Source organism: Watersipora subatra, chromosome 3 (assembly GCF_963576615.1).
Source record: "Watersipora subatra chromosome 3, tzWatSuba1.1, whole genome shotgun sequence".
NCBI lineage: Eukaryota > Metazoa > Bryozoa > Gymnolaemata > Cheilostomatida > Watersiporidae > Watersipora > Watersipora subatra.
The window spans coordinates 22526014-22670192 of NC_088710.1; the positions used below are offsets into that span (position 1 = coordinate 22526014).

At 36.0% G+C, this 144179-nt stretch overlaps 3 protein-coding genes and 1 long non-coding RNA gene across 4 annotated transcripts; 3 read left to right on the top strand and 1 right to left on the bottom strand.

Annotated features, from left to right (window-relative positions):
* Nucleotides 1-6832: 6832 nt before the first annotated feature.
* On the bottom strand, nucleotides 6833-88276 carry LOC137391277 (uncharacterized). Its single transcript, XM_068077697.1, has 13 exons — nucleotides 88148-88276; nucleotides 85309-85368; nucleotides 80887-80935; nucleotides 80671-80792; nucleotides 78822-78884; nucleotides 76473-76618; nucleotides 74741-74803; nucleotides 22665-22775; nucleotides 22261-22391; nucleotides 16401-16519; nucleotides 11924-12074; nucleotides 8777-8842; nucleotides 6833-7171 (listed from the first exon to the last, which is right to left on the bottom strand). The coding sequence occupies exons 1-13, from the start codon at nucleotides 88168-88170 to the stop codon at nucleotides 7109-7111; spliced, it is 1167 nt and encodes a 388-aa protein (XP_067933798.1). The 5' UTR covers nucleotides 88171-88276; the 3' UTR covers nucleotides 6833-7108.
* A 13041-nt stretch (nucleotides 88277-101317) lies between these two features.
* Nucleotides 101318-128736, top strand: LOC137391014 (uncharacterized). Its single transcript, XM_068077347.1, has 3 exons — nucleotides 101318-101748; nucleotides 102550-102656; nucleotides 127996-128736. The coding sequence occupies exons 1-3, from the start codon at nucleotides 101441-101443 to the stop codon at nucleotides 128331-128333; spliced, it is 753 nt and encodes a 250-aa protein (XP_067933448.1). The 5' UTR covers nucleotides 101318-101440; the 3' UTR covers nucleotides 128334-128736.
* On the top strand, nucleotides 121861-124639 carry LOC137392262 (uncharacterized). Its single transcript, XR_010978220.1, has 3 exons — nucleotides 121861-121983; nucleotides 122992-123088; nucleotides 124520-124639. It is a non-coding gene; the product is annotated as an uncharacterized lncRNA (long non-coding RNA).
* Nucleotides 124870-126456, top strand: LOC137392115 (uncharacterized). Its single transcript, XM_068078743.1, has 3 exons — nucleotides 124870-125010; nucleotides 125348-125444; nucleotides 125873-126456. Exons 1-3 carry the CDS (start codon nucleotides 124870-124872, stop codon nucleotides 126250-126252), a joined length of 618 nt encoding a protein of 205 aa, XP_067934844.1. The 3' UTR covers nucleotides 126253-126456.
* Nucleotides 128737-144179: the final 15443 nt, after the last annotated feature.

The window sequence follows — 144179 nt, forward strand, 5'->3', positions numbered from 1 at the left end:
TGCATTTGTGCATGTATGCATAGGTACTTGTGCATCGGTAAAAGTATGGATAGGTACTTGTTCATCGGTAAAAGTATGGATAGGTAATGGGTTCATTGGTAAAAGTATGCACGGGAACATTTATGTGCAAATTAATGTTTGCGTTTATCAATATTTGACAATGAAAACTTTTTTTTAATTTAAATGATGATTAGATGACGCAGACTTTTTCAAGAACATGCTGTTTGCTACCAAAAAAGTGCATTAAAATATATTAAATGCATTTTTTATAAATTATATAAAAAGCATCGAAATTTGTCTCTATATATTGAAAGAGGTTATGCCTGGCAACTTAGCTGTTGATCAAACCTTAAAGCTCTAGAGGTGCTGATGACTGGACCCGAGACTTTGACCAGGAATATCAATGAAAACCACCATCCAGTATGGCATTATGGGGTATGCTGAACATTTATCAGCCACTGGAACTGGCAAATGCCCTTCAGTGAACAGCCGGGGCATCCATATTACACTTCCGGAAAAGCCTCAAGGAAGAAGCTGAAGGTCGTGGTCAACCCAATGAAATATAAGCAGAATTTGATGCCCTCAATGCAGACGAATTTCGAACTCTCCACAAGGTAGACCAAAATCGAGCTGAATGCCGTGAAAAACAACCAGATCTCACCGCAAGGACACGATGTAGAGGTTGAATGACTAATCTGTATCACGATGCAGACTAGTTTAGGCAATACCTGCCAATAATAGCCAAGAAGTTTCGCAACTCCTTGAACCAGCCTTGCTACACAGACACCTTCTGGCCATGATCAGCAAACTAGCAAACTGGAATCATTTTTGTCAGGGAGAGCATTTGGCACAGCCTTTGCAAAATTTGCCAGTGTTTCTGCAGCTTAAAACAAAGGAAAGATAACCGAATGGAACCTGTGTCAGAACTGGCTGCGAAGACCCACCAGTATTCATCAGCTTACTTGCTTACTCTAATGGTGAAGCAGGTGGCCAAACAGATAAAGCAAATTCAAGACTGGCCCAGTCACCGACCAGTAAATGACAGTTGTCAGGCAAAGCCAAAGGCAAACTTTTTCTTAGGATTCGAAAGAAAGAGACATAACTGCTGAAACAGCCTCAGCCATGAAAAGCGCAGTCTGGTAAATCGGTAGTGTTGCAGCAGTGGAGTCTAATACTCATTGCACTCAGGTCTTCCACACTACTTTACTGGAAAAAATTGACTCCAGAGGTCGTCACTAATAATCACCTCTGGAGAACCGCAAAAACAAAGGCTCAGTCACTTCTTTTAACCTATGGAGCAGGTGGGATATGAGCCGGCACAAGAGAACAAACACATGGACACACCCTAGTCCTTAGCTCCAGGTGAGACTCGAAGCACAGGAAGGATACCGGGGGCTTGCTTCCGGGTTTCAACAAACCTATGAGAATAAGGAGCGTGATGGTACCTGCTTTAAAAGTGGCAGGGCCAATCCCAATTACACCAGCCAAGCTAAAGCACGAACACCTGCAAATTCTGCCTCAAAAGGTGGCGGGCTTCAACTCAGTTCACAAGAGCTGGCCAGACTAGTAGGAATGCCAGACAAGACAATATGGCCATCCATTCAGTCACCACTGGACCAAGAGTACAGTTCGGCCTGGGCGCAAACTCTCAGCTGGATCAATTTGAGTTATTTATTTTCCAGAAAGCTGGAGGGTTAGTGTGTGCAGTTCCTGATTGATACGGGGTTGCAAAACTATGTTAAGTAAGCAGGCGGTCAATTAAATTCCTGGGGTGCTGTATGATTAACTTGACAAAAGTGATGTCCATAGGATGTCGCTCAATAAAGCCCAATTGCTCTTCTATGAGATAATCCTAATGAGGCTAAAAGATGTCAAAACAAAAAAGGTTTTGCGGTGAGTTGCACTAATAAAAATACCACTCTGATATGCTGCATTTAGTTGTTCTTATTAGGCAAAAGTTGAAGCACTATGGTTGCAGGTGTCGACAATTGTCATAAATGTTGAATACTACCACAAGTGTGACAAGGTCTTCAAATCATTTAGGAGCCTGTGTTCTTGGGGGGAAATGATACACCCACATTATTTGAATTTAGTGAAGATACTTGGACAGTCTGTGGTGTATAAGGTTTTATAGTCATCTAGTGAACATCTTTATTGTATTGCTCCATACCCTCAGCTATTTGTAAGGCTTAGTCTAGTGCAAGTTCTGCTTCTGAGTGTAGTTTACGATGTGTGCTCTCAGATGAAATGTCACATACAAACCAAACTTGCAATACTCAAGGTCTAAAATTGGCACAGGCATAACAGTGTTACGAAAGAGCTTAGCGTTGCGCTAGAAACTGAGTCACGTTTTTCCGGGTAGCTGTTTTTTAGGGAAAATGAATAGTTTATACAATTATCAAGGACTGGAAATAAATGACCCATTAAAAATTGTGTACGTGCTGATAGACCCTGCTTTTTGGATATATCAGGAGCTGTGAGACTGTAAAAAAGACTGTTTTTGACAGTATAGGACTCAATGAAACAGCTTTTTTTGCAGCATATGTAATGCCATTTGCTATGGTGACTATTTTAAGCCGTTCAAAATAAAGAGTGAATGTCTCCAAAGAGTCCTCGTCTTGGTTCCGGTGATTGGAAAAAAAGTTACTGTTTTTTTGCTTGTTGAGCTTGTGTCAAAAGAAAATATATGACTAAAAAAGTGTGATAGGATGATAAAACTGATATAGTTGGTGTAATTTAAAAATTTGGCATGCAAAGAAAACAAGTATACATGCCTGTCAACAAAAGTCTCTTTTTGTTGATGGACATGTATAATCTATGACGTTCTGCGCAATCAAGTGAATCTCATCCTCGTTGCCAGTTGTTCTCTTATTACCTGTTGGGATAGATACACGGCCTAAGCAATAGTAATTACAACATAGTCCTAAATAGTGTGCACACAAGGGGCCTTGAGGTAGAGTAAAGGAATGTTAACCCAGTAATCAGAAGGCTACTTTAGGTCAATTAGCAGACTTGGTTGTTTGATTTGCCACTTTGGTTACGTGTATAATTATTACAGTTCATGAGCATGTGTAGAGGTCAATACGAATGTGTGTTGATAAGTGATTTGGTTATTGTAAAAGTAGATAGCCATTAATTATGTGTAACACTATGAAAAGAAGGTAGCTGCTAAATGTGTTAGGAATAATGATGCCGTGAATGAACTCTCATGATTTTTCCAAAATCTAAAGAAAAATAAGATAGATCTGTAACAATTTAACTACCGAAATTACACAATTTTAAATTTTTATTTCCTGCATAAAATTTCATTATTTTGCTATTTTGTTAGGCCCACCACTTTACATGTCTGCTGGTGAAACTAGTAAAAAACACACTTTTTGACCTAAATAGTAGCACAAGTGTTTACTTCTTACGACAACGGCTGGTGATATTTATTTCTTATTATCAGAGCAAAGTCTAATTTTTGTAGGTCAAGCAGGTATATCAATCTGATATGGCAGAGGAAAATAATGTCAGTCATGATGGCAGAGCCATCACGGCTGACATTATTTCATTTATACACTATTACATTTGAGCAACATTTGTGAGAAGCTATTACCACACATTTCTATTCATGTGCAATAGCATTTCTTCATCATACCTTTGTGGATACATACGATACATAATATGTGATATTCATGACTTGCTTTATCACATGCTTCTTTCCAAATATTGTAAAAGGTATGTTGATAATATGCCCGTGACATTTATGTTGTGTTGTGACTTAATACTTTTATTCTGAATAACTCATATATCTTAGTTTCATGTTTTGTAGAGCCTGCAGTGGGCCTTGTACATAAACTAACACAAATCTAAAGTCAGTCAACAGTTATATTCATACTGTACAACAAATAACAAACTAGTTCTATTAATCGTTAATACAACAATACTGCTAAAAAAACGAGTGAATTGTTGCACCTCAAACTGTAGGAAAGGCTTCCTAAATATTTGTTTGTTTTTAGAAGCAAGCATGTCTTTGAGAATCTTCAACGATCAACTAGCGCTTTAAAGTGCTGCCATTGCACAAAAATTATTTAGGCAAGTCAATCCAAACCTCATTTAAAACAAGTCTAGATAGGGGCGTTTTCTGAGATTACGATTACGGTATGAGACTGGACAAGACGTCATAGTTAGCTAGCCGTGGCAGCGGAAATGCTACGCCTTTCAATGATGACATATTAATGAGACACTTACTTTCACCCTCCAAAACCTACCTCAATAAGTAGCTAGGGTTATTTAAATACAACGATTCCACTTTTCTATTCTTTACTTTGTTGGTGACTTCCTATATTGGTGAATATATTGGGAGTTTTCCTTTCCGAGATGTTTGAAAAGGTAACTCCAGAATTGTGTATCAAATACTTGGTAAATCCGTTTTTGAATAAATAAGTTGCAAACATTTTGAGAATTACTTTGACCTTATAAGTTGGAGATGTTTTTACTTTTTTTGCTTTGGCTTCATTGGCAGATTTGCAGCAGAAATAACAATCAAGACCTTAATTTAATAATTGATGAGTTGAAATGTTAATTTTACAATTTTAACGGTATGATAGAAAATTATTGCTTTTATTGCTGGTGGTACATCTTGCAAATTGATGAATTTGCTAAATCAAAGTGCGTTCTTCTCTTTGGCTGTGATTTTGAAAGTGCAAAATTAAACACTGTAGTAACTGAATCTTTCTTCAAGATCTTTACGCCTCTCACTTTTTAATAGCAGTTATCAGTAAAGTATGCCTGAAATAAAAATCAAATCAGAGATATACATATTAAGTAACATAACAGAAGTAATACTAACATCTTTTCATAGCAATAGACCTACCTGGAAAAGTATGCACAATGTGCTGAAAATATAGCACTACACCAGAATGATAAATCTAACCAACCCACAAGCAAACAACCAGTTGAACTGGCACAATGGGCCATAACATGAGTTGTCTACAAAGACTAAGATTTTCTTCAAACGTGAATTCTTAGTCCTGTAAAAGATTCTCGTGCACTAAGCAACAGCTTCTACTTTTAATAGCAGCATTATTATTAAGACTCATTAAAAAGGTGGTCGTTTGTACTTAGTACTATATACTAAGCTTAGTCTTGTTATAAAATGTTACAACTTACTGAGCATAAACATGATGAGCTGATGGGCTGCCAGTTTGTTTCCTTTACTAGAGTTGAAAGAGGAGAGACGTTTCATATTTACCAGCCATTGATTCCGTAGTGAGTCAGTCTTTGGAAACTGATGGAAAGTAAACCCTATTAGTGCAAAGAGGTTCTGTACAACTGCTTAAAGAGTTTAAAGAGAGCATTTTAAGAGAGTTTAAACTTTAAAGTTTACAGAGAGCAGCCTTTCATGGCTTTAAAAAAACTGACACAATATTTTAAGTAAGTCTATGTTAAAATAAATAATAATTTGAAACTCGCTGATGCACAACCAGCCTTTGGAAGAAAAAAATTTTGGCTGGTAGTGCAGGCATGATTTATTATTAAACTCTCTCCCTTTTTTCGCTGACCTTGAAGAGAATTAATAATTCTAGTAGGTAATTTTAACAAATTGTTATTTCACTTTCCAAGTTAGACAGCGTAACTTACCAGTAGATGCTCTGTAGAGTTGCTGGGTTGGTGTGAGCTTGACGATGCCTCTCATCATCACTCGTGACAGTTGCGTAACTTTCTACCATCTGTTGTTGGTGTAGCCATAGTTACTAATGTTCGTATGATAAACTATCGTGTTATATATGCGTCCCCTATGCATTGTATGGGCTTCGAAGCTTTGTGTGACTCGCCGGGTACCGGATTAAGATGTCGCATGATGCAAAGGCTATATATACAGAATTATCAAGCCTCCAGGTCTTCTTGACTTTTTCTTATTAGTAACTGACCTGTAGAATCTAACATGGTGTTTAGGCAGAAAACATTTATGCCGGATTTATCTAATGGTACAAGACCCACAATGAAGATGTCAGGTTGTTAGCCTGTAGAACAACTCCATTGCCGTGAGGATATTCCCCTAGTAAACTCATGTTTGACCGACCAATAAGGTCAGCCTTATGAGAGGGATGTAGACGATTGTCAGTTCAAAGATACCAGAGAACACATGAAAGTAAATTTGATTGTATTAGGAAGTATAGGGCAAAACAACTCCTGAAAATTTTACTGGGGCAGGTTGTACACATTGGGGCTCCTACTGACATTGGAACTGAGAATACCGTGCTGAATAAGAATACCTCTCCTTATAGTTACTATGTTAGAGTGGAGCGAGATCCAGATAAACAAAAGAAACTTTTTTGAGTTATTACCCTGATTTGTCTGGTGGCTGTGACATGGATGGAGGATGGAGGACCAGCCGCCAGCTACTCTCAGAGGTACCAGAACTAAAATCTTTCTTTCGAGACACAAACAACAGGTTGAGAATGTGATGCCACTCAGGAACGTGGAGCCAGTAATGGACAAGTAATCCAGGCATGAGCAACAGGTTGGGAATGTTATACCAACAAGAAATGGGATGCAAGTAGAAGGCAAGCAACCCATAAGCGATCAAGGTACAAGGAATGTTCGGGTGACAAGATATGGCAGAATTAGCAAACCACCCAATATGGGGACTATGAGGTTTATTGATGTCCATTTGTAGTTTCAGATACAGACCAATGTCAAGTTCTAGTTCTGGTGCGTACAATGGCTCAGGAAGGGATCTGGATCCAGAAAATTATATGATTATTATGATTAACATTGAATAGGTGTGTATTCTCGATGTGGTATTATTTGGTGTGTCATATGAAAAAGAGGCTGGAAACCCTGTTGTGCCCAGTTTGTTAACATGTGTATACATATAATGGCAGGCCGTAATTCAAACAGAACATTAGATTAGACATACACTCATCAAATACACCGGAATTATTGAGGGCTATAAATCCCAAAAAATTACATAATTAAATACAAACGACTGTTTGACAATTTTTCTAAAATCAAAAAGTTAAAATTTATAGAAAACCTCAACTGTTTGTAAAAAGCACCATATTGATTGTAAAATTGTTGAAATATGAATATACATGTAACTACTTGAGCAAGAAATGAGCTAGGAGATGGTGCTTGTCTGGTTGATGGCATTGATAAGCCTGATCACCTCCTCATCTTTGTTCTGTAACAAAATCTATAAGAGTGGCAGATGATGACAAGTGGCAGTTGATGACAAGTGGCCGTTGATGACAAGTGGCAAATGATAAAAAGTGGCAGTTGATGACAAATGGCAGGAGGCACAGTTAAGAAGTAAGTTACAACTGAAAGACACAGAGTAAATAAAATTTAGAAAACTAGCTAGTAAGATGTAATGTTCATCATTTTTCAGTAGCTAATGAATTAACTTACAAAACATAATCAGTGCATGTAAAAACCTAAGGAGCTCAAGGTTCAAGCTTGAGGTGTAAAATCTGTTTAATGATATCATAAATAATTTCCTTACAAAATTGTCATGCAGAAAACAAGATTTATGTCGCAATTAAACCAATCCAAGTGACAATTATCAAATGAGAACCATGACTAAAGTACTTTGTTAGCCGCAGTACTTGACGGTGAAGTACGTAGTACTTTGTTAGTTGCAGTACTTGAAGGTGAAGTACGTAGTACTTTGTTAGTTGTAGCACTTGATGGTGAAGTACGTAGTACTTTGTTAGTTGTAGTACCTGATGGTGATGTAGGTAGTACTTTGTTGGCTGTAGCACTTAATGGTGAAGTATGTAGTACTCAGTTAGTTGTAATACTTGATGGTGAAGTATGCAGTACTTTGTCAGTTTTAGTACTTGACGGTAAAGTATGCAGTACTTTGTTAGTTGCAGTACTTGATGGTAAAGTACGTAGTACTGTTAGTTGTAGTACCTGATGGTGATGTATGTAGTACTTTGTTGGCTGTAGTACTTAATGGTGAAGTATGTAGTACTCAGTTAGTTGTAGTACTTGATGGTGAAGTATGCAGTACTTTGTCAGTTTTAGTACTTGACGGTAAAGTATGCAGTACTTTGTTAGTTGTAGTACTTGATGGTGAAGTACGTAGTACTTTGTTAGTTGTAGTACCTGATGGTGATGCATGTAGTACTTTGTTGGCTGTAGTATTTAATGGTGAAGTATGTAGTATTCAGTTAGTTGTAGAACTTGATGGTGAAGTATGCAGTACTTTGTCAGTTTTAGTACTTGACGGTAAAGTATGCAGTACTTTGTTAGTTGTAGTACTTGATGGTGAAGTATGTAGTACTTTGTTAGTTGTAGTACTTGATGGTGAAGTACGTAGTACTTTGTTGGCTGTAGTACTTGATGGTGAAGTATGTAGTACTCAGTTAGTTGCAGTACTTGATGGTGAAGTATGCAGCATTTTATTAGTTGTAGTACTTGATGATGAAGTACATAGTACTTAGTTAGTTGTAGTACTTGATGGTGAAGTACGTAGCTCTTAGTTAATTGTGGTGATCCGACGGCCAGCATGTTTCCAGATTAAAATAGACAAAACTTTATTGCGGTTCAAACACCTGGGTGAAAAATACATGTGAAATGTGTTTTAACTGCGATCAAGTTTTGTTGATTTTAATCTTGAAACATCCTGGCAGTCGGATCACCTCAAACATTGAAAACCATAGCAAATGGTAAAAATACTGAGACTTTCCGATAAAATCTACTAAAGTTTTGTGAAAGTTCATATTTAATTAAATATTTATTAAGTGAACTGAGCAGATAATAAGCAATAAATATTTCTTACCGTCCAAATAATGACTAGAAAATCATCTGAGTAAGTTATAAGTCCATGGCAGCACAGCTCCACACCCTATGAGAAAAAAATGAAATTGTCGATTACACGATAACAAAAAAGGAAAGAAGACAACTCTTGGATGAACAGCTGACAATTTCAGATAACGTAAAACATTTATGCAAAGTTTTTGCTTCATACTTCGTAAAAATTCCATATCACATGACCTGTTAAGTCGGCAAAATTTTTCACCAAAATATTGCTTTCTTTCGTTCCGCACTTGAGAGAAAGAAAACAACGATGTCTCTATTTTATATATACAAGTGCCATAGCTGTCTGGTCCATCAGATGGTCGATAAAGCACAGGGAATCAGTAGGCGTATATAATCTTATAATCTTCAGCAATAATTGAGACGATCGATTGATGCAGATGTTAGAGTGTCGCACTACTAATCCTATCACGAGTTGGAGAATCGGCAAAAGTTATCTTGTAGCATAACCTTAAACCCTGGTGACGAATAGACAGACGGACAGATAGTCACTGCTCTATTTAGAGTGAAATATATTTTTGTTTTGCTTTAGTGTGGACGTATAAAATATTTTCTCTTATTTTTCTATTGCAGGATAAACTTCGCAGTGTGCAAAAAAAAATGAACAAGTTGTTATAAATTGGCATTGTAGGTGTGCACTCCTTTTAACTTACTGTCAAATTACCGCAATATTGGAGCAAAAACTGAGCAAAATTGATGAAATAAAAATAAGAAAAGTTGTCGACACGAACCGAAAATACTACAGTTACAGTAGTCAATAAATTTAAAAATTAAGGTAGTTTTTTGCATTCATGAAAGATCAAATCACTTTGTAACGATCCTGGAATGAATTAGGTAGGTAATTCACATGTATTTTAATGTAATTGTAACATAAACTGCCTTTAATGTAAAACTTTCCTGGAACAGATTATTTACGTTGTAGGAGCCTCTACTGTACCTTAATCACTGTGCCCAAATGCTACTTCTACAGCCCAAATCACACTTATACAACTCATATCGTACAATTCATATCTTACTCCTACAATTCATATCATACCCTTTCAACTCATATCCTCCTCTTACAACTCATACCCTACCCTTGCAACTCGTGTCATACCCTTGCAACTCATATCAAATCGTTGCAACTCACATGATACCCTTGCAACTCATACCGTACCCTTGCAATTCATATGATACCCTTGCAACTCATATCACACCCTTGCAACTCATATCATACCCTTTCAACTCATATTATACTTATTCAACTCCTATCATACCCTTGCATCTCATATCATACCCTTGCAACTCATATCATACCCTTGCAACCCATATCATACCCTTGCAACTCATACCATACCCTTGCAACCCATATCATACCCTTGCAACTCATACCCTTGCAACTCATATCATACCCTTGCAACTCCTACGATACCCTTGCAACTCATACGATACCCTTGCAACTCATATGATACCCTTGCAACTCATATCATACCCTTTCAACTCATAACATACCCTTGCAACTCATATCATACCTTTCGTTTCACTCATATCATACCCTTGCAACTCATATCATACCCTTGCAACTCATATTATACCCTTGCAACTCATATCATACCATTGTAACTCATATCATACCTTAGCAACTCATATCATACCCTTGCAACTCAAATCATACTCTCACAGCGAATACCCTACCCACACAACCCAGCAGCAAACAACAGTCCAAGAATCAATGATTTGCAACACAGAAGGGTCTACCATATGTCTGAATGGATTAACAATCAACGAACATCAAAACCTCTATTTGAACGCCGGCTTTCTTCAAACGCTACCTTTACTAGAACCCCACTAAAGGATAAAGGTTAAAAATAGAGCGTCATCTTTAAATAGAGCGCTACCTCGATTTGACTGCCACTTTGAAATTTTGTGATCTTCACAAACCCATAGTAAAAAGTCATCAGTAAAAAATGTCCACAAAATCACCTCAATAGAGTGACACCAATAACAATTAACTATTTTGTTTTTGCTGTAGTGCATGATTTTAGTCACGGTGGATCTGAGATCAATTATCACAATCAACAGAGCCGCACTCTGATTCGAAATCATTATGGTCTAAATCTGAGATATTGTTTCAAATTCATCCATAATGTGGTTTATAATCTGACTTGAAGACTTTTGATGAATTATGAGAATACTCTTCAGGAACACCGTAATTGTAGCCATTGTTATGGCGTATTCTAACATTAAAACATTAAAAACATTTAAATTCTTTTAATTTTATGTCCAGTTGCTAACTCTAAAGCTTTAGTATAATCTTTAAAACTTTGAAAGCACCATGAAACATAATTAATAACTGTATCCGGCTTATATTTTTGTACTTAAAGCAATTCCTTGTTTAACTCGGTCTGGAACTTCGATGTTTATGGTTTAGCAAAAATGCTGAGGCCGATGGGATTAATGTCACTCCGCCTGAAGGAATGTGCAAAATATAGGTTACATTAGCATCGCTTCACCTGTAGAAGGGTTAAACTGGTCTTACCAAAACTCTGACTAGCTAGTCGAAAAATACATCACCACCCTCTAATTGAACATCACCTGGAATAAATCGCCACTATAGAAGAATGGTTGCAAAATAAAGAGCCACAGCGTTCAAATAGAGGTTTTACGGTATCTTAAAAAAGCTGCAGTTCAATTCCTATCACTAATATTTAGACCTGTAATCAGTATCCATCAAAACATTGACTTCAGTAACTATATCTCAGAATTGCTTGGTACTAATGACCAGAAGTATTCTAAATGCTAAGAAACACACTGCGTGTTACAGGTTGTGGCTATAAGAAACACACTGCGTGTTAAAGGTTGTGGCTATAAGAAACACACTGCGTGTTACAGGTTGTGGCTATAAGAAACACACTGCATGTTAAAGGTTGTGGCTATAAGAAACACACTGCATGTTACAGGTTGTGGCTATAAGAAACACACTGCGTGTTACAGGTTGTGGCTATAAGAAACACACTGCGTGTTAAAGGTTGTGGCTATAAGAAACACACTGCGTGTTACAGGTTGTGGCCAATGAAAATTACTAACACTTACAGATGACATTAATAATTAATCTAATACCAACACCCACCCTAACCGTGGAAGTGTGAGCTAGAAGAGCTCCCTCACAGTGGAGAGTACATAGTGATTCATTTGATCTGTTTCTACCCTCTTCCTCCAGAACTTTCACATCCCATGTGAGCAGCTTGCAGCTGCCTTTATTCTGTGTGATCAGCAAGTGACTATAAAAACACCAAGATAGCATATTGAACATTAGGACTGTTTAGGTCTGGCCCATGCTCAGGCAACTGAGCTTTGGCATGGTGTCAGAATTAAACATGACTCTAGAGGTGCTGATGACTGTGCCGAGCACTTACCATAAATCCCCGTATATAAGCTGACCTTAAAAACAGCCCTGAAAGAGGGAACTTATAAGAATTTGCAGATGAGCCGATCATATAAATCGTAACACGCCGTATGTACCTATCAAAGCATAAAAGTTGCGGAAATGGACTTTTGTAGGCTTAGTACAAAATGTTTCTGATTGGTGAGTGGTGGTATAATTAGCCTATCATGCCTTCGCTTAATTGAAAGGAAACAATCATCTTTTTGCATTTAGCCAATGAAAAACATGTTTGCTTCTAACGTTGACTTTAGTTTCACTTTTCAAAAACACAATTTTATAGCTATTTGTTCTTCGTGATGATCAGAAGCATTACCACTATAAAGGTTTCACAAACTGTAGATCAATAGACTTCTGATGATCATCTATTGGGCAATAACAGTAGCGACAGTGAGTATTTATTTTAACAGTAATAATAATGCCATAAGCTACTAACCTATAGTAATAGCGGTAACTCGTGTGACCCGGAACATGCTCAACTTGTCAACCATAGTAGTATGAAGAGAACATGAACGTGTCTGAACTCATTCTGTAGCACATTTTTACCTTTTTATGACATCAGATGATGTAAAATTTTATGCTAATTAATATGGTCAAATGTAATGACAACTTATATGCTTCAATGTCAAATATTTGGTTTTTCCGAATAGTTAATTTTCTCCGTAAAACATTTATTTGATAGCGAAAGTGTCAATGATAGAGGTAATTATTATTGAAGAAGCAGTGTAAGACATTATTTTCCTTTCATGGGTAAATCAGACAATTCTCTGGTAAGATCTGTGCTAGTGATACTATCAATGCAATGCTAGCGATTATTTGTATGACCAACCAGGAATTGTATTGTCATCATAGCCTACTATTACCAAACAAGTGCTACCTCGTGCTACCTTTAGGTGTGATGATTATAGATGAGACATATTTAATTAATAAAGCTAAATGTTACAACCACTCAACAAAGATTAGATTACTTTAACCATGAAACTTTAATAACAGTCTTTTGTCCAAAGCTGACGATGCCACAAAATGTATTTTCCAAACGTTTTGATACACACAGCCGAGGATAAAACTGAGTCGCTGACGTTCGTTAACAGGAAGCAACCTCATTAAATGAGTTTTGTAAAATTAGAATTTGTTTTTTCATATAAAATAAGATTTTAGGCTAGACGATCTTTTGATAAGTCTTTACAATGATGGTTAAATTACACTTCAATTTTTAAGTTAATCATCTGGTCCCGATTGAAATCTTTTTCATAAAAAAGAAACATTCAAAACGTATCTTCATATGGGGTAAGCATCTAAGAACTATTTGGAGTCAAACTTTGTTCATAATTTTATCAGCTAGTGAAATGACTAAAAAGGTTACATTTTACCAGAAGCTAGTTACTGTTACAGCTAGGTTTAACATCAAATTTAGTCATAGCAGAATGCAGTTGCACTCAAACAAGTCATGAACTATTAATAAGGAATTCTAACTGTAGTTTAGATGGTTATTAAATGTAGGAAGCACATTTGTCCTGCATCCATTTATACTAATTATTCACGGAAGTGATGTAAATGTAGGTATGTCAATTAAAATTTGATCTGTTTTATTTGATTTTCAGGATAGCAAATGAACATTTTATAAGATTTAGAAATGTGTTAGAAAACTTGAGCATGAGGTTTAGATAATTTGGTGCAGTGAATCGCTTGATAAGCCGTAAAATAACCAGCAGCCTCTGAAAGTGGTCAAAAACAAATTTAATCTCACACTATAGCAAAAGAACTGACCAAATATCTGGCAGCAAAAGAGATTAAAATGTTTCAAAGTAAGCATATGTGTAAACTAGTATGATTCAGGCAGAAGGTAAACTCTCAGATCTCCAACGAAATAAAACAATGTTAAATCAAGTTACACACTATGGGTGTACTGCAGCATCTAAGTTACATACTACGGGTGTACTGTAGCATGTAAGTTACATACTATGGGTGTACTGTAGCATGTAAGTTACATACTACGGGTGTACTGTAGCATGTAAGTTACATACTATGGGTGTACTGTAGCATGTAAGTTACACACTATGGGTGTACTGCAGCATCTAAGTTACATACTATGGGTGTACTGTATGATGTAAGTTACATACTATGGGTGTACTGTAGCATGTAAGTTACATACTATGGGTGTACTGCAGCATGTAAGTTACATACTTTGGGTGTACTGCAGCATGTAAGTTACATGGTATGGGTGTACTGCAGCATGTAAGTTACATACTATGGGTGTACTGTAGCATGTAAGTTACATACTATGGGTGTACTGCAGCATGTAAGTTACAGACTATGGGTGTACTGCAGCATGTAAATTACATACTATGGGTGTACTGTAGCATGTAAGTTACATAATATGGGTGTACAGCAGCATGTAAGTTACATACTATGGGTGTACTGCAGCATGTAAGTTACATACTATGGGTGTACTGTAGCATGTAAGTTACATACTATGGGTGTACTGCAGTATGTAAGTTACGTACTATGGGTGTACTGTAGCATGTAAATTACATACTATGGGTGTACTGTAGCATGTGAGTTACATACTACGAGTGTACTGCAGCATGTAAGTTACACACTATGGGTGTACTGTAGCATGTAAGTTACATACTACGGGTATACTGCAGCATGTAAGTTACATACTACGGGTGTACTGCAGCATGTAAGTTACATACTATGGGTATACTGCAGCATATAAGTTACATACTATGGGTGTACTGCAGCATGTAAGTTACATACTATGGGTGTACTGCAGCATGTAAGTTACATAATATGGGTGTACTGTAGCATGTAAGTTACACACTATGGGTGTACTGTAGCATGTAAGTTACATACTATGGGTGTACTGCAGCATGTAAGTTACATACAATGGGTGTACTGTAGCATGTAAGTTACATACTACGGGTGTACTGTAACATGTAAGTTACATACTATGGGTATACTGTAGCATGTAAGTTACATCCTATGGATGTACTGTAGCATGTAAGTTACATAATATGTTTGTACTGCAGCATGTACATAAGTTACATACTATGGGTGTACTGTAGCATGTAAGTTACATACTATGGGTGTACTGCAGCATGTAAGTTATGGTAAAAGCAAATACTAAACATTATAAATGAAGTGTTGTGTGTGGCTATCAGGTTCATCAGGTGATATAAAAACCTATTGAAAAAGTGAAAATACTGAAAGTTCACACCCTACGGTCGTCTGGTAGTATGTTATATGACTAGGACATCTTAACTCATCAAGTCAGAATGATTTTTTTTAATTTTAAAAGCTGACATCGCCATATATAATCTTTCATACCTTGAGAAGTATTTAGTATTTTTTCAAACTGAAAACTGCATTTTATTCAAAACAAAATGTCCTTCCTAATGATACATGAAATAGCTAGCTTTACTAAATTTTTCATTCTATAACAATAGGAAAAAATAGTTCAAGAAATAATTTCCAAATTGCACTTAAAGTGCCGGAAATTATTTGTTCAAGAACCAAAATGTAGTGTTACACATGTTTCGTGACCTGTAACCTATTAAATTAGCCTTTACCATCATACTGAGCAGCACTGAAACCTTTTCATCGCGGTAACTCTATTATTTTGCACTACAGAAGACATGTTTACATCAAGCAACAAGAAGAGTTATAACTAGGATTGTAGAGGTTGTGTGATTAATACTCTTTTGTGTTCTTTGAAGCTTAAAATTCTTTGATAGTTTGGACAAAATAAAACGTTGACTTGGGCTATTTCTGGACTATTTGAAAAAAACTCAATGCTTTTGATTGGTTGAAACAGAATCATAAACTCCTAGAGATTTTACATAATAAAATTCACGTCTATTGTGTTGATCATGTTATAGCAATAAAACAAATTGAATGGGATACTTGGCTCCGGAAGTTTTGCCTTCGTTTTTGATTAACGACTTTGGGAAAATAAAAAACACTCACTTTGACAACATAAGGTTTCAAATAGGTTGTAGGGTTGTAGAGAATTTTGTGGAGATACAGATAAACTAACAGCAGCTAAAAAAATATTTAGCTACTGTTAGTGGTTGCCATGAAACAAGCAAATAGACTATGCAATGTCAGAAAGCTGCAATGATGCTGCTTGCTGACTTGAGACTAGACAGAAACTCAATGATACCTTGCTGGAACATAGTATACAAGACCAAGGGAGGAAGAGAATGTCTGTGCATATTCACACTTTCGAGAAAGCAAGGAGACGACGTGGAGGCTTTTCTCATAGACAACCAGCAGCAAGTCCTGTGTAAAAATATAATCTGTAATTAATGCTCAGACGGCAATCTATCCCATGCCAGCCAGCTTGCCAGACACAACCAAAGAAATTAAAGGTGCGTTTACACCAGGCCGATTTGTCGGAGTTGTTTCAACTCCAACAAAATCGGCCTGGTGTAAAAGGCAAATTGGTTGTAAACACTGCTTTATCTCCGTCACCGACACAAAATCGGTAGAATGCTACATACTGTGTTGGTCCGATTTTGACAGCCGTCCTTGTTGGAGTGAAACAATCTATTGACCAATCATATCTCGTAATATTGCAAAATTTCGCAATTTCGCGGGGAAATATAATCATAAAACATGGCTGTTTATTCCGTAGTACCTAAAGATCAGTTAAAATTAGCATTGAAATCACTGAGTTCCGAGCAGTTAATTGCAGAGTTACAACCTAGATTTTACATATGGAACCATACGCATCCGGAGCATTTTTCACGGGCTCAAGGACAGTATGTGGAGTTAGCCAAGTCGCTGAACAGCACAGGTTAGTAGTACTAGCACTAGTGAGCACTGCAGTTTTATAGTGTGAACAGCTGATCTAGCAAAGGTAGTAAACACTTAGTAATTAAACATTATTAATGTTTATGTTAATAGTTTGTTTATTACCACAAATTTAATAATAATCACTTTTATTCGAACCCTCGCCAAACTGCAACCTATTTTCATCAATGTTGATGGTTTTATTAGAGATCACTCACGTTTACCTACACAAGCATTCAATGTGTTAATTATTTATTTAGCTGTTCGTTTCATTTTAGTTCAAATTGTCAAAGCCAAATATCGAGTGCTACGTACGTACTGGCTGAAAGAATATAAAAAAGTACTCGGTTCTCAGAGGTCAGGTGCAGGGGCTGGAGATGCTTATCGACCATCTTGGCCATATTACACCAGCCTAATGTTCCTTTCAGCGACGGTGCATGTCAATCAGACTGAGTCTAGTATTGAGATGCCTAGTGAAGGTACATAGTTTATTTACAGTTTTACAAATTGTACCTGGTGCATTTAACAATACCCACGCTACTGTATGACAAATCAACAAATAACTCATATTCGTCATCTTTTTCAGCACCGACAGACTCAGCCAGTCAAGATGACATGGATAGATGAGATTCATTGGTGTTAGCTGTACCAATTGCCTCGTCTCCCAGCCTCGAGGAATTGAATGGTGAAAGTGCGCCCGAACCTGAAACTGCAGTTCAGGCATTCCGGTCACTGAAGCGCAAGAGGTCGGAGCCTGAAGAAACTAGAGCTAAAGCTTTAAAAGCTATAACAGACACTATGATGACAGTGCAAGAAAGTAGAAACACAAAATTAGATGAGTTTGACTATGCTGGCAAGATGATTGCTGAGCAGCTCCGCCAAAGTTCAAGCAAACAAGTAGCCTCGACCGCATTGTTGAAGATTCAACAAATTCTTCATGAGGCTCGGTTTCAAGAGCAACCACCGGCACTTATATATGGTCAATCAGCTGAAGCAGACACTGATCCGAGCTATTTAATATTATAGTACCAGCAAGTTCTTTATATAATCATAAGCTTATATTTTCTGCATATATGCCTCTTTTATGGGAATACTAAAATTCTCATGTACAACATGGTTACCTACTGTGCATTTGGTCCATAACCATACATTATATATTAAACGTATCCCTTTTTTGCCCTTATTTCAAATATGTAAATAAAACAGTTTATAAAATTATGTTTTTAAATCACTATGTAGGCTAAAATCTGAACATTTCATTTTTTTTAATTTGCATCATTTCAAAAAATTGAAATGATCAGAATTCAGCCTACATAATTATTAAAAAAATTAATTTAACAGCTGCTTTGTTTATATATGTGAAACAAGGACAAAAATAGGAGTAATTTAATATATAATTTGTGGCCATGGACTAAATTTACAGACTATATTTACAGTGGATAACAAAGTTGGTAAATGAGATTTTTAGTTTCCCACAAAAGAGGTCCAGTTTATTTTGCACACCACTGTTTATGTCATAAGTGAGAATGTTTTTACACAGATCAATAGGACTCAAATATTCAATAAACATGCACTTTAGACACTGACTGTACCATTGAGCCAAATGTTTAACTGCTGTACAGTAGATGGCAAACACCATAATTGCTGCGATCAAATGAACTCCTGCAGTGTTGGTTGATGTACATGGAACTTAATAATAATTCATCGATACATGACTGTGTTACCAATGCTTGACAGATCTAAAACATAGGTAATTCTCATTCACTACTGCAAGAAACAGTCTTAGATATGCTCACCAAACTACAGGTGAACCAGGTGAAAAATTTTGAAATGATTGCAATTATTTGTATCACTGCACACAAATTGCTGATGAGAGATGTCAGAACACAAGAGATGAATTTCAAGCAACCTAGTTATAAAATGCTTTAAATTAAGCTTACTTGTATCATTGTAACAATGCGTACTCTCTCTGCCACCAGACTGCTCCATCTTTGTTGAGATAATCACAGTACTGTTCCCGAACCATCTTAGCAGCTTCAGTTGGTCTAACGGGTCGAGCTTCAACACTAGGTATAGTGTCTGCTAGATTAGACGGTTCTCGAGGTAATGGTGGCACTGTTCCTTCAAGAGGATGACAAGAACTACGAATCAGATTGTGAAGAGCGCAGCAAGCCAATACAATGGTTGTAGTTTTATCTGGTTGAATATCAATGCGACGAAGTAAAATTCGCCATGTCGAAGAGAGAAATCCAAAAGAGTTTTCAATTAGTCTTCTAACCTGTGACAAACGGTAATTAAAAATTCTTCTCTCATCTGTCAAAACCCTTTTCGGATATGGTCGCATCAAGTGAGATTTTAAAGGAAAGGCCTCATCGGCTAATTTTACATAAGGTAAAGGTTCTTTACACCCTGGCAGCAAGCGGGCAGGCGGTACATTAATATTATTGCTGGTCAATGATGCCTGCAGCGTACTGACTTCAAACACACCTCCATCTGAAGCTCGACCTTGTGCCCCAACATCAACATACGTAAAAGAGTAATTGGCATCACACATAGCCAGCAAGATAATTGATTCCTGTCCCTTGTAGTTATGGTACTCAGACCCAGCACGCCAAGGCTTGTTCATCATGCCATGTTTGCCGTCAAGGGCACCAATGGCATTTGGGAAATTCCTTTTCTGTTCCAAATCAGTCGAGATGTTGAGCCATTCTTGCACACTAGACGGAGTTTTAATAAAGTAAACTTGTAAACAATTGTATATTGCTCTCGAAGTCTCGTAAATTATTTGTGATAAGCTAGCAACTGAGATGTACCATTCATAATGCAGCTGAGTTAAACTAGCACCGGTGGCTAAATATCTCAGTGTTACCATCAATCTTTCTTCGGCAGTAATAGCTTATCTATAGTGAGTATCTAGCCTCTTTATTTCTAGCTCCACTTTCGATAAAACTAAGCAAAACTCTTCTTTAGACAATCGGAAGTAATTTTGGAATGTGCCAACCCGGTTGGACGATAGCTTGTCATCACCAGTAGCATCGATTAGCTTTGGCACAGTTGAATAAAAAGCACCATGTATGGTACGTGATCCAGTAATTGGACCGACCCATGGTTTACCCTTTCTCAAATCTTCCTACAAATACACAGAACATGCAGTAGTACAATCATGTGAAAAGTCGGTTTGGGTCACATATCGAAGAAAGATTTTCTCGAAAATTAATAGGCAATATATATATGAGCAATCTTTATTGTGGTAATCAATAGTCATATTTTACAATATGTTTTCCACAAGGTACTACAGCAAGTAAACTAACTAAAACGCAGTGTTTAACAAAAAGTGGACAAACAAAAACTGTGAAAATAGTTATGCATAACTATGACAACAAATTTCTAGTTGTGAAAACAACCAACGTATAATGTTAAAATGGGTAAGACTAGATGGTGAATGGTATTATTGGTCAGAGGATAGTAGGCGTAGTTTGAGTTTGGTTTTAAAAGATTTTACAGGTGTTGTAGGGTAGAACACATGTAGGCCATATATAAGATACGAATGGATAAAATTATAGTAATATAGTCTGGCAATATCAAAGTTCATCAGATGACGAATGTTATAAAATAAACGTAGGTTAGATGATATGTTATTTGAAACAAATGAAATGTGGTCTGGTTGATGACAAAGCCAAGTAGTTTAGAAGTAGTTTGTCTTGTTAGGGTACTGTCGAACATAGAAATTGTCAGAGGGAGATTCAATGGTGGATTTACTAAGATATAGTGAGATTTCGATAAATATAAGCAATATTATTTCTAACGGTTGGTCTAACCGGGTACAGTGACAATTAATAAAATTATGTGAATTGAAACATTGGGGAAAAACCGTGAACAATAATGTTAAATTAAATGTTAACAATATGAATAGCTTAAATAATTGACTATACAATGTATATCCAAATTAAAATATGCGTACGTACCTGTTTTTCTTCGCCTTCATCTAAAACTATAACGGCTGCAGCACAACATAGTAGTAAATCATCGTTGTCTTGTTCCATCATTGAAAAAAATTAATTTTGATGAACTAAACTATTACTATTATTACTATAAGAACTACTGTAAGAAGCAGTGTGGGCGTGCTATGAATCAATGACAAGGTTATCATTTCTGTTTATAGTGATAAGCGCTCAAAATGGAATAGGTATCGATGTTGTATTTAATTGGTTAAAATATTGACCCACTTTTTATAATCGGAGTTGGAATTGGTCCGGTGTAAAAGCCTCTGAAAAAACATATTACAAATCGTAGACAGACTAGAAGCGGTTCCAACTCCGACTCTATCGGAGTTGAAGCAACTCCGACAAATCGGCCTGGTGTAAACGCACATTAAGTACAATAATACAGGTGCCAACGGTTGAGCAAGCTTGGTGTAGAACACAACTGAGAAACTGATGGAACAATAAATCTTCCCTTTACAGCTTATGTACATCATGTAATTGTCCTGACTCCTGCTCTACCAGTTTCTGCTCAAGAGTAGGTTACACCTTCCCAAAAGGGTTTTATAGAGATTATTCTATGAACATGTTTTGGACAATTAGATTCCAGTCATGAGCAAAATAAATAGAAAAGCTTTATAACAGAATTAATTTCAAACTACTCTTCAGATAAGTCAAAACTTGCTCCTACGTTCCAGTCAGTTCTTATGGTAAAAAAACACTATCGTGTTTTAAACATATATGTATATGGCTCACATCAACAATTAGACTAGAAGAATGCTGAGATGTCCCCATGTGACATATCAACACTGAACTTTCATACAATAAATATTGTATGAGGTCTGAAAGCTTGGCGTAAATCATACATAGAGACATAGACATAGAACGGAGCTTGCGCTTGCAGTAAACAAAAACAAACTGATATATGTATAGAAATGAAATTGGGATTTCCATGTGCGTGTAACCGGAAATAGCAAGATTATAGGAGCAAGGAACAAACCAATCAGGGTGTTACTCTGTCTGAACAGGCCTGCTGCTACTACATTCAATGGTAATATGTCAGCAATATAATCACTAATGGGTTGCTGGTTAGCTTATTAACCTACCAAATATAGTCAGCAGGTTCTCTACATTTGTTTACCTCACCATATAGTTTACTGTGCAAAAAATGACTTTGTTAAGCGAGGGTCACACGCAACTAATTCAGCCAATAATAAAGCACTAAAATGAAGGTAAAAACTGACTTACACCATGCAGCTTCAAAAGGCAGTTTACAGGAGAATCTGAGTGGAAGGCAGGATATTCGGTTGGTTCCATCCTGTGATTAATTTTACATACCAACACTTCTCCTGATAGTGTGCCGACTGCAAACTTATCCTCTAAAAACAATTAAGACGAAATACAGTCAAGAGCGAAGATAGATTATTCAATGAAGATGAATTAGAGATAAGATATTGGCAGGAATATGGATTACTTAATAGAATGGAAAGTATAGAACAGGAACAGCACCGGAGAGGACTTATCAGTAGGAAACAAATATTTGTAAAATGCTCAACTCTATCGTTTTACCTGCGTTTCTGTGTTTTCAAACAAGGCTATATAATCTGGAGAGTGGAGGAAGATGGTGTAAAACAAAAGTGTGTAACAAACACCTGATAGTCTGGTAGCAGAACAGAAGAGTGACTTCTCATCAGGTCGAGCTAGAATATCTACATGCTGTAGTGTAAGTCTACCATTGGTATCCCATTGCTTCTCATATATGTCTATAAAAACAAACAGTCACTAACCGTCATTGCTTCAAGTACAGCTGATAAGAATATGTACATTATGAACAGTATCAACTATCAACATTATTACTCTAGTAGTAAATATTAATCGTTTATCAGTTGTTCAACTCCTTCACTACCACAAGCAGCGTAATACGCCTGGCTCGGCAAAACGTTTGCGTACAGCTAAGAGCCGCATGGTGCGACTTCAGTAGGCTTCATACAAAACAATTCTGATTAGTGAGTAGTTGATTAATTAGACTATCGTATCCATGCTCGAACAAATTTAAACAACTATCGGCATGTGTTAGGCCAATAGAAAATATGTTTTCAACCCATCCCAGGCATAGTTTCATTTTGCAAAAACTTTATTCTCCATTGCAATTTGTTGCTTACAAGGGTTTCACTAATTTTAGATTTAAAGACTTTCGGTGATTTTTATTGAGCAATAACACTGCTGGGAATATTTTTATTTTAGATGTAATAATAATGCTGTAAGCTGTAATAATGTTGGTCAATTGTCTGACCTGAATGTGATCATGGTTGTATCGAAAACAGTCAAAAAACTGATCAAGCTCATCTTGCAACATTGGAATTGTTGTGGAATTTTATGGGGCAAGCTGGTGTAAAATTTAATGCTGACAAATTTGATTTCAAAACATTTTTATAGACTGTGTGGCTTGAAAGTTATGATAACTTACTTAAAGATGTAGTTGCGTCAAAATTTAAGTTGATCTTAAAAGAAAGCATTTTTTTTTCTCTATCAGTTGATATGTTGTTTGTTGTGTTACGCGAACGCATTGCCAAGATATTTGAAGATTAAAACCGAAAAAATCTGATCACCGTAAAAACGCTCAGGCCACAAAAACGTGCCCAGCCTCGCCAAAAATGATGTCACGCGTTTGGCAACCTCTCTCTATCTCTCGTATTCACATCGGCTATTTGCGATAAAAGTCTAGTCTTACGCGGCTCTATTGGCATATATCTTATTTTGTATTTGCTCGTGTTGGCTAGAATAAAATTTTAAATCCTGCTACAGATGCATTTTTATGAATGTTTAAAAGGCCTCAAATAACGAAAATTGAAAGTTTGTTCTACTCACTTTCTCCAAATGTTGTGTAAACATTTGGGTACCGACTACCAATTCTACCGGTCTACGGTAATTCTGTCTAGTCACTTTATGTAGAACGCGGTCTTTGTATCAGCACAGTTCTGCAGCTACCCATATAAACGATATACAGCCTCCCATAAGCCCCGCCCACATTATGTCGCCTTTTACCTATTGCCTACGTACTAGTTTCTTACTACTAGCAAGCCACCTCTTTGAAAAGAATATAGACAGGGATAGAGTTTTAAGGATGAGAAGTCTGCTGCAAACTGGATTTGAACTCACATTCTCCAGTTCTGCGGACACCCATATACCATATCCAATTCACTACAATATTCTGCAAATCATGTTTTGCATTATCTTCAACAATATTATTTTATTATATAATTTTTACAAGCAAAAATATTTTCATCTCGGCATAAAGCTTTTATTAAAAATATTCATCAAGTCGTGGCCACTCACATAGTATTAGCTGATACAATAAGACAAATTCATCTACTGCAACAAACTCAAACAAAACATCATCCAGCATGCATTCAAGTCTTGCTTTCTCCTTTATAGCAGTTTCCACACTGACAAAGCTTCTTCGGCTGGTGGGACGACATAAACATTCTGTAATCAGTAAAACAAGTAAATGTAAACAAAGTAGATGCAATAAATATGTCATTCATAGATATGTCATTCTAAAGCGTATCTATTGACAGCTTCCAAATTGGGAGTTAAATAGATTGCGAGTGTAATTTTAAAAACGAATAAACATTTAATAAAGGCACAAGAACGCGAAGCCAACGATTCGAAGCTTTGGTTCTGGAAATTAAAGATTTGCAATGATCAATCGATTTTATCCACTTCCTACGTGTGAAAATAATTTGTAATCATGACTCTAATTTACCAAAGAAAATTCGAAAAAAAATATTATAGCTAGGTAAAACGGCAGATAAGCTATGAAACGATGATTGGAGATAGCAAAGTTTTATCATTTTATTAATTAGTATATGTATTTATGACTATAAAAAATATTACATTTACTAAAGTATAGAAGACTCTATGTTAATTTACCTCCATTCTGTCTTCTTCTGCAGCAAAACGCTGCTGACGCCTGTCAGCTTTGGCCATAGGCTGTCTACTCTAATCTTTTACTAAACGTTGCTCGGATAACTCTGAGTAGCGGTCGCTCGAACTTGAAGCCATTTTAAAACTATGTATAACTTAGTAATTGTTGAAACGCGTTGAATCAGTAATGATGAGCATGAATTCTCTAGCGATGAGAATCTTCGAGATCACAGACAACGCGTTTTACGAGTGATAACATTTATTACGGTCTATATAAAAATTTCGCGATCGTGATTGGCTAACGAAGCGACCTCATATTTATCGCTCGTGGTTTCGTTTCAGAAAACAAGCTAGTTACGTCACGAAATTGGCACCCGCTGGAACGTGAGCTTTTTAAAAGAGGGCCTCATTCAAACGCATATATCTCTGGACAGGGTTGGTCTACAAAGACAAAAATAGCATCAAATTGTAGCTGATGTTTTAGCCTTTTATGGGTCCTAATTTCATTTTTGACGCAACTACATCTTTAATGCCATATTTGGTATATATATAATGGTGGCAGAATAATTAATGATGGTTACAAACTATATATATATATGTATATGTAATTCTCAAGGTTTGTCATCTGTTTAATGTCATCTGTTTTCAGTATGTCCAGCTTTACCTATTATTAGAATCTTGGAATAAAGAATCCGTACCGAAGAAGATTTGATCTTGGACCCTCCCCTTCACCAGTCCGACCCCGTACCAATTAGGCCACAGAGATTGATCTGTTAGCTAGCTGACATATTTCGCTATATGAGAGCAAATAACCAACGGTTTCGCGCACGACACAGGGTGATTGCGTAACGTCACGGAGGCGAATAGCTCACATTAGGAAGCTTACTCAAATTCCCTATTGGCAACATGCCAGGCTAAAAGCAAGAGGCAGGCAACTCTCATTACTTCTCATTATTTATAAGCTGATTTTTAATACCTGGGAAACACCTGGAAGCACAGCTAGTATAAGAATATAATCCATATCATAAAAACACTGAGTGCACCACCTACTGTTATAGGTATATAATCCATCTCATAGAAACACTGAGAGCACCACCTAATGTTATAAGTATATAATCCATCTCATAGAAACACTGAGAGCACCACCTACTGTTATAAGTATATAATCCATCTGATAGAAACACTGAGAGCACCACCTACTGTTATAAGTATATAATCCATCTCATAGAAACACTGAGAGCACCACCTACCGTTTTAAGTATATAATCCATATCATAGAAACACTGAGAGCACCACCTAATGTTATAAGTATATAATCCATATCATAGAAACACTGAGAGCACCACCTACTGTTATAAGTATATAATCCATCTCATAGAAACACTGAGAGCACCAGCTGCTGTTATAAGGATATAATCCATCGCATCGAAACACTGAGAGCACCACCTACTGTTATAAGTATATAATCCATATCATGGAAACACTGAGAGCACCGCCTAATGTTATAAGTATATAATCCATCTGATAGAAACACTGAGAGCACCACCTACTGTTATAAGTATATAATCCATCTCATAGAAACACTGAGAGCATCACCTACTGTTATAAGTATATAATCCATCTCATAGAAACACTGAAAGCACCACCTACTGTTATAAGTATATAATCCATCTGATAGAAACTCTGAGAGCATCACCTACTGTTATAAGTATATAATCCATTTAATAGAAACACTGAGAACACCACCTAATGTTATAAGTATATATTCCATATCATAGAAACACTGAGAGCACCACCCACTGTTATAAATATATAATCCATCTCATGGAAACACTGAGAACACCACCTAATGTTATAAGTATATAATCCATATCATAGAAACAATGAGAGCACCGCCTACTGTTATAAGTATATAATCCATATCATAGAAACACTGAGAGCACCACCTACTGTTATAAGTATATAATCCATCTCATTGAAACACTGAGAGCACCACCTACTGTTATAAGTATATAATCTATCTCATAGAAACACTGAGAGCACCACCTACAGTTATAAATATATAATCCATCTGATAGAAACACTGAGAGCACCACCTACTGTTATAAGTATATAATCCATCTGATAGAAACACTGAGAGCACCACCTACTGTTATAAGTATATAATCCATCTGATAGAAACACTGAGAGCACCACCTACTGTTATAAGTATATAATCCATATGATAGAAACACTGAGAGCACCACCTAATGTTATAAGTATATAATCCATCTGATAGAAACACTGAGAGCACCACCTACTGTTATAAGTATATAATCCATCTGATAGAAACACTGAGAGCACCACCTAATGTTATAAGTATATAATCCATCTCATAGAAACACTGAGAGCACCACCTACTGTTAAAAGTATATAATCCATATCATAGAAACACTGAGAGCACCACCTAATGTTATAAGTATATAATCCATTTCATAGAAACACTGAGAGCACCACCTACTGTTATAACTATATAATCCATATCATAGAAACACTGAGAGCACCACCTACTGTTATAAGTATAAAATCCATCTCATAGAAACACTGAGAGCACCACCTACTGTTATAAGTATATAATTCATCTCATAGAAACACTGAGAGCACCACCTACTGTTATAAGTATATAATCCATCTCATAGAAACACTGAGAGCACCACCTACTGTTATAAGTATATAATCCATCTGATAGAAACACTGAGAGCACCACCTACTGTTATAAGTATATAATCCATCTCATAAAAACACTGAGAGCCCCACCTACTGTTATAAGTAGATAATCCATTTGATAGAAACACTGAGTGCACCACCTACTGTTATAAGTATATAATCCATCTCATAGAAACACTGAGAGCACCACTTACTGTTATAAGTATATAATACATCTCATAGAAACACTGAGAGCACCACCTACTGTTATAAGTATATAATCCATCTCATAGAAACACTGAGAGCACCACTTACTGTTATAAGTATTTAATCTATCTCATAGAAACACTGAGAGCACCCCCTACTGTTATAAGTATATAATCCATCTGATAGAAACACTGAGAGCACCACCTACTGTTATAAGTATATAATACATCTCATAGAAACACTGAGAGCACCACCTACTGTTATAAGTATATAATCCATCTCATAGAAGCACTGAGAGCACCACCTACTCTTATAAGTATGTAATCCGTATCATAGAAACACTGAGAGCACCACCTACTGTTATAAGTATATAATCCATTTCATAGAAGCACTGAGAGCACCACCTAATGTTATAAGTATATAATCCATCTCATAGAAACACTGAGAGCACCACCTACTGTTATAAGTATATAATCCATATGATAGAAACACTGAGAGCACCACCTACTGTTATAAGTATATGATCCATATCATAGAAGCACTGAGAGCACCAGCTACTGTTATAAGTATATAATCTATCTCATAGAAACACTGAGAGCACCGCCTACTGTTATAAGTATATAATCCATCTCATAGAAACACTGAGAGCACCACCTACTGTTATAAGTATATAATCCATATCATAGAAGCACTGAAAGCACCACCTACTGTTATAAGTATATAATCTATCTCATAGAAACACTGAGAGCACCACCTAATGTTATAAGTATATAATCCATCTGATAGAAACACTGAGAGCACCACCTACTGTTATAAGTATATAATCCATATCATAGAAGCACTGAAAGCACCACCTACTGTTATAAGTATATAATCCATATCATAGAAGCACTGAAAGCACCACCTACTGTTATAAGTATATAATCCATCTCATAAAAACACTGAGAGCACCACCTACTGTCATAAGTATATAATCCATCTTATAGAAACACTGACAGCACCACCTAATGTTATGTATATAATCCATCTGATAGAAACACTGAGAGCACCACCTACTGTTATAAGTATATAATCCATCTCATAAAAACACTGAGAGCACCACCTACTGTCATAGGTATATAATCCATCTTATAGAAACACTGACAGCACCACCTAATGTTATAAGTATATAATCTATCTCATAGAAACACTGAGAGCACCACCTAATGTTATAAGTATATAATCCATCTGCTAAAAACACTGAGAGCACCACCTACTGTTATAAGTATATAATCCATCTCATAGAAACACTGAGAGCACCACCTACCGTTATAAGTATATAATCCATATCATAGAAACACTGAGAGCACCACCTAATGTTATAAGTATATAATCCATCTCATAAAAACACTGAGAGCACCACCTACTGTCATAGGTATATAATCCATCTTATAGAAACACTGACAGCACCACCTAATGTTATAAGTATATAATCTATCTCATAGAAACACTGAGAGCACCACCTAATGTTATAAGTATATAATCCATCTGCTAGAAACACTGAGAGCACCACCTACTGTTATAAGTATATAATCCATCTCATAGAAACACTGAGAGCACCACCTACCGTTATAAGTATATAATCCATATCATAGAAACACTGAGAGCACCACCTACTGTTATAAGTATATAATCCATCTCATAGAAACACTGAGAGCACCAGCTGCAGTTATAAGGATATAATCCATCTCATCGAAACACTGAGAGCACTACGTACTGTTATAAGTATATAATCCATATCATAGTAACACTGAGAGCACCACCTAATGTTATAAGTATATGATCCATCTGATAGAAACACTGATAGCACCACCTACTGTTATAAGTATATAATCCATCTCATAGAAACACTGAGAGCATCACCTACTGTTATAAGTATATAATCCATCTCATAGAAACACTGAAAGCACCACCTACTGTTATAAGTATATAATCCATCTGATAGAAACTCTGAGAGCATCACCTACTGTTATAAGTATATAATCCATTTAATAGAAACACTGAGAACACCACCTAATTTTATAAGTATATATTCCATCTCATAGAAACACTGAGAGCACCACCCACTGTTATAAATATATAATCCATCTCATAGAAACACTGAGAACACCACCTAATGTTATAAGTATATAATCCATATCATAGAAACAATGAGAGCACCGCCTACTGTTATAAGTATATAATCCATATCATAGAAACACTGAGAGCACCACCTACTGTTATAAGTATATAATCCATCTCATTGAAACACTGAGAGCACCACCTACTGCTATAAGTATATAATCTATCTCATAGAAACACTGAGAGCACCACCTACAGTTATAAGTATATAATCCATCTGATAGAAACACTGAGAGCACCACCTACTGTTATAAGTATATAATCCATCTGATAGAAACACTGAGAGCACAACCTACTGTTATAAGTATATAATCCATCTGATAGAAACACTGAGAGCACCACCTACTGTTATAAGTATATAATCCATATGATAGAAACACTGAGAGCACCACCTAATGTTATAAGTATATAATCCATCTGATAGAAACATTGAGAGCACCACCTACTGTTATAAGTATATAATCCATCTCATAGAAACACTGAGAGCACCACCTAATGTTATAAGTATATAATCCATCTCATAGAAACACTGAGAGCACCACCTACTGTTATAAGTATATAATCCATATCATAGAAACACTGAGAGCACCACCTAATGTTATAAGTATATAATCCATTTCATAGAAACACTGAGAGCACCACCTACTGTTACAACTATATAATCCATATCATAGAAACACTGAGAGCACCACCTACTGTTATAAGTATATAATCCATCTCATAGAAACACTGAGAGCACCACCTACTGTTATAAGTATATAATTCATCTCATAGAAACACTGAGAGCACCACCTACTGTTATAAGTATATAATCCATCTGATAGAAACACTGAGAGCACCACCTACTGTTATAAGTATATAATCCATCTGATAGAAACACTGAGAGCACCACCTACTGTTATAAGTATATAATCCATATCATAGAAGCACTGAAAGCACCACCTACTGTTATAAGTATATAATCCATCTCATAAAAACACTGAGAGCACCACCTGCTGCCATAAGTATATAATCCATCTTATAGAAACACTGAGAGCACCACCTACTGTTATAAGTATATAATCCATCTCATAGAAGCACTGAGAGCACCACCTACTGTTATAAGTATATAATCCATTTCATAGAAGCACTGAGAGCACCACCTAATGTTATAAGCATATAATCCATCTCATAGAAACACTGAGAGCACCACCTACTGTTATAAGTATATAATCCATATGATAGAAACACTGAGAGCACCACCCACTGTTATAAGTATATAATCGATTTCATAGAAGCACTGAGAGCACCACCTAATGTTATAAGTATATAATCCATCTCATAGAAACACTGAGAGCACCACCTACTGTTATAAGTATATAATCCATTTCATAGAAGCACTGAGAGCACCACCTAATGTTATAAGTATATAATCCATCTCATAGAAACACTGAGAGCACCACCTACTGTTATAAGTATATAATCCATATGATAGAAACACTGAGAGCACCACCTACTGTTATAAGTATATGATCCATATCATAGAAGCACTGAGAGCACCAGCTACTGTTATAAGTATATAATCTATCTCATAGAAACACTGAGAGCACCGCCTACTGTTATAAGTATATAATCCATCTCATAGAAACACTGAGAGCACCACCTACTGTTATAAGTATATAATCCATATCATAGAAGCACTGAAAGCACCACCTACTGTTATAAGTATATAATCTATCTCATAGAAACACTGAGAGCACCACCTAATGTTATAAGTATATAATCCATCTGATAGAAACACTGAGAGCACCACCTACTGTTATAAGTATATAATCCATATCATAGAAGCACTGAAAGCACCACCTACTGTTATAAGTATATAATCCATATCATAGAAGCACTGAAAGCACCACCTACTGTTATAAGTATATAATCCATCTCATAGAAACACTGAGAGCACCACCTACCGTTATAAGTATATAATCCATATCATAGAAACACTGAGAGCACCACCTAATGTTATAAGTATATAATCCATATCATAGAAACACTGAGAGCACCACCTACTGTTATAAGTATATAATCCATCTCATAGAAACACTGAGAGCACCAGCTGCAGTTATAAGGATATAATCCATCTCATCGAAACACTGAGAGCACTACGTACTGTTATAAGTATATAATCCATATCATAGAAACACTGAGAGCACCACCTAATGTTATAAGTATATAATCCATCTGATAGAAACACTGATAGCACCACCTACTGTTATAAGTATATAATCCATCTGATAGAAACTCTGAGAGCATCACCTACTGTTATAAGTATATAATCCATTTAATAGAAACACTGAGAACACCACCTAATGTTATAAGTATATGTTCCATCTCATAGAAACACTGAGAGCACAACCCACTGTTATGAATATATAATCCATCTCATAGAAACACTGAGAACACCACCTAATGTTATAAGTATATAATCCATATCATAGAAACAATGAGAGCACCGCCTACTGTTATAAGTATATAATCCATCTCATAGAAACACTGAGAGCACCACCTACTGTTATAAGTATATAATCCATCTCATTGAAACACTGAGAGCACCACCTACTGCTATAAGTATATAATCTATCTCATAGAAACACTGAGAGCACCACCTACAGTTATAAGTATATAATCCATCTGATAGAAACGCTGAGAGCACCACCTACTGTTATAAGTATATAATCCATCTGATAGAAACACTGAGAGCACCACCTACTGTTATAAGTATATAATCCATCTGATAGAAACACTGAGAGCACCACCTACTGTTATAAGTATATAATCCATATGATAGAAACACTGAGAGCACCACCTAATGTTATAAGTATATAATCCATCTGATAGAAACACTGAGAGCACCACCTACTGTTATAAGTATATAATCCATCTCAAAGAAACACTGAGAGCACCACCTAATGTTATAAGTATATAATCCATCTCATAGAAACACTGAGAGCACCACCTACTGTTATAAGTATATAATCCATATCATAGAAACACTGAGAGCACCACCTAATGTTATAAGTATATAATCCATTTCATAGAAACACTGAGAGCACCACCTACTGTTATAACTATATAATCCATATCATAGAAACACTGAGAGCACCACCTACTGTTATAAGTATATAATCCATCTCATAGAAACACTGAGAGCACCACCTACTGTTATAAGTATATAATTCATCTCATAGAAACACTGAGAGCACCACCTACTGTTATAAGTATATAATCCACCTGATAGAAACACTGAGAGCACCACCTACTGTTATAAGTATATAATCCATCTGATAGAAACACTGAGAGCACCACCTACTGTTATAAGTATATAATCCATATCATAGAAGCACTAAAAAGCACCACCTACTGTTATAAGTATATAATCCATCTCATAAAAACACTGAGAGCACCACCTGCTGCCATAAGTATATAATCCATCTTATAGAAACACTGAGAGCACCACCTACTGTTATAAGTATATAATCCATCTCATAGAAGCACTGAGAGCACCACCTACTGTTATAAGTATATAATCCATTTCATAGAAGCACTGAGAGCACCACCTAATGTTATAAGTATATAATCCATCTCATAGAAACACTGAGAGCACCACCTACTGTTATAAGTATATAATCCATATGATAGAAACACTGAGAGCACCACCTACTGTTATAAGTATATAATCCATTTCATAGAAGAACTGAGAGCACCACCTAATGTTATAAGTATATAATCCATCTCATAGAAACACTGAGAGCACCACCTACTGTTATAAGTATATAATCCATTTCATAGAAGCACTGAGAGCACCACCTAATGTTATAAGTATATAATCCATCTCATAGAAACACTGAGAGCACCACCTACTGTTATAAGTATATAATCCATATGATAGAAACACTGAGAGCACCACCTACTGTTATAAGTATATGATCCATATCATAGAAGCACTGAGAGCACCAGCTACTGTTATAAGTATATAATCTATCTCATAGAAACACTGAGAGCACCGCCTACTGTTATAAGTATATAATCCATCTCATAGAAACACTGAGAGCACCACCTACTGTTATAAGTATATAATCCATATCATAGAAGCACTGAAAGCACCACCTACTGTTATAAGTATATAATCTATCTCATAGAAACACTGAGAGCACCACCTAATGTTATAAGTATATAATCCATCTGATAGAAACACTGAGAGCACCACCTACTGTTATAAGTATATAATCCATATCATAGAAGCACTGAAAGCACCACCTACTGTTATAATTATATAATCGATATCATAGAAGCACTGAAAGCACCACCTACTGTTATAAGTATATAATCCATCTCATAAAAACACTGAGAGCACCACCTACTGTCATAAGTATATAATCCATCTTATAGAAACACTGACAGCACCACCTAATGTTATAAGTATATAATCTATCTCATAGAAACACTGAGAGCACCACCTAATGTTATGAGTATATAATCCATCTGATAGAAACACTGAGAGCACCACCTACTGTTATAAGTATATAACCCATCTGATAGAAACACTGAGAGCACCACCTACTGTCATAAGTATATAATCCATCTTATAGAAACACTGACAGCACCACCTAATGTTATAAGTATATAATCTATCTCATAGAAACACTGAGAGCACCACCTAATGTTATAAGTATATAATCCATCTGCTAGAAACACTGAGAGCACCACCTACTGTTATAAGTATATAATCCATATCATAGAAACACTGAGAGCACCACCTACTGTTATAAGTATATAATCCATCTCATAGAAACACTGAGAGCACCAGCTGCAGTTATAAGGATATAATCCATCTCATCGAAACACTGAGAGCACTACGTACTGTTATAAGTATATAATCCATATCATAGAAACACTGAGAGCACCACCTAATGTTATAAGTATATAATCCATCTCATAAAAACACTGAAAGCACCACCTACTGTTATAAGTATATAATCCATCTCATAAAAACACTGAGAGCACCACCTACTGTCATAAGTATATAATCCATCTTATAGAAACACTGACAGCACCACCTAATGTTATAAGTATATAATCTATCTCATAGAAACACTGAGAGCACCACCTAATGTTATGAGTATATAATCCATCTGATAGAAACACTGAGAGCACCACCTACTGTTATAAGTATATAATCCATCTCATAAAAACACTGAGAGCACCACCTACTGTTATAAGTATATAATCCATTTCATAGAAGCACTGAGAGCACCACCTAATGTTATAAGTATATAATCCATCTCATAGAAACTCTGAGAGCACCACCTACTGTTATAAGTATATGATCCATATCATAGAAGCACTGAGAGCACCAGCTACTGTTATAAGTATATAATCTATCTCATAGAAACACTGAGAGCACCACCTACTGTTATAAGTATATAATCCATATCATAGAAACACTGAGAGCACCACCTACTGTTATAAGTATATAATCCATCTCATAGAAACACTGAGAGCACCAGCTGCAGTTATAAGGATATAATCCATCTCATCGAAACACTGAGAGCACTACGTACTGTTATAAGTATATAATCCATATCATAGAAACACTGAGAGCACCACCTAATGTTATAAGTATATAATCCATCTCATAAAAACACTGAAAGCACCACCTACTGTTATAAGTATATAATCCATCTCATAAAAACACTGAGAGCACCACCTACTGTCATAAGTATATAATCCATCTTATAGAAACACTGACAGCACCACCTAATGTTATAAGTATATAATCTATCTCATAGAAACACTGAGAGCACCACCTAATGTTATGAGTATATAATCCATCTGATAGAAACACTGAGAGCACCACCTACTGTTATAAGTATATAATCCATCTCATAAAAACACTGAGAGCACCACCTACTGTTATAAGTATATAATCCATTTCATAGAAGCACTGAGAGCACCACCTAATGTTATAAGTATATAATCCATCTCATAGAAACTCTGAGAGCACCACCTACTGTTATAAGTATATGATCCATATCATAGAAGCACTGAGAGCACCAGCTACTGTTATAAGTATATAATCTATCTCATAGAAACACTGAGAGCACCGCCTACTGTTATAAGTGTATAATCCATATCATAGAAACACTGAGAGCACCACCTACTGTTATAAGTATATAATCCATATCATAGAAGCACTGAAAGCACCACCTACTGTTATAAGTATATAATCTATCTCATAGAAACACTGAGAGCACCACCTAATGTTATAAGTATATAATCCATCTGATAGAAACACTGAGAGCACCACCTACTGTTATAAGTATATAATCCATATCATAGAAGCACTGAAAGCACCACCTACTGTTATAAGTATATAATCCATATCATAGAAGCACTGAAAGCACCACCTACTGTTATAAGTATATAATCCATCTCATAAAAACACTGAGAGCACCACCTACTGTCATAAGTATATAATCCATCTTATAGAAACACTGACAGCACCACCTAATGTTATAAGTATATAATCTATCTCATAGAAACACTGAGAGCACCACCTAATGTTATCTACTATATAAACGGCAATCGTTGTCTGTCTATCTGTGTGTCTGTCCGCTTTATAGAGTACCGTACTTTTCCGACTATTAGCCGCTACTTCTATATAAAGGCGTATCTATTCTGCGGTTTTTTTCACCGCTAGGGCGCATTAACAGGAATCACCGGTTAGTACACGCCTCTATTATAATACGTAACCTGCTATTCATCGTAGGGATGGACGATAAATACTGATATGCTAATAGTATGAGTTGTCTTCTCGATATATTGAGTCACCGATAACTCCCAAATATGAGCAGTATAAATAAATTACCGTTTTTGGCGGTCTTTTTTTTTCGATTCGATCGTTAGTTAGTAATCTTTTATTTTGCTGATAACAAAATAACAAAAAGCCTCTATCTGCAGGCATATTATCCAATAAAACGGAAACTGTAGAAGAATCCTGAATGCAAGATAGTAGTGAACAATTCATATTTAGTTTGAGATTATTTGTGTAAAAGTTAAAAGAAAATTTACATGAGAGGATGACTTCTAATAAGTAATGCAGGATAGCTTATACAAAGATAAATTGATTGATATCTCCACTACTTAATAACGTTGGATTTGCCGCTGTTCGTGATAGTGGGTCATGTTCATTTCCTTCAGCAGCCGAGTTACTAATTATTTTCCAGCTACGAGTAGGTCTACTGTAACTTACTATTACAGATCTTTCACGAGTACTCCGAGGGTTGCGATACGCTATTGTGAAAAGAAAGAGAGCAGCTGCTATCGACTTACTGTCACCCTGCATCAGCCATGACCAGCTATACGTCGCCTGCTCAAAAGTAGGCACACGCCGAAAACTGTTTCTTCATACGCCCGACAGAAAAACCAAAAATGTTGTCTATCCGCATGTGTTGCGTTGAACTAAGGGAGAGAGAGGGAGAGAGAGAGAAAGGGAGAGAGAAAGAGCGAGGAGGAGAGGGGGGGAGAGAGAGAGGGAGAGAAGGGGGAGAGAGTGGGAGAGCGAGGAGGAGAGGGAGGGAGAGAGAGAGGGATAGAAAGGGAGAGAAAGAGGGAGAAGAGAGAGGGGAGAAAGGGAGAGAGAGGGGAGAGAGAGAGAGGGAGAGCGAGGAGGAGAGGGGGGGAAAGAGAGCGAGGAGGAGAGGGGGGAGAGAGAGAGAGGGAAGAGGGAGAGAGAGAAAGGGGGAAGAGGGAGGGAGAGAGGGGGAGAGAAGGGGAGAGAGGGGGAAGGGGGAGGGAGAGAGAGAGGGGAGAGAGGGAAAGAGGGAGAGAAGGGGAGAAGGAAAGAGAGAGGGGGAAGAGAGAGGGAGAGAGAGGGGAAAGACGGAGAGAGGGGAAAGAGGGAGGGAGAGAGGGAGAGCGAGGAGGAGAGAGGGGGGGGGGGGGAGAGAGGGAAAGAAAGAGGGAGAGAGAAAGGGGAGAGAGGGAGAGGAGAGAGAGGGGAGAGACGGAGAGAGGGGAAAGAGGGAGAGAAGGAGAGAGAGAGGGAGAGCGAGGAGGAGAGAGGGAGAGAAAGAGGGAGAAGAGGGAGAGAGAGAGGTGAGAGAGGGAGAGAGAGGAAAGAAGGAGAGATGGAGAGGAAAGAGGGAGAGATGGAGAGAGGGAGATGTAACTGCATATTTGGAGTTGTTTTACGGTATGAAAGCCAACTCTCAATAAACCTTATGCTGCCCGTGAATCTGCTCCTGTAGACGGGTAATGCAGCTAGTGAGTATATAATCCATCTGATAGAAACATTGAGAGCACCACCTACTGTCATAAGTATATAATCCATCTTATAGAAACACTGACAGCACCACCTAATGTTATAAGTATATAATCTATCTCATAGAAACACTGAGAGCACCACCTAATGTTATAAGTATATAATCCATCTGCTAGAAACACTGAGAGCACCACCTACTGTTATAAGTATATAATCCATCTCATAGAAACACTGAGAGCACCACCTACCGTTGTAAGTATATAATCCATATCATAGAAACACTGAGAGCACCACCTAATGTTATAAGTATATAATCCATATCATAGAAACACTGAGAGCACCACCTACTGTTATAAGTATATAATCCATCTCATAGAAACACTGAGAGCACCAGCTGCAGTTATAAGGATATAATCCATCTCATCGAAACACTGAGAGCACTACGTACTGTTATAAGTATATAATCCATATCATAGAAACACTGAGAGCACCACCTAATGTTATAAGTATATAATCCATCTGATAGAAACACTGATAGCACCACCTACTGTTATAAGTATATAATCCATCTCATAGAAACACTGAGAGCATCACCTACTGTTATAAGTATATAATCCATCTCATAGAAACACTGAAAGCACCACCTACTGTTATAAGTATATAATCCATCTGATAGAAACTCTGAGAGCATCACCTACTGTTATAAGTATATAATCCATTTAATAGAAACACTGAGAACACCACCTAATGTTATAAGTATATATTCCATCTCATAGAAACACTGAGAGCACCACCCACTGTTATAAATATATAATCCATCTCATAGAAACACTGAGAACACCGCCTAATGTTATAAGTATATAATCCATATCATAGAAACAATGAGAGCACCGCCTACTGTTATAAGTATATAATCCATATCATAGAAACACTGAGAGCACCACCTACTGTTATAAGTATATAATCCATCTCATTGAAACACTGAGAGCACCACCTACTGCTATAAGTATATAATCTATCTCATAGAAACACTGAGAGCACCACCTACAGTTATAAGTATATAATCCATCTGATAGAAACACTGAGAGCACCACCTACTGTTATAAGTATATAATCCATCTGATAGAAACACTGAGAGCACCACCTACTGTTATAAGTATATAATCCATCTGATAGAAACACTGAGAGCACCACCTACCGTTATAAGTATATAATCCATATCATAGAAACACTGGGAGCACCACCTAATGTTATAAGTATATCATCCATCTCATAGAAACACTGAGAGCACCACCTACTGTTATAAGTATATAATCCATATCATAGAAACACTGAGAGCACCACCTACTGTTATAAGTATATAATCCATCTCATAGAAACACTGAGAGCACCACCTACCGTTATAAGTATATAATCCATATCATAGAAACACTGAGAGCACCACCTAATGTTATAAGTATATAATCCATATCATAGAAACACTGAGAGCACCACCTACTGTTATAAGTATATAATCCATCTCATAGAAACACTGACAGCACCAGCTGCTGTTATGAGGATATAATCCATCTCATCGAAACACTGAGAGCACTACGTACTGTTATAAGTATATAATCCATATCATAGAAACACTGAGAGCACCACCTAATGTTATAAGTATATAATCCATCTGATAGAAACACTGAGAGCACCACCTACTGTTATAAGTATATAATCCATTTCATAGAAGCACTGAGAGCACCACCTAATGTTATAAGTATATAATCCATCTCATAGAAACACTGAGAGCACCAACTACTGTTATAAGTATATAATCCATATGATAGAAACACTGACAGCACCGCCTACTGTTGTAAGTATATAATCCATCTCATAGAAACACTGAGAGCACCACCTACTGTTATAAGTATATAATCCATATCATAGAAGCACTGAAAGCACCACCTACTGTTATAAGTATATAATCTATCTCATAGAAACACTGAGAGCACCACCTAATGTTATAAGTATATAATCCATCTGATAGAAACACTGAGAGCGCCACCTACTGTTATAAGTATATAATCCATATCATAGAAGCACTGAAAGCACCACCTACTGTTATAAGTATATAATCCATCTCATAAAAACACTGAGAGCACCACCTACTGTCATAAGTATATAATCCATCTTATAGAAACACTGACAGCACCACCTACTGTTATAAGTATATAATCCATATCATAGAAGCACTGAAAGCACCACCTACTGTTATAAGTATATAATCCATCTCATAAAAACACTGAGAGCACCACCTAATGTCATAAGTATATAATCCATCTTATAGAAACACTGACAGCACCACCTAATGTTATAAGTATATAATCCATCTCATAAAAACACTGAGAGCACCACCTACTGTCATAAGTATATAATCCATCTTATAGAAACACTGACAGCACCACCTACTGTTATAAGTATATAATCCATATCATAGAAGCACTGAAAGCACCACCTACTGTTATAAGTATATAATCCATCTCATAAAAACACTGAGAGCACCACCTAATGTCATAAGTATATAATCCATCTTATAGAAACACTGACAGCACCACCTAATGTTATAAGTATATAATCTAACTCATAGAAACACTGAGAGCACCACCTACTGTTATAAGTATATAATCCATCTCATAGAAACATTGAGAGCACCACCTACTGTTATAAGTATATAATCCATATCGTAGAAGCACTGAGAGCACCACCTGCTGTTGTAAGTATATAATCTATCTCATAGAAACACTGAGAGCACCACCTAATGTTATAAGTATATAATCCATCTCATAGAAACACTGAGAGCACCACCTACTGTTATAAGTATATAATCCATCTCATAGAAACACTGAGAGCACCACCTACCGTTATAAGTGTATAATCCATATCATAGAAACACTGAGAGCACCACCTAATGTTATAAGTATATAATCCATCTCATAGAAACACTGAGAGCACCACCTACTGTTATAAGTATATAATCCATATCATAGAAACACTGAGAGCACCACCTACTGTTATAAGTATATAATCCATCTCATAGAAACATTGAGAGCACCACCTACTGTTATAAGTATATAATCCATATCATAGAAGCACTGAGAGCACCACCTGCTGTTGTAAGTATATAATCTATCTCATAGAAACACTGAGAGCACCACCTAATGTTATAAGTATATAATCCATCTCATAGAAACACTGAGAGCACCACCTACTGTTATAAGTATATAATCCATATCATAGAAACACTGAGAGCACCACCTAATGTTATAAGTATATAATCCATTTCATAGAAACACTGAGAGCACCACCTACTGTTATAAGTATATAATCCATCTCATAGAAACACTGACAGCACCACCTATTGTTATAACTATATAATCCATATCATAGAAACACTGAGAGCACCACCTAATCTTATAAGTATATAATCCATTTCATAGAAACACTGAGAGCACCACCTACTGTTATAAGTATATAATCCATCTCATAGAAACACTGACAGCACCACCTACTGTTATAACTATATAATCCATATCATAGAAACACTGAGAGCACCACCTACTGTTATAAGTATATAATCCATCTCATAGAAACACTGAGAGCACCACCTAATGTTATAAGTATATAATCCATCTCATAGAAACACTGAGAGCACCACCTACTGTTATAAGTATATAATCCATATCATAGAAACACTGAGAGCACCACCTAATCTTATAAGTATATAATCCATTTCATAGAAACACTGAGAGCACCACCTACTGTTATAAGTATATAATCCATCTCATAGAAACACTGACAGCACCACCTACTGTTATAACTATATAATCCATATCATAGAAACACTGAGAGCACCACCTACTGTTATAAGTATATAATCCATCTCATAGAAACACTGAGAGCACCACTTACTGTTATAAGTATATAATCCATCTCATAGAAACACTGAGAGCACCACCTACTGTTATAAGTATATAATCCATCTCATAGAAACACTGAGAGCACCACCTACTGTTATAAGTATATAATCCATCTCATAGAAACACTGAGAGCACCACCTACTGTTATAAGTAGATAATCCATTTGATAGAAACACTGAGAGCACCACCTACTGTTATAAGTATATAATCCATATCATAGAAACACTGAGAGCACCACTTACTGTTATAAGTATATGATCCATCTCATAGAAACACTGAGAGCACCACCTACTGTTATAAGTATATAATCCATCTCATAGAAACACTGAGAGCACCACCTACTGTTATAAGTATATAATCCATCTCATAGAAACACTGAGAGCACCACCTACCGTTATAAGTATATAATCCATATCATAGAAACACTGGGAGCACCACCTAATGTTATAAGTATATCATCCATCTCATAGAAACACTGAGAGCACCACCTACTGTTATAAGTATATAATCCATATCATAGAAACACTGAGAGCACCACCTACTGTTATAAGTATATAATCCATCTCATAGAAACACTGAGAGCACCACCTACCGTTATAAGTATATAATCCATATCATAGAAACACTGAGAGCACCACCTAATGTTATAAGTATATAATCCATATCATAGAAACACTGAGAGCACCACCTACTGTTATAAGTACATAATCCATCTCATAGAAACACTGAGAGCACCAGCTGCTGTTATGAGGATATAATCCATCTCATCGAAACACTGAGAGCACTACGTACTGTTATAAGTATATAATCCATATCATAGAAACACTGAGAGCACCACCTACTGTTATAAGTATATAATCCATCTGATAGAAACACTGAGAGCACCACCTACTGTTATAAGTATATAATCCATTTCATAGAAGCACTGAGAGCACCACCTAATGTTATAAGTATATAATCCATCTCATAGAAACACTGAGAGCACCAACTACTGTTATAAGTATATAATCCATATGATAGAGACACTGAGAGCACCGCCTACTGTTGTAAGTATATAATCCATCTCATAGAAACACTGAGAGCGCCACCTACTGTTATAAGTATATAATCCATATCATAGAAGCACTGAAAGCACCACCTACTGTTATAAGTATATAATCTATCTCACAGAAACACTGAGAGCACCACCTACTGTTATAAGTATATAATCCATCTGATAGAAACACTGAGAGCGCCACCTACTGTTATAAGTATATAATCCATATCATAGAAGCACTGAAAGCACCACCTACTGTTATAAGTATATAATCCATCTCATAAAAACACTGAGAGCACCACCTACTGTCATAAGTATATAATCCATCTTATAGAAACACTGACAGCACCACCTACTGTTATAAGTACATAATCCATCTCATAGAAACACTGAGAGCACCAGCTGCTGTTATGAGGATATAATCCATCTCATCGAAACACTGAGAGCACTACGTACTGTTATAAGTATATAATCCATCTGATAGAAACACTGAGAGCACCACCTACTGTTATAAGTATATAATCCATCTCATAAAAACACTGAGAGCACCACCTACTGTTATAAGTATATAATCCATTTCATAGAAGCACTGAGAGCACCACCTAATGTTATAAGTATATAATCCATCTCATAGAAACTCTGAGAGCACCACCTACTGTTATAAGTATATGATCCATATCATAGAAGCACTGAGAGCACCAGCTACTGTTATAAGTATATAATCTATCTCATAGAAACACTGAGAGCACCACCTACTGTTATAAGTATATAATCCATATCATAGAAACACTGAGAGCACCACCTACTGTTATAAGTATATAATCCATCTCATAGAAACACTGAGAGCACCAGCTGCAGTTATAAGGATATAATCCATCTCATCGAAACACTGAGAGCACTACGTACTGTTATAAGTATATAATCCATATCATAGAAACACTGAGAGCACCACCTAATGTTATAAGTATATAATCCATCTCATAAAAACACTGAAAGCACCACCTACTGTTATAAGTATATAATCCATCTCATAAAAACACTGAGAGCACCACCTACTGTCATAAGTATATAATCCATCTTATAGAAACACTGACAGCACCACCTAATGTTATAAGTATATAATCCATCTCATAAAAACACTGAAAGCACCACCTACTGTTATAAGTATATAATCCATATCATAGAAACACTGAGAGCACCACCTACTGTTATAAGTATATAATCCATCTCATTGAAACACTGAGAGCACCACCTACTGCTATAAGTATATAATCTATCTCATAGAAACACTGAGAGCACCACCTACAGTTATAAGTATATAATCCATCTGATAGAAACACTGAGAGCACCACCTACTGTTATAAGTATATAATCCATCTGATAGAAACACTGAGAGCACCACCTACTGTTATAAGTATATAATCCATCTGATAGAAACACTGAGAGCACCACCTACCGTTATAAGTATATAATCCATATCATAGAAACACTGGGAGCACCACCTAATGTTATAAGTATATCATCCATCTCATAGAAACACTGAGAGCACCACCTACTGTTATAAGTATATAATCCATATCATAGAAACACTGAGAGCACCACCTACTGTTATAAGTATATAATCCATCTCATAGAAACACTGAGAGCACCACCTACCGTTATAAGTATATAATCCATATCATAGAAACACTGAGAGCACCACCTAATGTTATAAGTATATAATCCATATCATAGAAACACTGAGAGCACCACCTACTGTTATAAGTATATAATCCATCTCATAGAAACACTGACAGCACCAGCTGCTGTTATGAGGATATAATCCATCTCATCGAAACACTGAGAGCACTACGTACTGTTATAAGTATATAATCCATATCATAGAAACACTGAGAGCACCACCTAATGTTATAAGTATATAATCCATCTGATAGAAACACTGAGAGCACCACCTACTGTTATAAGTATATAATCCATTTCATAGAAGCACTGAGAGCACCACCTAATGTTATAAGTATATAATCCATCTCATAGAAACACTGAGAGCACCAACTACTGTTATAAGTATATAATCCATATGATAGAAACACTGACAGCACCGCCTACTGTTGTAAGTATATAATCCATCTCATAGAAACACTGAGAGCACCACCTACTGTTATAAGTATATAATCCATATCATAGAAGCACTGAAAGCACCACCTACTGTTATAAGTATATAATCTATCTCATAGAAACACTGAGAGCACCACCTAATGTTATAAGTATATAATCCATCTCATAGAAACACTGAGAGCGCCACCTACTGTTATAAGTATATAATCCATATCATAGAAGCACTGAAAGCACCACCTACTGTTATAAGTATATAATCCATCTCATAAAAACACTGAGAGCACCACCTACTGTCATAAGTATATAATCCATCTTATAGAAACACTGACAGCACCACCTACTGTTATAAGTATATAATCCATATCATAGAAGCACTGAAAGCACCACCTACTGTTATAAGTATATAATCCATCTCATAAAAACACTGAGAGCACCACCTAATGTCATAAGTATATAATCCATCTTATAGAAACACTGACAGCACCACCTAATGTTATAAGTATATAATCCATCTCATAAAAACACTGAGAGCACCACCTACTGTCATAAGTATATAATCCATCTTATAGAAACACTGACAGCACCACCTACTGTTATAAGTATATAATCCATATCATAGAAGCACTGAAAGCACCACCTACTGTTATAAGTATATAATCCATCTCATAAAAACACTGAGAGCACCACCTAATGTCATAAGTATATAATCCATCTTATAGAAACACTGACAGCACCACCTAATGTTATAAGTATATAATCTAACTCATAGAAACACTGAGAGCACCACCTACTGTTATAAGTATATAATCCATCTCATAGAAACATTGAGAGCACCACCTACTGTTATAAGTATATAATCCATATCGTAGAAGCACTGAGAGCACCACCTGCTGTTGTAAGTATATAATCTATCTCATAGAAACACTGAGAGCACCACCTAATGTTATAAGTATATAATCCATCTCATAGAAACACTGAGAGCACCACCTACTGTTATAAGTATATAATCCATCTCATAGAAACACTGAGAGCACCACCTACCGTTATAAGTGTATAATCCATATCATAGAAACACTGAGAGCACCACCTAATGTTATAAGTATATAATCCATCTCATAGAAACACTGAGAGCACCACCTACTGTTATAAGTATATAATCCATATCATAGAAACACTGAGAGCACCACCTACTGTTATAAGTATATAATCCATCTCATAGAAACATTGAGAGCACCACCTACTGTTATAAGTATATAATCCATATCATAGAAGCACTGAGAGCACCACCTGCTGTTGTAAGTATATAATCTATCTCATAGAAACACTGAGAGCACCACCTAATGTTATAAGTATATAATCCATCTCATAGAAACACTGAGAGCACCACCTACTGTTATAAGTATATAATCCATATCATAGAAACACTGAGAGCACCACCTAATGTTATAAGTATATAATCCATTTCATAGAAACACTGAGAGCACCACCTACTGTTATAAGTATATAATCCATCTCATAGAAACACTGACAGCACCACCTATTGTTATAACTATATAATCCATATCATAGAAACACTGAGAGCACCACCTAATCTTATAAGTATATAATCCATTTCATAGAAACACTGAGAGCACCACCTACTGTTATAAGTATATAATCCATCTCATAGAAACACTGACAGCACCACCTACTGTTATAACTATATAATCCATATCATAGAAACACTGAGAGCACCACCTACTGTTATAAGTATATAATCCATCTCATAGAAACACTGAGAGCACCACCTAATGTTATAAGTATATAATCCATCTCATAGAAACACTGAGAGCACCACCTACTGTTATAAGTATATAATCCATATCATAGAAACACTGAGAGCACCACCTAATCTTATAAGTATATAATCCATTTCATAGAAACACTGAGAGCACCACCTACTGTTATAAGTATATAATCCATCTCATAGAAACACTGACAGCACCACCTACTGTTATAACTATATAATCCATATCATAGAAACACTGAGAGCACCACCTACTGTTATAAGTATATAATCCATCTCATAGAAACACTGAGAGCACCACTTACTGTTATAAGTATATAATCCATCTCATAGAAACACTGAGAGCACCACCTACTGTTATAAGTATATAATCCATCTGATAGAAACACTGAGAGCACCACCTACTGTTATAAGTATATAATCCATCTCATAGAAACACTGAGAGCACCACCTACTGTTATAAGTAGATAATCCATTTGATAGAAACACTGAGAGCACCACCTACTGTTATAAGTATATAATCCATATCATAGAAACACTGAGAGCACCACTTACTGTTATAAGTATATGATCCATCTCATAGAAACACTGAGAGCACCACCTACTGTTATAAGTATATAATCCATCTCATAGAAACACTGAGAGCACCACCTACTGTTATAAGTATATAATCCATCTCATAGAAACACTGAGAGCACCACCTACCGTTATAAGTATATAATCCATATCATAGAAACACTGGGAGCACCACCTAATGTTATAAGTATATCATCCATCTCATAGAAACACTGAGAGCACCACCTACTGTTATAAGTATATAATCCATATCATAGAAACACTGAGAGCACCACCTACTGTTATAAGTATATAATCCATCTCATAGAAACACTGAGAGCACCACCTACCGTTATAAGTATATAATCCATATCATAGAAACACTGAGAGCACCACCTAATGTTATAAGTATATAATCCATATCATAGAAACACTGAGAGCACCACCTACTGTTATAAGTACATAATCCATCTCATAGAAACACTGAGAGCACCAGCTGCTGTTATGAGGATATAATCCATCTCATCGAAACACTGAGAGCACTACGTACTGTTATAAGTATATAATCCATATCATAGAAACACTGAGAGCACCACCTACTGTTATAAGTATATAATCCATCTGATAGAAACACTGAGAGCACCACCTACTGTTATAAGTATATAATCCATTTCATAGAAGCACTGAGAGCACCACCTAATGTTATAAGTATATAATCCATCTCATAGAAACACTGAGAGCACCAACTACTGTTATAAGTATATAATCCATATGATAGAGACACTGAGAGCACCGCCTACTGTTGTAAGTATATAATCCATCTCATAGAAACACTGAGAGCGCCACCTACTGTTATAAGTATATAATCCATATCATAGAAGCACTGAAAGCACCACCTACTGTTATAAGTATATAATCTATCTCACAGAAACACTGAGAGCACCACCTACTGTTATAAGTATATAATCCATCTGATAGAAACACTGAGAGCGCCACCTACTGTTATAAGTATATAATCCATATCATAGAAGCACTGAAAGCACCACCTACTGTTATAAGTATATAATCCATCTCATAAAAACACTGAGAGCACCACCTACTGTCATAAGTATATAATCCATCTTATAGAAACACTGACAGCACCACCTACTGTTATAAGTACATAATCCATCTCATAGAAACACTGAGAGCACCAGCTGCTGTTATGAGGATATAATCCATCTCATCGAAACACTGAGAGCACTACGTACTGTTATAAGTATATAATCCATCTGATAGAAACACTGAGAGCACCACCTACTGTTATAAGTATATAATCCATCTCATAAAAACACTGAGAGCACCACCTACTGTTATAAGTATATAATCCATTTCATAGAAGCACTGAGAGCACCACCTAATGTTATAAGTATATAATCCATCTCATAGAAACTCTGAGAGCACCACCTACTGTTATAAGTATATGATCCATATCATAGAAGCACTGAGAGCACCAGCTACTGTTATAAGTATATAATCTATCTCATAGAAACACTGAGAGCACCACCTACTGTTATAAGTATATAATCCATATCATAGAAACACTGAGAGCACCACCTACTGTTATAAGTATATAATCCATCTCATAGAAACACTGAGAGCACCAGCTGCAGTTATAAGGATATAATCCATCTCATCGAAACACTGAGAGCACTACGTACTGTTATAAGTATATAATCCATATCATAGAAACACTGAGAGCACCACCTAATGTTATAAGTATATAATCCATCTCATAAAAACACTGAAAGCACCACCTACTGTTATAAGTATATAATCCATCTCATAAAAACACTGAGAGCACCACCTACTGTCATAAGTATATAATCCATCTTATAGAAACACTGACAGCACCACCTAATGTTATAAGTATATAATCTATCTCATAGAAACACTGAGAGCACCACCTAATGTTATGAGTATATAATCCATCTGATAGAAACACTGAGAGCACCACCTACTGTTATAAGTATATAATCCATCTCGTAAAAACACTGAGAGCACCACCTACTGTTATAAGTATATAATCCATTTCATAGAAGCACTGAGAGCACCACCTAATGTTATAAGTATATAATCCATCTCATAGAAACTCTGAGAGCACCACCTACTGTTATAAGTATATGATCCATATCATAGAAGCACTGAGAGCACCAGCTACTGTTATAAGTATATAATCTATCTCATAGAAACACTGAGAGCACCGCCTACTGTTATAAGTGTATAATCCATATCATAGAAACACTGAGAGCACCACCTACTGTTATAAGTATATAATCCATATCATAGAAGCACTGAAAGCACCACCTACTGTTATAAGTATATAATCTATCTCATAGAAACACTGAGAGCACCACCTAATGTTATAAGTATATAATCCATCTGATAGAAACACTGAGAGCACCACCTACTGTTATAAGTATATAATCCATATCATAGAAGCACTGAAAGCACCACCTACTGTTATAAGTATATAATCCATATCATAGAAGCACTGAAAGCACCACCTACTGTTATAAGTATATAATCCATCTCATAAAAACACTGAGAGCACCACCTACTGTCATAAGTATATAATCCATCTTATAGAAACACTGACAGCACCACCTAATGTTATAAGTATATAATCTATCTCATAGAAACACTGAGAGCACCACCTAATGTTATCTACTATATAAACGGCAATCGTTGTCTGTCTATCTGTGTGTCTGTCCGCTTTATAGAGTACCGTACTTTTCCGACTATTAGCCGCTACTTCTATATAAAGGCGTATCTATTCTGCGGTTTTTTTCACCGCTAGGGCGCATTAACAGGAATCACCGGTTAGTACACGCCTCTATTATAATACGTAACCTGCTATTCATCGTAGGGATGGACGATAAATACTGATATGCTAATAGTATGAGTTGTCTTCTCGATATATTGAGTCACCGATAACTCCCAAATATGAGCAGTATAAATAAATTACCGTTTTTGGCGGTCTTTTTTTTTCGATTCGATCGTTAGTTAGTAATCTTTTATTTTGCTGATAACAAAATAACAAAAAGCCTCTATCTGCAGGCATATTATCCAATAAAACGGAAACTGTAGAAGAATCCTGAATGCAAGATAGTAGTGAACAATTCATATTTAGTTTGAGATTATTTGTGTAAAAGTTAAAAGAAAATTTACATGAGAGGATGACTTCTAATAAGTAATGCAGGATAGCTTATACAAAGATAAATTGATTGATATCTCCACTACTTAATAACGTTGGATTTGCCGCTGTTCGTGATAGTGGGTCATGTTCATTTCCTTCAGCAGCCGAGTTACTAATTATTTTCCAGCTACGAGTAGGTCTACTGTAACTTACTATTACAGATCTTTCACGAGTACTCCGAGGGTTGCGATACGCTATTGTGAAAAGAAAGAGAGCAGCTGCTATCGACTTACTGTCACCCTGCATCAGCCATGACCAGCTATACGTCGCCTGCTCAAAAGTAGGCACACGCCGAAAACTGTTTCTTCATACGCCCGACAGAAAAACCAAAAATGTTGTCTATCCGCATGTGTTGCGTTGAACTAAGGGAGAGAGAGGGAGAGAGAGAGAAAGGGAGAGAGAAAGAGCGAGGAGGAGAGGGGGGGAGAGAGAGAGGGAGAGAAGGGGGAGAGAGTGGGAGAGCGAGGAGGAGAGGGAGGGAGAGAGAGAGGGATAGAAAGGGAGAGAAAGAGGGAGAAGAGAGAGGGGAGAAAGGGAGAGAGAGGGGAGAGAGAGAGAGGGAGAGCGAGGAGGAGAGGGGGGGAAAGAGAGCGAGGAGGAGAGGGGGGAGAGAGAGAGAGGGAAGAGGGAGAGAGAGAAAGGGGGAAGAGGGAGGGAGAGAGGGGGAGAGAAGGGGAGAGAGGGGGAAGGGGGAGGGAGAGAGAGAGGGGAGAGAGGGAAAGAGGGAGAGAAGGGGAGAAGGAAAGAGAGAGGGGGAAGAGAGAGGGAGAGAGAGGGGAAAGACGGAGAGAGGGGAAAGAGGGAGGGAGAGAGGGAGAGCGAGGAGGAGAGAGGGGGGGGGGGGGAGAGAGGGAAAGAAAGAGGGAGAGAGAAAGGGGAGAGAGGGAGAGGAGAGAGAGGGGAGAGACGGAGAGAGGGGAAAGAGGGAGAGAAGGAGAGAGAGAGGGAGAGCGAGGAGGAGAGAGGGAGAGAAAGAGGAGAGAGAGGTGAGAGAGGGAGAGAGAGGAAAGAGGGAGAGATGGAGAGGAAAGAGGGAGAGATGGAGAGAGGGAGATGTAACTGCATATTTGGAGTTGTTTTACGGTATGAAAGCCAACTCTCAATAAACCTTATGCTGCCCGTGAATCTGCTCCTGTAGACGGGTAATGCAGCTAGTGAGTATATAATCCATCTGATAGAAACACTGAGAGCACCACCTACTGTCATAAGTATATAATCCATCTTATAGAAACACTGACAGCACCACCTAATGTTATAAGTATATAATCTATCTCATAGAAACACTGAGAGCACCACCTAATGTTATAAGTATATAATCCATCTGCTAGAAACACTGAGAGCACCACCTACTGTTATAAGTATATAATCCATCTCATAGAAACACTGAGAGCACCACCTACCGTTGTAAGTATATAATCCATATCATAGAAACACTGAGAGCACCACCTAATGTTATAAGTATATAATCCATATCATAGAAACACTGAGAGCACCACCTACTGTTATAAGTATATAATCCATCTCATAGAAACACTGAGAGCACCAGCTGCAGTTATAAGGATATAATCCATCTCATCGAAACACTGAGAGCACTACGTACTGTTATAAGTATATAATCCATATCATAGAAACACTGAGAGCACCACCTAATGTTATAAGTATATAATCCATCTGATAGAAACACTGATAGCACCACCTACTGTTATAAGTATATAATCCATCTCATAGAAACACTGAGAGCATCACCTACTGTTATAAGTATATAATCCATCTCATAGAAACACTGAAAGCACCACCTACTGTTATAAGTATATAATCCATCTGATAGAAACTCTGAGAGCATCACCTACTGTTATAAGTATATAATCCATTTAATAGAAACACTGAGAACACCACCTAATGTTATAAGTATATATTCCATCTCATAGAAACACTGAGAGCACCACCCACTGTTATAAATATATAATCCATCTCATAGAAACACTGAGAACACCGCCTAATGTTATAAGTATATAATCCATATCATAGAAACAATGAGAGCACCGCCTACTGTTATAAGTATATAATCCATATCATAGAAACACTGAGAGCACCACCTACTGTTATAAGTATATAATCCATCTCATTGAAACACTGAGAGCACCACCTACTGCTATAAGTATATAATCTATCTCATAGAAACACTGAGAGCACCACCTACAGTTATAAGTATATAATCCATCTGATAGAAACACTGAGAGCACCACCTACTGTTATAAGTATATAATCCATCTGATAGAAACACTGAGAGCACCACCTACTGTTATAAGTATATAATCCATCTGATAGAAACACTGAGAGCACCACCTACCGTTATAAGTATATAATCCATATCATAGAAACACTGGGAGCACCACCTAATGTTATAAGTATATCATCCATCTCATAGAAACACTGAGAGCACCACCTACTGTTATAAGTATATAATCCATATCATAGAAACACTGAGAGCACCACCTACTGTTATAAGTATATAATCCATCTCATTGAAACACTGAGAGCACCACCTACCGTTATAAGTATATAATCCATATCATAGAAACACTGAGAGCACCACCTAATGTTATAAGTATATAATCCATATCATAGAAACACTGAGAGCACCACCTACTGTTATAAGTATATAATCCATCTCATAGAAACACTGAGAGCACCAGCTGCTGTTATGAGGATATAATCCATCTCATCGAAACACTGAGAGCACTACGTACTGTTATAAGTATATAATCCATATCATAGAAACACTGAGAGCACCACCTAATGTTATAAGTATATAATCCATCTGATAGAAACACTGAGAGCACCACCTACTGTTATAAGTATATAATCCATTTCATAGAAGCACTGAGAGCACCACCTAATGTTATAAGTATATAATCCATCTCATAGAAACACTGAGAGCACCAACTACTGTTATAAGTATATAATCCATATGATAGAAACACTGACAGCACCGCCTACTGTTGTAAGTATATAATCCATCTCATAGAAACACTGAGAGCACCACCTACTGTTATAAGTATATAATCCATATCATAGAAGCACTGAAAGCACCACCTACTGTTATAAGTATATAATCTATCTCATAAAAACACTGAGAGCACCACCTACTGTCATAAGTATATAATCCATCTTATAGAAACACTGACAGCACCACCTAATGTTATAAGTATATAATCTATCTCATAGAAACACTGAGAGCACCACCTAATGTTATGAGTATATAATCCATCTGATAGAAACACTGAGAGCACCACCTACTGTTATAAGTATATAATCCATATCATAGAAACACTGAGAGCACCACCTACTGTCATAAGTATATAATCCATCTTATAGAAACACTGACAGCACCACCTAATGTTATAAGTATATAATCTATCTCATAGAAACACTGAGAGCACCACCTAATGTTATAAGTATATAATCCATCTGCTAGAAACACTGAGAGCACCACCTACTGTTATAAGTATATAATCCATCTCATAGAAACACTGAGAGCACCACCTACCATTATAAGTATATAATCCATATCATAGAAACACTGAGAGCACCACCTAATGTTATAAGTATATAATCCATATCATAGAAACACTGAGAGCACCACCTACTGTTAAAAGTATATAATCCATCTCATAGAAACACTGAGAGCACCAGCTGCAGTTATAAGGATATAATCCATCTCATCGAAACACTGAGAGCACTACGTACTGTTATAAGTATATAATCCATATCATAGAAACACTGAGAGCACCACCTAATGTTATAAGTATATAATCCATCTCATAAAAACACTGAAAGCACCACCTACTGTTATAAGTATATAATCCATCTCATAAAAACACTGAGAGCACCACCTACTGTCATAAGTATATAATCCATCTTATAGAAACACTGACAGCACCACCTAATGTTATAAGTATATAATCTATCTCATAGAAACACTGAGAGCACCACCTAATGTTATGAGTATATAATCCATCTGATAGAAACACTGAGAGCACCACCTACTGTTATAAGTATATAATCCATCTCATAAAAACACTGAGAGCACCACCTACTGTTATAAGTATATAATCCATTTCATAGAAGCACTGAGAGCACCACCTAATGTTATAAGTATATAATCCATCTCATAGAAACTCTGAGAGCACCACCTACTGTTATAAGTATATGATCCATATCATAGAAGCACTGAGAGCACCAGCTACTGTTATAAGTATATAATCTATCTCATAGAAACACTGAGAGCACCGCCTACTGTTATAAGTGTATAATCCATATCATAGAAACACTGAGAGCACCACCTACTGTTATAAGTATATAATCCATATCATAGAAGCACTGAAAGCACCACCTACTGTTATAAGTATATAATCTATCTCATAGAAACACTGAGAGCACCACCTAATGTTATAAGTATATAATCCATCTGATAGAAACACTGAGAGCACCACCTACTGTTATAAGTATATAATCCATATCATAGAAGCACTGAAAGCACCACCTACTGTTATAAGTATATAATCCATATCATAGAAGCACTGAAAGCACCACCTACTGTTATAAGTATATAATCCATCTCATAAAAACACTGAGAGCACCACCTACTGTCATAAGTATATAATCCATCTTATAGAAACACTGACAGCACCACCTAATGTTATAAGTATATAATCTATCTCATAGAAACACTGAGAGCACCACCTAATGTTATCTACTATATAAACGGCAATCGTTGTCTGTCTATCTGTGTGTCTGTCCGCTTTATAGAGTACCGTACTTTTCCGACTATTAGCCGCTACTTCTATATAAAGGCGTATCTATTCTGCGGTTTTTTTCACCGCTAGGGCGCATTAACGGGAATCACCGGTTAGTACACGCCTCTATTATAATACGTAACCTGCTATTCATCGTAGGGATGGACGATAAATACTGATATGCTAATAGTATGAGTTGTCTTCTCGATATATTGAGTCACCGATAACTCCCAAATATGAGCAGTATAAATAAATTACCGTTTTTGGCGGTCTTTTTTTTTCGATTCGATCGTTAGTTAGTAATCTTTTATTTTGCTGATAACAAAATAACAAAAAGCCTCTATCTGCAGGCATATTATCCAATAAAACGGAAACTGTAGAAGAATCCTGAATGCAAGATAGTAGTGAACAATTCATATTTAGTTTGAGATTATTTGTGTAAAAGTTAAAAGAAAATTTACATGAGAGGATGACTTCTAATAAGTAATGCAGGATAGCTTATACAAAGATAAATTGATTGATATCTCCACTACTTAATAACGTTGGATTTGCCGCTGTTCGTGATAGTGGGTCATGTTCATTTCCTTCAGCAGCCGAGTTACTAATTATTTTCCAGCTACGAGTAGGTCTACTGTAACTTACTATTACAGATCTTTCACGAGTACTCCGAGGGTTGCGATACGCTATTGTGAAAAGAAAGAGAGCAGCTGCTATCGACTTACTGTCACCCTGCATCAGCCATGACCAGCTATACGTCGCCTGCTCAAAAGTAGGCACACGCCGAAAACTGTTTCTTCATACGCCCGACAGAAAAACCAAAAATGTTGTCTATCCGCATGTGTTGCGTTGAACTAAGGGAGAGAGAGGGAGAGAGAGAGAAAGGGAGAGAGAAAGAGCGAGGAGGAGAGGGGGGGAGAGAGAGAGGGAGAGAAGGGGGAGAGAGTGGGAGAGCGAGGAGGAGAGGGAGGGAGAGAGAGAGGGATAGAAAGGGAGAGAAAGAGGGAGAAGAGAGAGGGGAGAAAGGGAGTGAGAGGGGAGAGAGAGAGAGGGAGAGCGAGGAGGAGAGGGGGGGAAAGAGAGCGAGGAGGAGAGGGGGAGAGAGAGAGAGGGAAGAGGGAGAGAGAGAAAGGGGGAAGAGGGAGGGAGAGAGGGGGAGAGAAGGGGAGAGAGGGGGAAGGGGGAGGGAGAGAGAGAGGGGAGAGAGGGAAAGAGGGAGAGAAGGAAAGAGAGAGGGGGAAGAGAGAGGGAGAGAGAGGGGAAAGACGGAGAGAGGGGAAAGAGGGAGGGAGAGAGGGAGAGCGAGGAGGAGAGAGGGGGGGGGGAGAGAGGGAAAGAAAGAGGGAGAGAGAAAGGGGAGAGAGGGAGAGGAGAGAGAGGGGAGAGACGGAGAGAGGGGAAAGAGGGAGAGAAGGAGAGAGAGAGGGAGAGCGAGGAGGAGAGAGGGAGAGAAAGAGGGAGAAGAGGGAGAGAGAGAGGTGAGAGAGGGAGAGAGAGGAAAGAGGGAGAGATGGAGAGGAAAGAGGGAGAGATGGAGAGAGGGAGATGTAACTGCATATTTGGAGTTGTTTTACGGTATGAAAGCCAACTCTCAATAAACCTTATGCTGCCCGTGAATCTGCTCCTGTAGACGGGTAATGCAGCTAGTGAGTATATAATCCATCTGATAGAAACACTGAGAGCACCACCTACTGTCATAAGTATATAATCCATCTTATAGAAACACTGACAGCACCACCTAATGTTATAAGTATATAATCTATCTCATAGAAACACTGAGAGCACCACCTAATGTTATAAGTATATAATCCATCTGCTAGAAACACTGAGAGCACCACCTACTGTTATAAGTATATAATCCATCTCATAGAAACACTGAGAGCACCACCTACCGTTGTAAGTATATAATCCATATCATAGAAACACTGAGAGCACCACCTAATGTTATAAGTATATAATCCATATCATAGAAACACTGAGAGCACCACCTACTGTTATAAGTATATAATCCATCTCATAGAAACACTGAGAGCACCAGCTGCAGTTATAAGGATATAATCCATCTCATCGAAACACTGAGAGCACTACGTACTGTTATAAGTATATAATCCATATCATAGAAACACTGAGAGCACCACCTAATGTTATAAGTATATAATCCATCTGATAGAAACACTGATAGCACCACCTACTGTTATAAGTATATAATCCATCTCATAGAAACACTGAGAGCATCACCTACTGTTATAAGTATATAATCCATCTCATAGAAACACTGAAAGCACCACCTACTGTTATAAGTATATAATCCATCTGATAGAAACTCTGAGAGCATCACCTACTGTTATAAGTATATAATCCATTTAATAGAAACACTGAGAACACCACCTAATGTTATAAGTATATATTCCATCTCATAGAAACACTGAGAGCACCACCCACTGTTATAAATATATAATCCATCTCATAGAAACACTGAGAACACCGCCTAATGTTATAAGTATATAATCCATATCATAGAAACAATGAGAGCACCGCCTACTGTTATAAGTATATAATCCATATCATAGAAACACTGAGAGCACCACCTACTGTTATAAGTATATAATCCATCTCATTGAAACACTGAGAGCACCACCTACTGCTATAAGTATATAATCTATCTCATAGAAACACTGAGAGCACCACCTACAGTTATAAGTATATAATCCATCTGATAGAAACACTGGGAGCACCACCTACTGTTATAAGTATATAATCCATCTCATAGAAACACTGAGAGCATCACCTACTGTTATAAGTATATAATCCATCTCATAGAAACACTGAAAGCACCACCTACTGTTATAAGTATATAATCCATCTGATAGAAACTCTGAGAGCATCACCTACTGTTATAAGTATATAATCCATTTAATAGAAACACTGAGAACACCACCTAATGTTATAAGTATATATTCCATCTCATAGAAACACTGAGAGCACCACCCACTGTTATAAATATATAATCCATCTCATAGAAACACTGAGAACACCGCCTAATGTTATAAGTATATAATCCATATCATAGAAACAATGAGAGCACCGCCTACTGTTATAAGTATATAATCCATATCATAGAAACACTGAGAGCACCACCTACTGTTATAAGTATATAATCCATCTCATTGAAACACTGAGAGCACCACCTACTGCTATAAGTATATAATCTATCTCATAGAAACACTGAGAGCACCACCTACCGTTATAAGTATATAATCCATATCATAGAAACACTGGGAGCACCACCTAATGTTATAAGTATATCATCCATCTCATAGAAACACTGAGAGCACCACCTACTGTTATAAGTATATAATCCATATCATAGAAACACTGAGAGCACCACCTACTGTTATAAGTATATAATCCATCTCATTGAAACACTGAGAGCACCACCTACCGTTATAAGTATATAATCCATATCATAGAAACACTGAGAGCACCACCTAATGTTATAAGTATATAATCCATATCATAGAAACACTGAGAGCACCACCTACTGTTATAAGTATATAATCCATCTCATAGAAACACTGAGAGCACCAGCTGCTGTTATGAGGATATAATCCATCTCATCGAAACACTGAGAGCACTACGTACTGTTATAAGTATATAATCCATATCATAGAAACACTGAGAGCACCACCTAATGTTATAAGTATATAATCCATCTGATAGAAACACTGAGAGCACCACCTACTGTTATAAGTATATAATCCATTTCATAGAAGCACTGAGAGCACCACCTAATGTTATAAGTATATAATCCATCTCATAGAAACACTGAGAGCACCAACTACTGTTATAAGTATATAATCCATATGATAGAAACACTGACAGCACCGCCTACTGTTGTAAGTATATAATCCATCTCATAGAAACACTGAGAGCACCACCTACTGTTATAAGTATATAATCCATATCATAGAAGCACTGAAAGCACCACCTACTGTTATAAGTATATAATCTATCTCATAGAAACACTGAGAGCACCACCTAATGTTATAAGTATATAATCCATCTGATAGAAACACTGAGAGCGCCACCTACTGCTATAAGTATATAATCCATATCATAGAAGCACTGAAAGCACCACCTACTGTTATAAGTATATAATCCATCTCATAGAAACACTGACAGCACCACCTAATGTTATAAGTATATAATCCATCTCATAGAAACACTGAGAGGACCACCTACTGTTATAAGTATATAATCCATATCATAGAAACACTGAGAGCACCACCTAATCTTATAAGTATATAATCCATTTCATAGAAACACTGAGAGCACCACCTACTGTTATAAGTATATAATCCGTCTCATAGAAACACTGACAGCACCACCTACTGTTATAACTATATAATCCATATGATAGAAACACTGACAGCACCGCCTACTGTTGTAAGTATATAATCCATCTCATAGAAACACTGAGAGCACCACCTAATGTTATAAGTATATAATCCATTTCATAGAAACACTGAGAGCACCACCTACTGTTATAAGTATATAATCCATCTCATAGAAACACTGACAGCACCACCTATTGTTATAACTATATAATCCATATCATAGAAACACTGAGAGCACCACCTAATCTTATAAGTATATAATCCATTTCATAGAAACACTGAGAGCACCACCTACTGTTATAAGTATATAATCCATCTCATAGAAACACTGACAGCACCACCTACTGTTATAACTATATAATCCATATCATAGAAACACTGAGAGCACCACCTACTGTTATAAGTATATAATCCATCTCATAGAAACACTGAGAGCACCACCTAATGTTATAAGTATATAATCCATCTCATAGAAACACTGAGAGCACCACCTACTGTTATAAGTATATAATCCATATCATAGAAACACTGAGAGCACCACCTAATCTTATAAGTATATAATCCATTTCATAGAAACACTGAGAGCACCACCTACTGTTATAAGTATATAATCCATCTCATAGAAACACTGACAGCACCACCTACTGTTATAACTATATAATCCATATCATAGAAACACTGAGAGCACCACCTACTGTTATAAGTATATAATCCATCTCATAGAAACACTGAGAGCACCACTTACTGTTATAAGTATATAATCCATCTCATAGAAACACTGAGAGCACCACCTACTGTTATAAGTATATAATCCATCTGATAGAAACACTGAGAGCACCACCTACTGTTATAAGTATATAATCCATCTCATAGAAACACTGAGAGCACCACCTACTGTTATAAGTAGATAATCCATTTGATAGAAACACTGAGAGCACCACCTACTGTTATAAGTATATAATCCATATCATAGAAACACTGAGAGCACCACTTACTGTTATAAGTATATGATCCATCTCATAGAAACACTGAGAGCACCACCTACTGTTATAAGTATATAATCCATCTCATAGAAACACTGAGAGCACCACCTACTGTTATAAGTATATAATCCATCTCATAGAAACACTGAGAGCACCACCTACCGTTATAAGTATATAATCCATATCATAGAAACACTGGGAGCACCACCTAATGTTATAAGTATATCATCCATCTCATAGAAACACTGAGAGCACCACCTACTGTTATAAGTATATAATCCATATCATAGAAACACTGAGAGCACCACCTACTGTTATAAGTATATAATCCATCTCATAGAAACACTGAGAGCACCACCTACCGTTATAAGTATATAATCCATATCATAGAAACACTGAGAGCACCACCTAATGTTATAAGTATATAATCCATATCATAGAAACACTGAGAGCACCACCTACTGTTATAAGTACATAATCCATCTCATAGAAACACTGAGAGCACCAGCTGCTGTTATGAGGATATAATCCATCTCATCGAAACACTGAGAGCACTACGTACTGTTATAAGTATATAATCCATATCATAGAAACACTGAGAGCACCACCTACTGTTATAAGTATATAATCCATCTGATAGAAACACTGAGAGCACCACCTACTGTTATAAGTATATAATCCATTTCATAGAAGCACTGAGAGCACCACCTAATGTTATAAGTATATAATCCATCTCATAGAAACACTGAGAGCACCAACTACTGTTATAAGTATATAATCCATATGATAGAAACACTGAGAGCACCGCCTACTGTTGTAAGTATATAATCCATCTCATAGAAACACTGAGAGCGCCACCTACTGTTATAAGTATATAATCCATATCATAGAAGCACTGAAAGCACCACCTACTGTTATAAGTATATAATCTATCTCACAGAAACACTGAGAGCACCACCTAATGTTATAAGTATATAATCCATCTGATAGAAACACTGAGAGCGCCACCTACTGTTATAAGTATATAATCCATATCATAGAAGCACTGAAAGCACCACCTACTGTTATAAGTATATAATCCATCTCATAAAAACACTGAGAGCACCACCTACTGTCATAAGTATATAATCCATCTTATAGAAACACTGACAGCACCACCTACTGTTATAAGTATATAATCCATATCATAGAAGCACTGAAAGCACCACCTACTGTTATAAGTATATAATCCATCTCATAAAAACACTGAGAGCACCACCTAATGTCATAAGTATATAATCCATCTTATAGAAACACTGACAGCACCACCTAATGTTATAAGTATATAATCTAACTCATAGAAACACTGAGAGCACCACCTACTGTTATAAGTATATAATCCATCTCATAGAAACATTGAGAGCACCACCTACTGTTATAAGTATATAATCCATATCATAGAAGCACTGAGAGCACCACCTGCTGTTGTAAGTATATAATTTATCTCATAGAAACACTGAGAGCACCACCTAATGTTATAAGTATATAATCCATCTCATAGAAACACTGAGAGCACCACCTACTGTTATAAGTATATAATCCATCTCATAGAAACACTGAGAGCACCACCTACCGTTATAAGTATATAATCCATATCATAGAAACACTGAGAGCACCACCTCATGTTATAAGTATATAATCCATCTCATAGAAACACTGAGAGCACCACCTACTGTTATAAGTATATAATCTATCTCATAGAAACACTGAGAGCACCACCTAATGTTATGAGTATATAATCCATCTGATAGAAACACTGAGAGCACCACCTACTGTTATAAGTATATAATCCATCTCATAAAAACACTGAGAGCACCACCTACTGTTATAAGTATATAATCCATTTCATAGAAGCACTGAGAGCACCACCTAATGTTATAAGTATATAATCCATCTCATAGAAACTCTGAGAGCACCACCTACTGTTATAAGTATATGATCCATATCATAGAAGCACTGAGAGCACCAGCTACTGTTATAAGTATATAATCTATCTCATAGAAACACTGAGAGCACCGCCTACTGTTATAAGTGTATAATCCATATCATAGAAACACTGAGAGCACCACCTACTGTTATAAGTATATAATCCATATCATAGAAGCACTGAAAGCACCACCTACTGTTATAAGTATATAATCTATCTCATAGAAACACTGAGAGCACCACCTAATGTTATAAGTATATAATCCATCTGATAGAAACACTGAGAGCACCACCTACTGTTATAAGTATATAATCCATATCATAGAAGCACTGAAAGCACCACCTACTGTTATAAGTATATAATCCATATCATAGAAGCACTGAAAGCACCACCTACTGTTATAAGTATATAATCCATCTCATAAAAACACTGAGAGCACCACCTACTGTCATAAGTATATAATCCATCTTATAGAAACACTGACAGCACCACCTAATGTTATAAGTATATAATCTATCTCATAGAAACACTGAGAGCACCACCTAATGTTATCTACTATATAAACGGCAATCGTTGTCTGTCTATCTGTGTGTCTGTCCGCTTTATAGAGTACCGTACTTTTCCGACTATTAGCCGCTACTTCTATATAAAGGCGTATCTATTCTGCGGTTTTTTTCACCGCTAGGGCGCATTAACGGGAATCACCGGTTAGTACACGCCTCTATTATAATACGTAACCTGCTATTCATCGTAGGGATGGACGATAAATACTGATATGCTAATAGTATGAGTTGTCTTCTCGATATATTGAGTCACCGATAACTCCCAAATATGAGCAGTATAAATAAATTACCGTTTTTGGCGGTCTTTTTTTTTCGATTCGATCGTTAGTTAGTAATCTTTTATTTTGCTGATAACAAAATAACAAAAAGCCTCTATCTGCAGGCATATTATCCAATAAAACGGAAACTGTAGAAGAATCCTGAATGCAAGATAGTAGTGAACAATTCATATTTAGTTTGAGATTATTTGTGTAAAAGTTAAAAGAAAATTTACATGAGAGGATGACTTCTAATAAGTAATGCAGGATAGCTTATACAAAGATAAATTGATTGATATCTCCACTACTTAATAACGTTGGATTTGCCGCTGTTCGTGATAGTGGGTCATGTTCATTTCCTTCAGCAGCCGAGTTACTAATTATTTTCCAGCTACGAGTAGGTCTACTGTAACTTACTATTACAGATCTTTCACGAGTACTCCGAGGGTTGCGATACGCTATTGTGAAAAGAAAGAGAGCAGCTGCTATCGACTTACTGTCACCCTGCATCAGCCATGACCAGCTATACGTCGCCTGCTCAAAAGTAGGCACACGCCGAAAACTGTTTCTTCATACGCCCGACAGAAAAACCAAAAATGTTGTCTATCCGCATGTGTTGCGTTGAACTAAGGGAGAGAGAGGGAGAGAGAGAGAAAGGGAGAGAGAAAGAGCGAGGAGGAGAGGGGGGGAGAGAGAGAGGGAGAGAAGGGGGAGAGAGTGGGAGAGCGAGGAGGAGAGGGAGGGAGAGAGAGAGGGATAGAAAGGGAGAGAAAGAGGGAGAAGAGAGAGGGGAGAAAGGGAGTGAGAGGGGAGAGAGAGAGAGGGAGAGCGAGGAGGAGAGGGGGGGAAAGAGAGCGAGGAGGAGAGGGGGGAGAGAGAGAGAGGGAAGAGGGAGAGAGAGAAAGGGGGAAGAGGGAGGGAGAGAGGGGGAGAGAAGGGGAGAGAGGGGGAAGGGGGAGGGAGAGAGAGAGGGGAGAGAGGGAAAGAGGGAGAGAAGGAAAGAGAGAGGGGGAAGAGAGAGGGAGAGAGAGGGGAAAGACGGAGAGAGGGGAAAGAGGGAGGGAGAGAGGGAGAGCGAGGAGGAGAGAGGGGGGGGGAGAGAGGGAAAGAAAGAGGGAGAGAGAAAGGGGAGAGAGGGAGAGGAGAGAGAGGGGAGAGACGGAGAGAGGGGAAAGAGGGAGAGAAGGAGAGAGAGAGGGAGAGCGAGGAGGAGAGAGGGAGAGAAAGAGGGAGAAGAGGGAGAGAGAGAGGTGAGAGAGGGAGAGAGAGGAAAGAGGGAGAGATGGAGAGGAAAGAGGGAGAGATGGAGAGAGGGAGATGTAACTGCATATTTGGAGTTGTTTTACGGTATGAAAGCCAACTCTCAATAAACCTTATGCTGCCCGTGAATCTGCTCCTGTAGACGGGTAATGCAGCTAGTGAGTATATAATCCATCTGATAGAAACACTGAGAGCACCACCTACTGTCATAAGTATATAATCCATCTTATAGAAACACTGACAGCACCACCTAATGTTATAAGTATATAATCTATCTCATAGAAACACTGAGAGCACCACCTAATGTTATAAGTATATAATCCATCTGCTAGAAACACTGAGAGCACCACCTACTGTTATAAGTATATAATCCATCTCATAGAAACACTGAGAGCACCACCTACCGTTGTAAGTATATAATCCATATCATAGAAACACTGAGAGCACCACCTAATGTTATAAGTATATAATCCATATCATAGAAACACTGAGAGCACCACCTACTGTTATAAGTATATAATCCATCTCATAGAAACACTGAGAGCACCAGCTGCAGTTATAAGGATATAATCCATCTCATCGAAACACTGAGAGCACTACGTACTGTTATAAGTATATAATCCATATCATAGAAACACTGAGAGCACCACCTAATGTTATAAGTATATAATCCATCTGATAGAAACACTGATAGCACCACCTACTGTTATAAGTATATAATCCATCTCATAGAAACACTGAGAGCATCACCTACTGTTATAAGTATATAATCCATCTCATAGAAACACTGAAAGCACCACCTACTGTTATAAGTATATAATCCATCTGATAGAAACTCTGAGAGCATCACCTACTGTTATAAGTATATAATCCATTTAATAGAAACACTGAGAACACCACCTAATGTTATAAGTATATATTCCATCTCATAGAAACACTGAGAGCACCACCCACTGTTATAAATATATAATCCATCTCATAGAAACACTGAGAACACCGCCTAATGTTATAAGTATATAATCCATATCATAGAAACAATGAGAGCACCGCCTACTGTTATAAGTATATAATCCATATCATAGAAACACTGAGAGCACCACCTACTGTTATAAGTATATAATCCATCTCATTGAAACACTGAGAGCACCACCTACTGCTATAAGTATATAATCTATCTCATAGAAACACTGAGAGCACCACCTACAGTTATAAGTATATAATCCATCTGATAGAAACACTGAGAGCACCACCTACTGTTATAAGTATATAATCCATCTGATAGAAACACTGAGAGCACCACCTACTGTTATAAGTATATAATCCATCTGATAGAAACACTGAGAGCACCACCTACCGTTATAAGTATATAATCCATATCATAGAAACACTGGGAGCACCACCTAATGTTATAAGTATATCATCCATCTCATAGAAACACTGAGAGCACCACCTACTGTTATAAGTATATAATCCATATCATAGAAACACTGAGAGCACCACCTACTGTTATAAGTATATAATCCATCTCATTGAAACACTGAGAGCACCACCTACCGTTATAAGTATATAATCCATATCATAGAAACACTGAGAGCACCACCTAATGTTATAAGTATATAATCCATATCATAGAAACACTGAGAGCACCACCTACTGTTATAAGTATATAATCCATCTCATAGAAACACTGAGAGCACCAGCTGCTGTTATGAGGATATAATCCATCTCATCGAAACACTGAGAGCACTACGTACTGTTATAAGTATATAATCCATATCATAGAAACACTGAGAGCACCACCTAATGTTATAAGTATATAATCCATCTGATAGAAACACTGAGAGCACCACCTACTGTTATAAGTATATAATCCATTTCATAGAAGCACTGAGAGCACCACCTAATGTTATAAGTATATAATCCATCTCATAGAAACACTGAGAGCACCAACTACTGTTATAAGTATATAATCCATATGATAGAAACACTGACAGCACCGCCTACTGTTGTAAGTATATAATCCATCTCATAGAAACACTGAGAGCACCACCTACTGTTATAAGTATATAATCCATATCATAGAAGCACTGAAAGCACCACCTACTGTTATAAGTATATAATCTATCTCATAGAAACACTGAGAGCACCACCTAATGTTATAAGTATATAATCCATCTGATAAAAACACTGAGAGCGCCACCTACTGCTATAAGTATATAATCCATATCATAGAAGCACTGAAAGCACCACCTACTGTTATAAGTATATAATCCATCTCATAGAAACACTGACAGCACCACCTAATGTTATAAGTATATAATCCATCTCATAGAAACACTGAGAGCACCACCTACTGTTATAAGTATATAATCCATATCATAGAAACACTGAGAGCACCACCTAATCTTATAAGTATATAATCCATTTCATAGAAACACTGAGAGCACCACCTACTGTTATAAGTATATAATCCATCTCATAGAAACACTGACAGCACCACCTACTGTTATAACTATATAATCCATATGATAGAAACACTGACAGCACCGCCTACTGTTGTAAGTATATAATCCATCTCATAGAAACACTGAGAGCACCACCTAATGTTATAAGTATATAATCCATTTCATAGAAACACTGAGAGCACCACCTACTGTTATAAGTATATAATCCATCTCATAGAAACACTGACAGCACCACCTATTGTTATAACTATATAATCCATATCATAGAAACACTGAGAGCACCACCTAATCTTATAAGTATATAATCCATTTCATAGAAACACTGAGAGCACCACCTACTGTTATAAGTATATAATCCATCTCATAGAAACACTGACAGCACCACCTACTGTTATAACTATATAATCCATATCATAGAAACACTGAGAGCACCACCTACTGTTATAAGTATATAATCCATCTCATAGAAACACTGAGAGCACCACCTAATGTTATAAGTATATAATCCATCTCATAGAAACACTGAGAGCACCACCTACTGTTATAAGTATATAATCCATATCATAGAAACACTGAGAGCACCACCTAATCTTATAAGTATATAATCCATTTCATAGAAACACTGAGAGCACCACCTACTGTTATAAGTATATAATCCATCTCATAGAAACACTGACAGCACCACCTACTGTTATAACTATATAATCCATATCATAGAAACACTGAGAGCACCACCTACTGTTATAAGTATATAATCCATCTCATAGAAACACTGAGAGCACCACTTACTGTTATAAGTATATAATCCATCTCATAGAAACACTGAGAGCACCACCTACTGTTATAAGTATATAATCCATCTGATAGAAACACTGAGAGCACCACCTACTGTTATAAGTATATAATCCATCTCATAGAAACACTGAGAGCACCACCTACTGTTATAAGTAGATAATCCATTTGATAGAAACACTGAGAGCACCACCTACTGTTATAAGTATATAATCCATATCATAGAAACACTGAGAGCACCACTTACTGTTATAAGTATATGATCCATCTCATAGAAACACTGAGAGCACCACCTACTGTTATAAGTATATAATCCATCTCATAGAAACACTGAGAGCACCACCTACTGTTATAAGTATATAATCCATCTCATAGAAACACTGAGAGCACCACCTACCGTTATAAGTATATAATCCATATCATAGAAACACTGGGAGCACCACCTAATGTTATAAGTATATCATCCATCTCATAGAAACACTGAGAGCACCACCTACTGTTATAAGTATATAATCCATATCATAGAAACACTGAGAGCACCACCTACTGTTATAAGTATATAATCCATCTCATAGAAACACTGAGAGCACCACCTACCGTTATAAGTATATAATCCATATCATAGAAACACTGAGAGCACCACCTAATGTTATAAGTATATAATCCATATCATAGAAACACTGAGAGCACCACCTACTGTTATAAGTACATAATCCATCTCATAGAAACACTGAGAGCACCAGCTGCTGTTATGAGGATATAATCCATCTCATCGAAACACTGAGAGCACTACGTACTGTTATAAGTATATAATCCATATCATAGAAACACTGAGAGCACCACCTACTGTTATAAGTATATAATCCATCTGATAGAAACACTGAGAGCACCACCTACTGTTATAAGTATATAATCCATTTCATAGAAGCACTGAGAGCACCACCTAATGTTATAAGTATATAATCCATCTCATAGAAACACTGAGAGCACCAACTACTGTTATAAGTATATAATCCATATGATAGAAACACTGAGAGCACCGCCTACTGTTGTAAGTATATAATCCATCTCATAGAAACACTGAGAGCGCCACCTACTGTTATAAGTATATAATCCATATCATAGAAGCACTGAAAGCACCACCTACTGTTATAAGTATATAATCTATCTCACAGAAACACTGAGAGCACCACCTAATGTTATAAGTATATAATCCATCTGATAGAAACACTGAGAGCGCCACCTACTGTTATAAGTATATAATCCATATCATAGAAGCACTGAAAGCACCACCTACTGTTATAAGTATATAATCCATCTCATAAAAACACTGAGAGCACCACCTACTGTCATAAGTATATAATCCATCTTATAGAAACACTGACAGCACCACCTACTGTTATAAGTATATAATCCATATCATAGAAGCACTGAAAGCACCACCTACTGTTATAAGTATATAATCCATCTCATAAAAACACTGAGAGCACCACCTAATGTCATAAGTATATAATCCATCTTATAGAAACACTGACAGCACCACCTAATGTTATAAGTATATAATCTAACTCATAGAAACACTGAGAGCACCACCTACTGTTATAAGTATATAATCCATCTCATAGAAACATTGAGAGCACCACCTACTGTTATAAGTATATAATCCATATCATAGAAGCACTGAGAGCACCACCTGCTGTTGTAAGTATATAATTTATCTCATAGAAACACTGAGAGCACCACCTAATGTTATAAGTATATAATCCATCTCATAGAAACACTGAGAGCACCACCTACTGTTATAAGTATATAATCCATCTCATAGAAACACTGAGAGCACCACCTACCGTTATAAGTATATAATCCATATCATAGAAACACTGAGAGCACCACCTCATGTTATAAGTATATAATCCATCTCATAGAAACACTGAGAGCACCACCTACTGTTATAAGTATATAATCCATATCATAGAAACACTGAGAGCACCACCTAATGTTATAAGTATATAATCCATTTCATAGAAACACTGAGAGCACCACCTACTGTTATAAGTATATAATCCATCTCATAGAAACACTGACAGCACCACCTACTGTTATAACTATATAATCCATATCATAGAAACACTGAGAGCACCACCTACTGTTATAAGTATATAATCCATCTCATAGAAACACTGAGAGCACCACTTACTGTTATAAGTATATAATCCATCTCATAGAAACACTGAGAGCACCACCTACTGTTATAAGTAGATAATCCATTTGATAGAAACACTGAGAGCACCACCTACTGTTATAAGTATATAATCCATCTCATAGAAACACTGAGAGCACCACTTACTGTTATAAGTATATAATCCATCTCATAGAAACACTGAGAGCACCACCTACTGTTATAAGTATATAATCCATCTGATAGAAACACTGAGAGCACCACCTACTGTTATAAGTATATAATCCATCTCATAGAAACACTGAGAGCACCACCTACCGTTATAAGTATATAATCCATATCATAGAAACACTGGGAGCACCACCTAATGTTATAAGTATATCATCCATCTCATAGAAACACTGAGAGCACCACCTACTGTTATAAGTATATAATCCATATCATAGAAACACTGAGAGCACCACCTAATGTTATAAGTATATAATCCATTTCATAGAAACACTGAGAGCACCACCTACTGTTATAAGTATATAATCCATCTCATAGAAACACTGAGAGCACCACCTACTGTTATAAGTATATAATCCATCTGATAGAAACACTGAGAGCACCACCTACTGTTATAAGTATATAATCCATCTCATAAAAACACTGAGAGCACCACCTACTGTTATAAGTAGATAATCCATTTGATAGAAACACTGAGAGCACCACCTACCGTTATAAGTATATAATCCATCTCATAGAAACACTGAGAGCACCACTTACTGTTATAAGTATATAATCCATCTCATAGAAACACTGAGAGCACCACCTACTGTTATAAGTATATAATCCATATCATAGAAGCACTGAGAGCACCAGCTACTGTTATAAGTATATAATCTATCTCATAGAAACACTGAGAGCACCACCTACTGTTATAAGTATATAATCCATCTCATAGAAACACTGAGAGCACCACCTAATGTTATAAGTATATAATCCATATCATAGAAGCACTGAAAGCACCACCTACTGTTATAAGTATATAATCTATCTCATAGAAACACTGAGGGCACCACCTAATGTTATAAGTATATAATCCATCTCATAGAAACACTGAGAGCACCACCTACTGTTATAAGTATATAATCCATATCGTAGAAGCACTGAAAGCACCACCTACTGTTATAAGTATATAATCCTTCTCATAAAAACACTGAGAACACCACCTACTGTCATAAGTTTATAATCCATCTTATAGAAACACTGACAGCACCACCTAATGTTACAAGTATATAATCTATCTCATAGAAACACTGAGAGCACCACCTACTGTTATAAGTATATAATCCACCTCATAGAAACACTGAGAGCACCACCTACTGTTATAAGTATATAATCCATCTCATAGAAACATTGAGGGCACCACCTACTGTTATAAGTATATAATCCATATCATGGAAGCACTGAGAGCACCACCTACTGTTGTAAGTATATAATCTATCTCATAGAAACACTGAGAGCACCACCTACTGTCATAAGTATTTAATCCATCTTATAGAAACACTGAGAGCACCACCTAATGTTATAAGTATATAATCCATATCATAGAAACACTGAGAGCAGCACCTAATGTTATAAGTATATAATCCATCTCATAGAAACACTGAGAGCACCACCTACTGTTATAAGTATATAATCCATATCATAGAAACACTGAGAGCACCACCTAATGTTATAAGTATATAATCCATCTCATAGAAACATTGAGAGCACCACCTACTGTTATAAGTATATAATCCAAATGATAGAAACACTGAGAGCACCACCTACTGTTATAAGTATATAATCCATATCATAGAAGCACTGAAAGCACCACCTACTGTTATAAGTATATAATCTATCTCTTAGAAACACTGAGAGCACCACCTACTGTTATAAGAATATAATCCATCTCATAGAAACACTGAGAGCACCACTTACTGTTATAAGTATATAATCCATCTCATAGAAACACTGAGAGCACCACCTACTGTTATAAGTATATAATCCATATCATAGAAGCACTGAAAGCACCACCTACTGTTATAAGTATATAATCTATCTCATAGAAACACTGAGAGCACCACCTAATGTTATAAGTATATAATCCATCTCATAGAAACACTGAGAGCACCACCTACTGTTATAAGTATATAATCCATCTCATAGAAACACTGAGAGCACCACCTACTGTTATAAGTATATAATCCATATCATAGAAACACTGAGAGCACCACCTAATGTTATAAGTATATAATCCATCTCATAGAAACACTGAGAGCACCACCTACTGTTATAAGTATATAATCCATCTCATAGAAACACTGAGAGCACCACCTACTGTTATAAGTATATAATCCATCTCATAGAAACACTGAGAGCACCACCTACTGTCATAAGTATATAATTCATCTTATAGAAACACTGAGAGCACCACCTAATGTTATAAGTATATAATCCATCTCATAGAAACACTGAGAGCACCACCTACTGTTATAAGTATATAATCCATCTCATAGAAACACTGAGAGCACCACTTACTGTTATAAGTATATAATCCATCTCATAGAAACACTGAGAGCACCACCTACTGTTATAAGTATATAATCCATATCATAGAAGCACTGAAAGCACCACCTACTGTTATAAGTATATAATCTATCTCATAGAAACACTGAGAGCACCACCTAATGTTATAAGTATATAATCCATCTCATAGAAACACTGAGAGCACCACCTACTGTTATAAGTATATAATCCATCTCATAGAAACACTGAGAGCACCACCTACTGTCATAAGTATATAATTCATCTTATAGAAACACTGAGAGCACCACCTAATGTTATAAGTATATAATCCATCTCATAGAAACACTGAGAGCACCACCTACTGTTATAAGTATATAATCCATCTCATAGAAACACTGAGAGCACCACCTAATGTTATAAGGATATAATCCATCTCGTAGAAACACTGAGAGCACCACCTACAGCTGTTATAAGTATATAATCCATCTGATAGAAACACTGAGAGCACCACCTACTGTTATAAGTATATAATCCATCTCATAGAAACACTGAGAGCACCACCTAATGTTATAAGTATATAATCCATCTGATAGAAACACTGAGAGCACCACCTACTGTTATAAGTATATAATCCATCTCGTAGAAACACTGAGAGCACCACCTACCGTTATAAGTATATAATCCATATCATAGAAACACTGGGAGCACCACCTACTGTTATAAGTATATAATCCGTATCATAGAAACACTGAGAGCACCACCTAATGTTATAAGTATATAATCTATCTCATAGAAACACTGAGAGCACCACCTAATGTTCTAAGTATATAATCCATCTCGTAGAAACACTGAGAGCACCACCTACAGCTGTTATAAGTATATAATCCATCTGATAGAAACACTGAGAGCACCACCTAATGTACAAGGAATCAATCGCTTGTGAGTAATAAACTATCACGAAGTATTCACTGCAGAAAACGAGGGCAAAGACAAGTGGATGGATTTGACCAACCAGAGCATGATAGATGAACTACTACTGTACATAAAATAAGTGCAATCAGCATCGTATTAGTACCTTATATTTAGAAAATGCATTTAAAAGCTGCGCATCACAAATCTTTTACTGTTTTTTATCAAAAAGAAATGAATGATGATGAAAGTTAAAGTCGACTAGGAACCAAGTGAGTTTCTACCATGAACTAATTCTTGTTGATCTATGATAATATATTTATAAAGAGAACGGAGAGTAGTTAGTGTTAAGTGATAACAATCCAATATGATGAAGAAATGACCTTTGACTCATTATGATAAAGACTTGACCTTGGATTCATTATCATAAAGACTTGACCTGGACTCATTATCATAACGACGCGCCCTTACATTGTATTACCTTTTGAAAAAACTTTTTGATAGAAAGTAGAAACAGGGAATATAAACGCAAAAGGAAGTACGAAAGTTTTTAAGCCATCTGCCACCCAGATGGCAACATTTGGAGGCGATCAACTGGTAATGCTGGTAACACAGTGCATAACAAGTCATATTATACTCACCTACAGCATGGCCAGAGATGCACACAACATGTTCAGAAGATTCCAGAAGCTTCACAACATCATCTATATATAATGGAAAACCACTCATTAGTGATAGCAGAATAGGACACAATGTCCATTACACACAACACACATGTGCTTCATACAGCATTAGAATGCATACGGAAAGTTTACAGTTCAAAAATGGTTGTAACTAAGACAACAATGCAGAGAGTAACAACTTTGGTTAACCTTCGAACAAATACAGCTAGCAAAGGTAGAGAAAGCAGCAGTGCTGGCAATGTCTAGAGAACAACTTGGCAATGAATTATAATGCACTCAGTCCTTGAGTGTACCACTGGTTTACCACTGGTACTGAGATATACCGCTTCATCATTGATTGTACCAGTAATCAATTGATACAATCTTATTGAACTAATGAAGTTAGAAGTACCACTTTTTCACTAGTGGTACATCTCAGTACCACTTTATTATTAATACAATCAGTGATGAAGTGGGAATCTCAGTACCACCTCATCACTGGTACAATCAGTAATGAGGAGGTACATCTCCATACCACTTCATTACTGGTACAATCAGTAATGAGGTGATACATCTCAGTACAATCCTGAATTATAATGCACTCAGTCCTTGAGTGTACCACTGGTTTACCACTGGTACTGAGATATACCGCTTCATCATTGATTGTACCAGTAATCAATTGATACAATCTTATTGAACTAATGAAGTTAGAAGTACCACTTTATCACTAGTGGTACATCTCAGTACCACTTTATTATTAATACAATCAGTGATGAAGTGGGAATCTCAGTACCACCTCATCACTGGTACAATCAGTAATGAGGAGGTACATCTCCATACCACTTCATTACTGGTACAATCAGTAATGAGGTGATACATCTCAGTACTGCTTTACCACAGATTGTACCAGTGATGAAGTGGTACATGTCAGTACCACTTTATCATTGATACAGTCAGTGATGAGGTGGTACATCTCAGTACCACCTCATCACTGGTACAATCAGTGGTAAAGCGGTACTGAGATGTACCACTTCATCACTGTTTGTATCAATGATATAGTGGTACTGACACGTACCACTAGTGATAAAGTGGTACTTATGACTTCATTAGTTCATTTTAGTTTTGATCGTTTAGTTTGCCTGAAATATGATGATAAGTACCCTGGAAGTGTAGCGTACCATGAAAGATCATCAATAAATAGTATTTTGGTCAACCTGCGTCTATATTACTTCTGTTCACTTTTTCTGCGATCTGCGATAAAGCACAAACAATATTTTGAAACCTTTCTTCTGTAGTGGCGGTCAAATAGAGGTGTCGTTCAAATAGAGAGTATATACATAATTATATACATAATTATTTTGCAATAGCAGAAGATGGTCGATTAGCGGAAGTGTTAGAGTGTCCATCGACTACACAGCAAGTTATTAAATCGATTACTACAGAAAGCATTATTTTATAGTACCATTTAACCCTGGCTTCGGGCAGACAGACTGACACGGCTCTTATCATTGTAAAAAAGATTAGAATGTGATATCCAATAGAGTAGTCTTATATTCATCTTCTAGAATATTCTAGAATGCTGCTGTCCTTTATGTCAGGCTGTGCAAGCCAAAGGTTATGTTAAAATGACTAGAAACTAAACAAGAATGAGAATCATACAACTTGTAACTTCATTTATAATTCAGCAGTGGGTAAGATGACTTGGGCTAACTTTTAGCATTAGTTCTACCAATATCTTGAGTCGAGAAGGGTTCTTGAAGCTGGTGGGAACTCATCTGGAAGAGCTGCAGCTTTGAGTGCCCAAACAATAGAGTAATAACATCAGGAAACTCTAGACAAGGTATGTGCAACATCAGCCTGTAATACATATGATGATTCAACTAAAGTTACTACTGCCTCCGAATGTCCTTGGACAGGGAGTACCACATAATAGCTCATAGAAAAGTAACACATGAATTAATAATAACACCAAGATAAACCGATTTGCAAAGGAATCAGAAAGTGTGGAAGACTGTCTTAAACATAGGAATTTGTAGCACGAACAAAATATAATGTCTATGAATGACAATCAGGACAGACGTAAAGTAAGTAATCTATCCTACTTTATGGCTTCAAGTTTGATGGCTTTGCCGAATCATTGTTTTTCCCTGACCTTGATTTGTATACGCATATACTGTAACGCACTGTTTTTTCTCGCTGCTAAGGCACGAAAATGGCGGTGCCACAGCAATGAGCTGGTTGATGTCGTCAATAAAAATAAAATTCCAGTAACAGCTGAGATCAAATTTAACTATTGAATGCGATTTGACAATCTCACAATTTTACAGAGACTTTTCTATAAGCCATTTTCGTCATTTTGCTATCCGGATGATGATTGGCTCAAATTTTTTAGCTTTTTAGCATTTACTTAATTTCTTTGATTTTCACTACACTCATATTTCGAAGTTGCATTCTCATTTGTCACTAGAGAATATTGTTACTACATATAACATACTATTATAGATGTATGCCACAGGTAAACGGTTACACATATAGTGATTTCAAAAGTTCAGAAATCTGTTTATGTTCCGAAGTATTACAATTATGGCTGGTACTTCAAAAAATCTATTTTCTATTCCATGGAAATTTCGATTTCACGCGTGGGTCAGTAACTTAATCTTGCGAAGCAGGAGGGATTACTGTACTCTGTGTACTTATTACTGTGTCAATACAAGTGCAGATGAAATACAAAGGAGCTTCAAAGTAAATGTATCTATAAACTAGTTATAGTTAGAAGTTGAACAGGGAGTCTAAAGGCCCATGCATACTATCACTCAAATCAATGTTTAGCCACATGATGGACTGCAATGATTAGCTGTTTTGACATCATCACCAATGATAAGGTGTACCCACACACTAAAGCAATTAGCTGTAGGTGACCGCTAACCAACAACCAATAGAAGTTGTGAAATTGCATTCCTGATATTCCTGGGCCCTTTTTCATCTTTTTAATTATCTGATTACGTAATTCATCACAAGCATAGTTCTTTGCCATGCATGCGAATATGAATTGACACGAATCTTCACAACTGTTGCAATTGGATCCGATGTGGTCAATCAACAACCAATTAAGGTGCTAACAGCTGCAATCATCGGTGTCAAAGTTCAACATGTTAAAAGTCCACCTTCGTCACTAGCAATGATTGCGTTGGCCTCTCATGGCAAAATGATGTCATAGCAGCCCATCGTTGCATAGCTAATCGCTGAATTGAGTGATAGCGCGCACAGACCTTGTGGTTAGCATTGGGATGGGAGCAGACCACAAATAAACATTTCAATACCTTCATTTACTCTCATCCTGTCAAAGATCAGACAAGGATAATATCAGAAGATACTCAAGACACGGCCAGCAGACACTTAAAACATGAACAGGAGACACTTGAGGTATCACCAGGTATCGTCAGGGAACACTCAAAGTATTGTCATGTAAAACTCAAAGGTATCACTAGGTAACATTCAAAGCATCACCAGGCAACACTCAAGGTATTGTCAGGTAACACTCAAGGTATTGCAAGGAGATATTCCTGAGTGATTATTAGATTAACGGTTCCAGACAGAACTTTTAAAGTTTGGCTGTACAATTACTTTGTTTTCTAGACTCATGCAAAAATTAGTTTGTTTACAAATTCAAATTTTTTTTTATAAATAACATATAAACAGACATATTTACTTTGTTTAAAAAATCTAAAAATTATTGCTAATAGCTATCGCTAAACAAGCTGGAAAAACCTAAAATTGGCTATGCTATGTTTTGCATTTGCAAAAGGTAATGGCTGCTGATCGCGCAAACTAAATATCTGCATGAAAAGATAGTTAGGTATAAAAACTGGCCGAGTAACTTTAGAGAATTATTTCACTGACAGAAATCAAATAAATATATCATGCCAATTATTAGATAATCATGGATCCAATAAGGAAAATAACTGGAAGCTTAAAAGCCAAGTAGAGGCAAATGTGAGTGCAATAAGCTGGACCTGTTTGACAAACACAAGCCATCATTTAAAAGGTGTCATACACTAACCTCACAGATATATCTTGACTCAACATGAAACACTTCAGCATCTCTCTACTTTCCAAGTCCCAGATGTGTAGTGGTGGTTAAGAAATGTTCACCAAACAGCAAATAAGTAGCAACAAACAGAAAGATTACGAGAGTCCCAAAGCAAAGGATACAGAAAGTTATAATGTCATGAGTATTAGACGAATATTTTCTATTTTCAAACCAATATTGTTGATGTTGATTATTAAAGGCGATGCCACAGAGATTACAAGGCTAAAGGTGATGCCACAAAGAATACAAGGGTAAGGGTGATGCCACAGAGAATACAAGGGTAAAGGTGATGGCACAGAGAATACAAGGCTAAAAGTGATGCCACAGAGAATACAAGGCTAAAGGTGATGCCACAAAGAATACAAGGGTAAAGGTGATGCCACAAAGAATTCAAGGGTAAAGGTGATGCCACAGAGAATACAAGGGTAAGGGTGATGCCACAGAGAATACAAGGGTAAAGGTGATGCCATAAAGAATACAAGGGTAAAGGTGATGCCACAAAGAATACAAGGGTAAAGGTGATGCCACAGAGAATACAAGGGTAAAGGTGATGCCACAGAGAATACAAGGGTAAGGGTGATGCCACAGAGAATACAAGGGTAAAGGTGATGCCACAGAGAATACAAGGCTAAAAGTGATGCCACAGAGATTACAAGGCTAAAGGTGATGCCACAAAGAATACAAGGGTAAAGGTGATGCCACAAAGAATTCAAGGGTAAAGGTGATGCCACAGAGAATACAAGGGTAAATGTGATGCCTCAGAGAATACAAGGGTAAAGGTGATGTCACAGAGGATACAAGGGTAAAGGGAAGGGAGGGTATTCAAAAGTAAGAGAGGGTATTTAAAGGGAAGGTATTTGAAGAGAAGGGAGGGTATTTAAAGAGAAGGGAGGGTATTTAAAGAGAAGGGAGGGTATTTAAAGGGAAGGAAGGGTACTTAAAGGGAAGGGTATTTAAATAGAAGCGAGTGTATTTAAAGGGAGGGTATTTAAAGGGAAGGAAGGGTATTTAAAGGGAAGGAAGGGTATTTAAAGGGAAGGGTATTTAAAGGAAAGGAAGGATATTTAAAGGAAAGGAAGGATATTTAAAGGGAAGGAAGGATATTTAAAGGGAAGGGAGGGTATTTAAAGGGAAGGGAGGGTATTTAAAGGGAAGGAAGGGTATTTAAAGGGAAGAGAGGATATTTAAAGAGAAGGGAGGATATTTAAAGAGAAGGAGGGGTATTTAAAGAGAAGGAGGGGTATTTAAAGGGAAGGGAGGGTATTTAAAGGGAAGGAAGGGTACTTAAAGGGAAGGGAGGGTATTTAAAGGGAAGGAAGGGTATTTAAAGGGAAGGAAGGGTATTTAAAGGGAAGGAAGGGTATTTAAAGGGAAGGGAGGATAATTAAAGAGAAGGAGGGGTATTTAAAGGGAAGGGAGGGTATTTAAAGGGAAGGAAGGGTATTTAAAGGGAAGGGATAGTATTTAAAGGGAATGGAGGGTATTTAAAGGGAAGGAAGGGTATTTAAAGGGAAGGGAGGGTATTTAAAGGGAAGGGATAGTATTTAAAGGAAAGGGAGGGTATTTAAAGGGAAGGGAGGGTATTTAAAGGGAAGGGAGGGTATTTAAAGGGAAGGAAGGGTATTTAAAGGGAAGGGAGGGTATTTAAAGGGAAGGGATAGTATTTAAAGGGAATGGAGGGTATTTAAAGGGAAGGAAGGGTATTTAAAGGGAAGGCAAAGTATTTAAAGGGAAGGGAGGGTATTTAAAGGGAAGGGAGGGTACTTAAAGGGAAATATGGCAACAAAAGTAAAACATAAGTTAGAGGTAAATAAAGGATATGGTAATGAGACCATCTGTATCAATGCTGACCAGTTTGGTGCACTGCCCAGGGAAATAAATAGATTTTAATAAACTTATAGAAACTTGATGGTTGTAGAGGATGGCTAACTCCCTTCCAGCCTACAATGTTTGTATATGCTATGTTTAAATTACCCATAATTAAAGCTTTTGAACTGTTAACATACAAGATCTCAGCCCTAATGCAATTACATACCAGAATATCCCAAATAACCACTTTCCCAGATACAAGTCCTGCAGCAAGCCTACAATTAAAAAAAAGTCGACTGATGGTAAACCGTTTCTGAAAATACTACACGGTAAAGCCATGCATTATTAGTAGCAACCTTTGTAAATATTGATATAATAAATGGTGTTTAGTACCTTGAGAGATTCAATAATTAAATTTTTATGAATATTCAATTTCACTTTAAATCGCGTAGTAGTCACACAAATAATCAGTCAAACATTTTGAACAACTCATAGAGATTCATCAGAATAACTTATCTAACTCACTCCTAGTGTGATCCTCTAACCGCTAGTAGTGATCATGCTACATGAGCTGTGATAACTATGATGATGTTTAACCATTTTTGACACAATCTTTACTATAATAATATCTGTCTATCTGACACCACACTAAGAGCATTATGAAAAAAGATCGCCTCACACAGGAATCAAACCGCAGGCATTGGATTAAAAAGCAAGCATGCTACCACTACCCCACTCAGTCACCTTACCACTTCATGGGATAATTATGCACATACTGATTACTCATGACGATCTCTCACAGCACATGAGACTGGTAAGTATACTAATTATCTTAATATAAACACCATGTAGCAATTTACATGTATATCAATGATCAAGAAGGCTTGCCTTGGCATCAGAGTAAGTGGCAAATTGATGCGTGTGCAAACTTTCTGATATTGATAACACAAGATCGACTACAAACACTGGCAGGAAGTTTTGAACAGCATACCAATCTCTTGCCCCTCAGATATGGAACAAAATTTATACACTGAAGGCAGTAGACAACAAGGAATGATGAACAATAAAGATTAGCCGTAAAGAAAACCATAAACCATAGATATATTAAACAATAAACCACAGATATAGTAAACCATAAACCATAGATATAGTAAACCCTAAACCATAGCTATAGTAAACCCTAAACCATAGCTATAAGAAACCATAAACCGTAGATATAGTAAACCATAAACCATAGATATAGTAAACCATAAACCATAGATATAGTAAACCATAAACCATAGATATAGTAAACCATAAACTATAGATATATTAAACCATAAACCATAGATATAGTAAAGCATAAACCATAGATATGGTAAACCATAAACCATAGATATAGTAAACCATAAACCATAGCTATAGTAAACCATAAACCGTAGATATAGTAAACCATAAACCGTAGATACAGTAAACCATAAACCGTAGATATAGTAAACCAAAAACCATAGATATAGTAAACCATAAACCATAGATATAGTAAACCCTAAAACCATAGCTATAGTAAACCATAAACCGTAGATATAGTAAACCATAAACCGTAGATACAGTAAACCATAAACCATAGATATAGTAAACCATAAACCATAGATATAGTAAAGCATATACCATAGATATAGTAAACCATAAACCATAGATATAGTAAACCATAAACCATAGATACAGTAAACCATAAACCATAGATACAGTAAACCATAAACCATAGATATAGTAAAGCATAAACCATAGATATAGTAAACCCTAAACCATAGCTATAGTAAACCCTAAACCATAGCTATAGTAAATCATAAACCGTAGATATAGTAAACCATAAACCGTAGATACAGTAAACCATAAACCGTAGATATAGTAAAGCATAAACCATAGATACAGTAAACCATAAACCATAGATATAGTAAACCATAAACCATAAACCATAGATATAGTAAACCATAAACCATAGATATAGTAAACCATAGATATAGTAAACCCTAAACCATAGCTATAGTAAACCCTAAACCATAGCTATAGTAAATCATAAACCGTAGATATAGTAAACCATAAACCGTAGATACAGTAAACCATAAACCGTAGATATAGTAAAACAAAAACCATAGATATAGTAAACCATAGATTTAATAAACCATAAACCATAGATATAGTAAACCATAAATCATAGATATAGTAAACCATAAACCATAGATATAGTAAACCATAAACCATAGATATAGTAAAGCATAAACCATAGATATAGTAAAGCATAAACCATAGATATAGTAAAGCATAAACCATAGATATAGTAAAGCATAAACCATAGATACAGTAAACCATAAACCATAGATATAGTAAACCATAAACCATAGATATAGTAAACCCTAAACCATAGCTATAGTAAACCATAAACCATAGATATAGTAAACCATAGATATAGTAAACCCTAAACCATAGCTATAGTAAACCATAAACCATAGATATAGTAAACCATAGATATAGTAAACCATAAACCATAGATATAGCAAACCATAAACCATAGATATAGTAAACCCTAAACCATAGATACAGTAAACCATAAATATAGTAAACCATAAACCATAGATATAGTAAACCATAAACCATAGATATAGTAAACCCTAAACCATAGCTGTAGTAAACCATAAACCATAGATATAGTAAACCATAGATTTAGTAAACCATAAACCATAGATATAGTAAACCATAAACCTTAGATATAGTAAACCATAGATTTAGTAAACCATAAACCATAGATATAGTAAACCATAAACCATAGATTCAGTAAACCATAAACCATAGATATAGTAAACCATAAACCATAGATATAGAAAACCATAAACCATAGATATAGTAAAGCATAAACCATAGATATAGTAAACCATAAACCATAGATACAGTAAACCATAAACCATAGATATAGTAAACAATAAACCATAGATATAGTAAAGCATAAACCATAGATATAGTAAAGCATAAACCATAGATATAGTAAACCATAAACCATAGATATAGTAAAGCATAAACCATAGATATAGTAAACCATAAACCATAGATACAGTAAACCATAAACCATAGATACAGTAAACCATAAACCATAGATATAGTAAACAATAAACCACAGATATAGTAAACCATAAACCATAGATATAGTAAACCATAAACCATAGATATAGTAAGGGTTTACTATATCTATGCTTTTTACAGAGCACAGAAAACAGAACAAACAACGAGAAAAGCGCCCACACAGCAGCTGAACTAGAGCCCCTCACATAGGAAGGTTCTGTTGAGTGAAGGAGTCCAAGTAACCGTAAGGTCAAAACATAGCATTTCATTGATTCAACACACTTTATTGATTTTTGAAGCGATTCAGATATTCAAATATTGCAATCGCTTCAAATCAGGTCTCAAGCAACACATCCTTGATTCACTCAAATAGTGATTGTGTACTTTTTACCATTTACATAAATCAACTAACTACTAACCAGGGTCCAGCGCCATGACTATCCAGGGTCCAGCTATTCTAATGAGCATTTGGGTCCTCATTGCACAATTTTTTTTCTGTTTCTCTCTGCCATGTCATTGTTTTCAATGAAATAAAACAAACAACATATTTACCTGCGATTGTCTATCACCCAGACACACTCAACACTCTCTTGTGCATCAAATATTTTGATATCGTTATAGTATGGATTTGGCCTCCTAATCCGCAAATGGTATGTGCTAAATGTAGAGTGTACCATTAACAGCACAAAGTAGTGACATGACACCTGACTACTTTGCATCATGTCACTGCGTATATACTTTTCAATAGTGAGCTCTAGTGAAGGCATACGACAGTGTTGAATCACTAGAAATTGTCACCAATTTTGACTTTTTTTCAAAAGGCCATCAATTTGATTCTACAATTATAGTCATGATACAATATATATTATTTAATACTAATCATATAAAATATATATAATATATACTATATCTACTATTATAGGTAATAATTTAGTACTTCCAACTCACATACAACTGTTTAGTATGGAGTGCCGGTTCAAGAATCTTAGATTCTGATATCATAAGTACAACAGATATAAGTTTATAACAATATAAGTTCTTGTGTAGTAGATTTGACTACATAAACAATTGCATAAACTAGATTCTCTCTTTGACCCTCTGTCGAATTGTTAACATTATAAACATTTTATTGTAGTCTGTGTACTCGACTTAGTGTATTGTAGGAGTTGTCCTACCATGTGTTGTTGGTGAAGATAACTCCATCTACTACTACTCGGGTATTAACAAAATCTTTTCACAAAAACATATATAACTTATGTATTTGCCTACAATGGTAAACCTTTAGTTTAAATACAAGAACCAGCCAATTGCAAACTTTCACGAACAAATGACACCTATGAAAAATAGGATTCACTTGTCTAAAATCTAAGATAATTTAACTCCATACATATACTATGTTTGTAGTTTTTGAAATAGTCAGGCATTATAAATCCCTAGAAATAATTATAAACCGAATTATTCATAAACCACACTTACTAGTGATACATCTCATTTTGTGTAACATTAAATATATATCACAATGAATGGCAAGTATTAAAACTACTTAAAATGATACCTGTTCCAGCAAACGCCCTCTCTGATTGGCTGATTTGGATTTGTTTGCGTCTTCTTGCGACTGAAAAAGGAGAATAAATTATGACACAAAGTCCGTGTAAACAAACTCATTCCAAGCTTATCAGCATAAAATACAGGTAGTTGCCTCCTCGTGTCAAGCACTATAAGTATTGCTTACCATAAATTAACAAGCAATGACCTAATACCCATGATATAAGTTCAACAGGCTGAACTTATATCATGGCCAACAAAGTTTATGTGTATGAATAAGACAAACGCTATATTAACCTATAGATTTGTAAAGATTTCCACATGAAACTACAGGAATTTAGAGAAAAAGTTAGTTTAGTACGCTGTTATGCACTTGGTAGTATACATTGTATTGCCCACAGATGACAGGATTGTCATGCCTAAATTATTCAGTTCCATCAAATTTAAGCTGCAAGGTTGAAGATTAGCAAAGTCTATTCCTCCCATTAAAATCTTATCAACTATTATAATTGATACAATAATAATAATAATATAAACAGCTATTTCAACTAATTAGAAATGATATAAGAAATGGAAACCTTTAAATACACCACAAAGTTAGACGCATTACGTCAGGTTTCAATTTGACACTATTGCAAAACCTCGTAAGTTTAAAGGCAAGTTTTATCTCCTAAAGTTTATAACTGTAAGAGATAAAACTTGCATTACGCTGATCACTGTAGTGATGATCAGACTGTAGTGTGAGCATTTCTTTGAAAACATCATTCTAGTGATTAAAATTATGGATATATCAGGAATAATGATTGGCTTAAAGAAATATCCTCGAGGTGTCAATATATCCTCAATTTAAATAATAAATACGCCCACGTCCAAACCAAGCTTCATGTGAATAGTACAAGCAACACATAAAATACTAATATACAGTACTAGGTGAGTATCAATTACCAATATGGTTTTTGTATCTTTTTATCCACATGCTAAACAGAATAGCGTAAGGGCGTTATTAAAAGACTATTATATTATGGTCTACGGATCTAGTTTTACAAGTGGCAGGAGAGATACAGTAAAACTTCAGATTTTTACTGTAATCCTTACCAAAAGGCTGTTTTAAAAAGCGATTTGTTCAAAATCCAGTTATTTAAATTGAAAACTACATTCCCATTATAATCAATGTAAAATAATTTTAAACCATTCTAAATCTAGAAAATAGCTTTTTCAAACAATTTTTATGGTTTAAACAATAAACTGTACGCGTGTAATAAGAAAGCTGGTCATATGTGAAATACAATGATCATCTCATAAAAATCTATGAATAGACTAGAACAGATTGTGGAATGTACCATATACTGCTGTATCTGTAGCTGGTCATACCTCATCTTCGTTTACTCAAAGTCTTGTCAACTGTTTACCATAAATAAAAAAATATAGAAATAGACTGCGATTTATTTTTTTAAAAAATTCCTATATTAGATCATAAACATTACATCAACATTCCCTTCATTTCGTTTTAGCAATTTTTATATAAACTTTAAAGTAGCGAAAGCTCGCCTATGCTCAGGTTGCAGATATAACACATTCAATGAAGGAGTGTGTGACATAAAACAGCACAACAGAAACGTTCCATTTCTGCCAATCGTAACATCAAAACAATTAAGGTGGCGACATAATCCATGCTATGGTAAGATGAAATATAATAATCAGAAAAAATTGTAGAAACGTTAATAAAAGGATATAGTTAAGCATTGTATCAAAGATTGTGCGTCTAAAATGGCCCACCTAAAAAAATGTATTTTTGACACGAATCAATTACAACTGCTCACAATAGAGGCTGAATACTTAAGGTATTCAGGTTCACTCAGCTTTTGGTTCGCTCCAAAGGTGACATTTTTGTCAAAGTTCAAGGTGTGAAGGATCTCGAATTTTCTGGTGGAAATCCGATTTGGATGATATCAGAAACGTTTGAAAGTCAAGGTATAATTGTACTTTACTAATATCTCATTAGCTGCACTGTGTGCTCAAATGTATACTAGACAACTTAGGTTTTACCAAATATATTATAAGCAATTCTGGTTCCAGATTATACGTTGCAGTCCGGTTCCAAGACGTGTAAAAGGTTAACCTTATTCTAGTTCTGAACTGAACTGGAACATTATTTAGCTAATGCATTTAAACTAGGAAATTTTGACAGTGATGCATGTAGAATGCCTTACACCATTTAATATCAAGAGAAGATATATGCTAGATTAAACTTTTTATCAGATACTCACCAGAGAACTAGAATCCAAGACATTTTCAAAAAACTCTGCTCAAATGTATACTAGACAACTTAGGTTTTACCAAATATATTATAAGCAATTTTGGTTCCAGATTATACGTTGCAGTCCGGTTCCAAGACGTGTAAAAGGTTAACCTTATTCTAGTTCTGAACTGAACTGGAACATTATTTAGCTAATGCATTTAAACTAGGAAATTTTGACAGTGATGCATGTAGAATGCCTTACACCATTTAATATCAAGAGAAGATATATGCTAGATTAAACTTTTTATCAGATACTCACCAGAGAACTAGAATCCAAGACATTTTCAAAAAACTCTGCTCAAATGTATACTAGACAACTTAGGTTTTACCAAATATATTATAAGCAATTTTGGTTCCAGATTATACGTTGCAGTCCGGTTCCAAGACGTGTAAAAGGTTAACCTTATTCTAGTTCTGAACTGAACTGGAAAATTATTTAGCTAATGCATTTAAACTAGGAAATTTTGACAGTGATGCATGTAGAATGCCTTACACCATTTAATATCAAGAGAAGATATATGCTAGATTAAACTTTTTATCAGATACTCACCAGAGAACTAGAATCCAAGACATTTTCAAAAAACTTTGATAAGGTTCTCTTTAACTTCTGCATCTGTTATCTTTAGAGAGCTTACATCAAGTACATGTAGCATTAGTAGCTCTTTGAAGATGAAATTTTCAACCTAAAAAGTCATAAGTACCAAACCTATGATAGCAATCTGAGACATCTTATGACAACAAAAATTATCATAACTTGTAAAGAAGCCATGTACATTCATTCTGGTCATACCTAAATGGCTCTGAAAAGTCTATTAACAATTATGGCATTGGCAAGAATAGGCAGTTAGTAAGCAGAAAAATGTTAGCTATTTGGCAGGGTTGGCTCGGCAAAAACCAAGCGGTTTAAACCAGCCAAAAAAACCTGTTTGCAAACTAATATTTCATTTAGTGAGTTCAAGCCAAAGTATTTGGATTGGCAGAATTCAGTTCATCAAGTTTCTGTTTTGAAAAGTTAAAGCAGTGCCTAGAATTTCCAACATGCCTCACACAAAAAAAAAGAATCCTGTTTGGCAGTTTTTCACCCGAACTGCAGAAGGCAAAGGTTTCAAGGCAAAATGTAATAAGTGCGTTGTTGTAATGTGAGGTAACGCAGATAAGCTTAAAACACACGTAGCAAATGTCAAGCTGTTCTTCACTACCACACAACTAATCACTGGGAATCAGCATGATTTAGCATAATTGTGTGCTTTAGCCTGGGTGAATCCCAAGTTTCCATTGCATATTCCAGCAACAGTCTACACGAGAAGAGGTATGCTACATACTTTACTTTGGGGGAGCTTGAAATAGTACAAGTTCTATCAATCCAAGCATCCTAGTTGCTTTTAACACACAGTTTCAATATGCACATCCCATTTAATATCTCTACCAATATTCACGCCTTAATACTTTATTGTTTCCCTGTTTATTGTCTTTTGTTATTGCAAGCATATTTTGTCCAAACACTGAAACATGTAATTTTACAGGATTTAGCTGCATCTCACATTTATCTGTCCTGTATTAAGGTCATCCTGAAATTTTATGCAGTCCTGGTTTGACTTAACATCACATTAAAGAAAGACATCATCGGTATAAAGCCTGGTTTTTGAATGCGTAATCATATTAATTATGTGATTTATGTATAGGATAAACAACGCTGCACCTAGAACAGAACCTTGAAGAGCTCCAAATGTAACTAGCAACATTTCTAAAAGTCTACCATTCACCACAACCTTTTGGACAGAAAATATTGTACCCACAACTAAAGCTTAGGATTTACGTTGTATTGAGATGGTAGCTCAAATATTAATTTGTCATGATCTATGTTATGAAACGATTTGAGAATTCTAAGATAGCGGTATATACAGTTGTTTTGTTGTCTCGAGACTGCTGCAGGCCATTTAGAAAAGTCACAATTTGAGTGTGCAAAAAACCCTTTTCTAAAACCGTGTTGGTTGACATTTTGTTAATATATATCAACAATAAGCGATTGCACAAATTTGTCGCCAGACTATTCTCATTTTGTTCAAATAAAATACAGGATGATACTACTTTAAATTTTTACAACTATAAGTTTTATTAAATAGGATGTAGAGCAGCCCAGTTCAAGATATTCCACCGATATTCCACTTTGCGTAATACTCGACTTCATTTACTTACACAAATAGCCCCCTTTTGTTTAATGAGGTTTGCAACAAAGCTAATTTCATGGTCAGTTCCCAAATAAATACCATTAAATTTTCAATCACACAAGGTTAGTAAAAGTATGAGGTTTGCGAAGAACTAAATAAAACGGCAGTCAAAACGTACAATTTAGACGAAAGGTTGAAGGCGTGTTGACCGTGACCTTGGTGGAGAACAGCAGCCCATGCTTTTTGAGAATCGTTTAAAAGCGCGGGCAGTAAGTGTTTAAGGGTGTCACGAAAAAATGATAGCGATTTGCAATTTGAACTGTTCGCTAAAATAGACTTAAAACGAAATCTAGAGTAGTACGTACATATTTTGATAAAATATGTACGTACTACTCTAGATTTGGTTTCAAGTCTATTTTATCGGACAGATTTAGTCCATTTAATCCGTAAATATTACGGATTACTGATCGAATGTCTTTTATGTTAGACACTATCTAAATTATTCAATCTCATTTGGCTAATGAGGTGCATGAATTTCAAACAGTTCTGATATGCGAACTGGCTGGTGTTGAAGAATTTAATCAGGTAGTAGATTTGTCACGTTCGAAGTAAGTTGAATTAAATAGATTCCAATTTGGTAAACATATTTTACTTGAATTATGGACGGTTAGGCGACAGTCAATAGGGCGACAGACACTTAGGCGACACTTTCGGCTCGAAAGGCGACAACTTCAGACGGAAGGGCGACACAGCGGACAAACAGGCGACAATTCTGGACATTGAGGCGACAATTCTGAGGGCAGGATTAATTCAAGTCCTGCTATGGCCTGTTATATTGTGGGGGTCCTACCACACAAAGCTGTCGTCAGAATAGTCACTTTTAAAATCACTGTCGTCACTTTTAAAATCACTGTCGTCACTTTTAAAATCACTGTCACCTTTTTCAAGTTGGTAACCAAACCAACCTCTTTCTTCACATTCGTTATTTTAATACAAATATCCATTCTGGTGGCACTGGGTTGCGTTAAAAACTTGAAACTCGCTAGGTTTGAACTTCTGCTAACCAAAAGCATGGCTCAACCAGCGACCTTCACAAACATATTAGTGATGTTTGGGAGCGTTGCTGATTACTCCGCGAAGAGTGACAGCCGTCTTAGGTTTTTAGAGCTATATTTCTTGTACTGAAAATAGACCTAGATTGCCTTTAATAATCACTGTCAGTCACAGACTTGGAAACGGATTTGCTGTCAATGTCGTGGCATTTCATTGCTTTAATTATTTGGTAGTCTGTAAATGCTGGGCCAGATGCTTCAAACCAAAACTAGTGAAGTTTCGGTTGACCGTGGCGATTTATGAACAAATAATAAGTTAGTAACGGTACGGCAACACGTAACAAAATTTCCGTTGGTTTTAACCAAAATCACGAAATGATTGAAACACACAGAATTATTCTGCGCTGCTAGAATCGTGCTAGCGAGCACGATCTCAGCAGCTTTTGCAATTAGTATAGTCCAAGAGACGTATAATGACACACAATAGTAAAAGTATAAGTGCAAATCAACATAGTACACACGATGCAACTGCTTAGATTGCGTTATTGAATGTATTTATTGTTTGGACGCTATAGCTACAATTTGTTTATTTTTTAATTATATTTCCTTTTTAGCAGCAAAAGTTTTGTGGTAGAGAATGTGGGTCTTTCTATCGAAAGGCAAGTTCGCTGAGCCCTTCATTGGTCAACTAAATATAGTTTTTGGATTAATTAATTGCTTTGTTTGTAAGCAATTAACCTTCCACAGATATGGTTGCTGAGGATATCTTTTTCTCTAATGAGTTAAGCTTCCCATCATATCTCACATATTTTATTCTATGTTCAGTTTTGTGTTCAAATAAAACACAGGCATTTCAACAACCACTATAATTCGGTAAGCTCGCCAACATTATGTAGAATGGTTTTAGCTGAACTCACCAAAACACGGAAGCCCAATCAAATCGTTGCGAGAAATAAACCCAATGAAGAACTCAGCGAACTTGCCTTTCGATAGAAAAAACGAGAGAGGGTCGACATCTCTAGCGCAAACAAGTCAGTTGCATCGTATTTACTATGATAACTTTCTGTAATAATTTTTTAGTGTGTCGCATTATGTTTTCGGACTACATATATCTTAAAATTTGCTAAAGTCGTGTTTGCTAACTAATAATAGCGCGACTTAGAGAGTTACATCGTGTGTTCTATGTTAAAATGCTATCGTATTTTTATTGTGTGTCACGGTACGTGTCTTGGACTATACTAATTGCTAAAGCTGCTAGAATCGTGCTCGCTAATAATTTGTTTAATCTGTTAAAAGCGTTCGTCGACGAACTCGGTGGGCATGCACAGCTCAAATAATATTTCTGTGAATTTTGACCGATTAATTCCGCGTTTTTCGTGGTTTCGGCCAGAACTCCGAACCAACGAAAAATTTGTTACGCGCAGCCGTACCTTTAGTAATCCTATTTACGCAATCCTCGTCACCTACATTGGTAAACGGTCGTCTCGTCTGTCACTTTTTAAATATCCCTGTCGTCGGGTCGTCAGAATCGTCACAAAACATGGGAGGACCCCCTATTGTTGTGAATTAGTAGTGAACACTAACAAGACACCAACTTTATTGATGCCCAGATCGGAAATCTTGCATTAGCATACTTTTTACGCATTGCTCCACCTTGTTTCCTTGGCATCTATTACCTGCTTATATCCTCATTAATGCCGTTAATCTGATTACATTATTCTTTTATACACAGTAGAATTTCATATTGTATTAATGAATGTACCAAATATTTATTTAATAGAGATAGTTGTTATTTAAAAAAACTGCTGAGATTAATCTGTCTTTGATCGCCCAACTATTCTTCTGTTCATCCTTTTCCACAAAGTTAACTTTAGAGTCTGTCAACACGCTCAGAAGTCATTTAGCCAGTCACTATTTTCTTTTTCACTTCCTTCCTCGAATGCTTGGAAAAACTGGCAAGTTGCTTATCGGTGTGGCAAGAGTCTGAGATTCCTTACAACCTAATTTATGACATCATAGAGGTACCAACTTTTGCAACCCCTTTGAAGCGATGCATTCTTGAGTCACTAGCATACCGCTGTTGATGAGTCATTATACTACCTTTGGCTCATGTATCATGTATTAGGACCCTCAGTAGTAGATCTCAAATTAATGTATATTCTTGTTCTGATTGCAGTATGAAAACAAATACATACATATGAGTTTAGCTTTATACATTTTAATAAATTTGCTTTTTGGTATATTTATACAAATAGTAAAGCTGATTTTTATCATATATAACTTTCAAAAATACGCATATCAATAGTTTGCAGCATTAATTTTTTTACAATGACTTCATACTGATTGATAATATGTAGATAAACCCATCTAGCGATAGAACTTCTCTTTCCTATCTAGAATGACGAGATCAGGTTCACGGTTATAAATTGGCAACTGAATATTACTTTCTACTAATTCTAAAACTTACATGAAAAGATAATTTGAATTACAGGAGTATAATTGTACACAGTGACTCGCAGGTGCTTGAATGCACTTGCACTTCCAATCATACACAAAAATAATTGCAGGAAATTCCCTACACCACTATTTAATAAAGTTGTTATTAAAGTTCAAGCCAATGGCTGTCTATGTAATATCTTCCCATCTTTTCTGAAGTCTGTCCTTTGTTAAAATAGTCGCATAAAAAAAAGATTCATAGTGCGTGTTAAAATGCAAAATATAGTATATGATGTGGTACATGGCAGCATTAACCTGCAACTGAGTATATATCACAAAGGTCTTTGAGGTGTTAATCACTCCTCATTGTCTCAAACTACAGGTTGTGTGTGCCATCGGGATCTGTGACAAGGGTAATTCGGTCAAATATCTCAAGTGACTCTAGGGTAACATGGCATCAGGACCAGTTGATTTCTATGCTTTGGAATGGATCATTTCTCCATAAGCTTTCTGTGATGCTGTTTAGTCTTCTTGCAACAAGCTGCAGAAATTAGTAAAATATGGATATATCTTAGGCACCTATGTCAGAAAAAGCCTTCACTCTTCATACTCAAATAAAATCTCAACAAACATAGATCAGTGTGAACCGCAATTTAGCCTATTGAGTCTTCATTATAATGACATTGAATTATTATCTTAATTGTAAAGAAACAAGGATAAGGAAATCATTATTTCCACAAGTAAATGAGAAGTTACAATAATAGGGAATTGTCTTTTCATCTCACACAAAGAGAAAACTATTCTCCCAGCTACTGTGACTTTTGACGATCGAAATCATAAAACTATTTCTTCTCGAGGTAAGATAACTCTAAAGTTTCAACAATCAGAAAAGGGATAACTCTAAAGTTTCAATAATCAAAGACAAGATTGTCGACAATTTAGCCGAGAACGTGACTTTTCGAACAGTTTTGAACAAACATGCTGATACAAAAACAAGTTTTGGTGTTTTAATTGAATAAGCTAGATGCATTTTCAGAAAAAAACCTTAATATTTTGTTAATTGTCTGGGCTAGCATAATTAGAGAAATCCCAATCCCACCAATGGCGTTTAAAAATACATGTTGCAATTTCGATTTATAAAAAAGTCTGTAAAAAACAATAACACTTTCAAGGCTACGTTTCAAAAGTATACGTAAGCATAGCACACAACGACAACATCTCATAGTTTGTCAGTACATTACCTAGCCTTCAACCAAACAGCAAACCAATTTGTCGCCTTTTAGTCTAGAATTGTCGCCGGTTTGTCTGCCGTGTCGCCTTTTCGTCTGAAGTTGTCGCCTTTCGAACCGAAAGTGGCGCCTAAGTGTCTGTCGCCCTAGTGACTGTCGCCCAAAAGTCCAGTTACCATTTTATTTATAGATAACTCATTTTTATTTCGCCTTGAAACATTAACGCCCAACGTTAAAGATTCTGTTTGTGTATTTTATGCTTACGGTTTTCTACTTATCAAGCTTATGTTGACTGAAAGTTATGGTTAAATTTTTCTCCTTTTATTGCATCAACTATTCGAACCGGACGCTAAAGCAACATTTTTTAAAACTGCATTGTTATAAGGTCGTTCACGACTTGTGTTTGTCAAGGCTGTTCGATGTTATTTCAACGTCATTTTGCTTGTCACTAATGTATCAATTACTATAAAACATGCACATATCTAATTGATTAATCAATCGCCTAAATTTTAAATCTGATATGAGACAATATTATATGCATCAATCGAATTCACATTATCTATATCACATGCTTAAGTTTGCTGGAGTCCAAAACAGCAAATTTTAATACCCCACAATTTGTGAGCTTGCTGTTGCTTTGTTATGTGTGGTTGTGGAGAAATTATGTTATGCATAACTAATCCGAATCCACACAGAACATCAGTGTTGAATTTGCTTGTCATATTATTCTATTTTGACTATGTTTAGTTTGTGCACTTTTACTTAGCTTGTGGGTGCTAATTTGATTATTACTGGTTCCGGTATAGTGAAGGTGTTAAGCTTATTGTAAGTAATGCTGATATTTACCAGTACAAGTTACTTCTTTATTCTATAAGTCAAACAATTGAAAAATACACAACTAACAAAATTCTAAAACAATAATATTAATGACAAAACAATTAGAAGAGCTAATAAAAATTACATCCTTACTCGAACGGTCGTCTGTGTTTGCTTGGCTCGGTCCATGCGGCTGCGAGTTTCAATAGTCAAACGAGAGTCGTGAGAGGTCATAGATAGAAAGAGTCAGCAATTGAGATAGTGGCGTAGAGGAGGCTCGGCTGGTGGAGGAGAAGGAGGCTCTATTGGTAGAGAAGAGAGAGAGGCTCCTCAGCAGGCAGATGGGAAAGCGTCCAAGGAGGCTCTCGGGAGAAGAGAGAGAGCCAGACCTCAAGCTAGAGCTGGAGATAGAGATGGGGATGGAGGGAGAGATGCTGAGTCATAGGAGCTGTTCTCTTTTATAAATGTCTGGCATGTGGGATGGTTAGCCTGTGGGTGTAGGTTGAGTGTTAAGGTTCAATGCTTTCTGTCAAGGGTGTGAAGATATATTGTTTGCGTAAGTCTTCAGCTAGTGCAAGTGATGTTGACATGTAGGGTGGAGCTTGTGAGTTACTCCTGGTGTCTAGGTCATGTTTGACAGGAGTGGCAGATCTGTATGTGACTCATTTGACTCGTCTCTAATGTTTCTCTGGTGGCTTTTTGATGATGGTGGTTGGTAGGTTTAATTGCTTCGACCTCCCTTTGGCATATTCTCCATCTGGTGTTGACGCAATTTCTATGATTGATTTCTTCCAAATTTGAAATTTCTAATTTGCTTTTGACATTTTCTAATGTTTGAATCTTTAATGTCTTTGGGTGTCTTGCTGCTTGTACGAATTATATGCTTATCCTGTGGTCTGGCTACATTCTCTGTTGGTATCTTGTTTTCGCAGTATTTCCATACAACAGCTTTATTTAAAAATGGTACCATCACATTTTTGAGGTCTGCTTAAACATAAAAAACCACCAACTGAACCATAATTATCTACCTCAACTATCAAGAAAAATGAGCTATTGTGGCAAAAGTTTCGCATTTGTGTTGTTTGCTTGATTTAAAAAAACAACAAATTTTAATACCCCAAATTTGCGAGCTTGCTGTTGCTTTATTTAAAAATAGTGCCATCACATTTTTGAGGTCTGCTTAACATACAAACCACCAACTGAACCATAAATAGCTACCTCATCCATCAAGAAAAATGAGCCATTGTGGCAAAAATTTCGCATTTGTGTTGTTTGCTCGAGTACTCCTCAGCTTCCTTGTATCTATTATCTTGATTATATTATGTTTTGGACCAGGTAATATAGGTTTAACAATAACAATTCTTCGGTGTAACATTGTGGATTGTTGTAATTTAATTAAAGACTAGATTGTCTCAGCAGAGTAAAGAGCTAAAGCTTATCTTACAAAGCATGAAAGTATGATTAAAAAATTAAATTTTGAAAGAATTATCTAAATCAAAGTATACCTAGCTGTATAAGAGAATTATAAAAGCAAAATAATAGACTACAGTTCTATAATAATGTCATCAGAGTAAACTATATTTTATTCTTAAAGTACATCAATTACATAAGTACTTTTATCATACACTTCAGTACATCAAAGTCTTGGCTTTCCAATGAGCCTATATTCAATACACAAAGAATAATAGAACTATGAAAAACCGGGGGTCAAAAGTATGTCCTGCAATTAAAAAACACTTGGTTGTGGTTTCCACAATGTGATGTCATAATTATCATTTAGCCTTAGATCGACGATCTTTTTCGCTGCCATTGAAGCTGCGCTTTTCTGTGAGAATCGGTGCTCTTAAACCCGGAGAGCGCTAATAATAAACTAGCATTCTAGAGAAGCAACAATGCTATGGGATCATGCTAACGCCCGACCAATTCAAACACATGTTCTGAGTTAATAGATTTCGGGTGATTGTTAGAGTTTACTGATTTCATCCTTTCGCTCATTTAAACATTTATAGTAATTATCATAGATATAGTAAACCCTAGATTGGCGAATAGCTATCATTACAATGGAGCAAAATTGAGGCCTATATTTGGCTGTTGTTCTCACGACGTTACGTCTCAGTGATGTGCATGATTGCACAGAGCCTTCAGCTGAGCAATGAGTTTAGTAGTGAAAGCATGCTTGTCCAACTAGTTTTTAAGTCATAAATGTTACAATAAGACCAAATTATTGGTGAAATGTCATCAGAGGAGACTACAACACTCCAGGTATGTGAACACACAATACAAATTTTAAATATTTGGTAAACCTAACCTTTGCGCATGTACTATATCATCGGTTCACGTTGTAAAAAAATACTGGAAACAAACCAACGACCAACTCAACTGAACTTACTTGTCTTATCATGGTCTCATAACAACGAACATACCTTTCTATGATTATCCTGAATTGAAAGTGAAGTGAATGAATGCTTGGAACTATCAAAAGAGAGAGTGTCTAGACTGATTACAACAACATATAATACAAACTTGTCTCTCAGCTGATAAGGTTGTAATCTAGCTTGGCATAATTGATCGAATGCCTTTTTTGTCTCATTCCAAGCAATGTAATGATATCCATTCTACTACATGTATGCATTGTTAATGTTTGGGTAAAGAAAAAGTCAAGCCGCAGTTGGTGCTGTGCCTATGGATGTTCAAGCAATCTTGAGAAATACCCAGATCCTGCGTTTCATCGCTTTCCAAATGAGAAACGAGCTGAAACCCTTAATGCTTGGATAAAGGCGGTGCGAAGACAGGATTGTTCTCCAGCATCAAGCTCTGTATTATGCAGTGAACCTGTTGAGAAAGACTGCTACAAGGTTCCACCAGGTATTGGAAGAAAACCAATGCTAAAATCTGACGCAATACCTACAATATTTACAGCTTATTCAACCTACCTTCAGCCAAAAGCTGTGAAAATACAGACACCAACCATAATAACAGAAAGCCTGCCGAAATGTGGAAGAACATCTCAGGCAGCTGCCAGCACCATAATACCTGACCCTGAAAATACTATACCTGGTGATACTACTATCCATGATGATGAGCAACCTGCAGCTTCTAGCAATCAGGACACACCTACAGCCTTGACAACGAGCTGCCGATGCGGTGGTAGACCTAAACAGCCTGCTGTCACACGTATTTCAATATTAAAAAGAAGAATCAAAACTCTACAGCAGAGATTAGAATAGAGATTAGAGCAGAGGAATGGGATTCAAAATAATTTGATCATAATACTGAGAAAGGACAATAAACTTAACAATATAGAGCTTACATCGGTGGATGGATGTCTAGGAGAATTATTGTCTCATGCACAGTGCATGCACAGTGCATGCCACCAATCTACTCAAAACTATATTAAATCGCTATATTAAAATCAGAATACACTATGCCGCTTCAAAGCAGGAATCTAGTTCAACCAACCTTGGACAAAAGCTATCTCGTCTAGTTATTTTCAGTCATGTCTAATGGGTGTTTAGTACGCTGGTCCAACTTAACTGCTTCTAAATCTCATTTGATTCATTAGTTCGTTATCAGTTTAATATTTATTTGGTCACTCTTTGTATTATTAATGATATAGAAACTTCTAAATCATTGGTATTATCCACTACCGTGTGTCTAAGATTTTTGCCTTTCTCATCCAAAGTCAGTTTTATATATTCTCAATAAAATATGCAGTCTCACATGCACAAGCTATGGAAAAATTGAGCAGTTTTTAGTGCTAAGTCAATAGGAGTTAATAGATCAGCTGATTCGCTTTGCACATCACCATGACGTTGCGTCATGCTAATTATAGGCCTCACTTGTTTTGATTATTCGCATATCTAGGGTTTACTATATCTATGGTAATTATTATCACATCGTTTTATATGATAGCATTGTTTGTCCCATACATAAATGATTGATAACTTGATTAATAACTAATTAGTAGTTAAATATCAAAAAGAAAAAAATTAAAGTATTTATACTGTATTATATTCAAATAAATTACAGTATATGGAAAATAGAAAACAAGTGTATTGGACAGTTACATTAATCACTTTGTGTATGCTACTAGCTTATAGACAGATTAGGTTATTTACAGTAGGCTTCTCTATTTTGAACAATCCCGGAGTGCAATGAGTCAACCCCAACGATTGAATTAATTCAATTGACTTTTACAACAAAATTAAACAAAAACAGAAATGCCTACTAACAACGTACCTTGTTGTTAACCACCCATGGTGGTAAAGGTAATGAAATCACATCAATTAAATTGTGACCTTGCAGGGGTTTGGCCCTAGGACTATATGTAGATTGCACTTTTGCGACATCATGCAACGCTTGAAATTAATTAGCCTCAGTCGTGCCCCTCAACATCACAATAAAAGGAGAGGGCTAGTGCATAATATCATCGGAAAAATATAGTATGGTACTTGGAATCTGAGTTAATTATCTTAAAAGTAATCTGTACATGGCGAGCTAATGACACCGATTCCTTTGTCATCCTCATTGCTTCTCTGGAGTTGTCCTACCTTCGCCCACCACCAGTGTCATTATTGTCATTCATAAATATAAGCGGTATGCGACAAAAATAAGCGGTAAAAGCACACAACACCGAATATAAAAATTTTTATGTCACAGTTTTCAAGCCTATACCATTGAACGTTTTTGCGGTAGAGCTCTTGGGAAATCTTATAAACACCAACCAATATCTGTCTCACCATGTCAAACACTGGCTCATTTGAAAGCAGAGATATTGAAGAACTTAAATAAGCTGAAATAGTACTTATGTAATTGATGTGCTTTAATCATATTTACTCTCTTTAGTTTTTACCTTTGATTTTGTCAAATTAATACAGGATTTTATGGATGTGTTTCACGTTGTGTGTGAGAGTTGAAGTTTCTTAAGCATTTGATTTTCTTCCGAGTTTTCCTAATCATTCTAGTTGTTATCAATATCAATCTGACCGACCCTTCATGTGACTTCTACAATTAAGTTTGTTTATAATGTTATTGTTGTGCTAATATATTTTAGTGCAAAATATGCGACGTCGGCTACAAGAAGAATCCTTCATGGAAATAGCGCTGAAAACTATTGTTGTTTTCTAAATTGCTGAAATTTGAAGACGTCGCATCAGGTGACATGGCAAAGGCGGTCAATTTTGGTTTTGACACCATTAAAGATGCATCCTCAGCTCTTTCATCTTCAATTAGGTCAGGATTTGGGACTAAGTTTCAGCACACCGTCATTTCAACATCAACAGGACGCGTTTTAATAACGAATCAGGGCATACAAATACTAAAGGTTTTGGAACTAAAAAGTCCGATTTATGAGTGTGTTATGACTCACATCAGAGCCTATTATGATAAGTTTGGTGATTGCACAAAATCATTTTTACTTTTGTTAAATGAACTCCTCATACAAGTTGCTCACTTGTCTGGAAATCCTTTTTCTTTCAGTTATTTTCAAAAAAAAGACAGAGTTGCTCAGAGAATGAAGCTATGCCAAGAGATAGAGCATATTCTGGTTCATACATTAAACCATTTGTTTACTTTGATGAGCCAATATTGTTTTGTATCAGACATCGCTTTAGTCACTCACGACTCATCTCATCATATCGTAAACCTTATCGCGGGTTACCTCAAGAGTCATCTTGCTGACCAGGAGGCTTTTTATCTCGGATCACTTTCAGTTCAGTTGATAGAACCATGGAGAAAATGTAAGACCTTCTCGTCTGTCGATTCCGTTGTACATCATCTCCTAAAAAACAAAAATTATGTTCTCATTGAAAATGTCGGCCAATCCTTGTCAGCCTCAGCCTTATTTCCTGGATACTTACTAAGTCGAGGGTTTTGTCGTTTCAAACGTCTACAAAATTCTAAAATTAGTGTGAGCGAAGGGAGGTTTGTTTTGTTGTCATGTCCTCTTGACAGCAGTGCTACAGACGGCGATAACATCGCAGAATATTCCGTTCATGATAACGAGGGTATAGATGCAGCTTTATATCACAAACGCGTACGCGCATCAAAAGTCCTTGAGTTGATCACAAGGTTTGGAGTTCAGCTAATCATTACTGTTTACCAACTCTCTACCACTGATAAAGATCTCTGTCAACAACATAATATGAATGTTATTCATGCCCTTCCCGAAGACGAGCTTGAATTCTTATCCAGAGCCTGCAACAAAGCAATAGTCTATGATATTAATGATTTAGCTATAGACAATGTTTGCCCATTTAGTGAATGTAATGAAATAACTTTCGGAACAGTTATCTACTCTCATCTCATCCCAAAAGATGCGCCTGGTGTGCACACATTAGTATTAGGAGCTCCAACGGAAGGTATCGCTCATCAGCTTAAAGGCCTCATTTCAAGCATTTTGAAAGCAGTAAAAAGCTCACTGGTTTCATGCGATGAAACTCAATGGATGAAGTGAGTAACATTTGCTATGCCTTTGTTTCATTATCCTATTTGGAATGTTCTTTCCTTTGGTTCATGCATCTACACTAACCATGTATTAACTGTATCAATGCACAATGGCATATCATCATACTCTGAATATTCATCATACCCACCTGCTACCTTATGTAATACCACCTTTACGTGTGATGTTTCAATAAAATTCTTTGTTTTGCTGAATGTTTTGTAAGGGCCATTAAAAAACAACCAATTTAAAACCAAAGCCAAAAAGCTAAACCTCTTTCTAATGAAAATTTCATCGCTATTTAAAGTTCAATTTAACTGAATTGTAAATGAGAGAGCTTATGTAGCATCAACAGTTTCTCGCACTTCTTCATTCGTTTTGCCATCATATTTATCTCCCTTTTTTGGTATTATGTAAACTATCCCATTAGCTGCTACCAACTTTTTTCATGCAAGTGCCAATAGGGACCACCTATTTTATTATGTTAACACCACCTTATCTGCTTCTGTTTTTATATTTAGTCACTATTTAAATGCGCTTTTAGTAATCAAGAGAATATGTTTTATACTTATTTATAATTCACTTTCATAAATTTGACAAAGAAGCGCATTTTACATATTTTGTTCTGTGCTGATTTACCTTGCAAGAAAAATAAAATAGTTGTTGGCTATAAAACAATTATTGGGAGATAAAAAATAGTAATTTTCTGTTAATCTCTCTATTCCTGGTTTAATTGGTGTTTGGTAAAATAGTGCAGGTATATTTTCAGAATTGATGCTCGGTAACTATTTCTGCCAATTTGTTTGTAGCGCAAATATACAAAGCGGTGTGTTTTCCAGCTCTTCAAAGAACTATTCAACTGGTGTGACTAGGAGTAGAATATCAAAAGTTCTGTCAAAAAGCTACAATTCAACTGGTAAATGTTAATTTAGCAGTGTTAAAATTGAATCAGTATATAGAGTGTGAATACATATAAAGTGTGAATCATAGCCTTACGCAAGGATTGTATATTTAGTGCACAAATTATCCCTTACATTCTGAATGCAATATTTTTCTCTTCTGATTGGTTTATTAAGAAGTAACAGTCCACATAAAATGATTTTTATTTGATTGTCAGATAAATTTACTCAGAATTTTCACAAATTATGTGGAATGTATGTGAAAACAGAATAGTTTGTTGGTTTATTTTACTTGTGTTTTAAAATCCACTACGTTAAATGTAAAATTTAATAACAAACATAATATGCTTTCGGATTTCATGGGGATCATGAAGTTAGTTGACAGCTTTTGCTATAATGATATAGTCATGCCTATTAATAGGGTGATATATTATATTGTGACCAATCATAATCCGACTTGCTGCTGATGAAAGTCTTATTGTTCAGCTCGAGTTCAAAACATTGTTTCTAGTGCTACATAGAATCAGTATGTCTCACTAATCTCTAGCACACTTACACTGGTTCTCAGGCTATACTTCACAAACCTGGTCAATCACCAATACCTTTTTCTATCATGACTTCATTCGCTGCATCGAAATAATCACAGAGGAAGTACTTTATCTACAGGATATTTACTGAGTTTTGTAGCCTGAAGTAAAAGTTCTTATTTGAAAATACTTTTTTCCTTTCCAGCTGTTTGCTATCAGTGCAACTGTACATGGTTTAGCTCACCTGCAACTGTTGTCATATGTTAGTCAGGTACTAGCCTAGGAGTACGTACTAGACTTTTGTGTACTAGCCATAAAGCTCTGTTTGTAGCACAAACAATCTTCATAGTTCATTATCATGATTCCAGTCTGCTAAAACTGTGACAATTTATGAATGATTATGTCAGACTAACTCGACGCATGTAAAAGGGTCCAAAAAGGATAAATAAAGTGAAAACAGTTTTTTCAGTCTGAAGACCAATCAAAATTGAGTTCTTAATAATTTTGAATTACAAACATTACCTGACATCTGGTATACAATAAATATAAGTCTGAAGGTTTGTTAATTTCCATTTCAAATTAAAAATAGCTAGTTGATAAACTTTGACAATGTTGATATGTCATATAACATCTCTCTCTCCCTCCCCCTCTCTCTCTATCTCCCTCTCTCTCTATTTCTCTCTCTATCTCTCTCTATCTCCCTCTTTCTCTCTTTCTCTCCTCCCTTTTCCTATATCTCTCTCCCTATCTCTCTCTTTCTCTCCCACTCTTTATCTCTCTTTCTCTCCCTCTCTCTATCTCCCTTTTTCTCTCTATCTCCCTTTCTCTCTATCCTTCTCGCTATCTCCCTCTCTCTATCTCCCCTCTTTCTCTCTCCCTCTCTCTATCTCCCTCTTTCTTTCTCTTTATCTCCCTCTTCCTATATCTCTTTCGCTATCTCCCTCTTTCTCTCCCGCTGTTTATCTCTCCCTCTGTTTCTATCTCTATCTCCTTATCTCTCTCTATCTCCTTCTCTCCTTTTCTCTATCTCCCTCTCTCTATCTCCTTCTCTTTCTTTCTCCCTCCCTCTATCTCTCCCGCTCTCTATCTCCCTCGCTCTATCTCCCTCTTTTTCTCCCGCTGTTTATCTCTCCCTCTCTTTCTCTCCCGCTGTTTATCTCTCCCTCTCTTTCTCTCCCTCTCTCTATCTCCCTCTCTCCCTATCTGGCTCTATCTCCCTCTTTCTCTCCTTCTCTCTATCTCCCTCTCTCTATGTTCCTCTCTCTATCTCCCTCTCTCTATCTCTCTATTTCTATACACAGAGAGAAAAAAATGATTGTAATTTGATTTACCTAGGCTTAAGATTTAATAATATGTTGATAATGATTTAAAAATCACTGTTACTCATAACACATACCCATACTGATTGAATAATGATTTGATAACGATGATTAATGGCAAATTAATCAAGAGCTGGAGTAAATAGTGAGTCTATCCTACATTCAACTGACAACTCAAACTTCAATCACAACTGATCATTCTTAAATCAGTGAAGCAAAATGAAAAAATCAATCATATGACACTGAAGATTGATTTGATAATGATCACTAATTAATTGTTGACAGTCGTGATAATCAAAATTCAATCACATACTTCCTCATAAATCTGTTTTAAATCATTGTTGAAATAATCAAACTTGAGACAGTTGCCATTTATTATTGATTCCACAATCCACAGCAGTTTAGACCAATAGTTGTTCCCACTTACATTTGGTTACACATATCCCTACCACTACCTATACTACTATTAGTGCTGATACTACTACTATTACTACTATTACTGCTACTACACAATGAAACGTTATTCCCAATAATAAATGAATCAACCACTCCCTGGTCCACCTCTTGTCGGTACTCATTTTGTTACATGTCAGAGTTAGCCAGGGTCGTTGGGTGGGTGAGCCAGACCCTGGCCATGTTACAGAGATCCCCAACCACAGCAATACTTCTGAATATTTTGATTTGAATGCCAAATAGTCTCATAGCCAAGTCCCAGCCAAGTTAAAGTTAGGGTGAACAGCCGCACAAAACATCCGTTCAATGTCCAGCAAGAAGCGCGTTAGACAACTTGCAGTAAGTCAGTAAGCGCGTTCTGGCTCTGGATGAGTGTCCAGGTATTTGCTTACAATCAATAGTCAACAGCTATAAAACCCAGACAAGGTTGATGAAACCTGCACTATTTATGCAATGGTTGCTATCTTGTTTATATTGGGCTTATTTATGTTAGTCAAACACAATGTCAATTATGAGTTGTGTTGCCTTAGTAAAAAATAATCAATGAGCAAATAAATCCTAATGTCACCTATGATCAGACTGACCATGGCATACGCTGAGTGGTAGTTACGAACTTGTGTTACGAACTTGATATAACAACACTTCATTTTCCATTCACTCAAGCACACCTTCACTTATTTTCTGATTAACAGATATTTCATTGTGAGGACAACTTATTTTGGCCTATCTGATAGTATGGTGACAAACAAGAGTGGCAATCATTCTGCTTGGAGACCTGGAGCATTGCTAAGTACCCAAATTTAGCACTTCACTTGCAAAAATGATTCCAGTTGATGTAGAGGGACAAGTCATGAATCTTTTTAAGTGCCACTGGACTGAATTCCCTTATGAGCAAATAAAAATGAGAAAATTTGTTGGACACAATGCGAATTAAATCTTACAATTAGTTTTGTTGTTGCATGCATTCTATGAAGCAGAATGTCATGTCCACAAAATTAAATGTTTATAGAAGTGCTGTAGGCATGGTACCCGCTGTTGATGGGGTCAGACCAATTTTTAGTAAGGCCAAACATTGAGAAACATATAAGAAGTCATAACAGACGCAATAAACTGGGTCGGGCCAGGCAACTTTAGTATTAATGATGCCTACAGCCCTGGGTTATAGCATGATTGCTCAAAAGGCTTGCGGCTGATGATGACAATTGGTACAATAGCTGCTGTATATCATCACAAAGCTGTATTAAAAAAGAAAATTTTAACAACAGTCCACAATCAATAAATTTTCAATAGTTTAAACAATATTTGCTTCATTTTTAGTCTTATAAAGCTGGCAATGCCTTGCTCAGGGCAAGAGTTGTGTTCCCTTAGCAAAATAATGACAATGAGCTGAAAGAATTTGGTGTTTTGAACAATTTGTTAACTTATATAACTTATACTCGTGGTGCCAGGTATATACATTATCGACTATGACATATTGTACAATAACATTGCTACAACAAGTTCAGCAATGGCTGTCCTATCACTGAACTAGTTCATTGGTTCTACCGACTAATCTTTATAATAACCATCTGATTGGCAAACATATTATAATTGGATTATGGCCTGCATAGATAGCATATTGATTGGATGTGTTCAACACATTTTCTGTTATTCATGTCATCAATAAATGTTTTATCCATGTAAGTTTATCAGGCTTTATTTGTTACATATCATAGATATGACCATAGATGTACTATGTTATATCTATGGATGAGACAAGCTTAGGAGATATATGATCAAACTTTACCCACTTGAATCAGATTTTGATGCTTATATAATTCTTGTGATATTTAATTTGAAGGAAAATAGTGTATCTAGAACCTTGTGTGCTGAAACCTTAAACAAATGACATAAATCCAAATAAAAACTAGTTTCATTGAACTAGATGAAAAGTCATAACAAGCCTAGTTATACAACCTGCGTTATAAAAAAATTGGTTTTGAAGTAAATCAATATTAATTATTCTCACAACATCCAATAATTTAAAACGCAATGGTAAATTCTTTGTAACCACAGCATGTTACTTTGTTTATCTTTTTATAGTTGGGCTACTTATGTGGCATATCGTGTTACAATGAATTTTTCTCCTTTCACATTTGCCCAAAGGGATAGTGGGTGTGGTATAGTTATGTCCGTTATTGATACTGATACCAGTTCATCCGCAGTAGATTCAACAGCATAGCACATTTGTTCATATGCCCACTCAGTCTTTAGCCTGCATACAATCATTTGAACCTCTCCTGTATTAAACAGTGCGAAGTCTTTAATTTGGCACCAATCTTGCTTTACTTTGATGATAGCATCCACCTTATAAGTAGAGCCCCTGATCGTGACTGACTTGCCTCGTCTTCTCTTAGAACAAACTCCAGCAAGATCAGTTAAAAGATGGACATCTCCTTCTTTCCATTTTGCAAAACTATGCAGTTGGTACTGCCTTGCTACAGTCAGCGGGACATTGGAAAAATTGCAAGTTAGACTTGCTGTAATCTTTGCCATCTGGTGTTTCGACTCAGATCTCATGGCATTAAACTGAGTTAGAGGACCATTCCTTCTGATGGCCTCTGCATAATGAAAAAGATTATGGTGCTTTGGGATGAGATCGTTAGAATTTTTAAAGAGCTTGATGAAGAGCTCATGGTGATCATTTACGGCTAGTTCAAGGTAAGATACTGATCCATGACTATGTGCTGGTAGAAATGAATAATTCATTATCTCACGGAGTAGTCGGAACAACTCCCATTCTTGGCTATCATGAGGTATGAGATGACCTATCATAACTGGTAGAGCTCTGAGGAGGCACCACATTCTACTGGCGGATTGTGTTATAACAACTTTGCTGCTACTGATTGTTATTGCTCTGGGTTTGTTGGCCGAGTCAGTATACCTGAAAAACATAGCATGCAAAGATAAAAGATTTGATGACTTTTTGATGTAAAGTTTTGATGACTTGGATGGATTGGTTGATTGGCTAACTGGCTATACTTAAGACTTGTCCCAGGAAGAGGCAACACCATCAAGTCCATCCTGAACATATTTAGCTATAGAGTAGCATTGGACCATGTATAATTTCGATCTATATGTATGCAGGAATTTAAACTATTTACATTCTAGATCTGAGACACAAGGCCTCTGTCAGTGGTTCTTATCAGTTTCAGGAAAAATGGAAGTTTGGATATACAGTAGTTGACAGCTATGTTTACACTAAGCAGTAAAACTGTACCACAAATTGGTTGATAGTGGGGTGAGAAAGTTAATTGGCAGGTTTGCATTGCTATTAATTTATAAACAACTAACCCATAATAAAATGCATCAATCATGTTGTTCAGCTCAGATAATGACAGGTACTTATGGCGAATTATCATTTGTTCTAGAATTAGTCCCAACTCCAACTTGGCTACACCCTCAAGAAGATCATGCATTATATCAGGCGTAAAGCTCTCTATTCCTTTGAAGTACTGCAAGCCATCTAGGTTTGTGGCTGAAACAACTCCTGTCCTACTAGGGTCTGCTATCATTAAATGATCTTTATGGAGGTCATACGTTCTGAGTTGCTGATTAGCTTCAAAGCATGTTGTGTTGTGATGGCATGAAGGCCTTGCCATCATGCAGAACCTGCAGTAATGGTTGGCTGAAAATGATTCAACCATGCCAAGTAGGCCATTTAGACCCAGATTATCTCCACTTAGGGCTTCTATGGTACCACATAAACTAGTGTTCCATTTATGATCACACCTTCCTCAAGCTGTTTTACCTCTTCTACAATGTGCCGAGTAACAGCATTGTGTCCATGTTTCTTGATATCATTGGCAATAGCCACACAAACGAGGTGATGTTGACTCATTTGTGAGTGGTATTCTGCTGGCAAGTTCATAATGGTGAAATAGTACATTGTGAGCTTGTAGACACCTCTGTTGGCACCTAATGGATTTGATACCTCCACATCATCCTGGTAGAGTTTAAGCTGCAGTGCATGAGGGTGCTTGGAGAATAGATCAGAGCAAGCAAATCGCCTTGAGTCACTAAAGTCCTTTATAAGATCGGTGTCATTATTCATCCCCTTGAAGATCAGTTCTTTTATGTGTTTGTTGGCAAGTACTATCTCAAGCGTGGATAGTATTGAAACATACTGTATCTCAGTTTTCACCATCACTTGTGTGCTATTCCCATTTGAGGTTACTGTCTCTAAACGTTGACCAATGGATTTGGCGACAGCAGGGACATAACCTTCAGTTTCAAAGAACTTAAGCCGCTTGTGCTGGGTTGATATCTGTTGAATGCCAGCCCAGACACTATCAAGGTACTCAGGATCAGTTTGATGATCTTTAAGGTCTCCAAGTATAGAAGCTATACCCTCCACTATCTCTTGTGAGGTGGTTAAATTGATACGTGGATTTGCTTGGATTCGAAGTATAAACCTATGGAAATAAAAACATGTATAAATTAAACAAGAAAAACAGCACAAAAGACATTTATACCATGTCAAAGTATTATTTGGATCATTAGTGAAGAATTGATATGAAGTAGTGCATAGCAAAGAGATTAAGCAAGGTCATGAAATTAGGTCATGGCTTAAGTTTTTGTAAAAACTGTAGCAGATAATGTATATTCAGAATAGCTGTTGGTTTGTGGTATCTGACAAGGCTGCAAGAATATGACAAATTGAAAATAACACTTCAATATCTGCAGTGCTTTTGGTTATTGAAAGAACATGTTGTATATAACACTAATACAGAAAGAAGTACCTCCGAGTACCAATGCAGCTTCGTCTATTTTCCTAGCCCTGATGTTAATGGGTTCTGAATATATTTTCATTTATTATCGAACGAAAATTCTCTTTCAAATGCTATATGCAGCACCAAGAAATTCAAGCTTGAACCGTTAAGGCATGTTATGAAATTTTTATTGGCTAACAATGGACATTCAGCTCATCAATATGCTACCTTAAAATTGGGTGTCTTTGTACTATTTCATTTCTCTGATGAGCTTAGCATTTTACTTAGTTTATTGTGAAAACATTGATATCTTGTGACTGACCTAGACTGTTTAATCAGAGTATCGCCCATAAGATGTTTATTACCCTACAAGATGAATTTATTCGTGGAGTTAAGTTTTGCGCAAATTGGCTTTTTCTTATATATTCGCAGACTAATTTATTCATAGATGAACACAATCACTCTCTAATAAGAGTTACCTCTATTGTGGCTAACAATAGAGTTAACCCTTCGCATGCGCGCACCGCGTGTTTCGATTTCTATTTAGCTTACAACTACGAGTCGATCATGCAAAGCTATAAATTTCTTGCAGCGTTCAGAGTAGCCTGTCTTGACAAACTGTTGTTTTGCAGAGTTGTCTCCATTGAGCGGGGTGAGCAAATCAACAGCTTGTCCCAAGGCGCACTGCACCCAATGCGTCAGCTGCACTGAAAGAGAGTTAGTCTCTTCCGTCTACCTATGTATGTGACTTGGATGCGATGTTATGTCAGTCGCTTCATTGGTATTCATAACAGATTTCGCGCAACGATTTACGGAGAAAAAAATAAGATGTAAACGTATAACCAGAGACCAGCCTTTACGAAAACTTTAGTAAAACTTGAGAATAAAATAAATTAAAATAAAATTAATAAGAACAAATGAAACTGATGAAGACAAAAATACAAATAAAACTGACTGATACAAAAATACAAATAAAACTGACTGAGCGCACAAATAACAAAATGTTTAGTTGCTGTCGTTTTCAAAGTTCTTTAGTTCTACTAAATTTTATCGCAGAGACTGGTCTCTGGATAAGCGCTGCTATCTTATTTTTTCTACATAAATTTTCACGTGAAATCCATTATGATTACCAATCGAGCGACCGGTGCAACATCGCAGCCAAGCCGCATAGACAGAAGAGACCAACTCCCTTTCAGTGCAGCTGTTGCATCAGGTACAGTGCGTCTTGTGTTAAGCTGTTGTTTTGCTCACCCCGCTTGTCTAGGGACAACTCCACAAAAACAACAGTTTGCCAAGACAGTCTAAATTCAGAGGTTTTCCAAAGTATTCATCGATTTGAAGGCCTTTGATGGACCAACAACTTGTGGTATGTAATAAGCTATTTTTCAAAACCATTTATACTAAATTAATAATTGAATTGTACTTTGGTTCTTTGGTAAAAACAATATTATATTTATTTTTCACATGATTTTTCATCATACACGGAGGACCAGTGACTAGAAGGGTAGTAGATGTCATTTCTAGAAGATCACAAATCATTGGGGGAGGTCTTGAAATTGAGGTAAAATTGACCGCAGCTGCTAATCAGGAGAATATATCCATTTTAAAAAAGAAGCAAAAACACCTTTAGGAGAAGACTTCTGATGAAAACTTCCTTATTAGCCAGGTAGTAGCGAGAAAATTGCTTTTAACATCTACCCAAGACAGTGACAGCAATATAGACAGTGTTTGAAGTGTAAGGCTTGTTATGGGGGTACTCTATGGTGACAGGTAGACGAGACGACTCCCGGGCCAGCGGCTCGTCCAAGTCGCGTAGCGTCGCGGGAGAGTCCAAATAGGGGCGCCGGAGCGCCCTCTCGTTAGAGGGGGTGCGGGGGAACTCCCCCATAAAAATATTTGTTTAAATAGTCTGTCTTATACCTAATTTCCACAGCTTTTCAGTGAGAGAACCAGAATTTTTGCAATGGTATAATTGATAATATTTTATTACACAGTAAATTCATATTGAGTGCTCAACTTCCCAGAAATGTCCATTAAAATGGAAGTAAAATGATTTTGGAAGAAACAATCAGTGCAACAAAAAAATAAAAAGGGAAATTTCAAGTTTTCCCAAAAACATCAACTACTCAAGAAAAATGAGAGTGGTTTAAACTTTAAGCAAGCACATACAGCTTCATCTTTTAACATAGACACAAACGGAAACCTAGCAAACAGAGATCACCTTAAATCTCAACAATATCACCTATTAAAGCTGCGCGGCAAATAGTTAAGAAATCTGTGGGTCTAAAACTTAAATTTAATGGCCTAAGACTTCCATCATTCCTAATCATCTTAGATGAAGCTTAGGTTTGATGTAGTATTAGCATAGTTTAGGTAATGAATCAGTCATGTATACATAATACATTAATTTACAAGCATTGCCTTGCATGATATTAAATATTTGGAGCTGTGTGATACACATACACTCCTTATCAGATGTTCTGAAAAAAGCTTTGTGATTAATTGAAGTTTCATTATAGCCTGTGCACCTGATGTGAAAATGCTAACCCTTACACTTGAAAACTGTTTAGGGATAGACCTTTAAATTAATAGAGAGATTCAAGTTGGCATCACAATGAAGGTAAATGATCCTACCATTTCTTTGCTATAATTCCATCATTTTTAGTGGTAGGGCTGTGATCAGTTACCATTTCTAGGTCAGTTCATGATAAGTAAAGGATTTATAAGTTTTTAGTGCAAAAAGTATGATCCAATCATTTTTAATGTTATTAAGGTAAATCAATCATCACATACTCTCACTCAGCTTTGAAGTAACTATCACTTGGTCCATGACGATTCATTTTTAATCAAATAAAAATAATAATGAAGAAACAATTTGCTTTAGAACTTAAACTAGATGAGTTTTCTGAGAAAGTTGACTTCGATTAGCAAAAGACCAGAAAATGCCTGCACATGGAATAATCCCAAGCTATTTGGTGATGTCTTTAGACAGGTGACAAGGACAGCCGTTGATTGTGTTGCTTGAAGAAAAGTTGAAGGAATTCAGGCTTTTCACAAAGTAGCATAGTTGACCCATTGAAGCGATGCACTTGCTCAATGATTAGTAGCGCAGACGTAGTGTCACCCTTTCCAATAGTGCTTACTGTTTTCGGTTTAAGACACACTCGGATTAAAAGATTGAGAAAAAAGTTATGTGAATATTTGTTGACTTCATAGCGATTTTATCGCATTTTAATAGTATATGATCAACTAGTGTTAGGAGATACGCTTTCCAGAGAGTAACCCTCTAATTTCTTTTTAGGGATACGCCAAATTCTTTTGTACACTCAAGTTTGTAATAAATTATGATATATCTATACATGAAATAGAATATATAATATAATCATGTTTGCTACAGCGATATCAAGGAGTTGTTGTTGATGAATGTCTAGGTTGACTGGTTGCTTCTCTGCCAATATGCATGCATTGGTGGATATTACTACATGTCTCTAGTTTTAGTAATAGGAATATGTTTTATTCATTCTCAATCTGCAGTGAACACAAAAAAGAAAAAAAAGTTTAAAGAAAGTACAAAAACAATAGCTGAAGTATTTAATGAAAGCGATCAGTGTTTAAACAAAATATTTAACCGACACAGTTAATTATGGAAAACATATCCGCACTGAAAATCCAATACATACTATAATGTCCAGATCTGGATCATTATCGTCTTCAACTTCGATATTTGAGGTTGATGGAGTATATGTTAGTGTAAAAACACTGTAGGAGAGATTGTTGAGATGACGCCATTCTGTATATCTTGTGACAACCTTGAATAATTTTGTAAAGAAATGTGATGCATAGACAAAGGGGTTACCTTGAAGCCCTGCGATGATTTTGAAAAGGTTTTGGAACTCGGCGACATTTAGTATTTATGCCTAGCCGCTAGTTTATCATTTGAGGTAGTATTTATTCTCCCTTTTGATTAAAAATAAAAATAAATATTCACGGAATTTAAAAATTTGTAGAATTCACTTGGCGAAATCACGAAATTTTATATCCATCGAATATTTTCATCCTGTAGGGAGTTTACTGTTATCCCCCACTGGGTTTTATTGTTATAGCCGGGATGCTATAGATTATTATCTGTGAAATTTTATTGTGCATGTACAGCTGTAGTGACACTGCCATGTTGTAACAGTTCAGTTGTAATCACTACATCATTCATAATTCCGAGACCTTATTAATGCGGCTTTTCAACTTGCTTCTAAATTTGGCTGGATTACAATCATAGCTTAATAATATTCACACATTGATATGAAGGCTGTGTATCATATCATTGCTCATGAGCTTTATACCAGTGATGCCTGTAAAACAGTGGGGTCGGGCAACCAGAATTAATTCATGAACATTTTAATTGAAATATCAAGAAAAAGGAGAGAGAAAGTTACAGAAGACAAACCCGATGGGAAAATTAATAGTTTTGGATAGCCATTGCCAATTGATTAGCGCCTACCAGGTCAATACCATTTCTATTGATTGGTTATATCAGTTCAAAGAACTAGACTAGTGCTTTGACTTATGCAGTGATAAAAATTTTATAATGCTTTTTGTAAAAACAGACACTGGCCAATTTAGTTCATTGTATGCAGCGACCTCGGCTAACGATGAAGCTATGATATATAGCCTGGGCAGGCCTACACAAAAGGGATGTTTGTTGTTGTGTTGTATGCAACAACCAGCCCCACTTAATAAAAATCTCGCAGTGGCTAGCCCAGTCTAGATGATATCGAATTCAAACGCGGTTATCCGCTAGTTTTCGCATTGTTCAAAATCATAAAGGTTGGTGGTATAATAAATGGATTATGAAACCACGATGCTGCTTTATTACAAGAATAATCATGCTTCAATTTGCAGCAGCCTTTATCTTTATCAATACTATATAAGCAAAGCAATCACCCTGGTTAGGTGATTGAGCAACACCAGACCATTCCAAGTATTGGACATTCTTCCTTTCTGAGAACTGGGCACAGCCCCTTCGATTGATACATATGAACAATTTATACGTTTGGAGAATTATAAATGTATTTATGCCTCAGTTTGTTCAAACTTGGCCAAATATTCTCCCAAGAAAGATTTTCAACAAAGCATTGTTGAGTTAACTGAACTATGGTTTCTTTGCACAACTTTGTGGAAACTGTGTGTAGCCAAACACAACTTTTGGCCTAAGACTACTTTGGTCTGATCGCTGGAGTAATGAAATACCGAAATAAGAATATACAACAGAGTAAATTATTGAGAATTGGTAATTGTATTAACATTTTGCATAAAAAGTGTCAAATGGTAAAGGACGAAATATCCTCTAGCAACCTAACTAAGAAAGATTTATAAATGTCATCATAAAGAGAGAATTGGAACTCATTATTGAATTTTACAAGCCAAATTAACCTTGTTAAAAATGTTAATATGTAAATGTGTGAATCTGTATTCACACTGTTGTTTTGATTTCATTTTATGAAACAGGGTTGAGCTTTACCAGATACTCAATCATAATATGTTTAGCTTGGATGTCAACAGTCTAGTATTATAAGTGCCAAGACTGGGATCTCATTAATAAATCTAGACCACCACATCATCAATTTAGCTGCACTGACTACAGCAAGTCAAATTTCATGTTCTACCAGCAACACAAAATTGAGCTGTCATTTACAAAGCTGTTTATTAACGAGCTTATGCAGGAGCAATGAAAGCTCTTCAGGCATGCTCTTTATATAATGAATCCAATGAAATAGCTGGCAAGGACTGACATAATCAACTTGTAAAAATTGTTTTTTAATTTTCTAAAAAATCTTGGACTCTTGTGGTAAGGAAATACAATGTAGCTATGATCATAATATTGTTGAGTTTCAAATCTGGAATAATTGAAAAATCACCTCATTGCATACTATTGGTTTACCCTGGAATGTCAACAGTATAAGAGACGTTTATGATATTGAAAAAATTCATTTTGAAGCGATTAAAATTTCACCAGCATGACGAAGTTGTGTACATATTAATAATTAGAGCTTTGTATACATTCTCCTTGATAAACATAGCATTGTGTTGTGAAGCTCTTGACTAATTAGTTGTACATTTAAAACCAGATAAAATTATAGTATCAAACCTTTTCTCACTTGCAAAAAAATGGAATGAGCTACAATAAAAGAATGTTGAAAACGGGGTCATCAGCTAAACATTGCTTTGGTAGGCAGTTTTAGATATAATTCATACAATGGTAAAACCCTCTATCTAATATTGTTGTATTGTAGCCTGAACTCAGTGTGTGTCAAGTTAGTTGTAGTCGATATATTTTTATATAAATGGACATACTAGATGATAAACACATTGGCTGTTATGCTAAAGCCTTCCTAATTCAGTGAGCCCAATAACATCTATTCACCAATGCCCTAAAACTTTTGTTGGATTGTGCATAAACTGTTATCTTCAATTGAGCAAGCTGCACAATGCGCTGCTTTTGTCGCCATGGCAATGCTTTTGGCATCGCAATGCTTTTGTAAAAAACATAGAGACTGGCCCATTTAGTTCATTGTATGTAGCGAGCGCGGCTAACAATCAAGCCATGATATATAGCCTTGACGAGCCTATACAAAGGGGATGTTTGTTGTTGTGTTGTATGCAACAACCAGCCCCACTTAAAGTTAGTAGGCACCCCCAAAATAGTTTCTTTTTCAAAAAGGTTATTTTCAAGAAAAACATGTGCCCTATATAATTCAAGTGTGCTTCTTCCATTGCTGCTACTAAAAAGTATGTCAAACCACTTTAAAACACTCATAACTTGGACTGAATGTTGGCCACTTCCAGAAACAATATGCTTGAGATATTGATTGCTGTTGTTGTATGCAACAACCAGCCCCACTTAATAAAAATCTCGCAGTGGCTAGCCCAGGCTAGATGATATCGAATTCAAACATGGTTATCCGCTAGCTTTCGGATTGTTAAAAATCATAAAGGTTGGTGCCATAATAAATGGATTATGAAACCACGATGCTGCTTTATTGCAAGCATTCAAAGACTGCTGCAAATCATGCTTCAATTCGCAGCAGCCTTTATCACTACTATTCGAGCAAAGCAATCTCCTACCTGGTTAGATAATTGAGCAAAACCAGACCATTCCCTCCAGCAAAAGGATTGTGAGAATGACATGGCAGTTGAGTTGACTAAACTAAGAAATGTAATGTATTGTATTTTGAACCACATCAGGCTTGGGTTAATTCATAAAATTATATGTTTCCTAATTGGAACTGGACAGAAGAGCTGGATTTAAAATTGGTATTGGAAACTAACAGACAATAAATAAAAAGTACTGGACATCCTCCCTTCCTGAGAACTGGGCACAGCCCCCTCGATTGATACATATGAACAATTTATACATTTGAAGAATTATAAATAAATTCATGTCTCAGTTTGTTCAAACTTTCCAGATATTCTCCCAAGAAAGGAAGTTCAACTGAGGAAGATGCACCAACTAAGGAAGTAGGTGTACCTACTTCTCGAGTTTATTGCTCTGTAAAATTCATGCAAACAGACAGTGATGTTTATCCACTATCAGCCAATGATTAGCATGGAAATTTTTTCATCGTGATACACCTTGAGTTCACTTGCTATTTATATCTGGTAGTGTTAATAACTTCACTGTTATTTTTTGGCCGAGGTAGAAATGCGCAATTTGTATCTACATGTATGTGTAAAAATAATTATGATTTATGACTCACCTCGTCACAGTATCTAAAATGGCAGAAGAATTTGTCTCTTCACTTCCAAATACATCTCCAACTAACTTCGTTTCATCATTTGTGCAGTCATCCTTCGTTGCTTCACACAGTTCAACATTTTCATTAGAAGCTTGGCTGTTGTATGATTTTGCTGTGTCACTCAATCGTATTGAAGGAAAACCTTTCAGGAGTAATAAAATGAATTTATTGCTGTCTGACACTGCATAATGTACGCATAATGTACCATCAGTTTGGATCGGGTGAGATCAGTTACGCACCTTTTGCAAAGGTCAGACTACTTCTTCAAATAGGGAAATTTATCAATGGAATTTACATACCTGATGAATTTTCTCTATGAGTTGTGATTAGATGGTTGGTATAGTGTGCTTTACGAACTTTCGTATTTGTAGAGACAAAACTTTTTTCACAACCACCGCAGGTTATCTAAAAAATAGTACAAAATGAAATAGACAGCATAAGTAGATGGGCTTCAATAAAAATTTACAACATCACCTTTTATTATACCTCCCTCTCCAAACTGACACCTCAGGGGTACTCATTGAGTTATATTCTAACTCTATTGGGTTATTAGTTCCTATTATACAAGCAGTAAAGTTTGGACCAAGTTTGTGGAATTTTTCTTTCAAAATCTCACAAGATTAAAAGGCTACAGTCATGTATGAGTACATACATACATACATGTAGTATTATTCTATTACTGATACCACAATTATCTAATACATGTACTATATGATTGTTTATTTACATCATGGTTATACCTTGTTTCATTATTAACAGACGCCATGAGTTACATAACTTAACTCAATGATGGGATTTATGCTGTATATGAAACAATGACGCTGTGAGTTATTGGGAGTGCTTGCTTTTGGTATGGGCCAACACGACAACTAAAGCGACCTGGTAATATTACAAATTACAGCCACAGCTGAGAAGAACATTTTTATTGACAACATTTAGCTATTATAATCACTCACTTTGTTCTTTTTGCTGTCAGGATGTTTCGTTGAGCACTGTACACTATGATCCCAAGCAGTCTTAATACCAATATTCTGTAATTTGGTTTTGCAGTAGAAACAGGTAGTTGAAACCACCCCTTGATCGACAGCAAAACTCATGATACCTTGAAATGAGTATGATTTAAATGTAAATAATTTACATTGAAATCGATTTAAGCCATATAGAATTTATTTATATATGGCTTGGCACCTCAATTATGGTGGCCTTTTGAAGGGAGTGGTTTTTGGTAGAGCTCATTGTATATCAGGTTTTGAGGCAACTGAAGCCATTCTGCCATTCTCAATGAAAACAAAAATAAAGTTTCAGCAAATCATAAAAATTATTGTGCATTGCAGTCACAGTTGTTTTACCAATGCTTCATGGATATCATTAATGGCCCATTTATGTTTGTCACCAGTATGACTGTATTTCACCAGAGATAGAATAGCTAAGACAACTTACCTTCTTGATTAAACTTTAAGGATAAACTTGACTCTGAAATCCTCTATTTGTAGCATGTAGCTAATGTATCCAAACTGCTGCAATCTAAGCTTGAGGCTGTACTATTGACAAAACTCTATCCCCTTACTATTTTCATTGATGGCTTCAAACCACCCATTCAATGGCCATTGTCTGACTCAAATCTCCTAATTTCACCTTCATCATTCAATAAACCAAAGGTAGTTTATGGAGTAGAAGATAAGTGAATAATATAGTATTGCTGGAGCCACCTGTAAGCTTTCTACTAAAGCTAAAAAGATGAGATACTTCAATAAATTACTACATTACATTTGTTTAGGAATTTTTGCCTTGCCTGATCTCGATCAAATACACTTTCTACCAGTGAAACATTTGGTTGGGAGCAACTATCTGGCAATTATTTTCACCTAATCCGATACATAGAAACCTTTAATGTATTTTATTTTACTGGGTGAAGATTGATTTCTCCTATAAAGTTGCATCGTCATTTGTAGTGCTCAGAAGCTCTGTAATCTGTATTTTTTTACTTTATAAGTGTTAAGTGTTGCTTAGAACATGGAGTTAAGGTGGTTATATGTGAGCCAAGGGGGTGGCCATGGTCTGCCATGAGCTGGCATTGATACACAGTATTATACAGATGTCGATTTTGCTACTTATTGGTGCTGTGTACACAAAATTTGATTTACTTGGTAATAAGGAGAAACCATGATAGTAATGCATTTTTGACACTGCACATTTCTGCTACTGTTGCACTATCTATCTGATACTCAACCCAACTGAAATGATTAATGTATCCATAATACAATATTCAGTATAAGATAAGCTATTTGGTTTATGTCAAATCAAGTAGCAACACTACACATCTTGCGTGGTGGGATAGAGGCATGGCTCTCTCTCCCTCCAAAAGAGTCTGTCCAGATTAACCCATATCCATTATGCCTTTTTTTTACTTATGTTGCCATCTTGGGGTTTTTAAATTTTTTTGGATTTCTAGCTTGAAAATACAAAATCAAATCATTGCATTCACGGTTAACTATTATTCACAGTATTTCAGCTAAATACAACAAATTGGCCATGTTTTACTTTTAGACCTGCAAAATGTTTCGGTTTGATCCCGTGGTTGCGGTTAGTTTATATTAAATCGAGCGGAATATTTTATTTTCTGACATCGGACAAAACCGAAAACACCGGTTAACCGGTGTGAGTTTGAGGCGCGGTTTCGGTTTCCATATCATAAAAACTATGCCTGCGTGCTTGGGCAGTTACACGGAATAATCCATGGAAATTGACACTACTTTCTCTTGACAGGTTTTTTAATTTTTACTTTACATATACGTAGATATCACATCCATTCTCGAAAGCTATTTATCCCTCCCGCTGCCATAAACGCATTTATGCGTTTTCTAGGGTCCACTGCCATAGATGAATTATTGCGACTTTCCCAGCAATTACGTAGTAACCTGATTTTATTATTCGTTGACAACATAACCCACGGTCTTTAAGACTTTTATGAAGATGACAATGTTGTCCGAAAACTTCTCTAGAAAAATCAGCCTAAAACAACGAAGCAATTTTAACCTTTCTAACCTAAAAATGAACATTTTTTTGTGTGAGTTCATTAAGTACCGCGCGCGAGTCAGAAAACAGGTAATTAGTTATGTTGATCACATTGTAGCCAATTCAGAATTTCGTGGTCATACTAATAATTAAAGTAGTAGCATTGTCTTTGATAGTGGTGAAAGTAATAGTTTTGTAAGAGTAAGGAACATTGTGGAGAATCGTTTTAGCTTCGCATCGATCGTAGCTTCACATAGCTTTATCATCGCACAAAGTATAGATCCATTGAATTTTTGGATAGCAATGTTAATTAAAATGTTGTCAAAATAAAATATGTACCGTAACAAACATGCTCTAGATAGAGATTGAAAAATTACTGTATACATAACATGACGCAATATCGGCAGTTTTCGGTAAAATGGCTGGCACTGGGTAGATACTTGAATTTGTGCATGGTTGGCAGTGAAAGGGTTAAATTTCATTACAAAAATTTGAAGTTAGGGTTCATGAAATGAGGATGTTCAGGTTGCCTCGGTGTCAGGCTAACCGCAATCAATTGTGACATCGTTTGACACCGTGGTGAGTCCTGATGTGTGTTGGTCATAAACGGTGTTCGATTGAAGTTGAGGTCGATAATCGAATTGGCATGGGGAGACAAATCGTGCAGGTCTACTGACTTTACAGCTATGAATTCCCAATATCTATGATGATGATGATAAGCAGGTCAGACACTGGGCAGCCTAATCATAGCAGTGACCAATGAAAACAAGGTAGGCATTTTTAAATCAACATTGTAGAATTAAAGCTGGCAATGGTCATTTTGCACTTGACACTGTTAAAGCGAGCACTTCGTAGAGAACACAACACAATGGACAACTATTCAGATAATTATCAAACATATCGTAGTGACGACATAGACAATATAGAAGCAAGTACATGTAATTATGAAGAGCTCGCGCCATCTGTGTCATCACACTTTCTGCAGTCATTTGGAGAGTCAATTGTGAAAACCTGCCATGGTGAGTTTGTATAACATACAACATGGCAATATTTAGCCAAAAATCTATTGTAAATGTCATGATAATGTTTTTGCAACCAAGCAATATAAAATTCCTGAGAACTACATTATTGAATATTCCAAAAATCATAGAACACAAGCACATCACTTGGAGCAAAAGGAATGGTGGCTGTATTGGGATTTTTAAGACAACTCACAATCCCAAATATTTTATAATTTAATATGTATTAGCTGTTGTTTAAAACATATAATAGAACATGTAACCTCAAAGAAAGAACAAAACAACTATGAAAAAATTGCTCACATATTCAACCATAATATATAACTAAAATTTTTAAATCATTTTCAGACCAAGGAGTTGACGAGGATATTTTTATAGAGCTGACGGAACACCAGCTGGCCAAGCTTCAGCCTAACATGACTTTAAGAGCACAAACACTCCTTATGAGGAAACAGAGGGAGTTAAAACAAGTAAGTTGAAATACATTAATTCAAATTGTAGGAGTATGTTGAGTTAATCTATATTGACCATTCAGGGCTGACAAAACAATCTTCACAAGAATGCCATCGCGTGGTATTTTTGTGGTTTTTTCCTTTTATGATAATGATGTCACTTTTAGTATGTTCAATTTCAAATTAAACAAACTTCAAATAATATCTTTGGAAGACATGTTTAAACTATGTTACTGGTATTTTACCTTCATATTAAGATCAAATCCAATTTTTTTAAATAAATGCCAGTCGCAGGTAAGAGAATTTCAATAACATTTGAAGAGTTGGATCAGTTCCTCTTTTCAAGGATCACCTTAGAACATCTTTAATATAGATTGTTAAACAATGCTAAAGGCATGCGAAACAAATAGTAGCTGTTAAGGGTCGCGGCATAGATTTTGAATTACCTAACTCAGATTATGTTTACATTATAAGGCCAGCATTGTTTCAATTCTTTGTCTATTACACACAGAAACTATAATTATATGACTTCCCTTTATCCTAGGCTACTTACGCCTAGTAACAAAAATAGCGAAACACTGAAAATGCTGGCGCTTTTGATGACCTGGTATTCAGGTTGCCTATTTTAACCAATACTAAGCTTAGAATTTTGATCTTAAGAAATTATGCAAACCAAATTGACTCGCATCATTCAGAATAACATTCAGAACATTTTGGTGGAGGAAAACACATCCAAACAGGTATCTGTCACATAGGTTGTTAGTTGGAGATGGGTTATGTTAACGATTATGTTAATAATGAAGCTTCTGCCACATAATCATGTTTTGACTTCCAGATTTAGCCAAAAAAGGAATGTCTTGCCTGTAGGCCTTATATTATGTATCTATTGTATTGGTGGACTACAGAAATGTGGCTATGCTAGACTATTATGTAAATTGCATTGTTTGATGGAATTATGTTGTTTATCTGTTAGTCACATGGCCAAGAACTATCAGCACCTGTGTAATATAATCACTGCATTTGTAGCTCCCCTACTGCAACTGACAAGAGAGAGTTGGCAGCACATCTGGTAACTGCATTCCCTGCTCTGAAAGGAGACAAAGATCCAAGTGGAGTGACATACGTAAGTTTTTAGGTTATGAATAAGAGTAAGATTGTCCCTAATCATTAACCTTGCTTAGATCCGCATCACTATATTACTAGTTGTAGCATAGGTTCCATGAGCTATTATGTATGACTTGTATTATTATCATCTCCCAACTCAACACAGAGTTAGACAACTCCTAATCATTAACCCTGCTTAGATCCACATCACTATATTACTAGTTGTAGCATAGGTTCCATGAGCTATTATGTATGACTTGTATTATTATCATCTCCCAACTCAACACAGAGTTAGACAACTCCTAATCATTAACCCTGCTTAGATCCACACCACTATATTACTAGTTGTAGCATAGGATCCATGAGCTATTATGTATGACTTGTATTATTATCATCTCCCAACTCAACACAGAGTTAGACAACTCCTAATCATTAACCATGCTTAGATCCACATCACTATATTACTAGTTGTAGCATAGGTTCCATGAGCTATTATGTATGACTTGTATTATTATCATCTCCCAACTCAACACAGAGTTAGACAACTCCTAATCATTAAGCCTGCTTAGATCCACATCACTATATTACTAGTTGTAGCATAGGTTCCATGCGCTACTAGTAATGACTTGTGTTATTATCATCTCCCAATCCTTAACACAGAGTTTGACAACTCCTAATCATTAACCCTGCTTAGATCCACATCACAATATTACTAGTTGTAGCATAGGTCCCATGAGCTATGTATGACTTGTATTATTATCATCTCCCAACTCAACACAGAGTTAGACAACTCCTAATCGTTAACCCTGCTTAGATCCACATCACTATATTACTAGTTATAGCATAGGATCCATGAGTTATTAGTTATGACTTGTGTTACTATTGTCATCTCCCAATCCTTAACACAGAGTTTGATAACTCCTAATCATTAACCCTGCTTAGATCCACATCACTATATTACAAGTTATAGCATAGGATCCATGAGCTATTAGTTATGACTTGTGTTATTATTGTCAACTCCCAATCCTTAACACAGAGTTTGATAACTCCTAATCATTAACCCTGCTTAGATCCACATCACTATATTACTAGTTGTAGCATAGGTTCCATGAGCTACTAGTAATGACTTGTATTATTATCATCTCCCAACTCTTAAAACAGATTTAGATATCTCTTAATCATTAATCTGTCTTTAGACACCTGCTCTCCAGCAAGAAAAGATGAACATGAGTTGAAACGCATAAAATCCTCTTCAAGATTGGTTATATATCTTTTATGATTCAAATTACTGTTTATTATTTGCAAAAACGCAGATGTATGAAAAATAACGGCCAATGAGCTCTTACGCTATTGTAAATCTTGGGTAGATATTAATATTGTTACTTGTTTAGCTGTAAAAAAGGGTATTATAAAGGGTGGTTATAGACAGTTTTCATATTTTTCTTTACAGGGCCACTTGTTCCACACAAGGCCTACCCAAGGAGGGGCCATTGACTATTGCATTAAAAATATCAAAAGATCAATGGTGCTGATAAAAAAAAGGAGAACAGGTTTAGATACTATGCCACCCAATAAAGCTAAACTGTCAACTGGTATGTTTCATGAGTTAAAATTTTTTGTGGACTATGCAAGTTAATGATTGCACTCGGTTAGCCTATCATACATATGCATGTATTGATTATTACTTCAGGAATGCACATTTGCATGTAGCTCATTGAAACACACATTGATATCGGATTCCTACCAACACAAAAACTCAAAACAATAATTCGAGATATATAAATTTCAGCAGCACCAAACATGGATGCTCTACTTAACGAAGAAAGCAAAAAGCTACTGAGCGAAACCTTTACTCAAAGAAGAACCCATCTTTTAGAGGAGAATATAGATATAACGAAATTTGTTGAGGGATGGCCGCACCTGACAAGAGGCTTTGAAATGGTACGTACTGTAGGTTTTTGTCATATTATTTCATAGTCTGTTTGAATAGACTAATAATTGCTTCCCTCGAAATACTCATTGTTTATAATGATGTGTACTGTTGGATGGCACAAAGGGGAGGCAAATCCCACTTTTTTCAAAAGGACTCAATCTGATGCACCAACCTTTTGAATGTTTTTTGAATGGGTGCCATTGTAGTATTCATACTAGTGATAGAAAAAATCAATTCAAAAACAGCCTCACCATGGTGCAGCCACATCAGCATAGTTTCACCATACATACCAGCCCAACTATTTGCCAGTAGCCTTAAATTAATAATTGTCATTTGATTACACAGATCGAGTATGAATTCAGATTGATAATTGGTCTGGAGACGGAGGCTGCCGATGCAGATGCTTTTACCGACATGGTCATGATTATGACAGAGAAGAAAGGTATGTGGAGAATCATGACACCCATGGTTATAACTCTATACTCACTCCTACAAACAATATCCAAAACTAGTTTTAATCAGTTACATAATATAATCATCCCCCAACCCTACCTACCCACATCACTATAATGCTGGTTGTAGCAGAGTTTAGTTATGACTTGTATTATAATAATTACCCAACTTTACATGAGTGATTAGTTATGAGTTGTATTATCATCTTCTCCTAACTCTTAACACAGAGTTAGATAACTCCTAATCATTAACCTCACCTACCCACAAAACTATATTACTAGTTGTAGCTTAGTTTACATGAGCTAGAGGTTTGCATTATCTCCCATCGTCATGCTAGATGACTACAACAGCATATATCAGAAGTACAATTTTTTGTATCCATAAAACTAAGAATTTACTATCCTTGTGATTTTATAGGTGACAAGCTAGACGATTTGAAAAAATGTGTATTGAGGGGCAAGTCGGCAGCAACCAGCCTCTTCATGGAAAGACACCCACAAAGTATCCTGGATGATACAAGAATAGGATCAATTGTCTTGACAAAGGCACAGGGGTGCATCTACCTGGTTTTGCCAACGGGAGCAGTGTTCCCAATGGCAACTGAGGTAGATGTATTTCTGGCCTATGTCAAGTGCTTGTTTGTTTTTAATCAGAAGTACCATACCCAAGCCCATTCATCAGTTGGGGTTCTGGTGGAACGTCTGTTACGGCTGCCCTCATCATTGATGTCAACAGCCTCTGCATTGCAGAGGAGATTTCTTCAAATGATGGGGGATAGTCAGCAACAGTTTCTCTAGAACTCCAACTGATGGTGTCTTGGTTGGTATTGCTAATACACAATATATTTTCTCTTTTATATTTATAAACATGCACATGTAAATACATAATCACAAAACCGTTCATTTTAAACCTTTTTTATTCATTTTATACCTTTAACGCTACCATATTATATTATGCTTATACATTCATTTACCATCCGTATTTCATGGAAATAAAATAATTCATAGTAAATAACTAACCTCAATGTGTAATTGTCTTCTCCTGGTATAAAATCACAATTTTTATTGTAATTTAAAAATGATAGTACCAGAGTTTGTTTGTTTGTTTTGTTTCATCAAAAATATGAAAACAGAAAAAAAAGAAAAAGAAAAAATGATGAGGCCCAAACTGCGCAGTAGCATTGCTAGTCAAGGTGCTGGGCCACAAGTTCGAACAGGGAGCATCCATGGCAGCACAGCACTAAATCACACAATGATTTAGTTTTGGTTATTTCCACAAAAAGCATCCCTGTACAACAACTCAAATATCAATCATTATATGATTGAAGAGGCACTAGTATACCTGTACAACAGCTCAACTATCAATCATTACATGATTGAAAAAACACTAGCATACCTGCGCAACATCTCAACTATCAATCACAATATGATTGAAAAAGCACTAGCAACCTGTACAGAAGCTCAACCATCAATCATTATATGATTGAAAAACCACTAGCATACCTGTGCAATGACTCAACTATCAATCATAATATAATTGAATGAGCGCTCCCATGCCTGTACAAATTCTCAACTATCAATCATTATATGATTGAAAAGGCACTAGCAAAGCTGTACAGGAGCTCAGCTATCAATCATAATATGATTTAATAGCCACAGTATGCGTTGGCATAGGTAAATCATTATTAAATCCAATTAAATCAATTTTGAGTACAGTTTTGTCACCCTGAATTTAGATTTAATAATGATTTAAAATTCAATCAAAATTTCTCTCTGTGTAGTTTTATAGTTTGTCTAGAATGGTTCTTATTTGAAAAGTTATATTTAACATTTATCAGCTTATACAAGTCTCAGTCTGCCCGCGTTTATAAGTCTGGATGATCGTCTTGTAACAAATTGATTATAAAAAATCGTCTTCTCCTGACGTATCTTAATTATTTAATGGTTTGATGTTCGCAGCTTCAGTCTGGTGAAGTTTTAAAGGAAACCTCCATAGATCTTTCACTATTTTGTAGTTGGCTTGTAGGTTTGTCTGTATTATTACATATGTGAAAGGATGTTGAGGCATACTGCTTTGATTAAACTAGAAACTTACTATTACCTCATATGATAGCTTTTGGCAGCGAAACTACTATTATGACATTGTTTCTAAATCTCTGTCAGCACAGTTTACCTTGGTAGATATCAGCTCAATTTTTTACTAAAACTGGTTTGTGTATTGATCATAAGTCGATTTGTGCCTTCGCTCTTTACTCTGAATTTTGTGGCTCGTTTGAGATCCTTATTAAATGGAAAATGTAACAATAATCGTTATTTTAGCCCTTTAATCGTTAAAACCAGTTCTATCTTATCTAATAGTTGTGATCAACCCTTGGTAACCTGGTTTAATGCAACGCAAATCAGTCTTTTTGCCATGTTCATAGATTGATATTTCAAGTGATCAATTCAGCTCAATACATTCAGGTCTAAAGAGGGAGAGTATAACTCAAGTTTTGCCTAGTTTGAAGATAGTAGGAAAAGCTTGCTTGTTTCTCTTTTTAGATCATCCCCCAGAGTACCTCTGCACAATAGCCGTTGGTGGGACATTTGAGCTTGTTCTCTACCATATCAGTGACAAACACCTGCAAGAACTGTCAGTCACAGTGCATGGCGTCACTATGTTGACTATCCTTGGAGACTCTCTACTCTGCATATCTCAGCTGTTGCATGAGAATGCATATGGTCCTGCTAAGCCCCGTTGGTTGGAGACCCTCACCATAGCTAATAAATGGCTGCAGCAAGGCGATTATGTTGGTGTAGATGCTGTTGAAGGCACGGTAACCACCCATTCAGAGACTGAGTCATTCCATAGCAAGTGTCAACTAATAGTTGAAGTTTAATTGCTTTACGTCAATTCCTGCATCTTCAGTCTGCAATCTAGTCAAATGAATCTTTAAATATACAGTTTGCTTTGGTGACACTTATAGAAATCTGTCCATATCAGACGCTTTTATTTTCTCTAAAATATTCTTAATTTTTTTCTCCATTTGTCTGTGCTTAAAACTTATGAATTCTGTATCAATGCTAAATTAATGGTTTAAAGTGTTTTTTTGGCACCCAGACTAAATTCGTCATCTCTACACCTGCCTGTCTCACAGTTCACAAAGTGCTTATGTGCACTCACAATGTCATATGTCACTAGACTTCTTTGTTCAATAATGTAATAACAGGAATCTTTCTTTTTATTAACTCTATTGATACATGTATGTTTGTTAGCATAGCAAAATACAATCACTGTCTGGTACAAACTGCTAATCAAGAGTTGTTTTCTTAATCAAGAGCAGCCAACTACAACAACAACTTAATAAGTTCCATTGATTTTTTATTACCATAGTGACAGCTAACTGTTCAGAATCCATTCAATATTACTCGTCATTATTTTTACTTCGCTCACCTGCCATAGCATTTTACCACTGCACTGTTCTTTTGCATTACAAACAAGTAAACTTGCCATGATTCATTTTATGAAAGCAACTTATCAATAACAATTTTGTGGCAGTCAATGAGTTTGAGTTCTTTGTCTGCATTTTGAGAGAATTCCTTAACGTGTTCACACATTAGTGCCGGGAGGTTAGAGAGCCAGACTATTTCAACAACTGTTTAGCTGCAAAAGAGTGGTGCATAAATGACCAGGATGATTTGGCAGCATCTTCCTTTTTATACCTACTATTGATAGCCACATTTGCCAGTGTCTTCATGAGCACACAAAATAATGATCATTATAAATCCAACTCATGTCAACAATAATGCGGCATTTAAAATCTGCACTAAGGCAAACATATAATAAAAGTTGTCTTTAGAACTGTACTTTGAACACTCATGAACTGGTTTGTGGTTTGACGTGAATCAGCAAATATGAGTTACAATTAAAGTGAGCAGCCAGGTGTTATTCAATAATGTCATAGCTGAATAAAAACACAAAGATACCCATTAGCAGTTGCCTTGAAACAACTGTTTACTTGATCTGATGATTGTTAAGAAAATAAAGTCTCACATGGTTTGGGTTGTCAATAAAGGAAAACTGATGATTTTATTGTTCGCAAGCTGTGATCACCTATAAAGTTAACCATCAAGTTTGTAAAGGTCTCGGGCTGATTTCTGTGTTGTGAATGTTAATCATTAATATGGAGTTCTCTCTATATAGGGTTGTTTTTTGATTGACAACTTATTTACACCTTTTAACAATATCAAAGCGAATAAAATAAAAAAATCAAGATAATCATAGCAACCGATTTGGGAATGCAATCTACAAAGTGACCAAATATCTCCGTATTCTATGGTGAATATTTAGACTCAACTAGGCAAGATACACCTTTTCAGGGAAATCAACTGACGTTGTCTTTAAATTTGACACCGTCGTCTGGGAGGTTTTAGGCTCAATACTATTTCAGTGTTACCTGTTTGCTCAGATAAACACTTTTTTTGAACTCCCAACCTACTTATAAGCGGTGTTGCCGAGCTGTATTAATCCAAATGCCTTGTTACGTGAAGAACCGCAAAAGCATAAAAAGGACTACGCAGCAGTTATTAGTTAAAAATGCTTGATACAAGATTTAGAGTTTGCGTAATATAAGAGATCGTTTTTGAGCAAATCCTGTACTCTAGGCATCCACTATGCTCCTCAACAGTTAACAAATTACTTTGGTGCAAGCGTTAATATAGTTGAAGCGTGATTTTGCTGCCATGGAATTAGCTTTTTGCCAAAAATCAAACAACAAAAGGTTTCGTGACCTGTACAAGTTACAAATACAATACAACAAATGTGCAACATAAAAACAGCAAATGCTCATGTAAGACTAATACGAAACAATGATTTCCTTACAATTAGTGAGGGAAGCAGCAGTTTCCATCCAGCAATTTATAAACCACAGCAAAGGCTTCATTTCTCCAAAATATAATTCACTTATACAGTCTTTTGAAGATTAAAGGATTTGTCTCTGCTGGCGTTCATTGCTTCTTCACTGGTTTCTTAATCTGTCACTTTTATTTTATAATCTGTCTGCCGTTAGCTATCTTAATGTACTCTATCCTTTACTTTAAGCCCTGTTGTTGAAGCTCATTATCTCTTGGATATTACATGAGATTATTAACACGTGAATAGAAAGTTTGATTGGGAATTAAAATATCTTGCATCAATGACAAACAGCAACATAAATTAACTATGTCTGTGTTAGTTGCATCCTTGAACAATTACAACGCTAGATTTTTTTAGGTTTGATGACCAGTTTACTTTCAATGATTAGTAACACTGTTTCACCATCGTAACTATCTGCCTCTGAAGGGTATACTCTACATGGACTCTTCATAGAGCTGATATTTATTATTAATGTTATACATTGAGCAGACTGAGTACAGAGTAGAAAGCGTCAAAAGCTAAACAAGCTTTTTAGGTAAAAATAAATCATCATATAGATAATAAAAGATTCGGTATCAAAAAAAATTTATTCTTTCAAGTCAGTCTAAAAATTTTATATTACGTATTAGTTTTAGAATCATTTGACCTGGAATAATGCGATTAAAATAATTAAAATATCAACAAAAGTCAATTAATATAAAAATGGTTAATAGTTAGACGTATTCCTGCCGGCTGTTAACAAAATTGAGCTGTGGATGATTTGTTGAGCTGTGAACTGTTTTTCTTCTTTGAGATATCTTCATAGCTTACATGGTATTAGTTTGCACCGACAACTTGTCTCTTTTTCTGACCAATTTATGAGTTTTATAAACAATGATTGCAAAAATTTTACAATGTTTCAATAAGGAATGGCACATATTCAACGACTATTTACAGCAGTTTGTTAATTTTTAGACGGCAAAGTCTCTTCTATAAAGTAAAAATTAGTAGCGGATATGTGATATGTCTGCAATAAAGCAAAACAAAGTCATACTTTACTTTAAGAGTAGCTGCGTCTACCTGTTTCTCATCTATCTGCATCCAGGGCTCAAGGTTAAGATAAAAAATAGCTTCAAGTTATACTCCAAACTCATGACATTTAAATTGGAAGATCAACGCTTTAACACCTGCACCAATGGAATGCTTTTAAGTATTTAGTAACAATTGTGCAGTTACCTATTCTCTGTTTTGAGGACACACTCATGATTTATCATGATGGACTAAAATGTCATGGAAGTTGCCTATAAAATAGATGTGACGCTATAACATGTAATTCAATTTTTTCACAAGTGCTGCAAAATATTTGACTTTTCATATTGAATTTGAGAAGCTGTCCTTACTTGAAACTTTACATTATATAGAATCTATTCTGTAGTGCAAAGCAAAACTTTGCATAATTCTTTTTACTTCTAGGAGGTATATGTTATAGAAACGTCTACTATATATGTTATACAGCAACTAATATATATGCACCTATATTACATATTCTGTACAATAGTAAGCCCTCACATATGTCAAATTTGCGCAAAAGACAAGCCTAATTATGAACAGTATCAAGTAGAAAAACCACAGAGGAAAATAAGTAGAGACTAGATAGTATTAACTAAGCATAGACAACTCAGGCATAGTCATAGAATGTAGTTAGTATTAATTAGGCATAGACATAGAATATAGTTAGTAATAACGAAGCATAGCCATATATTGTAGTTAGTAATAACTAAGTGTATAGACATAAAGGACAGTTGATGACAGCTTGGCATAGACATAGAGATTAGTTAGTAATAACTAAGCATAGATATAGAATGTAGTTAGTACCAACAAAGCATTAAAATAACGAATAGTTAGTAACGACCACTTATAGACATAGAGTGTCATTAGTAACAACTGAGCAGATATATTTAATGAATGACATGGTATAATAAAAAGACAACCAATCCAACTGTACGGTTATTCTTTATTCTTACAAACTGGTTCGCATGAGCTCTGAATATTATTTACTATTTTACTGTTATATTATAAACTGCTATAAGGTAAGCAAGGAATGAGCAGTATCAATAGTTTGTGAGAGTATGGTTGGTTACTAATACAAACAATGCTTGGCAAAAATAGCTTGCAAAGAGCACACAAATTCAAAGTATATTTAATCAATTTTAATCACGTTTGCTTTTAGCCAAGGTAGTTTTTGTTTCATTGTTAACTCATCTTTTCTATCTAAAATTTGATTCTTTTCTTAAAGGTTGACTTGCAACAAAATTCACATTGCAGTTATTTGGTATCAAAAGATTCGCCATGTCTTACTCTATTGTGTTGTAGGTGCCAAATATGTGGGAATGTGATTAAAAGCTCGTAAAAGCTCAAAAACGAACAGAAAATCGCAGCCACACGAGACCGCCCTAGTTTGGATTCGTTTTCCAAAACGGCTAAAATGTGACGTATGTGTGCTAAAACGGCTAAAATGTGTGCGAGATAGTTTATGTTTACACTTTCATGCATCCTTATTCGTCGAAATATTTTCACAAATATACTTCACGCTTGCAATAAAAACCATGTCTATTGTTCTTACGCGTCTATTTTATCGGCATCGTAATGCTGCAACTTTGAGCACTGATATCTCAAAACGTAGCATAAAAATATGTTTAATTTTTTAAACTTAGCTTGAACGATTGCATATCATCCTCTGATAAAAATGATGAGCCTTTTGGTCCGCTACGATGGTCAAAAAATGCTGTAGAAGTTGTTCGCGCCATATGGCGGGAATTGTAAGTCACATGATCAGATCATGTTAGTTTCAGTTCAAGTTTGATCTATCGCAAATAACAGATACGCTTTCTCGTATTAAACTTGTTAATTTCAATTCATCATAATCTCTAACGCACCACATCGTGTTTGTGCAGCTGGCAAGCTGAGAAGCACCTTTTTTCTCAGCCAAGAGCACAGAAAAGACCAGACCTTCACCGGGCGTGGAGCAACTGGGTGAAGCTGGATGTGACAAACTTTATTTATTCGCCTGCTTACTCTTACCTTTGTTTTTGCCATTTCAAAGACGACATGTTTTCTAACCTGTTTGCATACTCCACATTCCACCAAAGCACGTGAGTAATTTATTTTATGAACCACTTGTATTAGTAGTAGCAACTCGGGTTATTTTCTAGTATTCTCCTAATACTACTGTATTGATCTATATTTAATATTACAATATTAATGTGATTTAATTGTAATATGATATTATTAGTATTTTATCTTTTTAATTACGTGTATTATTCTTATTATAATAACAAAACTAATTCATACTGCATATCTATCTGTAAAACGTAATATATCAATCTATAATTGATAAAATAATGTTATAAGTTTCACGATTAATTTCGCCAAATTTCTTAACCCCACTCACTTATAGATATGTTATATAAAATAGTTATTGTCATTTTCTGGTATCATTGTTAATAGCATATTAGTATTATTAGATGATTATTATTAGTATTAGATGAAGAATTTGTGCCAACCACTAAAGACTAGGAAGAGTTTGAGTGCTATGTTGGCCAGCGTCAAACACTCTTCAATTACATGTAAGATAGAGCTGAACTTAACCAAACTTGAAAAAATATAAAGAATATCCATCGAGTTATTACTCACATTTTTATGTTTACACTATCATGGATTCTGATAAGGTTTTGTAAAATCTATGTCATGATTGCATGGCTATATATTTATTCTTTTTCTGATCAAGCAAATATGATATAATAACAGGAAATGATGTTGTACAAATCTCATTGCAAGTCAACTATTGTGTTGTGATTTCAGACCCGAATCCTTCAAAGAGGAGAAAATAATAGTAAGTGTGACAGCACTCCAGCGACTATTTCACTGTCACGCCTGCGCCCTCCCCATTCAAGATGGTGCGAGAAGGCGGATGGGTAGAGTTCAATGTTACATGTGCCTCCTGTCACCAATTGTACACTTGGGAAACAAATGCCAGGGTGAACAGAGCTCACGTCATCAACCCCCTGCTGGCAGCTGCATCACTCTTTTCTGGCGGATGCCTTACGCAGAACCTCCGTTTTCTGTCGCTCCTGAACATCGCGATACCAAGTCACAGCGATTGCCTCTACCAACAAAGAGAATACTTACATGGTGTGAGTGTTAATATTTACCCATAAACTTGGAAAATGTGAGTAAAAGCTAGGCACACTAACTGAATAACGGACATTTAGAAACAATTTTTTTCTTGAAATGAAAATATGTCATCCTTCAAGCGAAATATATTATAATTTGAAATTCTGATTCTTCATCATAATATAACACAAAAAGGGGGAAGAGGATTCTACATTCTTAGACTAATGATAATGATACAAATTAATCTTGTATAATGAAGTTTTACAATATTTTACAGTGTATTGCTGAGCAGTACACCCTGCATAACGAGGGACTGATGGCAGCAATAGATTGGGAGCTTGATTTGGCAGGTGACAGTAGATGTGATAGTCCTGGGCAATGCACACTATACGGGGCCTACACTATGATGGATCAGAGCTGCGGTTTAATAGTCAGCAGCCATCTTGTCAAGGTAAAACTTTGACAGTTTTTACTTCACAGCCTGACAAAAACCGAAATTTTTTAGTAGTTATTAATACATAAACATGAAGTTGCTGATCTAGCTAAATAATTCATTCAAATAATGTGAAAGTGATTGTTGGTCGTAACTTTTTTACTTTGCAGTCAACGGAGACCACCAGCTCTAACGCCATGGAGCTGGAAGGCTTCAAGCGATGCCAGTCCGATCTAATTTCCCACGGCCTGAGAGTGATGTCCATTACAACGGATGTTGTTACAAAGGTTGTGTGCATACCGCAAGCTTGTGTTTTGGCTTATGCCGCAAATTCGTCACAGTGAGCGACGGCCTCTACCCGCCTGCTTGGTGTCTAAGATTCGGGCTCTTTTCCCACCAACGGATGATGAAGAAGAGTTTGCAGACTTGCAAACAAGATTTGCGGCATAAACCAAAACACAAGATTGCGGTATGCACATAACCTTTTCCGAGCAATTGGCGATGGCTCTCCAAATGAGAATAGATTATCTACCAAAACAATTATATAGAAACAATAATTGCTGATCATCAAAATAATCTCGATCTTTATATAATAAAATCATAAAACTAATACACTCTCTACTGTAGTAAGTGTACAAGCCAAATATAACAATTCTCCTTGTGTTCCACTAGTTCAGAATATGTGTGTTCAACCGATGCATTAAATGTGTAACACAAGAATTGTAGATAATTCATGACACATTAGCATAGCTTTAGTGTTATTGGCATTAAATGAAAATCCAACTCACTATGATATCGCAGGTAATTATTCCACCCCAACTCAAGGGGTGGACGCCACAAGTTCGTCCACACCAGGATGCATACACAGGCATTCATGCTCCCCGTGGTCATGGAGACAATGCGCAAACTCAGCATCATGGCAGCACAAACATTCATGAATAGATGGCATGTCTTGACAGCGCTTGCAGACACACCACTCTGTAGCCGGTGGTATTAGCTCCTAAAGAAATTAACAAATATGTCTATGCAACCATAGCTAATACATCAGGTCGATGTTATCCAACAGTATATCAGTGCAGCACTAGATTTAAATATTAAAATTGTTAATGTTGTCATTCAAGAAAAATCTGTAATTATTTTTTCGCAATATTGAAGCGATAATTATCATCATTAAAATCATATATAATAATATTTGTTCCATCACTCTCAAGCTAAAACTATTACTACTAGCTAGCTTGGCACATAAGAGCTGGCTAGTGGCGGTGCTTACTTGCTGGGAGGTTTGATTCTGTTGAGGATCTTCTTCAGATAGAGCGTCAGGCTCGAAACGCCAGGGTCTTAACTCTTCAGAATTTGACATTTTTTATGATCGCAACTCAGACAGGAATTGTCGAACGGAATGGCCAAGCCGAAACTGTAAAGCAGGGAGCATCTATATTTGATACGGGGTCTTAGGTAAAACCCGAAGTGTTTGTCATAAACTATTGCTACGATAAGTTTGATATTGAGCTTTATATCGGCCTTTCAATTCACGCGAGAACATCACGTGACAAGACAATAACCAAATGGCTCGGATACGTCATCGAAATCAAGAGATTCCAATCTACGGCGGCTTTTTGTTTTTGAGCTTTTAAGAGCTTTTCATCACATTTCCACATATTTGGCACCTACCACTCAACAGAGTAAGACATGGCGAATCTTTTGATACCAAATAACTGTAATGTGAATTTTGTTGCAAGTCAACCTTTAAAGGAAGATTACTCTAACAGTAGCCAAGAGCAGCAAAGAGTAGCTAGTAGCCCCAGTTTTGGCTAGCTCGGAGGAGATAAGTCTGGAAAGAGAAACTGATTTTGACAATACTTATGAAGAACTGGAGAAGATAATAAATGATGAGATACAGTGAATAACATAACTCGCAAGTATGTTCACAGCTATCTCCCTTTCTGTTATTTGGTGGTAATTGATTTGGAAAACTCATCATACTATCCAGAGATAAGAAGATGTGAATATGCCAGATGAGCTGCATTTTGACAAATTGCATAGTGTGTAGCCTCAGTCTACATTTTAAAAGTGACAATATTCAGGCTACTGTCTAATTAAAATAAACAAGACAAATTCTATTGTTACTACCTCAGTTCCTTACATTATTTACATGTGTAAAGAAAGAATGTTATGTCTCATACTTTTAATATGAATTGTCTGCTATGCATCTTTTCAAGTTTACATAAAATTATTGTCAAAGTTTGTAGCATGCTGAACAGCGACTAACTTAAAATTTATAATAAGTTAATTTTTGTTTACTTTAATTTTTTTAAATACTATCTGCTTGATCAGCAATATCCTTATGTGTAGTGAGATAGTGCAATATTAAATCTGGCAAGATGCTTAAAATAGAGGTAGCAAAATGTTTATTTACTAAAATAGACATTAAAAATTCATAAGATTATACTCGTCTAAAATAATATAATATTTTACTTTTTTATAAAACTTGTAATATAAAGTACAGAATTTAATTATTCAATATGTGCTACACTATTAGTATAGCAACACTTATAATACTATATATTGTAATGTATCAACATCTGCCATAATATATGTAATACTATTTAATACAACACACATGTATTGTAACTTGATGTAAGCAATGATATAAACCCCCCAACAGGATTGGCAACAGCTATCACATGGGCGGGGTTTAGGAATCGAGCCCTGTTAGGATTGTGCTAGCCTGGGTTTTCTTCGCTAACACAGTTCTCACGGGGTGGTCGCGTTGCCTTGTTAGGTTTTCGGGTCTAGATTTTCATTGCCTGTATGTTTCAATCGCGGATAATACCTGTTTTCTAGCAAACCAGCAAACACGTAATTCTCGTTTGTTACTCTTCAATTTTAGCGATATACTAGGATCCATTAAAAATAAAACATTTCAAATTACCTATTTTTACCAATTTTGAAACTGGTAGAGGTCGTAGTCTATGCCTAAAGTTGAATATAATTTACCCGAAATCACTCGAACAAGTCTTTTTTCCCTAGCTTTTGATAAATATTTTGCTACCTGTAATGTAAAATGACAAAGTTTTTCATTGTTGTCACATTGTTTAAACTGGCCAATAAGATGGTTTAGCAGGTAAAGCTGTACAATGTAGCTTTCATACTCAGAATCTAAATCCAAAACCAAAATTGGGCTATTTCACGATGGCGACTATTAATATCACGAATGTTTGTGAATGGCAAGTGACTAGTCATAATGGTGACAATATTGGGCAACAAAAATTATTTTATCACAAAATGAAACCAACTGATCAGTAAAATAACCACTATTGTTCATAATATTTTTAAATTTACAAGTGGCTTTATTCAGCATATTTCATTGTTCTGTTGCCATGTTTGGGTTCATCCCAACAGAGCCCAATTATTAAACCCTACCCATATGATACCCTTTGCCTATCCTGTGGAGGGGGGGGTTTATATCATCGGTGATACACCATAATATATTTGCTATACAATCTCTTTATTCAGCTAATAATAGTAATCAAAGCTGTAATATAATAGTAAGTCATTAGTAGTCGTTAGCACAGCAGCCAAAAAATTTCTAAATAACAATTAAATGACAGTATATAATAGCGTGATATAAAAAAACTAAAATATTACATGAATTAAGCAGGCGCCCATTACGTTTAACTTAAAAATGAAAGAGAGATCCAACTAGTTGGTGCCAATAAACACCCGGTACTATCCTGTGCAGATGCCCTAGCAGCAAGTAGCTAAGCAAACTGTTATAGCTTTAAGAAATAGTAAATACAATAAGTATACATTAAAAAGTTCTTCAACGGAAATTTTTGTAACAACGACTATAAGGTTCTACCGAAACAATTTTATGCAAAATTTCTAGTATAGCTTAACTCCTAAATAGCAACTTTAGTTTTATAGCGTAATATTATAACGTCGTAACCAAAAGCTCAATAAATGATATGAACTATGCTATATAAAGTTGTTTGTAGGCAGAAAAATTGGCTGTAGCTGAACAAACAATTAAACTATGAACTTAAAACCAAGCAGTTATAGCTCTGGATCCAAAAACATTGCTTCATAGCAAGCTTTTTTCTCTTATTACTTCACAAATAAAGGCTAATGTAGCGATGCTAGTTATCCAAAAGATAATAATAGAAGTATACAAATAAAAACATCCATGTATCAAGTAATGTAAGTTTAGTAAATATTGAGTTCCCCCAAGATAACTAGCCCCAGTTGAGTCTACTCGCCGCATTCCACTCGCCACAGACTAGTCAACTCGCCTCAGCTCCATCAAAGTCATTATTAGCTGTGTTCAATCAATGATATAAAACCCCCTCAAGATAGACGCCGGCTATCATATGGGTGAGGTTTAATGATTAAGCTCTGTTGGGATTGTGCTAGTCTGGGTTTCGGAGATAATGCCTTTCTCACGACGCAAAGATAAGATGATATGTAAGAATTATTTATTATTACATTGGTCAGACTCTGTGTAACCCAGACTCCTATAGGGAAGACATGCAAATACTTGGAGGGACGAGAGAGGAAACTGATGTTTATGTCAAGGACAAAGAACGAGCATGGAGGCGTAAAAAACAAAAGCGACGACGGAGAGATATACAGATAAAATTTCGAGAAACTAAAGCCCATCTGAAGATGAATGGAAAACATTTTGACACCAGCTCAGTGTCGGTCTGGGAATTCATTAGAGCCGCTCTACTAAACTTTTTATTTCAGGCATTTTTTGGACTTCACAAAAGTAACAGTTCAAGTTCATTTTAGATTGATTAGCTATACCTGCAAGAGCTGGAATAAACTACATAGCAGAGCACATGTCTATGTGTAGCAGAAGTGAATGATTGGGTTAAATAAAGGCAACAATGTTGTAGCAGGCATTGATAGTTATCAAGATATTGAATTTTTTTTGGGTTCTGGATTTGTAAACTGAAGTAAAGAATGTAAAAAAACTCATGTAATTATATTAACCATAATTATGAGATGTTGCAGCATATTCTGTAAATACTGCCACCTGGTGACAGAAATAAACAACCTTAAATATAAAGATTCCACCTTGTGATGTAAAAGTCAAGAACTACCAGTGATGAGTTTCAACACACTACCTCACTAATCATCATATCATGAAATGACTCAGCAGGAGTGCAAACATTGAGGTTAGTTGGTACATCGGGTAGAGTGCTGTGAAAATTCATCCACTTTCAAAAGCAAGTTGGTTGTTTGTATATAGCGAGTGATAGCCTACCAGAACAGATTATGAAAGTGTTGTACATTAGAACAGTAGAATTCAAAATATAAATATACAAAGTATGTAAAGTTCTTGTGTATAAGTTTGGTGATAAAGTAGTAACATCATTCCTTTCAGCTTTAATATTTGTCGTAGGGTCAGTATTACTAATATATAGAGTAAGTTAATTCTATAAGTCAGCAGTACTTACATACAGAGTATGTTAGTATTACAAGTCAGTACTACTAATATACTGAATATGTTGGTTCGATATTGTTTGCTAGGCCATTTTCCTCAGGTTGTACATGGTCATAGAGTTGCCATGTAACAATTTGTGTCAACATTTATGTGGTGATTATGTTTTATGACAGACAATGATACAAACAAATGCTAAAGAAGCTTTCTAATTAAGGCTATGTAGTCTGGCATATATGTTTGGCTTTGACTAAAATATCACAGAAGCAAATACACCCTAATGTCATGCATTTTAAAAACTTTTATAAAGTGACTGAGTCAATGCTTATCCAGCAAAAGCTATTAGCTTTATTCTTAAACCAAAAAACAAGAGATTCAATCATTCCTTTAATGAGTTGATGTCATTAATTATGATGTTATCTAATATAGAAATGCTACATATCTCTAAGAGTCAGTAACGATTTCAATTTTGCACAGCTGTTTCATGCATCATTTTCCATAGATTTTGGTCTATTCTATTACGCTCGAAGAGTTCTTGTTTCATTAGTTCATTAGTTCACTAGTTCTTGTAATCATTAATGGTTTATTACTTTAAAAAATATTATATGTACATTTAATTGTGAAATCTTTTATGAGGGGCTAAATATTGTGCTTGACAAGGCATGATGTTCTCCTGCATGTCTATGCATCTCACAAGGAAGTATCTGCTGCTGATTCTATTAGTGTCAGTTTTTTGGCAATCAATGCTTTTGTTTTTAAAGTCGAGTCACTTGTGATAGTCTGTGATGGAACCGCTAAAAATAAGAAACATGAGTACTATGTTAAATAGTTGTTATTGGCATACATCGGGAGGATCAATTGCAAAATGCTTCCATAAAGTATCTGGTGAATCATGCCGTAATATTTATACCAGGATCATTTTCAACACACCAGCTATGATTTCATGTTTTCCTGCTAGACTAGTTCTTTCACAAGTGTTTCTTCGATTAAAATTTTCGACCTTTCTATTATCTGTATTTCAGGCATTCATAAAGTGACAAGATCTGCTGATGGCTGTCCAGGGCTGTCATTGAAATTCCTGTCACAATTAATCATTATTCCACAAAGCTTTACCAAAGAAATGTTTGTACTAAACAGAATAACAGATTTATGGATCTGGTTGGTGATACACAATCATCCAGGGCCTACAAAGGGGCAGACTTTCCTGCAAAAATTTTTCTCTGATCCTGCAGATGACTCCATAGTTATCGATGATCACTCCTGACTTTAGAGACTTTTAGAAGAACAAATAGTCGTAGGTGAAGCGAAGGTTTAATGGGATAGTTAATATCAACACATGGAATTTTAACTTTCTCATACCCTGAGAGAAGAAATATATATTTTAATACAAGCTTGTCTATGTCGATTTTATATAATCAAAGCGTCATTGCAGCTGTTTATTATAATAATTAGTTTATGGTGTTCTGCAAATCAATCCAATTTCCTGTTTCACCCCAACAGTGTAGGTAAAATGGAACGCTACACTAATATCAGTGGGATCGTTTGAAAGATTCAAAATAATGCTTTTTTTAGTTTCTTATTCATTCAAATAATTTGAAAATAATACAGTGAATTACGTAGCTTTAAAGACAATGCATTATAAACCCAATTATATGCATAGCCCACGCATAAACTCATCATCCTCATCAGCTACTGCAATGCTTGCATTTCACCCATCCATTGTCAGTGTTATAATACATGTTGCCTATCCTGTGGAAGGGGCTTTAGATCATCGGTGATACACCATAATATATTTGCTATACAATCTCTTTATTCTGCTAATAATAGTAATCAAAGCTGTAATATAATAGTAAGCTGTTAGTAGTCGTCAGCACAGCGGCCAAAAAAATACTAAATAAAAATTAAGCGTGACATCAAAAACTAAAAGATTACATGAATTAAGCAAGTGCCGATTTCTACTAGCTTAAAAATGAGAGAGAGAGATCCAACTAGTTGGTGCCAATAAACACCTGGTACTACTCTGTACAGATGCCCTAGGAGCAAATAGCTAAGCAAACTGTTATAACTTTAAGAAATGGTAAATGCAATAAAGTAATATTTTGTGACAACGACTATAAGGTTCTCCCAAAACAATATAATGCAAAATTTATAGTATAGCTTAACTTTTAAATAGCAACTTTAGCTTTATAGCATTATATTATAATGTCGTAACCTAAAGCTCAATAATTGATATGAATTATGCTATATAAAGTTGTTTGTATGTGGAAACAGTGGCTGTAGCTGCTCAAACAATTACACTATGAACTTAAACCCAATCTGTTATAGCGCTAAATCCACAAACATTATGTTCCATAGCAAGCGTGTTTCCCTTATTACTCTAAAGATAAAGGTTAATGTAGCAGTGCTAGTTATCTAAAAAATAATAATAGAAGTATACAAATAAAAACATCCATGTATCAAATAAGTTTAGTGAATATTGAGTTCCCCTCAAATAACTTGCCCCAGTCGAGTCTACTCGCCGCATTCCACTCGCCACAGACTAGTCAACTCGCTTCAGCTCCATCAAATTCATCACTAGCAGTGTTCAATCAATGGTACAAAACCCCCTCAAGATAGGCGCCGGCTATCATATGGGGGGGGGGGGAGGGTTTAATGATCGAGCTCTGTTGGGATTGTGCTAGCCTAGGTTTAGTGGCTAACGCCTTTCTCACGAGGCTAAGATAATATGATAAATGAGAATTATTTATTATTACATTGGTCAGACTCTGTGTAACCCAGACTCCTATAGGGGAGACATGCAAATACTAGAAGGGATGAGAAAAGAAACTGATGTCTATGTCAAAGACAAAGGACAAGCATCGGAGTATAAAAACAAAAACAACGACAAAGAGATATACAGATAAAATTTCGAGAAACTAAAGCCCATCTGAAGATGAATGGAAAACATTTTGACACCAGCTCAGTGTCGGTCTGGGAATTCATTAGAGCGGCTCTACTAAACTTTTTATTTCAGTTATTTTTTGGACTTAAAAAAGTAACAGTTCAAGTTCATTTTTAATTGATTAGCTCTACCTGCAAGAGCAGGAATAAACTACATAGGAGAGCACATGTCTGTGTGTAGCAGAAGTGAATGATTGGGTTAAATATAGGCAACAATGCTGTAGCAGGCATTGATAGTCATCGAGATATTGAATTAATGTTTGGGTTCTGGATTTGTAGAATGAAGTAAAGAATTTAAAAAAACTCATGCAATTATATTAACCATAATTGTGCAATGTTGCAGTATATTATGTAAATACTGCTATCTGGTGACAGAAATAAACAACCTTAAATATAAAGATTCCACCTCGTGTTGTCAAGGTGATCAGTTTCAACACAATACCTTAATACTATAACTATATCATGAGATGACTCAGCAGGAGTGCTAACATTGAGGTTAGTTGGTACATCGGGTAGAGTGCTGTGAACAGTCATCAACTTTTAAAAGCAAGTTGGTTATTTGTATATAGCAAGTGATAGCCTACCAGAACAGATTATGAAAGTGTTGTAAATTAGAACAGTAGAGTTCAAAAGTATAAATATACAGAGTATGTAAAGTACTTGTGTATAAATTTGGTGATAAGGTGGTTACTCCATTCCTTTCAGGTTTAATATTTGCCGTAGGGTCAGTATTACTAATATATAGAGTAAGTTAATTCTATAAGTCAGCAGTACTTACATACAGAGTAAGTTAGTATTACAAGTCAGTACTACTGATATACTGAATATGCTGGTTCGATATCGTTTGCTAGGCCATTTTC

Excerpts from the sequence above, each read along its gene's own strand:
- LOC137392115 (XM_068078743.1), top strand. The coding sequence starts at position 124,870 with ATGGATGCTCTACTTAACGAAGAAAGCAAAAAGCTACTGAGCGAAACC. Across the intron at positions 125,011-125,347 it reads TGACAAGAGGCTTTGAAATG|ATCGAGTATGAATTCAGATT; the intron begins GTACGTACTGTA and ends TTGATTACACAG. Across the intron at positions 125,445-125,872 it reads GATTATGACAGAGAAGAAAG|GTGACAAGCTAGACGATTTG; the intron begins GTATGTGGAGAA and ends GTGATTTTATAG.
- LOC137391014 (XM_068077347.1), top strand. The coding sequence starts at position 101,441 with ATGAATGTTATTCATGCCCTTCCCGAAGACGAGCTTGAATTCTTATCC. Across the intron at positions 101,749-102,549 it reads GATGAAACTCAATGGATGAA|CGCAAATATACAAAGCGGTG; the intron begins GTGAGTAACATT and ends ATTTGTTTGTAG. Across the intron at positions 102,657-127,995 it reads AAAAAGCTACAATTCAACTG|ATCATCCCCCAGAGTACCTC; the intron begins GTAAATGTTAAT and ends TTCTCTTTTTAG.
- LOC137391277 (XM_068077697.1), bottom strand. The coding sequence starts at position 88,170 with ATGTCTTGGATTCTAGTTCTCTG. Across the intron at positions 78,885-80,670 it reads ACAGATGGTCTCATTACCAT|CTGGGACTTGGAAAGTAGAG; the intron begins ATCCTTTATTTA and ends ACCACTACACAT. Across the intron at positions 74,804-76,472 it reads TGGTAGAACTAATGCTAAAA|ATGATGTTGTGAAGCTTCTG; the intron begins GTTAGCCCAAGT and ends CATTATATATAG.